The sequence below is a fragment of the Budorcas taxicolor genome, chromosome 5, assembly GCF_023091745.1.
Source record: "Budorcas taxicolor isolate Tak-1 chromosome 5, Takin1.1, whole genome shotgun sequence".
NCBI lineage: Eukaryota > Metazoa > Chordata > Mammalia > Artiodactyla > Bovidae > Budorcas > Budorcas taxicolor.
The window spans coordinates 64,216,123-64,360,301 of record NC_068914.1 but is presented as its reverse complement, the minus strand read 5'-3'; the positions used below and the strand labels follow the sequence as shown (position 1 = coordinate 64,360,301).

Below are 144,179 nucleotides of genomic sequence, written 5' to 3'. Positions count from 1 at the left end.
GCAGCTAGAACTGAACCTCTGCGATAGTTTTTAAAAACTCCTACAAGAGACAAGAGAATGGTGGATGAAATTTCTGTTATAAATTTCCTGCCTAACCAAATGTTTAGACCTATTAATGCTAGGAAGAGGAAAAATGTAAGTGTGGGCGGATGAGGTGGGACTATCATATAGTCATGTGAAATATTTGAAAGCCAAAAAAAGAAAAAAAAAAGTCTTTTAAACTTCACTTTTACAGGCTTCTATTTTACCCACCATCTGTGGGAAAGGAAATAACAAACGAAACACACGAATTAAAATAAGTTTTGGAATCAGCAAAGGACTAAAGAAAGTTTTACTGGGCAAGTTAGTATGGATTCAGAAAAGGAGGAAATACACTATACTTACTGAGGTTTTTTTGTACCATCTCCAAACCAGTACTTGCCAGGAATTTCCCTTTTTCCATTTACCCTGCTTATAAGCCCACCACAAAGAGCAAGGCTTGGGTTTGCCTAAGCCTACGTTTGAGACAGAAATAAAACCCTTTTCCCTCCAAACAGGGGACTGAGCTGTGAGACCTTGAAAGCTTTTCTTATTGCTTATCTTCTTTGTTATTCTTTTACAGCCTTGTGGATCCATAATATCATTACCTTTCCCCCACACAATTGTCTAGTTTTGACTCTAATGTCTATGGAGTTCATGGAGTTAGGTCACAATAAAGGTCAACTTCTAAACAATGTGCCACTGTGCTAGCTGGTTTCAATCTGAATATATTAATTCTGGTGCATGTGTGTGTGTGTGTATTTTGGGAAATTTTCAGTCAGAGTTTAGTTAAGGATAAAAGATCCTGCATTGGGAGACTCCTGACAAAAGAGATAAGGATTTCCTCCATACCCTTTTCTACAAGTGTCTCTGTACTGGACTCCCATTCAGTGACTGGTTTGGTCAGAAACACCATTTCCTCTACTCTTCACGGGCCAAAGTTGAGAAAAGGATTGCTGGGTATGACTTATAAGATGAAAATACAGACTATTCATCCCAAATGAGACACTAAATTTACTTTGAAAACCTGCTCTGTTTGCCCGGAGACGACTCTCATGGAAAACAGCCTGGAGCCTCTGCTAAAATGAGGGTTGTTATTACCCGAAGCACTGTCCCTCCTCTCGGCAGCCTAGCAGGAAACAGAATTTAGAGTTTGGGGAAGTGAATTGCTAACAGCCTAACAGAGCAACCTAACCCAGAATGACCAGATTGCAGGCTTCTCGTGAGCCAGGGACCACCTGTTCTTTACTTTAGCTCTTGCTCAGCGTGATCCTTCCACCTAGGGGTCATCCACAAAACTATCTAAGTGACATCTCGACAAGATCTGAGAGCTGATTCTTGCATCCACCTTTAGTGAGTGGCCTGCTATGAGTGAGACTTTGTTCTAGTTCCATACACTGAAATAAGAAAAATAAACCCCCAAAATCCTGCTTTAAAAAGACTCTTTTAGTGGAAGAGGCAGGAGGTAACCAATGGTCTCAATCAGTTTGGCCTGCCCTCACAAAATACTGTAGACTGGGTGGCTTAAAGCAACAGAAATTTATTTCTCATGGTTCCAGAAGCTAGAAGTCCAACATCAAAGTATTGGCTAATTGGGTTTCCAGCGAGAGCTCATTCTGGCTTGCTCATGACCACCTTATCTCTGTGTCCTCACACAAAGAGGGAGATGAATCTCTGGTGTCTCTTCTCATAAGGACACTAATCCTGTTGGATCAGGGAGCCACTCTTAAGACCTCATTTAACCTTAACTGGTTCTCAATCTACATATAGTATGCTGAGAAGTAGGGCTTCAACAAGCAAAGTTTAAGGGGATACATCTCAGTTCATATCACCAACCATCCAACAAATTAATACAGTGGCAGGTAGTACTGAGTGGTATAAAAAGAAAGTGGAAGAGACTAGGACAGCTTGAGGTCAAATGATGCTAACAGGCTTCTCTGAGTAGACGACATTAGCAGAGGCTTCAGTGAAGAGAGGAAGCAAGCTGCTGAGAGGGGAGATGGCCCAGAGACTCTCCCCTCTCTGGGGATACCAACAAGAATGCTCGGTCACGGCAGGTAGATGTTTCAAAATAAAAAAGAATCAGTCAGATAGAGTTGATTAGGGAGAAAGAGCAGCTTGTTTTGAGTGAAGCAGCCTTCAGCCTTTCAGCTCAGTCCCAAGGAGGAAGCACCTTGGCCCATCTGATCCCCACTGTGCCCAGAGGGTATGAAGGGGAAGAAGTCTAAATGTATTTAGAATATCAAATCTCTCTAATAAAAAGAGCTCAAACCTCAGGAGATTTTAGCCTGTCCCCAGAGCCCTGAAATAACTCATTCAACAATTTGCAATAATTCAGTAGCTCTTATTATTATGTTCCAGGTACTGTGCAATTATTCATGACCACGGCTTGGCATAGAAACTAGTAAAATGCCCTTGGACTTCTTTTCTTGGAAGGTAGTTATTACAGTGGAAAGTCAACCGGTTCTGTCACAAGCTTGGGATGCCCTAGGACAGAATTGGCAGTTCTTTCTCTATTGCTTGGCCCTTCTCTTTGGTTTTCTTCTCTATTTTGTGGTGTTTTTTTTTCCCTGGTTATCTCATCTAATCTTATATAACCTCTATGCCTATTAATCTGTAATTTACATTTGCATTCACACGTTTATTTTGAACTCTAAACTCAGATACTTCACAACCTACTTGGCCTCTCTGTTAGGATGTCTGATAGATGTCCCAAACTTATGGTGCCCCAAACTGAACTTGCCATGTTCCTCCCCAGTCCTGCCCTACCCACAGTTTTCCTCAGCTGACTTGATGACAGCTTCACCTTCTCAGTCCTGAAACCTCAAAACCGCGCTTGACTACTCAAATCTCACGCCCAGTCTTTCAACAAATCCTGTCGGTTCAACCTTCAAAATATACACAAACCCTGACAATTATGCGCATGTCTGCTGCCACCAGCCTGGACCAGGCACCATCATCACCATCATTTTTCCCCTGTGTTTTCGTAAAAGTTTCCTGACGGGTCTTCCTGCTACTACTCTTTTTCTGTTTGTCAATTTAAAAAAATTGAAGTATAGTTGATTTACAATGTTTCAAGTATACAGCAAAGTGATTTATAAACACACACACGGATGGGTCTTCAAAGGTGGCAGCAGTGGTAAAGAATCCACCTGCCAATGCAGGAGATGCAGGAGTCAGAAAGATCCCCTGGAGGAGGAAATGGCAACCCCCTCCAGTATTCTTGCCTGGAGAATTCCATGGACAGAGGAGGCTGGCGGGGGTACAGCCCATGGGGTCACAAAGAGTTGGCTATGGCTAAGCATGCATGGCACACGTGTATATATTGATACATATATATATATTATTTTTCATATTCTTTTCTATCAGATTATTACAAGATATAAAAAGCCCTGTGCTATATAGTAGGTCCTCATTATTTATTTTAAAAATTTTTATTGGAGTATAGTTGATTTAAAACATTGTGTTAGTTTCTGCTGTACAGCAACATGAATCAGATTATACATATATATACTCTTTTTTAGATATTTTTTCCCCATATAGTCATTACAGAGTATTGAGAAGAGTTCCCTGTGCTATACAGTACAGTAGGTCCTTATTAGTTATCTATTTTATATATAGTATTATCTATTTTATATATAGTATTATATATTCTCTAATATATATTATTATATATATTATTAATCTCCAATCCTTAATTTATCCCCCCTCCCAAGTTTTTCCCCTTTGGTAATATGTTTTCTATGGCTTTGACACTATTCTGTTTTTAAAATAAGTTCATTTTAGTCATTTTTAAGGATTTCATATGTAGGTGATATCATGTGATATTTGTCTTTGTCTGATTTACTTCACTTAGTATGATCATCCCTTAGGTCCATTGATGTTGCTATAAATGGCATCGTTTCATCCTTTTTACAGCGAAATCGTATCCCATTGTGTGTGTGGGTGTATATATATATGTTACATATGTATATAGCATATATATTATCTGCCATATCTTCTTTATCTCTTTATCTGTTAATGGACACTTAGGTTGCTTCTATGTCTTAGCTATTGTAAACAGTGCTGCTATGAACATTAGGGTGCATGTATCTTTTCAAATTAGAGTTTTCAGGTTGTTTTTGTTTTTTGTTTTTTTTTATGCCCAGGAGTGAGACTGCTTGATTATATGGTAACTTGAGTTTTAGTTTTTAAAGGAAACTCCATACCATTCTCCATAGTGGCTGCACCAATTTACATTTCCACCAACAGTGCAGGAGGCTCTCCTTTCCTCCTACTCTTCCTCCTTTGCCGTCTAGTCACAAAAAGCAACTAGATGCTTTCAAAATGTATGACAGCTCATGACACTCCCTTACTCAGATTCTTGCCCCATTTCATTGAAAGTAAATACCAAAATCATAGAGCAGCTTACAGCTCTCTTTCCTTCCATTAATTCCCTCACCTCACAACCACTCCTTCTCCCTTGACTCACTTTATCTTAATACAGTGGTTTCCTTGGCTGGAACTCATCAGGTCCTTTCCTGGCTCATTGTTTCCTCGGCCTGGATTCCTTTCCTCCACCTTTACACATAGATAGCATCTTCTTTTGGGGCTTCCAAGGTGGCTCAGATGGTGAAAAGATCTGTGTGCAATGCAGAAGGCACAGGTTCAATCCCGGGGTTGGGAAGATCCCCTGGGGAAGGGAATGGCAACCCACTCCAGTATTCTTGCCTGGAGAATTCCATGGACAGAGGAGCCTGATGGGCTACACTCCATGGGTCACAAATAGTTGGGCATTTTTACTTAAGTATCACCTTCTTAGTAACACCTCCCTGAACATCTTATTTAAAATTGCAGCTCCCCTCACAACACTCCCAATCCCTCTCACACTGCTCGACTTTCTTGAGCATCCCAAGTCACCATCTGACACATCATTCAATTTACTTACTGTCTGTCGCTAACTGGCTGTGTTCGCTCACTAGGCCATCAGTTCCACAAGGACAAGAATCCTGCCTGTTTTGCTCACTTGTGTAAGCTCACGAGTCTAGAGTAGTGTCTGCTACTTGGTAGGTACTCAATAATTATTTCTCTTGTGAACTAATTGCTTTTAATGTAGATATGTTGCTCTCCCCACAAGGCTATGGACAATATTTAATGCAATGCTGTGCATCCTAGACCTTCAAATACATGATTTTGGTGGGTTGGTTAGTTAGAAAAAGGCACTAATTGTGCAGCGTTTTGCAAAATTGTCTAATCTAATTTCTAGCTTGGGAAAACTTTTGCAAGAATGTCATGATTATATAAAATGCATTTTATTTTTCCCTTCCTATTGAAGTGTAACAGACATGTACAAGAGTACATCTATCATAAGCATGTAGCTTGTTGTAATTTCACAAAATGAAGTTTCCTGTGTAATCAATGCCCAGAAGAAGAAACACACATTAGCAGCTGCTAGATGCCCCCTTATGCTACCTTTCATGACTTCTGACATCATGGCTTAGCTTAAGCACATTTATTTTAAAGACTCCATATTGGGGCTCCAGCAGTTTTAAGATTGCGTGTATACAACTGATCTTATAGAACTGATGTGATTTTTTTTCCCCTCACTAAGAAAGAAAACAGAAAAATGAAACATTTTACAAAGCACAAGCATAAGGAATGTATCAGAAGCTCACATTTCCAAACAGACTTTCTGGCAAAAATCAATTAAGCTCAGATGTAAGAAGCATCTACTTTTACCTCAGGTACATTTAAGATGGACTAAGAAATACATCGTGCATCAGAAATATATGTCAAGTGCTAAGTTATTATTCCTTTATTGCCTTCTTGGCTTGAATATCGATGCTGTTATATCCGTAAGAATTTCTCACATAAAGTAAGAAGAAGCTTACTGAAGTTCCCTTTAAATCCCATTTAAATTTAAGGGTAAAGAACTTGCACGCATGTGGGTGAGCTGTTATCCCTTATCCCTTCACATCCCCAGTTCTATTCTCAGCACTTCTCTTCACTGCAGAAGCAGATGACTCAGACTTCTTGCTGTTTCCCATCTCTCCCTCAAACGCTACCTCTGGCCTCAAGGAATTCCCTCTGACCAAATAATCAGAAGACAGGGGAACTCTGGCCTGATTTAAGGATGTATCTGTCTAGGGTGGTCTGCAATTCAGAGGGAAATCTCCCTCTGATAGAACTTCAGGCAGTACATCTGGCTGGTCACTTGACATGAAAAAAGAGGTAACATGAGTTTTCCTGAAATATACTGTTTCATGGGCAATAGCTAACAGGTGCATGGACTAATCAGGGACTCAGTGATTTTAAAACATCTTGGAAGACTGATGCCAAGATCATCTGCAGGGAAATTGTCGTGGACCCCTAAGAATGGCCGCAGTGTTTGAAGTGACTTGAGTCTCATGTAAATGGCCCCCAGAGGACAGTCATTGCGTGGAAGGCTAAGTAAGGAGGTGGCCAAGATGGCCTATGCCCTGTTTGTCAGTGAGCCCCCTCCCCTGGCCATCTGTGCACTTGCATAAATGGCTCAAGTACCAAGTGGCTGTGGGAACCGAAATAGACGCAATACATGGGGACAAAAATGTGCATTTCCTCTCACCACAGGTGATCTAGCCCCTGAGCCTCAGTATCCAACTTTCTAAACCAGAATCCAAGCCCGAGTCCCGGCGCCGTTTCCTAGGAGCATCAGCCATTCAGGTCAATTATTTTGGACCACTCCAGTTTGGAAGAGACAGTCCTATAATGCGTCTTTATGGGAATAACTTGTATATTCTGGAGAGTGATCCCCCTTTATTGCTCGTCATGCTTCTGCCAGCATTGTCATAGGTCGTTGATAGACCGCCTTCTTCAGCCCCATGGTACCAGGCACATTACTGCCTTTGACTGCGGAACTCACTTACCGTGGAATAACTGTGGTACTGAGAGCTGACATCAGGAAATCCATTGTTTCTTACATCACCGAGAAGCGCCTGGCTTGATGGAATGGTGGAATGTCATACTGAAGTCTCAGTTTTCTTCATTGTAATTTGCGTTTTATATTCGAGTGTAGTTGATTTACAATGTTGTGCTAGTTTCGAGTGCACAGCAAAGCCGTTGTTGCTGCTGCTGCCGCTGCTAAGTCGCTTCAGTCGTGTCCGACTCTGTGCGACCCCATAGACGGCAGCCCACCAGACTCCCCCATCCCTGGGATTCTCCAGGCAAGAACACTGGAGTGGGTTGCCATTTCCTTCTCTAATGCGTGCAAGTGAAAAGTGAAAGTGAAGTCGTGCCCGACTCTTCGCGACCCCATGGACTGCAGCCTACCAGGCTCCTCTGTTCATGGATTTTCCAGGCAAGAGTGCTGGAGTGGGGTGCCATTGCCTTCTCTGTTATCTGTACCCATATATCCATTCTTTTTCAGATTCTTTTCCTGCATAAGTTTTTTCAGGATATTGAATAGAGCTCCCTGTGCTTTACAATGAAAAGTGAAAGTGAAAGTCATTCAGTCGTGTCTGACTCTTTGTGACCCCATGGACTATACAGTCCATGGAATTCTCCAGGCCAGAATACTTGAGTGGGTAGCCTTTCCTTTCTCCAGGGGATCTTCCCAACCCAGGGATCAAACCCAGGTCTCCTGCATTGCAGGCAGACTCTTTACCAGCTGAGCCACAAGGGAAGCCCTAGGTCCTTGTTGATTATCTATTTTATTTATAGTAGTGTGTGTATGTCAATCCCTGATTTATCCCTCCCCCCCCAAACTTACTCCTTTGGTGGATCAAGTTAGTTTTCTAAATCTGTGTCTGTTTTGTAAATAATTTCATTTGTTCGTTTTTAAGATTCATATGTATCATTATTTTTGGATTCCAGGTATAAGGGATATCATATGGTACTTGTCTTTGTCTGACTTATTGAAGATTTAGTTTATGGAAGGGGGTGGCAAGGGAGATGACCTGGTGTGAGGTTGGAGTGTTGTTCATCAAGTGGTCAGATCAGTGGTCAATACAAGGCGCTGAGTATATGCCTGTAGGCACCCAGGGTGGAGGCGGAAGTGGCTTCTCTCACTGTTCGCTGAATAACCCTCTTCAAGAAGGTTATCTTCCTGTCCCTGAAACATTTTGTATCTAGTGAGTTTGCAGTCCTTGTGCCAAACAGGGAGGCATATTTCCACTGCTCAGCCCTGAAAATGCCCCATGGCCATCTCCGGCTGTGCCTGCCATAATTAAGGGCAAAGCACTGGGTGTTTCTATGGGCCAGTGTGATTGATTCTGTTTAACAAGGAGAAATTGGATTGCTACCAAATGGGGACAGTGCTGTGACTGGAGCCCATGGGGTTCACTGCACTCCCTGTGTGGCTGACATGGTCAATGGGAGACCAGAGCAACTCCATAATGACAGAGCACTGAGTATGATGGCTGGGTCCTGAGGAATTGAAGGGTTGGCTCATTCCTTCAGGTCAGCACTGCCTTCACGGCCAGGGTGCTAGCTGAGAGTCAGGGCATCATGCGCAGAGCGGGCGGGAGAAGGAAGTCAGGATGGTCACGTTAGATCTGCTCAGGCCTGGGGCTGCAGCAGCCGGACTCTGCTGTCCCTGCTTGCTCCTCCTCATCTGCCTCTCCTGGCCGCCTCGCGCCCTGCTGGGTTTAGAGTCCAGGAAGGAGCAGGAACGAACTCCATCATCCCTCAGTGAGGACACTGAGTGTTCTCGTGGCTGGGGACCTGAGCTTCTTTCTCCAGCGGAGGAAAGGACTAGAATGGAAGCTGAGTGACAGCAGGGCGGCCTGGCCTGGCTCTTCTGAGCTCTCTTCTCTGTCCTTTCTGGCCAGGCTCTGGGGCCTGGAGTCTGACCGCTACTGCACCAGGCGCCTGGCATGCTTTCCCTGCCCTCTGACCGGAGGCACTGGCAGGAGGCCAGCGGGCAGGAGGCGGGCGAGGTCGGGGATGCATCCGCCTTCCCTGGGCTCCTGCTAGTCAAGGCTCCAGCTCCCAGCCGCGGGTCTCCCTGGGCAGCTCAGCTCTCAGCACACCGAGAGCTGCACTCGTCTCTGGGGCTGAGGGCTAATCCCTGGGTGTCTCCCTAGATCTTGTCGGCCCCATTAACCCTGCCCACGCCTCTGTAAATAATCCCTGCACGCAATGCTTTTCAGTTAAACCCCACTGAGAGTGCCATCTGTTTCCTGCTAAGACTTCCAGTGGGTAGAGCAGGGGAAAATCGCTGAGAAATTGAGATACCGTTGGCTGCTGTGAGGAGAAGGGAAATTTAGGGGATATACAGGCCAACACATTACAGTCGGCCAGAATCCATGCCTTTCCACAGACTGAAAAAAAGAAAGAAAGAAACTAGTCATCCCGACTGGTCTGAGTTCATAGTTCTTGGTTGCTGTTTGTTTTGTTAAGGGTTGTCAGGTAGAAAAAGCGTGTGACGTGAATTGGGGTGTGTCTGAGATTGAGGGGATTCCTTCAGTGCTGAGTCAAGGACGGTCCTGGACAGGTTGGGAAGCCGGGGGCTTACCTTCATTTCAGACTTGAGTCAGGACCTCTGAGTCCTCCCCAGAGGACCCTGCTCAAGCAATGTTCCAGGCAAAAGAGCACACTTCTAGAATCACGTGCTCTCCCCTCTCAATCCGGAATCAACGGCAGACACCTTCTCTGGCTCGGGGCATCCTTTCCATTAATCCTGCATATAGTCTGAGAAGCCCTGACTGTTGGTCTAGGCAGCCAAGATCAACTGATCAGAGTCGGAATGCCAGAGGAGAGCGGTCTGCCGCCTCGGAACTCAGAGCTCTGACCCCTAAACCAACAGCTGAACTGAGTCTCCTTAGACCCTCCAGAAGACTTTTCTTTTCTTTTCCCCTTATAACCCTGGACCTTGCCAATGTGGCAGTATGGTCTTTTTGACTCCTTTGGTTCCTCAGGCCAAAACCCTGACCTTGTCTTTCTATCTCTCCGTCTACTGTAGAAGCTTCAGAGGCTGACAGCATGTCCTAAAGACAGCAGCTCATACCTTTGTAACATGAACATGTGCGGTGCTGTTCTTCCTTTCTTTTTGGCTCTGCTGGGTCTTCATTGCTGATCAGGATTTTCTCCAGCTGCAGAGGCGGGGCTGCTCTCTGACTGTGGTGTGCGGGCTTCTCATCGCGACAGCTTCTCTTGCTGCAGAGGGCCGTAGGGTGCACGGGCGTCAGTAGTCGCGGCTCCCAGGCGCCAGAGCACAGGCTCCGTAGTTGTAGCTCACAGGCCTAGCTGCTCCTCGCCACGTGGAGTCTTCCCAGATCAGGGATCAAACCCATGTCTCCCGCGTTGACAGGTGGACTCCCTACCACTGAGCCACCAGGGAGGATCCCATGGCGTTGCTCTTAAGTAGTATTTATCTACTGTGTGTGTTTTATGGATGAGGAAACAGAGCGTTGAGTGACGTACATGCCTGGCCCCGCTCAGCCAGGCGGCGTGTCGTAGACTCGGGATGCGCCTCTGCTCGGCAGACTCTGGACCCCCTTGGGTGCTGCATGGTCGTGCTCTCATCTTGCTCACCTGGGGAACCTTGGCACCTGGTCCAGAGCCTGGCAGGTAGTCAGTGTCAGTCATTAAATATGTGCTTAAAATTGTTCAATGAAGATAAGCCCTAACATAGAAAGCTGCTTCCACCTTCAAGCTCCTTTTCCCTGGACCCTGCCCTGGCTTTATTAGGCTATGTGGCTTTATTAGGCTTCTAAGGAAGGGCAACCTTTAGTGGACTAAACCAGTAACCTGGAAGAAAAAAGGAGCAGAGTGGCCCAGCCTTATGTGGGTCAAATCCAGGCTCTCCCAGTCCCCTAATCTGTAAAATGGGAATTTAAGTGGTGTATTCCTTGAAAAATTGTACTAAACGCTGTACTAAAACTTGGCATCCAGTGAACAAATAATGCTTAGTGGCAGTTTTGATTTATTTAATTGGTATTATTACAAATCAACCCAAATGTAACAAATCTAAGTGCAAAGGGAAAATTTCCATTTCTGGGAGAAATTCCTTTCCACTTCCGAGTTCCATCTCCTAGCTGAGGGCTTTTTCCATGGAATCTATGTATTTCTTCTTTACGCCTCTATTGATGTTTGGTCTCTAGAGCCAGTGAGTGCAAGGACAGAAAGCCTTGAGCTCCCTCTTGAGGCCAGTGTTGCTCCAACTTTGAAATTTTCAGTAATTTCCTGGGACCCACAGGATGCTCTCTGAGATTTTGTTTATTCCTCCAGGTGCTCACCCTCCTTCTGTGCTGGCTGTTTCCTGTTTGTCCCTTTAGGTCTACACGCCACCACTTGCCACTGTGCTCTGGGCCCCAGGATGCTGACTTGTAATAGACTGCCTTGATAATATCCCTCAGCCACCAACGTCTAGTTTATCCTAACCAATGGAAGTCACCAGCACCGAGGTCTAGGGTATTACTTCTGCAGGCTCCTCCCAGCCAGGTTTCTAAGAGCAGACAACAGCACCCTTCCAGCAAAGCCCACAGCTCCTGTCATTAGACCCTGAGATTTCTGGTCCTTTGGTGTTGGCTCTCTCTGTTCCCCTTCAGACCTAGGGATGGCAATGACTTTGTGTTGCTATTACCTTATAATACAGCAAGTCTCTTTATGCCTTTATAAAGAGGGACAGGGAATCCTGGCATGCTGCAGTCCATGGGGTCACAAGGAATCAGACAACTTGGCAATGGAACAACGGCAACACAGGGTATCTCTGTTATTTCCCTTAATTCTTCCCACAGTGTTGTAAATAGTCCCTTTACCAAGCTCTCAGTTGCTCTATTTGAGAGTGGCTTCTAGCTCCTAACAGTTCTACTCATCCTGTGTCCAAATTCCTCGGGTTGACACTCGTATCTCTCCCTCATCTCCCTGGTACCTGGTGCACCAACAAATCAGCTCCTTACAGTTTCCATAATATAATGTGCTGTTTAGCGCTCCAGGATTCTTCGATTAATTCACCAATCTGCAGAGCCCTTTCACACTCCGTGTCCAACCCCTTTACAGTCTACTCTCCTCCTGGCCTCTCCCCAATCCCTTTTCCTCTTCAGAGGTCATGGGTCAACAGCCATGTCTTCTATTCAGTCCGTCCTCACCTCCCATGGTGTACATTTTCCCCATCTCACACCCATGCCATTTCCATCCTACTTGGTAGCACCCTTGCATTCCCCATCTCACACTCATGCCGTTTCCGTCCTGCTTGGTAGCAGCCTTGCATTTTGGTTGTGTCTGCCTTTTCACTAGTGTTTGTGGAAGGATCCTGGCTAGTTTAATTATGTCCCATTGGCTGGATTAATTTATACAAGCCTAATCCAGCCAGAACATGGCATTTCCCTAGCCACAGGGATTTCTTCGCAGGTGTTCTACTCAGCAGGGAACTGAGAATCTCTGACCCTCCCTTTCAGGAAGTAATGCTCGTCCCTTCAGAAGTGAACCGAGAACATGTAGCTACATCTGCTGCCAGTTTGCATTTTGTAGCCACGCAGGGTGCTGGGTCTGAGGAAGAAGCCAGCCTGGGGAGAGGCAGATCTGAGAGAACCATGGGAAACAGATCTGTGGTCTTGACCACACTGTGCCCACATCTGTTACACAAGCCGATTTGAGATGGGTTTTCAGTTATTCAAACTAAAAATATCTGCAACATTTATGTGAGTAAAAAAGTGGGATTCATAAGGTGCAGTTAGAAAACAATTTAATTCTTTTCTTCTGCCCAATGAAACTTACCCAAAGGCCTGCTTCTTCCTCTCTGTGTGAAATCTCAGAGGTGGGGTGCAAGGGGGAGGGGGAAGCCCCATGCCTCATCTGTTCTTTCACTGATAATAAAATGCCTTTCAGTACACCTCCAATTCAAAACGGTTTTATTTCAGAAATTAAAGCATCCACCTCCTCTCCCCTTTGGCTTTCCTTGTCGCAGAGTTGCCCCGGAGTCGGGAAGAAGGGGCGGAGCACACCCAGCTCCACCTCTCTCCACGTCCTGCCTCTTATGTCTGCGAAGAGGGAGTATTCCAGTTTGCTTTTTTCATTGAAGGGTAAACCCCGCTTTGCTGGAGTGAACGGCTGGGTTGGGTGAGAGCAGTTAGTTCAATCTAGGAGCCTGCTAGGAGTCTGTCTGGTTATATCCTTAATGCTTACATGCATGCTCAGTCGCTCAGTCATGTCCCACTCTTTGTGACCCCATGGACAGTAGCCCCCCAGATTTCTCTGTCCATGGAATCCTCCAGGCAAGAATACTGGAGTGGGTTGCTATGCGCTCCTGCAGAGGAGCTTCCCAATCAGGGATCGAACACAACCCCCGACACCACCCCCATCTGTCTCCAGCATTGGCAGGCAGGTTCTTTACCACTAGCTTCTTCTGGGAAGCCCATATCCTTAATACTTAAGCCAAATCCATTATTGTTACAGCACTGGTGATATGAATGCTGGCATTTCGACCTCCATGTGTCTGAAACCTGTAGGGCTCAATTGCTTCCCCATTTGGGTGGGAAAGAGAAGTCTTATTTGGGGGCTCCTTTAAACACCGTCAGAATCTACAGACATGATTTCCTGCCCCTCCCCCAAGTAGTCTGTAAATTTTTCCAAATCAGTTTACAACTTTTACAGTGTGGGAGAGTTTGACTAGAAGCCTGGATTTCCAGCTTATCAAGGGCTGTGTTTCCCATGGCAACAACCTCTGAGATTGAGTGGCAGCTGCCCCCTTCAGGTGAGAGGGGCGGGCACTTTCTAATTCTCTGCAAATTCCTGAAGTTCAGATATACAGCGATTTTATTTACTGTTTTCAGTGTACGTCTTGTGTAACTCACGCAATTCAGTTAGGACACTCTATTGTATCTGGTAACCCTACAGTCTAGCCTGTCTCACTCATTATTGTTATCCACTTGGGCCTAGAAGGTAAGTGAGTTTTCTATCTTTGTTCTCATTTTTCCTTACATTTTTATTTAAAATATTGTGTGGTTCATAGTAGTATGCTTAATAATGTTTATATCATGAATATATCAGTATAGTCTGAGGACCATAAGTATATTCCATAGAGACTATAAGACTTCCACTAAGTCTGGATAAAAAGATGGATTAAAAAGTCATAACCTCTGGCTGAGGTCATCTTGAATATAGATGACGCATTCGTAGTCAAGGGCCGGCCCTGCTGACCTGGAATTCTGGAGCGTTGACTTGTAGGGTTGGCTCCGTGATGGTCTAGCTGAACAGTGTGGGAGTCAGTGAGCCTTCAGGGATCTTTGGTTTCTCACCTGTAACAGAAATTGAAACACTTTCCAAGACCCCTACCCATTTTTTTTTTAGTTTTTTGTTGTTCTGAGTAGTCATCAGAAAGAGATAAGCATGTGCGTAATTTGACAGAATCTGTCAGCAGCAGCAGCAGGAGAGAAGTCAGCTAGTGACTCTGCCTCAGTGGCAATAAATCAGGGCACATATGAATAGATTACTTTTTCATGTCTTCAGGCACTATTTTGGGAACTCCTGATCCAACACAGGATGTAGATGCCCAGAAGAGGACATAGCAGACTATTTTTTTGGGAGTTTAAGATGCGATTAACTGATACACACCATGATTTGGTAAGAGCTACTGAGGGAGAAAACACATAAATGATCACACATCATGCCAAGACATATTGGCTAGGCACATGATGACTATATGATTTTTGTCTTTCATCCTTTTAATGTGATGCATCATATTTACTGATTTGCATATGTTGAAACATCCTTGCAACCTAAGGTTGTTCATCTTTTTGACTATAGCCATCCTGGTGGCTATGAAGTAGTATCTCATTGTGGTTCTGATTTATAGTTCTCTAATGATTAGCATCACTATGAACAAAGCTAGTGGAGGTGATAGAATTCCAGTGGAGCTGTTTCAAATCCTGAAAGATGATGCTGTGAAAGTGCTGCACTCAATACACCAGCAAATTTGGAAAACTCAACAGTGGCCACAGGACTGGAAAAGGTCACTTTTCATTCCAATCACAAAGAAAGGCAATGCCAAAGAATGCTCAAATTACTGCACAGTTGCACTCATCTCACACACTAGTAAAGTAATGCTCAAAATTCTCCAAGCAAGATTTCAACAGTACGTGAACTGAGAACTTCCAGATGTTCAAGCTGGTTTTAGAAAAGGCAGAGGAACCAGAGATCAAATTGCCAATATCCGTTGGATTATCAAAAAAGCAACAGAGTTTCAGAAAAACATCTATTTTCTGCTCTGTTGACTATGCCAAAGCCTTTGACTGTGTGGATCACCACAAACTGGAAAATTCTTCAAGAGATGGGAATACCAGACCACCTGACCTGCCTCTTGAGAAATCTGTATGCAGATCAGGAAGCAACAGTTAGAACTGGGCATGGAACAACAGACTGGTTCCAAATAGGAAAAGGAGTATGTCAAGGCTGTACATTGTCACCCTGCTTATTTAACTTATATGCAGAGTACATAATAAGAAACATGGGCTGGATGAAGCACAAGCTGGAATCAAGATTGCCAGGAGAAATATCAATAACCTCAGATATGCAGATGACATCACCCTTATGGCAGAAAGTGAAGAAGAACTAAAGAGCCTCTTGATGAAAGTGAAAGAGCAGAGTGAAAAAGTTGGCTTAAAGCTCAACATTCAGAAAATGAAGATCATGGCATCTGGTCCCATCACTTCATGGGAAATAAATGGAGAAACAGTGATAGACTTTATTTTGGGGGGCCCCAAAATCACTGCAGATGGTGATTGCAGCCATGAAACTAAAAGATGCTTACTCCTTGGAAGAAAAGTTATGACCAACCTAGACAGTATATTAAAAAGCAGAGACATTACTTTGCCAACAAAGGTCTGTCTAGTCAAAGCTATGGTTTTTCCAGTAGTCATGTATGGATGTGAGAGTTGGACTATAAAGAAAGCTGAGCACTGAAGAACTGATGCTTTTGAACTGTGGTTTTGGGGAAAACTCTTGAGAGTCCCTTGGATGGCAAGGAGATTCAACCAGTCCATCCTAAAGGAAGTCAGTCCTGAATCTTCATTGGAAGGACTGATGCTGAAGCTAAAACTTCAATACTTTGGCCACCTGATGGGAAGAGCGGACTCATTTGAAAAGACCCTGATGCTGGGAAATATTGAAGGGTGGGAGGAGAAGGGGATGACAGAGGATGAGATGGTTGGATGGCATCACTGACTCAATGGACATGAGTTTGAGTAAACTCTGGGAGTTGGTGATGGACAGGGAGGCCTGGCGTGCTATAGTCCATGGGGTTACAAAGAGTCAGACACGACGGAACGACTGAACTGAATGATTAATGATGTCGGGAATCTCTTCATGCTTACTGACCATTTATATATCTTCTTTAGTGAAATGTCTTTTAAAATCATTTGACTATTTTTAAGGCATACATGCTTGAAGAAAAATAAAAGTTTGATGTGGTATAGAATGAAATGAGTCATGAATTTTTAAAAAGCTCCTGAGACTGAAGTGAAGGGAAAAAGGGGGTCCTGCAAAGATTTTATGGAAGTAAAGGCAGAGGGAATAGCTAAGACTATGAAGAAGATCAAAGATGGTAATTGGATAGGGAATGACTGGAAAGAGGAGCCACACTAAGTAGTCTCTGAAGCCTCTTTGAGGAGTGTCATTTAAGCAAAGACCTGTCAGCCATCTTCAATTCCATCTTCCCCTTCATCCTCTTACACACTTACTTGACAAGTCATAATGATGCTTTACCTCAAATGACCTTCTAATGCATAAGCTCATGATTAGGATGGAGAGGGGGAAGGGAGGCATGTGTTGCCTTCATAATGGGAAAAAGGAGAAAATTCTTACAAGTGAAAACCTGATACAACTGTCAAAATACATGAAAGAAGCTAAGTAAATTGTGAATTATTATCATGATTTTATTTATTCTGAGACAATAAAAGCTACATTCTTTCTTTAGAAAATTAAACTATATGTCTTAAAAAAAAAGAGTTATCAGTGTCTGAAGTCAGGTCTGATAACCATTTGCCAACAGGTACCAACCTAGATAGCATATTGAAAAGCAGAGACATTACTTTGCCAACAAAGTTCCATCTAGTCAAGGCTATGGTTTTTCCAGTGGTCATGTATGAGTGTGAGATTTGGACTGTGAAGAAAGCTGAGTGCCAAAGAATTGATGCTTTTGAACTGTAGTGTTGGAGGAAACTCTTGAGAGTCCCTTGGACTGCAAGGAGATCCAACAAGTCCATTCTGAAGGAGATCAGCCCTGGGATTTCTTTGGAAGGAATGATGCTGAAGCTGAAACTCCAGGACTTTGGCCACCTCATGTGAAGGGTTTACTCATTGGAAAAGACTCTGATGCTGGGAGGGATTGGGGGCAGGAGGAGAAGGGGACGACAGAGGATGAGATGGCTGGATGGCATCACTGACTCGATGGATGTGAGTCTGAGTGAACTCCGGGAGATGGTGATGGACAGGAAGGCCTGGCGTGCTGCGATTCATGGGGTCGCAAAGAGTCGGACATGACTGAGCGACTGAACTGAACTGCACTGTTGGTTCAGGACCAAGGACAGCACTTCAGTTTTTCTGCCCCCCTCCCTTCATTTCATTTATGTCACATGCACGTGTACTAAGTCGCTGCAGTCGTGTCTGACTCTGTGCGACCCCAGGACTGGGACCAGCGAGGCTCCTCTGTTCGTGGAATCCAGGCAAGAATACTGGAGTGGGTTGCCATGCCCTCCTCCAGGGCCTCTTCCCAACGCAGGGATCAAACCTGTGTCTCTTATGTCTCCTTCATTGGCAGATGGATTCTTACCGCTAGTGCCACCTGGGAAACTCTATTTATGTCAACTCTCAAATTTTTTTTACTTCCCTACTGCCAGCACCCCAACAGTGCCAGAATGCTCCATTCCAACAGTGCCCTCCGTTCTACTGAAGTTCACCCCCCAAATAGGATGCCATTACTTATGTGCTTTCTTTCCCTTCAATACTTCTCTCTTACTTTTGTTTTCAATTTTGGTAAGATACACCCAATATAAAATTTACTATACATCCACCTAGACATACTTTATCTTCTCAAACTGAATCTCTACACCCATAAAATAGTAACTCCACATCTCCTTCTCCCCCGAGCCCCTGGCAAACACCAGATTCTACTTCCTGTCTCTTTCCCTAACCCTGCTACCACCACTTTTTATTTTTTATTCTGTGGATTTCCATAAAATAATTCATTGATAGCATAAGCATCGACCCTAGTAATTATAAGTGCAAATTCTCAGACTCTTGATCTACTGAACCAGAAATTCTCAAGTGGACTCAGCTCTCTGCAGTTTAGCAAGCAAGCCCTTCAGGTGATCCTAATGCTCATTTCCTGCAGGAATTTTCTGCAGTAGCTTAACTGTTGGCTTGGGGGAGATGGGTGAAAGTGAAAGTGAAAGTCACTCAGTCCTGTCCGATTCTTTGGGACCCCATGGAATATACAGTCCATAGAGTTCTCCAATCCAGAATACTAAAGTGAATAGCCTTTCCCTTCTCCAGGGGATCTTCCCAACCCAGGGTCAATCCCAGGTCTCCCGCATTGCAGGCTGGTTCTTTACCAGCTGAGCCAGAAGGGAAGCAAACGAATACTCGAGTGGGTAGCCTATCTCTTCTCCAGCGGATCTTCCCAACCCAGGAATCCAATCGGGGTTTCCTGCATTGCAGTCAGATTCTTTACCAACTGAGCTATCAGGGAATCCCTTGAAGTGATGGTTGAATATAAAATAAGACTTGGTTTGAGGCTTAGACCAGGTAGCGACAAAATGCATTTTAAAGAAGTCCTGTGGCATGATTTGCCCAGTGGCTCCCAAATATTAATGCACATTATAATCACCTGGAAAGCTTGAGAACCTATAGATTTCTTGTATTCACATCAGATTTTCTAAATTAAAATCTCTGAGGTGGGAATTGGTACTTTGGCTACCCTGATGATTCTTACCTGTTTGTTAGCACCATGAAGGATAGACAGACACAGGTAAGTCTGGAAATCGGAAAGTAAGTTGGGATTACAGAAATACTCCAGGAGGCAGAGGCAGAGGGTCTATAGAGGGGCTGGAGCCAAAAGAACAGAAAGATGGGAAAATCAGTTGTGAGAATGTAGTTGATAGGACTTGGTGACTTAATGTTAATTGATATAAATCATTCACAGCCTTTAAAAGAAAAAAGGTTAATGCTTTAATGGTTCAGAAGGATCTGGTACTTTCCTTTCTATGTATTCTCCTCTACTATGAAGCAACTGTATCCAGAAGAGAGTGAAACTGCCGGGCAACAGGCTACAGGTAGTTGTTCAGTTGCTAAATTGTATCCAACTCTTTGCGACCCCATGGACTGCAGCAGGCCAGGCTTCCCTGTCCCTCACTATCTCCTGGAGTTTGCTCAAACTCATGTCTATTGAGTCCGTGATGCTAGGTAACCATCTCATCCTCTGCTGCCCACTTCTCCTTTGCCCTCAATCTTTCCCAGCATCAGGGACCTTTGAGCAATGCTGGGCAGCTGAAAATCCATGTATAACTTTTGACTCCTCGAAAAGTTTTACTGATAGCCTACTGTTGATTGGAAGCCTTACTGATAACATACACAGTTGATTAACATCTATTTTGTATGTTATACTTGATATATTCTGAATTCTTACAATAAACTAGAGAAAATGTTATCAAGAAAATCATAAGGGAGAGAAAATACACTTACAGTACTGTACTGTATTATCCATACCATAAGTTTATGTCATCTGTTTACAAAATGAATCATCTGCCTCTATCTACGTCAATATTGTCTTGTATAATACAAAACACTGTAGGTGTTATACATATTACTAACACTAGACATCAAAAATGAAAGGCAATATGAAAAAGAAATCCATACTTGTTTAGAGGTAAAACAGTTTCTGCATTGAGAATGAAGTGGCAGCAATATGATCGCTTTATTGTAGCCTGGTGTAATCAATACAAATGCTTCATTATAGCCTAGCCTATACACTCACGAATAATCAATATAAAATTTTTATAGCATACAGTGTAAGTCACTCAGTCATGTCGGACTCTTTGTGAGCTCATGGACTGTAGCCCACCAGGTTCGTCTGTCCATGGAATCCTCCAGGCAAGAATACTCGAGGGGTTGCCACTTTCTTCTCCAGGGGATCCTCCTGACCTGGGGATTGAATCCCAGGGTCTTCCACACTGTGGGCAGACTCTACTGACTGAGCCAGCAGGGAAACTATTATAGCATACAGTATTACAGTCTTATTCACAGTACAGTATTGGAAACTTTATCACATCAAAAAAATTTACCTGTGATGCTAGGCTGATATGCAGTTTCTCTGATTATAAGGGTGAGGCATACTCTATGATGTAATTCTTTGAAAGAAAAATTATAAAACAAAAGAAGGCTAACACACTATTCATTTAATATGAAATATCACTCACCTTATGCCTATGTAAGGATAGACAGAACCTTACATGTTTTTCTGCATTCATGACATACCTAAATTTCTTAATTTTTTAATATTTCTAGGCTACATAGTTTGTCCAAAAGTTCTTTCAAATTGTTGCAAATTTTCAAAAACAAAATTCCAACATATTTATTGGAAAAAAAATACCACTTGTAAGTGGACCTGTGCAGTTCAAACCCATGTTGTTCAAGGGTTCAGTTCAGTTGAGTTCAGTTCAGTTGCTCAGTCGTCTCCGACTCTCGCTCAGTTTTTCAGTCCAAGTGCCATAAAGAGAAATGAACAGCAGATGGCACCTCTGTGCTATGCCTGAATTCTCAACCTTTGAAGGGAACTGCGGTGCCTGGAAAGCCCCATCTATGGAGGAGCCTGGTGGATGGAGGTCAGTCTGTGGGATGGCGAAGAGTCGGACACGACTGAGCAACTTCACTTTCACTTTTCACTTTCAAGCATTGGAAAAGGAAATGGCAACCCACTCCAGTGTTCTTGCCCGGAGAATCCCAGGGACGGGGGAGCCTAATGGGCTGCTGTCTATGGGGTCGCACAGAGTTGGACACAACTGAGTGACTTAGCAACAGCAGCAGCAGACCTTGGAATGACTGGTGCTAAAATAACAACCCTTCAGAGTGTCGAAGTGGATCAACTCGATTTCTGATCTGAGGGGGATCTAGAAAAGGAGGGCTAAATAAAGAATCAATTTTGTCCTGCCTTTGTACCTGGCTTCTAATGATAACTTGTAGATTTTTAAATATTGTGGCTCCCATTCAGATTAATAAATTTGTAATCTGAGAAGGCCCCAAATGATCACTGTAGCAAGTAGAATTACATGAACTCAAGCATTCTTGAGTTTAAGGGGAAAAAGTCCCCAACTTTGGCCATTTTTCCAGATGTCCACCTTTGAGCTCCAAAATCACTGCAGATGGTGACTGCAGCCATGAAATTAAAAGACACTTGCTCCTTGGAAGAAAAGTTATCACCAACCTAGACAGCATATTAAAAAGCAGAGACATTACTTTGCCAACAAAGGTCCGTCTAGTCAAAGGTATGGTTTTTCCAGTGGTCATGTATGGATGTGAGAGTCGGACTACGAAGAAAGCTGAGCACCGAAGAACTGATGCTTTTGAACTGTGGTGTTGGGGAAAACTCTTGAGAGTCCCTTGGATGGCAAGGAGATTCAACCAGTCCATTCTAAAGGAAATCAGTCCTGAATCTTCATTGGAAGGACTGATGCTAAAGCTGAAACTCCATACTTTGGCCACCTGATGGGAAGAGCTGACTCATTTGAACACCCTGATGCTGGGAAAGATTGAAGGGTGGGAGGAGAAGGGGATGACAGAGGATGAAATGGTTGGATGGCATCACTGACTCAATGAACATGAGTTTAAGTAAACTCTGGGAGTTGGTGATGGACAGGGAGGCCTGGTGTGCTGCAGTCCATGGGGTCACAGAGTTGGACACGACTGAGTGACTGAACTGAACTGACCTTTGAGCTTTTGCTATTTGCAAAGTTTAGGAATAGCAAAAAAGAAATAAAAGTAAATATGGAAAATAATGGACAGGGCAGTTTGGAGTAATAAATGAGGCCAGTGGAATGGAAATAAAGAAGGTGTTATATTTCTTGCTTTTTGTAAAACTTCCCGGGAAAAGTGTTAGGTAGGATACAGAATTTTACATATTTTTAATGTGCTTGCAATCACAAAAAATGGCATCATGACTTAGCGATTAAGAGGTGGCATCTGGAAGCACCCCACTAAAATCTAAAATTCTTCCACATCCTAGCTGTGTGCCTGTGACTAAGCAACTTAATGTCTCTGCATGTCAATTTCCTCATCTGTACAAGGGAAATAGGAAAAATATCATCTCTCTATAATGTACAACTTGACTAATAGCATTAACACTGATATATATTATATATGAAAGTTAAGAGAGTAAATCTTAAGAGTTCTCATCACAAGGAAAATAAATTTTTAAAAATGTTGTATCTATATGAGATGATGGATGTTCACTAAACTTACTGTGGTAATCATTTCATCATGTATGAAAGTCAACTCATTATGTTGTATGCCCTAATCTTATACAGTGCTGTAATTCAGTTATATCTTAACAAAACTGGAAGAAAAAAATTAATATTATCTAACCAGTCCATTCTAAAGAGACCAGTCCTGGGTGCTCTTTGGAAGGAATGATGCTAAAGCTGAAACTCCAGTACTTTGGCCACCTCATGTGAAGAGCTGACTCATTGGGAGAGGCTCTGATGCTGGGAGGGATTGGGGGCAGGAGGAGAAGGGGACGACAGAGGACGAGATGGCTGGATGGCATCACTGACTCGATGGACGTGAGTTTGAGTGAACTCTGGGAATTGGTGATGGACAGGGAGGCCTGGCGTGCTGCGATTCACGGGGTCGCAAAGAGTCGGACACGACTGAGCGACTGAACTGAACTGAACTGAATCAGATTCTTACGAGATTTGTCAAAAATTTTAAGGTACTTAGAAGAGTACCTGGCATGTGGCGAGCGTATCATAGGTACTTGAATAAAAATGTTTAAAGCAGCTTTTAAGTGATGGGACAATCTGTGACTTTTTTCCTATTCATATTCATTTTTTGATAATTGGAAAAAAAGTTAAATTTATTTTTAACCAAGTGTGCATGTTCAGTCATGACTGACCCTTTGCCACCCTATGGACGGTAGCCCAGCAGGCTCCTCTGTCCATGGGATTTTCCAGGTGATAATACTGGAGTGGGCTGCCTTTTTCTCCTCCAGGGGATATGCCTGATCCAGGGATTGAACATGTATCACTTGGGTCTCCTGCACTGGCAGGTGGATTCTTTACCAACTGCGTCACCTGGGAAACTTCTTTTAAATTTATTTCTGGCTGTGCTGGGTCTTCGCGGCTGCACGGGCTTTCCTGTAGCTGCGGCAAGCAGGGGCTACTCTCCAGGTGGGGTGCGCGGGGCTTGCCACTGCAGCGGCTTCTATTGTTTCGGAGCATGGGCTCCAGGGCGCGCGTGAGTTCAGTAGACGTGACTCCCGGGCTCCAGAGCACAAGCTCAGTAGGTGTGCCACACGGGCTTAGCTGCTCCACAGCATGTGGGATCTTCCCGGATCAGGCATCAAACTCATGTCTCTGGCATTCGCAGGTGGATTCTTTACCCCTAAGCCACCAGGGAAGCCTGTCACCTGGGAATCTCTTTTAACTAAGAGACTTAGAGAAAAATCCATACCTAAAAAATTTCTCTCTTTTTTTGAGCTAGTTTATACATCTCCAACTTTTTCTGTTAATCTGCCGAACCCAATATTAGATATATCTTGACTGTGAGAAATTTTGAGGTCCTCAGAGTTTTCAGAATTATGTATTTTATTATTTTTATTGTAGTCAGATAGACATAAGTATTACCATTTTAACTATTTTAAGTGTACAGTTCAATGGCATTAAGTATATTCACAATGTTTTGTAACAATCACCACTATTTCCAGAACTTCATCACTTCAAACAGAAATTCCACATCTGTTAAACAGTGACTTTCCATTCTTCCTTATCCCCAGTCTGTTCTATGAACCTCCATTCTACTGTCTGTCTCTATGAATCCATTTCATCTGTTAAACAATTACTTTCCATTCTTCCTCATCCCCAGTCCATTCTATGAACCTCCATTCTACTGTCTGTCTCCATGAATCCACATATTTGAGGTGCCTCACTAGGTGGAATCATACTGTATATGTTCTTCTGTGTTTGGCCTCTTCACTTAACAGAATGTTTTAAGGTTCACCCACGCTGCAGCAGGCTTCCCTGGTGACTCAGATGGTAAAGAATCTGCCTGCAATGTGGGAGATCTGGGTTCAATCCCTGGGTGGGGAAGATCCCCTGGAGGGAAGGCATGGCAACCCACTCCAGTATTCTTGCCTGGAGAATCCCCATGGACAAAGGAGCCTGGCAGGCTACAGTCCACGGGGTCAAAAAAAGCTGGACACGATTGATCGACTCAGCACCACATAGCATGTTGCAGCATGTATTAGAATTTCATTCCTTTTTATGACTGAGTAACAGTGCATTGTATGTATCACATTTTACTTACTTATTTATCTGTTGGATACATGAATTGCTTCCACTTATTTGTTATTGTGAATAATACTGCTATGAATATTGGTGTACAAGTATCTGTTCCAGACCCTGTTTTTAATACACTTGGGTATATACCTCAGGGTTAAATTTTTAGGAACTGCTATATTTCCTTTTACGTTCCCACAAGCATCCAGCATTATTTTTTTAATACGCTGGTCTTTTTTTTTTTTTCTTTTAAAGTCAAACCTGGACTGGGAATAAGTAGCAAAGCTTAGAGTCCTGCCGCAGTTTGCTGATAAGCTGCTAGTATCAACAATCTTGACACATCACCTCCTAGACTAGAGTGATGTTTCTCAGTGTACACAGCTGAGACTCCCAAGGCAATCAATCACCTAAGAGGCTTATTATTAATACATCTGTAGGGTCCTTGATTCCACTTCATATATGCTGAATCAGCATCTTTGAGACTGAGGTCCCCTAAAACCATCATTATGCATGCTAAAACATGAAACTCAGAAACCTAGATTGTTGAGTTCTCAGAGGCGGGGAAAATATCTCAGTCACTTTTGTATCCCTCACTGCCAAATATCCTGGAGATATTCAACAAACATATATTTGAACTAATATTTCAGTCTAAATTTGCTTGATTGCTATGTACAGTATTCATTACAACTAAATTCAACGAGTTAGAAAATCTGTAATAGTGTAGTATGCCTTTCATTTGTATAGACAGTGTATCTTACCAGCTGTGGTCTATTATCCCATCTTATGCTGCCAAGAATCTTTATGCTACATGTAACTTTCAGCTGAGTCCTTCAAGCTTTGTAACAGGGTAAAAAAGGATACGGACTTGGAACTGGAAGAGCTGTCTTTGTGTAACTTTTGATAATTAAATCAAAATGTCTAAGAATCAAGTTTATAATCTCTAAAGGTCGGCCACATTTCCTATCAACTTCGCAGCGTTGCTGAAACTCAAATGATACTCTATGTAGGAAAGTCTACTGTAGCAATGACTATAGTTACCATGTGGCCGGATAATTGAAACAGAACAAAAAATATGTTTCTAAGTCTTCCTAAAGTCCTCAAATATGCTACTATATCAATTTGCAGCTCTAAAGCACAGGCAAACGAGACTGAAACAGAAACACAGCAGAAAAACCTTAAATGGACGGAAAACATCCGTTCATTCATTCATCACGTTTATCCAGCATCTACATTTATAACACTCTGGGCGTGTGTGAAAAATAGTGATTAAATAAATTCAAGTCTGTCCTCCAGAGATTTACTTCTTTCGTGTATATTAATAAATAGCAAGCCGCCTTATTTCAGATCAAACTGTCTTCCGCATCAAAAAATAAGTTGTGCGGGACCTGCTTCAAATTCGCGCGCGCTGTCTCTTTAACGCGTAATAGAATTCTGATTGCATCGATCACAGGTTCCTTACCCTCTCCCAACCATCGGTCTCCTACCTATATCGGTTACTACCCTCCTTCTGGTATCAAGCCGGGGGGAGCTCAGGTGTTAGCAAACGTTGGCTTTGATGTGTGACGACACCTGATCCCCGGGCGTCCGCCTTGCCAGGTGGCGGAGGTCCGGCTTTTCGCGGCGCGGGCGCAGCCTCGGGGCTCGGCTGGCCACGCCTGGAGCGCGGGGTTTGACTGGGGCGCCGTTGTTGTAGTGACCGGGAGGCGCTGCCGCTCCGGGCGGACGGTTCCGGGCACCGCACGGTCCCCCTTCCTACCCCGTCCCCTCCCTCCCCCCGGTTCCCCCTGCGGGCAGGAGCCGGGAGCTGAGCGCTCCCCCATGGCCTCCTCCCCGGTAAGGACGGGCTGCGGTGCGCCTCCCTGGAGCCGGTCCCGCGGGTTGGGGAGCCAGGTCGGGGCTACACCCGCACCTGGCGGGGCATGGAGGCAGGAGTCCTCAGCCGAGTCCCGACCCGCAAGCTCCGCGCCCCTCGCCCGGAGGCGCCCGTGACTCATCCCTTGCCCCTGGGGCACCGGGAGCGCCGAGCCCTGGCGGAGCCCCGAGCGCTCCTCCCCGAGCTCCGACCGGCCCGGCGGCCCCATGCCCCCCCACCCCCGAATTCTCTTAGGGTTTCCGTGGAGCGCGTGCGTCAGAATCACCTGGGAGGTTTTTGAAAAGTACCAAAGCCGGGGGGCTCCGCCTCGCACCTGCGACCTCGAGCCTGCGGGCGGGGCCCCGGAACGTGCATTTCAGTCGCTCTGCCCAGGTGGTCTCCGGCGGGCGCCCGCTTCTGGGCAGCGCGAGCGGGGATTCCGCCGGCTCTGCGGGGGGAGGCTGGTGCTCGGCGTACACCCCAATTAGCTGCGGCCGCGCGTGCTCGTTCGGGGTGCTGCTGCCCCCCAACAACCCTCCACCGATGTGGCCGTTCCCGGGCCGGCTCCCGCAGGAGGGGACCGCGCTCCTCTTCGACCCCCCCACATTCGAGGTCTGCACCTGCTTTCAAAACTTGACAACTTTCCTTCCCAGGAGGACCCGGTTCTGGAGCGTTACTTTAAGGGCCACAAAGCTGCGATCACCTCCGTGGACTTTAGCCCCAACGGCAAACAACTTGGTAAGTTTTCTTTTTTTTTTCTTTTTTTGTGATGAGACGCTCAATCGGTAGGATTGCCGCCCGTCCACGCTGGGTCCCCGGGAGCATCACGACTGAGGACCTATATGGGTAGAATCGTGTGGAGAGCGGCCGAGATGCAGTTGGAGCGGGAGTGGACCCGAGTCCGGCGTCACCTTGGTGCTCCCGCCCCCGGCCCCGCAGAGTCGCCCACAGGCCTGGGCCCGGGCCTGGCCGACCACTGGCGCGAACTCGCCACCAGGGGGAGGAAGAGGGAAGGGGAGGGGTTTGTCCTCTGCCCGGGGAGGGTGGGGTGTTGTTGGCTGTAGAGTTTGTGAAAAGTTGTGAGGCAGGCAGGAGGAAGTGGGGAGAGAGGAGTTGGGGCTGCACCGGAGGCCGAGCCCCGCGGAGGTCCCAGGTGACCCCCAGGAAGCCCCCGCGACTGCCGAGGAGCCGAACGCCTGCATGAAAAGAGGGACCTGCTCGGAAGTTCGCTCCTACCTGAGCCCGGAGCTCAAGCGGCGGGTCCCGCAGCCCTTCCCCTGCGCGCGGTGACTCTGGTGGCCGCGTCCGCGTCCCAGCCATGAAGATCCGGATGGCCGTAAGGTGGACGTGGGCACGCAAAAGCTGCCTGCTGCTGGCGCTCCTAACAGTGGCCTACCTCCTGGTGGAACTCTCCGTCTCCACTTTCCATGCCTCCTTACGAGCCGGCGGTGCCCGGGAACCGGGGTCAAGACAGCTCTCAGAGCCGGGGAAGAAAGCAGTGGATTTGTCTCGACCGCTGTATGAGAAGCCCCCTGCAGATTCCCGTGCCCTTGGGGAGTGGGGGAAAGCCAGCAAACTCCAGCTCAGCGAGAGTGAACTGAAGCAGCAAGAGGAACTCATTGAGAGATATGCCATTAACATTTACCTCAGTGACAGGATTTCCCTGCACCGCCACATAGAGGATAAAAGAATGTATGAGTGTAAGTCCAAGAAGTTTAACTACAGGAGACTTCCCACCACTTCTGTCATCATCGCTTTCTATAACGAAGCCTGGTCGACTTTACTTCGCACCATCCACAGTGTTTTAGAAACTTCTCCTGCAGTCCTTCTGAAGGAGATCATCTTAGTCGATGACTTGAGCGACAGAGTGTATTTGAAGACACAGCTTGAAACTTACGTCAGCAATCTGGATAGAGTCCGCCTGATTAGAACAAACAAGCGGGAAGGGCTGGTGAGGGCCCGTCTGATTGGGGCCACTTTTGCCACTGGCGATGTCCTGACTTTCCTGGATTGTCACTGTGAGTGTAATACTGGTTGGCTGGAGCCACTTTTGGAAAGGATTCATAAGGATGAAACAGTGGTCATTTGTCCTGTTATAGACACCATCGACTGGAATACTTTTGAATTCTATATGCAGACTGGGGAACCCATGATTGGTGGGTTCGACTGGCGTCTAACATTCCAGTGGCATTCTGTCCCCAAACATGAAAGGGACAGGCGTAAATCGAGAATTGAACCATTCAGATCGCCCACCATGGCCGGAGGACTGTTTGCAGTCAGCAAGAAGTATTTTCAGTACCTTGGAACTTATGACACTGGGATGGAAGTGTGGGGAGGTGAAAACCTGGAGCTGTCTTTCAGGGTGTGGCAGTGTGGAGGTAAACTGGAGATCCACCCGTGTTCCCACGTGGGCCACGTATTCCCTAAGCGGGCACCATATGCTCGGCCCAATTTCCTGCAGAATACTGCTCGGGCAGCGGAAGTCTGGATGGACGAGTACAAAGAGCATTTCTACAACCGAAACCCTCCAGCAAGGAAAGAAGCTTATGGTGATATTTCTGAAAGAAAATTACTACGGGAAAGGCTGAGGTGCAAGAGCTTTGACTGGTATTTGAAAAATGTGTTTTCTACTTTGCACGTTCCAGAGGATAGGCCAGGCTGGCACGGAGCTATTCGCAGTATTGGGATCTCTTCTGAATGTTTAGATTATAATGCTCCTGACAACAACCCCACAAGTGCTAACCTTTCCCTGTTTGGGTGCCACGGTCAAGGAGGCAATCAATTCTTTGAGTATACCTCCAACAAAGAAATAAGGTTTAATTCGGTGACGGAGTTATGTGCAGAAGTTCCCGAGCTAAAAAAGCATGTGGGAATGCAAAATTGTCCCAAAGATGGGTTTCCTATCCCAGCAAACATTATTTGGCATTTTAAAGAAGATGGAACCATTTTTCATCCCCACTCAGGGCTGTGTCTTAGTGCTTACCGGACACCCGAGGGCCGGCCCGATGTTCAGATGAGAACTTGTGATGCTCTGGATAAAAATCAAATCTGGAAGTTTGAGACATAGATGAGCATACTTTGATGAGTGCTTTGGTCCTGAACTGACAATAGCTTCAGGGGAGTCAGCCTTCAGAGAGCCTCAGTGAAGATTTATTTCATCAACATTCACCCAGTGGTCATCTGCAAGACCTCTGTAAAAGCGGCGGAGTGTTTTGGTTAAAACAAAACAAAACAAAACACTGAAACTGGGTAAACAGAGAGCTGTTGTTTAATATTTCAAAGTGCCTTATTTTGGGGTTGTTTTATTTAAGAGCTTTGTCAATATGTCCTCTTACTTCTTAAAGAAGTTGACTGTGACTTGAGATACACAAAACATTTAAGTGCCAGACTTAATCTTAAAGAATATAAAAGTCCAAGCAAAATGAGGGATGATTTATGTTGATGGGTAAGTTCACTGCACATCTCATTAAAAAGAAAAAAAACAAAAAACTCAGAAATGTGCAGTTCAAGCTGTTGCTCTTTTTGTTGTACATAGAATTTGAATTTCCTTTAGTCAGCACATGAAATTTTAGGTTTTATTTAGTTTTTTTATTTTAATTTTCTGTTATTCAAATAGAAATCAAGGAAAGTTACTCTTCAGGAGAAAGGCCTGGTTTAGTTATCTTGTCACTGGATGTAAATTGGAATTGAGTTTAGAGGTCTTCCTAACAGATAGACATCTCAGAAAAAGATACCCACATCTGAATGAAATGGGAATCATTTACATTCCACACTTTGTGGAATTGAGGGGATTGAGCTATTAGACTTAACTGCTCTATGTTGATACCTCAGATCGCTCTGATTTTGTAAGCTGTCCTCTCTGTGAACTTGTTTGTGTATATGGGGTATTTTCTGATTGCACTTCATTAAACTTTGAATGTATCAGAAAGGGACTCATTCAGAATACTGTGCTTCTCTTTGTTAATGCTTAATCACTTAAAGTAAACGCTTAATAATCGTTTAAAATAAACACAAGTAGAGGCCAACTGTGTTTACTGAAACTTGTGAACTCAAAGTGAGTCCTGTTTGACAAAGTCAGTGCAATTCCTACAGAGTTCTTGCTGATGAGGACTTTTAAGGGTTGATTTTAAGATTTTCCAAGGGGAAGGATAGCCTCTGCAATGGTGGATGAGGCCTTACAGCTTCTTTTCTGCACGGAGTCCCAGACCTGACGCCTAGATAGCTGTCAGTAATTGTGGGTGAATGAATGACTGGCTGAATGAATGGCTCAGCCAAACAATGTGGCTTTGGTCAAGTCATTTGATTAAATGACTCATTTTGGGCCTCAGTTTTCTCATCTGTAAAATGTGGCTGCTGGAGCAGGTCTTGAAGATTCCCTCCTGCTCTGGAATGTCCTGCTTGTACATTCAGTGACTGTGCAATCTCTACAACACTTTTATCTCCTCCCTGCTAACGTAGGTAATGTTCTTGAGGAACGGTAATTCCAGGTATGAAGCTGGGAAAAAGAAATGGTTTTTGAAAATTAAGTGAGCTGAGCTCAGCTGAAGTGGTTTTTTTTTGGATGGAGTGGAAAGTTGTGGCCAGTGTTTGTATTCATTTTATTTTGGAAATTGCTGAACCAATTTTGTTTTTTATTCTTTGATCTTTCAAACTCTGAAAGGAATCTTTTGGGTTAAGAATATTAACATTTTCTAAACTAATTTATGTGAGAAGTAAACCTATTTTTAAAAAGTTACTTTTACTGTTTTTATTCCAGTGTTATATCCAGAAATCAATCACAGGCTGAATTCAGAATTAAATCTTAACTGGTTCATTTTGCTGTAGACTTGTGAAAAATGCATGCTCCATAAAGGATCAGTCCACAGTACTCAGAAGTTGTTTTTGGTGTCTGCTTGACTACTTGGAGAGTAGGAACTTGGCAAAACCTAAATTTAACAAAAGTTTTTAGAATAACCTTTTCAAGCAGTAATATTGCTTTGTAGATTTTGTTTCTCTTTTGTTTCATAAAATAAAAATGTGTTAATAATTTTCCATATGTTATGTAGCAAAGAATTGTTTAGATTCTATGTGTCATGTGCATGACCTTGGGTGTAATTTAGGAAAAATTTGTAATAGTGCGCGGAATTCATTCATTGGCAGCAGATATTCTACTGAACCCACCCTCACCCCTTACTCAATCTGCCTTTTGGTTTTTAAAAATCACTCTTCTCTTTTTATTTATTTTTGTTGGTTCTTCTTGCATGCTCAGTCGCTTAGTCATATTCAACTGTTTGTGACCCCATGGACTGTAGCCCTTCAGGCTCCTCTGCCCATGGGATTTCCCAGGCAAGAATACTGGAGTGGGTCGCCGTTTCCTTCTCCAGGGGATCTTCCCAACCCAGGGATCGAACCTGTGTCTCCTGCATTGGCAGGTGGTTGTTCTTCTTAGCCCCCTATCAGATGGGAGTGCTAAGATTGATGTATTCTAGCTGTATTTATTGGAATTATTTTTATCCTAGAATCTTTCTGCTCTCATCAAAAGAAAAAGGGAGCATTGAAAAGTAAAGCACTGAATTCTTTATTCACCTTTTGCCTAAATTGCAGGGTGTGACCCATTCATCTTTTTATAAGAAATTTTAGGCTCGTGTTTTATTTATATCAGTAATTCAGAATAAGCGGGTGGTTCATTCTTCATAATAATGTAGGTAATAAAAGAATGAGATATTTACATTTTCATATGTAGGCATTTCCAATTTAATTCCTAAAACACACTGTAAAACTACAAGGTATATTTGATTTCCTACTTCTAATTTATTGATACCAAAGCTCTTTTGCTATATATAATTAACAGATCTTTTAAGTTAATTTACATGCTTAAAAAGTGTTATAAAAATTTGGTAGACAAGAATTTCAACTTTAAATGATCATTGGCGACTGAACTGAACTGATGTTATTTAGTGTTCAATTCTGTGAATAGGTTGACTCTCTAAATAGTCATTTTTAGCAGCCGTTTAAAAACAATGATAATCTAGTCATCTACAGAGTCTCTATAACTCAAAATAACTTGTTTGTAAAAGAAAATTTGTCTCTGCACCCAGTAGTAGGCTCTTGAGTATTCATTATATGTCAGCAAATAAAACTTTTCTAGGTTGATGGTAGGTTATTTTTCAGTTGTGTAGTTGATTTAGGGTCTCAATTTTAGTTAATAAAATACTTAGTTTTGACTTGTTTGTCCTTTCGAATTGATGTTTTAATAATATTAAATGAGCACAAAGAATGTTGAGATTCAGATTAATCTCTTTTGAACAATGAATTTTTTGGTGTATGATGAGCGATTTCTGTCCTTTTTTCCTTTTGTTAATGATATTTGCAATATTGATTAAGACATGTAAAATAAAACATATGCCTAATTATTTTTGCAAATGGATTCTGATGGTTTTAGTCTCTTTCTACGTACACATTTACAGCTGGTAATAGGAGTAAGGTAAACTTGTTATCGTTTTACTTATTTGACAAATGCAGACAGTAGAATATTTAAAAAGTTGAATTCCATGTCTTATTTTGCAAAGTGTCATTAAGTAGCAAGGATTCTTTAGTGGTTCTAACACTGTTCATGCACTAAAGTAAAGTGAAGTCGCTCAGTCGTGTCCGACTCTTTGTGACCCCATGGACTGTAGCCTACCAGGCCCCTCCAACCATGGGATTTTCCAGACAAGAATACTGGAGTGGGGTGCTGTTGTCTTCTCCAGAGGATCTTCCCCACCCAGGGATTGAACTCAGGTCTCCCAAATTGTAGGCAGACACTTTACCTACTGAGCCACCAGGGAAGTCTTATGCATTAACTACTCATAAACAAACTGGAAATGATCAGAAATCTCCAGGACAAATTGGGAGCACTATAAAAGGAAGCAAGTGGACACGTGGGCACATTAACACAACATTAAAAACCCTGGGCCAAAAAGAAGTATGTCTGTCCTGTAAACTGCATAGCGTCACACTTCCCTCAAACTTCTGTCTGTATTACCCTGTCCCTAAGCACAATTCCTGTCCACCAGTAGTATCTTTCTTCCTCTCTTAGTAATCCTTGCCAAACACCCTCCACTCCTGCTAATCCCTGGCATGACACACTGCCTGAGCATCGCCAGTCTCAGGACTCGGCCTTATATTTCCGGTGTCTTGCAGCCTTATTTAAGGTATGTGTAGTCAAGTTGGCTTCCCAGGTGGCTCATGGTAAAGAATTCGCCCATCAGCGCAGGAGACACAGTTTACAAGGTTCGATCCCTGGGTCGGAAAGATCCCCTGGAGGAGGAAATGGCAACTCGCTCCAGTATTCTTGCCTGGAGAATTCCATGGACAGAAGAGCTTGGAGGACTACAGTCCACAGGGTCACAAAGAGTCAGACATGACTAAGCATGCATGCACATAGTCAAGCTAAATATATTTTCACTGATCTTTTGGTTTTTTCCTTTTATGTATAGTTTAAAAACTTACCCTCAACATGTGTGTTGTGATCTTCCTAGTAAGGAGTGATAATAATCTTGCTGGTAAGTTTCTAAGTGGCTGCAACCCTATGCAAATCATTTCATCTCTCTGTGTTTCAGTTTCATTAACATTTAAAAAAAAAAAGACTGGAAAATCCTTAAAGTCAGAACATTAGTGGTTGCCAGGGCCTGGAGGAGGCAGGAATAGAGACTGATTGCTCATGAAGGTGGATTTTTTGGAGGGTGTGATGGTGGTGGTGAGAATGTTCTGAAATTAGATGGTGACCGTGGTTGTACAACTTTGAACAAAACACTGAATCGTACACTTTAAAAGGATAAATTTGTGGTATATGAATTGTATCTCAGTTAGAAAAAAACAAAACTTTAGGGGAGAAAAAGTGGCTGGGGAATTTCACGTGTCTCGGAAAAGACTGCTCTTTTCTCTGTCCTTCGGTGGATGGTGGTTTAGTCGCTAAGTCATGTCTGACTCTTGCAACCTCATGGACTATAGCCTGCCAGGCTCCTCTGTCTGTGGGATTCTCCAGGCAAGAAAACTGGAGTGGATTGCCATTTCCTTCTCCAGAGGATCTTCCTGACCCAGCTTTCAAATCCGGGTCTCCTGTATTGCAGGCAGATTCTTTACCGACTGAGCTATGAGGGAAGCCCCTCCGTGCATACTGGACTTTAAACCAACCCAGTAGTATTTGTTGTTAATGCTTGAGTCATGCTGTAATTCAGCATAATTAAGGAAGTTAGATAAATCTGTGCACCTCCTAGCTTAGAATTAGGCTACAGGTAGAAATTAGTTTGTACTGGAGTTTTTTCCCTAAAAGTTCAGAAAAACCTCAATCAATCCTTTTGAACAGGAAATAGAGATTATTATAAAAAGTGAAATGAGTTCCGGACAGAGTATATAGCTGTCTGTGGCAGAACTGGAGGCTAGAGAAGTCCTAACTCTAGTAGTCGGGTACTGCTTTTCCTTTTCTGCCCAGCTTGATCATTTCTAGGCTGGCTGGGCAAGGATGTCTCCTGTGGGCCAGCAGTGTCCTCCACTGCCTGACCATCTTTCTAACTCATTTATCTATACTTATCTGATCCTCTTTCAAAAAGGAATAGGAGGTATTCTTCTTACTTTTTCCTTTTTCCTTAATTTAGTTCTGCTGTTTGTCAGGTGCTATCCTATGCTTGGGTGTTTATACAGAAGTGTGCAAAACAGATGTGCTTCTTACAATGGTATGAAGAATTCGTGGTCCAGTGATAGACGCAGAAATTAACACGTAAGCACAAATCATGTGCGGATACAACTTGTGGTGAAGAAAAGGAACAGGGTTCTTTGAAGGATGGTAACTGGGGCAATATACTAAAGTTTATGGGGGTCAAAGAACATTTCTCTCTGTGTTAGATTCAACTCAAGGCCTGAAGGAGGAGCTAGCTAGGCAAAGACTAGAGGCAGAATTTGTTGTTGTTTAGTCACAAAGTTGTGTCCAACTCTTCTGCGACCCTGTGAACTGTAGCCTGCCCTCTGTCCATAGGATTTCCCAGGCAAGAATACTGGAGTGGGTTGCCATTTCCTTCTCCAGGGAATCTTCCCAACCCAGCTATCAAACCGGCATCTTCTGCATTGGCAGGCGGATTCTTTACCACTGAGCCACCAAGGAAGCCTGGAGAGAGATTAGCATAAGCAAAAATTCCAAGTGGGAAAGAGCTTGTCCTTGATCAAGGAGATAAAAGAAGGCCTGGATGGGTAGAGCCTATAAACAACAGGCTCTGGGAGGTGAAGAAAGCTTCGAGACGTGTGGTTGCAGGGCAGGCAGAAGCAGCTCACTGAGTCTTTGGAGGCTGCAGCGGGTTAAACGGCCACCCTCCCGAAGATGTGTCCCTGTCTTGATGCCTGGAACCCGTAAGTGTGACTTCATTGGAAAGAAAAGGTCTTTGCAGGATTTGAGCAGAGCTCCTCCTGAGCTACCTGGGTGGGCCCTAAATGAGACATACAGAGAGATAAGAGGAGAAGGTCACAGGAAACCAGAGGCAGAAATTGCAATGATAGAGCCACCAGCCAAAGGAGATCCTGAAGGCACCAGAGTCTGGAAAAGGCAAGGAATGAATCCTCTAGAGCCTTTAGAGGGAGTGTGGTCCTGCCAACACTTGGATGTTGGGTTTCCTGCCTCCAGACCTGTGAGAGAATAAATTTCTGTTGTTTTAAGGCTCCAAAGTTACGGTCCTTGGTTACAGCAGCCGCAGGAAACTGAGACAGAAGCCATGTTTTAGGCTTTTGTTCTGAGACTCGTGGAAGTCTGTTGAAGGATTTTAAGGAAGAGAATGACACAATCTGATTCACACCTCAAAACAATCACTGTGGTTTCTGTGTGGATTGAACTACTGTGAGTAGAAAAATCAGTTAGGAGCCATTATAGTAATATCAGCAGGTGATGGTGCTTCAAACTAAGATGGTGGTCTTCAAGCTAGGGTTACTAGCATATGAATAGCGTTTAAAGTCATGGAATAGATAAAGTCACCTGGGAAAAACAGAACAATGAGGGCAAATGGCCCGTTTCCAGGTGGCTCAGTGGTAAAGAATCTGCGGTTAATTCCCTAGTCCAGGAAGATCCCCTAGAGAAGGAAATGGCAACCCACCTCAGTATTCTTGTCTGGGAAATCCGATGGACAGGGGAGCCTGCCAGGTTATAGTCCATGGAGCTGCAAAGAGTCAGACACGATTTAGCGACTGAGTGTGGACACATACAAAAATCTCCAGCCTTTGGGTCAGCAGGGGAAATAACAAAAGAATCCAAGGAGGAATGGTTAGAAGAATAGGAGGGAATGCCCCTATAGCAGGGTATTATGAAAGCCGAGGTGTAGATAGAGTAGGGTAAAAACGTTGAAAACAGAGAATATGTTAGTCATTAGAGAGAGTGGGGGAGGGAATTATCGCAGAATTGAGCGCCACCGAGCAGTGTAGACAAGTCCCTGTGAAATGAGTAGTCTTGAATTTGTATTGTTCCTGGTCTTCCTTGGAGTGTGTCTAGCAATTCTGTCACAAATACAGAATTTGTGTACAGTCCAGAAAAGGCTGAGTGACTGAGACTTTGCCAGAGGAATTTGAAGGGAGGGAGACAAGTCAAAGGACTGAATATATGTGCAAGAAAGGGTTTATAAACTGGGCAAAGAAAGAAATGAAGACTACAAATTGGATAATGAAATGAAGATAGTGAAAGAAAGCCTCAGTGGAGAACGCAGGTCAGTGCATTGGAGTTCTGGATAAGATAGAAGCTGTGAACAAGCAAGCTATAAGGAAAGCATGTTGTTAAGGATAGTAGGTTTCAGTTAGTAATCAGAGGAGTGTTGGCACTGCTTGTGATAACATCCAGGGTGTGACCACCGGAACAGGATGCTGAAGACACATGGAAGAAAAGGTCTTCAGAGAGGCCTGGTTGTTCCGTTGATCCCAAATGTTCTTCACTACCTCACTCTGCTTGGCTGGTTCCTTTGTGTCCTTCGTAACTCCATTTAAAATCCCACTGATTACTTCACCTGAATTAAGTATTCTGTGCCCACAAAAAATTCTCATATGACATCCTGCTTTTATCATTCATGCCTCTTAGCACAATTTAAATTGATACGTTACCCTTGCTTGTTGACTTGTTGCCCTCTTTTCTGCTTAAATTGAAGCTCCCTGTTTAGAGATTTTTGCCTATTTTGTAACTCAGGACTCCCCCCACCCCAGCCACCCTGCCCTTACATGTGGTAGGGCTGAGATATCTGTTGAGTGAACTAATAATACCAAGACTTGGAACAGAGAGGACTGTGACCTCAGGTAGGTGAAGTGTGAAAATGCATGTCGCTTGGGAGGGTTTCAGGGAGCTTGATGTCCCCAAGCAAAGTCAACATGTAAGTAGGAGGGGGGACTTTCAGAGAGGGGGTGGTATGTACAAGAGAGGTCTTATAAGTGGTGTTTCTCTGGCCAGGTGGTAGCTTTGGGGAAGGAGAGCAAGTGTGAGTACCAGGGTCAGCCCAGGGAGCATCCCGAGCTTCATGGGAGCGAGAGTGCAGCGTGATTGACAGCAGTGGGGCTGAACCACGACTAGAGGAAACAAGGGGAGGTGCGGTGGGTTTATGTATACTCTGCAGCCTCTCAGAAGGTGGTGGGCTCTTGGGTTTCACAGGATGGGGGGCAATCAGAGGGGAGAGGATAGGAGCAGATGATAACTTGTGAATGTCATCCCTCTTATGGAGGCGGAAACTGGAAGCTGAGTAAGTTAGCTAAAGTGGTGTAGCTGGTAAGCAGCAGAGCCTGGCTGAGCCCGATCTCCAGTCAGCTTCTGGAGCCACACTCTTTCCCCTTAGCTCAGTTTCCCAGAAGGCCGCACTCAAGTTTACACAAACATTAGAAGAGTTTAAGAGCATTTTCATGTGATGTGCATAATCTGAGTTGCATGTTAGAAGTTTCCAATTAAAACGATGTGTTTTAGCATTGACGTTATCAGCCTTTCCTCTTTTTGTGTTCAGGGTGGCTCTGTCATCGACTCATTCCCTGTTTCATCTCTGGGGTGTGTATACAATAAATGATGGTGTAGAACAATTTTATTTACCCCTTTTCTTACTGAATAGAGGCAGAATGAAACTGTGAATTTTATTTTCCTGGCAGTGAAACCGTAATTGAAGTTTGCCAGAAATTCTTTTTCTCTTCTGGTTCTTAGTTGCTGAATTGTGTCTGACTCTTTTGAGACCTCATGGACTGTAGCCCACCAGGCTCCTCTATGCGTGGAATTCTCCAGGCAAGAATACTGGAGCAGGTTGCCACTTCCCAGTCCAGGGTATATTCCTGACCCAGGGATCAAACCTGCATCTCCCGCATCTGCAGGCACTTTTTCTACCCCCGAGCCCCCAGGGAAGCCTGTTATTCTGGTTCTTGATGGCAACCTGTGTAGCAACTTTTACTGAAGCTCCTCCTACTGTTACAGGTTTTAACTCTTGCTCCCAGTGCTGAAGTGACCTCAGGCACGCACTGAGAGGCAGGAGCAGAGTGCGGTCTTTCTCAGATCTCCATATTCGTCGGAAGTAAGGGAGAAAGTGGCTAAAAGTTCAGGCTCCTGGGTTTCACTCTGGAGAATGTAGCTTACTAGAAACACATGTTCTCAACAAGGTCCCCAGGAATTCCAGTGGGGATAACACGTAAATCCCCAGAGCTTGGGTTCTTGGTTAAAGGGACGTGGATGTGGAGTCTGGTTGTTGTTGTTGTTTAGTCTCTAAGTTGTGTCCGACTCTTTTGAGACCCCAGTGGGTGGACTGTAGACCACCAGGCTCCTCTGTCCATGGAATTTCCAAGGCAAGAATACTGGAGTGGTTTGTCATTTCCTTTTCCAGGAGATCTTCACACCCCAGGGATCGAACCCACGGCTCATGCATCGGCAGGCAGATTCTCTACCACCTAGCCGCCGGGGAAGCCCTGGAGTCTGACAGACCTGGGTTAAACTCCTTTCTATGTTTACGACCCTGGGCAATTTACTTCACCTCACCAAGCCTCATTTCCTCATCCATAAAAAAGGGGTGATGATAGTCACCTACCTCCTTGTGAGGATTAAGTAAAAGGATGTTTACGAAGTTCTCAAAAGGATTTGGCCCTTAGTGACAACTCCAGAAGGGTTTGCGTTGTTAAGCTCCTCAGCCCTCATGGAGAGTTTGAATAAATTAAATTTCTCCACATTGTCATTACTAAAGATTATTTTTAAAGCAGCCACAGTTTCTTTGAGACTCTGCTTACACTAGTAACAGGCTAATTACTTCGTGTCAGCTAGCAGGAAAATTATTCCCTATTCATGGCAGAGGAATTTTGAGTTAGTGCCATCACTTAATTATATCAATACTATTACATGGTGCTTGGATTGGACAAGCTGATTCTGAAAGAATTAGATAGGATATTAAAGTTTATCTAGTTATGGTTAGAATATTGTCTTTGTATTGTGCAACCGTCTCTCTTACTTCTCTCTTGGTTTGTGGTGTCTTTGTCTGGGGATTACATTTTGTTTTTCTTGTCTTAAAAAAACTATCTACAGTGAATTCCTCCCCTTAGATTTCCTTAGAAAATGTTCTTGTTTATATCTCCCTGAAGAAGGTGATCCAGTGTTTTCTGTTGTAACCCAAAACCAATATGAACCTAGAAATGCAACAGAAAGTACAAAATCATGGTGCCCTCAAACCAGAGAGCTGAGTTTTGTCCTGGTAGGGGGTTTTAAAGCAGACATAATGAAGGTACGAAGTATGTCGAGGAACTTCTGAAATAATTGAAAAATTCGAGAGTTTCTATACGGAGGTGATTGAGTTTTTCAGACCCTCTTGACTATGGAATGAAAAGGCCTGAGAGGAATATAATCCAAATTTTTTAAGCTGTGAAGGATAGTAGAGGGTGAACATGGGCCTGCTACAATATGCACTTTTTGACCCATTAATAATTATTCAGGGAATTTATCACAGTGATATTTTGTACATATCAGAAATAACACATGTTCATTGCAGCATTGTATGTAAACAACCTAAATGTGGTCACCTGGTTGAAAAAATTAAGATATAGGTACATCATAGAATGGTTTCCCCGGTGGTTCAGTGGTAAAGAATCTGTCTGCAATGCAGGAAATGTGAGTTCAGTCTCTGGGTTGGGAAGATCCCCTGGAGAAGGAAATGGCAACCCATTCCAGTATTCTTGCCTGGAGAATTCCATGGACAGAGGAGCTTGGCAGGCTACAGTTCACGGGGTCACACAGTCAGACACAACTTAGCGACTGAACACCGCCACCACAGAATACTATTCAGCTACGAAAAAGACTGAGGCTGACTTCTGCCTCCAGTCACCGTAGTTAACTAGGAACCAACTTTCCCTCCAGCTGAAAGCAACTGTGAAATGAGACAATACAAGGCAACTGTTTCCAGATGTTGAGCGACAGGGAACGTGAACTGGTGATCCTTGCAGGAAGGAAACGCAAGGTGAGCCCCTCCCGTTCGCGCATGGCCTTGGCTTTCTCTCAAGGGCACTCTCCCTGCTGCCCACGGAAGGTAGAGCCGAGCAGAGCGAGCCTGGCCGAGCCGAGGCAGCAGAGGCCTTGATTCTGGCTGTGTCCGGGCCAAGCTGCTGAGACAGGTGGGCGGCCGCAGATTCTGTGGGGCCGCTGCAGTTTTGGCTGAGGTGCACTTGAGAGAGTGTGGGGTCTAGGGGAGATCCTTTCCTGCCAGGCAGGAGGCGGGGGAGGATGAGGAAGAGGCTGGTGATCCCAGGGACCATGCCGGGTAGAGCTCGGCCAAGCTGTAGCTCAAGCAGAGGGGAGATCCTTCCCAGCATCTCAGGCGAGACACCAGGGGGGCCAGGCCGTAGGCATCAGGACCGCATCTGAAATAAAGGGTATGCCCGAAAACTCAGTTCACAACTGAAGGAGTTTCACTCTGACAAAGAATAAAACCAAGTCTGACAAGATCAAAAGGAGTAAAACGTAAAATGCACCCTGACTAGAACTGCTTATGGCAGGGATGTGGGTTAGTGATTCTGAAACTGTTTGCGTGCTCTAGACTTAAACAAAAGTATATTGAGTGTAATGTGAGTCAGGTGTTTTTTTTTCTTTTTACCGTGGGCAAGGAGAGTTATAAATGTTAGAAGACGAAGGGCTGAAATGTACTCTGTGCTGTTAGATTGAAATGGGAGTTACCAGTATATGAACACATGGTTCTTAATATCTTTATCTTGATTTCTGCATATAGATAGATACGCTTTCTATTTATATCTTATTTCTTAGTTCTGAGATTTCTGTTTATGTCTTAGTTCTGTCAGCTGTCACAGCAGTTTGTGCATGTGTGCTAAGTTGCTTCAGTGGTGTCTGACTCTTCAGCCCTGGGGACTGTAGCCCTCCAGGCTCCTGTGTCCACGGGATTCTCCAGGCAAGAACACTGAGTGGGTTGGCGTGTCCTCCTCCATGGGATCTTCCCGACCCAGGGATCAAACCCACGTCCCTTACATCTCCTGTGTTGGCAGGCGTGTTCTTTACCCCTAGCACCACCTGGTGAGCCCAGTAGCAATGAGCAAACATAGTTGCCAGATCTTGGTTTCTAAGTTTGCCATTCTCTATGAAAAGGAATCAGAACTTCTTGGGGAAAAAAAGACCTGCACCAGGGCTGGAGCAGGGAAAGTACATCTTGCAGTACCTTGTAATTATGGAAGCAAGGACGTATTCAAAGAATGATGGACACATATCAGAGCACAAAGGCAAGCTTTAAGGGGCTCTTCCTAGCCAAATCTGGGACAATATGAGAATCAGAATAAATAATGATAAATCTGGATAATAGCCCATTGAGTAAAATAATCTGAGTCCATACTGATGTAAATGAGCAATTGAATAAGTAGATAGATAGAGAAAAAGAGAAGATTCTTCCTTAAAATAGTAAATCAATGAATTAAATATTAGTTCATTAAGTAGTAAATTAAAGAATAATGGGTTCAAAAATTATTGAAGGATGCTAAAATTAGTGGGTGACAGTTTATTGAGGAAGAGGATATTTACATAGTTTAAACTATCTTCCCCACAAAATACTTATTAATTACAAAGGGGAAAAAACACCAACTTTATAAGGCAAAAATTACCTACACCAAGTGATCAAAGTTAATTTCACCAATATTGGGACAAACAGATATCAAATGTACCCTAATACAATGCACTGATAAGGGCACAGCGTAACTTTTTGTGACATTCTTGTCAAAATGTATGTATCCTAAATCTAATGACAAGGAAACATCTGCAAAAAACAAACTGAAAAAAAAAAAATAAAAGACCAGATTTGTGATTACCAGAGGCAGTGGAAGGAGAAGCAGGAATTGGATGAGAGTGGTCAAAAGGTGCAAACCTCCAGCTGTAAGAGACGTACTACTAGGGGTGCGGAAGTGTAATTAACACTGCTGTACTGCTATATGTGGGCTTCCCAAGTGGCGCAGTGGTAACAAATCCACCTGCCCCTGTGGGAGAAGCAGGTTCGATCCCTGAATTGGGAAGATCTCCTGGAGGAGGAAATGGCAACCCACTCCAGTATTCTTGCCGGGAAAATCCCATGGACAGAAGAGCCTGACAGACTATAGTGCATAGGGTCGCAAAGATGCGGACACAACTGAGCAACTGATCAAAACAGATCAACCAACCAACATTATATATAAAAGTTAAGAGTAAATCCTAAAAGTTCTCATCATGGGGAAAAATATTTTCTTCCCTATTCCTTTGCTGTATCTATATGAGATGTTGGGTGTTCACTAGACTTATTGTGGTAATCATTTGAGGCATGTAAGTCAAATCATTATGCTGTACACGTTAAATATACAGTGTAGCATGTCAGCTATGTCTCAATAAAACTGGAGGAAGAAATTATAAATAACCTAGACAAAAATGTGACTAGACACCCACGTTTGTTTAAGCACATAGGAGGATACTCAAGACAATGAGTATCTTCTCTCCTCAGTGCCTAAACAAATATGTTCAATATGCCTCCAGGAAGGGGAACCAGGTGGCCAAGGGCTGGAGGGAAATTCAGTAACTACTCCTGTAATATTGGAATTCTGTATCATGCACACTTGCACAGCAGAATAGATAAGGGAATTTAACAACAAATGTAAAAAGCCGGAGGCAATACCATGCTTTCCAGAAAAGGTATTCCTCACAAAGCAAGCCTCTAATTAACCATAGTTGATTTTGGTTAAATCAGTGAGAGCGCTTGGGTTGATTACGGAAAGTTATTGCTCTTCAACGCAACAACTGATGCCCTTTTGGACATTATGGAGAGCAAACCATTAGTATGTATTCTTTGTCGTCAGCTCCAGGTGAGTGTGGACTTTGTTCTTTCTTTTGTCCTAATGAGGATTTCTTGAAACAATGGACTACTGTTATAGAATATAATTTAAAGATTTTTTTTTTAGTGGCTAGACTTGTTAAACTTTTAGCTTCCTCCCTCTGATAGTTAATCTCAAACAGATGGCGATTAGGTACAAGCTTTGACATTTTAAATGATGGGGTAATGTTTATAGAGGGTGTGGTTCACTGGAAATGTATGAACGCAAATTCCAAGTTGACACTGTACAGCACGGATACCAATAATCAAATACCTTTTATTATGATGGTATTAAGGTTTGGTGGATCAGGGTTAAGGAACTGAGGAGGGAAATTCAGTGTCGGTTTTCATAGAAGAATGCGTTTGTGACCGTTTTGTAGATTGCTAGTCCTTTTCCTGTTTTCTTGAAATTTGGAAGACACTAGCATGTATGCTGAGCCACACAGTTTTAAGTGGGACATCTCTGCTGCTAGTGTTTCATAGTTAATAGGGCTCGGAAATGCCACCTGGCTCTCAGGTTTAGCTGTCCACATCCTTTAAACTAAGCGTTCACCCTGCTTTCCGTCACTTCTCTTTAGCAGGCCTCATGCTGATAATAGCAAATCTTGCTATACTACAGGTAAGTAGCCATCAACTCTTAAAGCTAACAATTTTTGAGCATCCACTCTGGTTAAGGGTAAGGGTTTCCATAGTGGCTCAGACAGTAAAGAATCTGCCTGCAATGCAGGAGACCCAGGTTCGATCCCTGGGTCAGGAAGATCCCCTGGAGAAGGGAATGGCTACCCACTCCAGTATTCTTGCTTGCATAGAGAAATCTCATGGACAGAGGAGCATGGTGGGCTACTGTCCATGGGATCACAAAGAGCTGGACACGACTGAGCAGCTAACACTAAGTCTGTTAAGGTGCCCTTTTCCTTTTCTGAGGAAATATGTAAAAGCTCAATTCCTGAGTCACCATCTTGGTTGTGTCATATTCTTCTACCTCTGGCTCTGTGTCTCTCCCACCCCTGCCACCAGCCCCAATTAATTGTCACTTCACATTGATCCTATAATAACATTTTTTCCTGGTTGTATTGAATATTAGGGACCCTATGAACCTTCAGTGAGTTCGTGGGTCAGTTGTGTGTATTAACTCTCTCTACTGCCTCCCTCCCGGTTTCTCCTCAACCCACACCGTTCCAGCTTTGATCCCACCACTCCACTGAAACAATTCTGCTGCCAAACCAGCCTTTGATCCTCAGGCCTACAGCTGGCTTCTTGGGCAGTTGACCTGTGTGGTCGCACAAGGCACACATTTAGTTTAAGGCCCTGCCATCCCGGTCTTCACATTTTCACTGATTTCCTACAAGAGACCCCACGTTTACATCTTATACTGGATCCTACAAACGATGTAGCTGGTCGTGTTCAGGCCTGATCTTACCAAGTCTCTTTGAAGCCTTTGACAACAGCCCTGTCACCCTCTGTGAGTACACACTCTATTCCTGCACACCGCAGTCTCCTGGCCCTTCCTACTCCACTAACGGCTCCTTCCTTTCGCTTCCTTTGCTCCAGGTTAAGTACCTTCATCCGCTTCTGTATCTAGACTTACTGCTTGAGTGACCCCATCCAATTTCCAGTCTCTAATGTATTATCTACACTGTCACTGCTGACAGTAGCAAAAACTAAAGCCACCGTAATGATAGCTACAGCCGAGTGTTTTCTGTGTGCCAGGCTTGGCTTATGAGTATTATTTCACTTAATGCCTTAATCTCATTAAATATCTCTAGCATGCACCTGGGTGCCCAGGCCAGCAGCCGGGCACCTTGTTTTCTTTTCTCTTTCCCCCTCACATCTAGTGTGTTTGCAAACCTTGCGGACTCTGTCTTTACAATAGACCTTGGTTTTGACTACTTCTCCCGCTTCCACAGCCTGGTCCAGACCACCTCCTCCTGGCTGGACTATTGCAACAGCCTCCAAACTGATTTCCTTCTTCCCTCTGTATGCACTCCAAACAACAGCCAGACTGAGATTTTCTGTTTGTTTTGTCTAAACATTTTTTTGAAGTATAAGATATGTACCAACATTGAACAGCTTGCTGAATCTCCGCAGTGTGACTTGCCTGTTTTGCCAGTACCCTTGACCTCCCTTATAGCCACTGTCCTCCCTGCCTGCCACCCACATAATCTCTATGATCACTTCTAACTCCATAGATCAGTTTTGCTTCTTGAACTTCATGAGTACATTTTAATTACACAGGTACACAGTATGTATATACCACAATTTGTCTATCTGTTTTATTTTGATAGGCAGTTGGGTTTCTAGTTTTGGTCTTCTTTGAGTGATGTTCCATAAACATTACTGTATATATCTTCTGCTGAACATGGGTAAGAATTTCTGCAGGCATTTGACTTAGAAGTTGAATTGCTGAGTCAGATGGTAAGTGTATATTCAGCTGCTTGTTGTTGTTCAGTCACTAAGTCGTGCCTGACTCCTGCTACCTCATGGCCTGTTGCCCACCAGGCTCCTCTTTCCATGGGATTTCCCAGGCAAGAGGACTGCAGTGGGTTGCCATTTCCTTCTCCAGGGGCTCTTCCTGATCCAGAGATTGAACCCACTTCTCCTGCATTTGCAGGAGGATGCTTTACCACTGAGCCACCAGGGAAGCCCAAATATAGTCACTGTGTGTGTGTGTGTGTGTGTGTGTGTGTGTGTGGTGTGTTTCTGTGTTAGTTGCTCAGCTGTGTCTGACTCTTTGAACACTATGGACTGTAGCCCTCTGGGTTTCTTTGTCCATGGAATTCTCCAGGCAAAAATACTGGAATGGGTTGCCATTTCCTTCTCCAGGGGATCTTCCTGACCCAAGGATACAACCCAGGTCTCCTGCACTGCTGGCAGATTCTTTACCATCTGAGTCACCAGGGAAGTCTTTCAGCTTAACAGATTTCAAAACAATTTTCCAAGGGTGGTTATAACCACCACCATTATCTGAGCGTTCCCTTGTTCCACATACTCACCAAGATTTGGTGTTATTTATCTCTTCTGTTGTGTTTTTCATTCTGTCTGCCCTCTGATGGATAAGGATAAGAGGCTTATGGAAGCTTCCTGATGGGAGAGACTGACTGAGGGGGAAACTGAGTCTTTTTCTCATAGGTGGAGCCATGCTCCATAAATCTATAATCCAATTTTCTGTGGATGGGGGGGTGGGGGGGATGCTGTGTTCCATCCCTGTTTTCTGATCTGAGGCCAAACTACGGTGGAGGTGATGAAGATAATGGCGACCTCCTTCAAAAGGTCCCGTGCACACACTGCTGCACTCAGTGCCTCGGACACTGCAGCAGCCACCGCCAACCCACGCCTCTGCCAGAGCTCCTGGACACTCTCAGACAAGTCTGGATCAGTCTCCTGTTGGGTGATTGCTCCTTTCTCCTGGGTCCTGGTGCACACAGGGTTCTGTTCATGCCCTCCAGAGTCTATTTCCCCGGTCCTGTGTAAGTTCTGGCGGCTCTATGGTGGGGTTAATGGTGGCCTTCTCCAAGGAGGGCTTATGCCATACCCAGGTCTGCTGTACCCAGAGCCCCTGCCCCTGCAGCAGCCCACTGCTGACCCATACCTCCTCAGGAGACACTGAAACACTCAAAGGCAGGTCTGGCTCAGTCTCTGATCACATGGAGCACAGCCTTATCTAACTCAACAAAACCATGAGCCATGCCATGTAGGGCCACCCAAGAAGGACAGGTCATGGTGGAGAGTTCTGACAAAACGTCGTCCACTGGAGAAGGGAATGGCAAAGCACTTCAGTATTCTTGCCTTGAGAACCCATGAACAGTATAAAAAGGCAAAAAGATAGGACGCTGAAAGATGAACCCCCCAGGTCAGTAGGTGCCCAATATGCTACTGGAGACCAGTGGAGAAATAACTCCAAAAAGGATGGAGCCAAAGCAAAAACACCACCCAGTTGTGGATGTGACTGGTAATGGAAGTAAAGTCTAATGCTGTAAAGAACAATACTGCATTGGAACCAGTTAGGTCCATGCATCAAGGTAAATTGGAAGTGGTCAAACAGGAGATGGTAAGAGTGAACATCTCCTTTTTAGGAATCAGTGAAGTAAAAGGGACTGGAATGGGTGAGTTTAACTCAGATGACCATTATATCTACTACTGTGGGCAAGAATCCCTTAGAAGAAGTCGAGTAGCCCTCATAGTTAACAAAAGAGTCTGAAATGCAGTACTTGGATGCAATCTCAAAAATAACAAAATGATCTCTGTTCATTTCCAAGGCAAACCATTCAACATCACAGTAATCCAAGTCTATGCCCCAACAAGTAAGGCTAAAGATGCTGAAGTTGAATGGTTCTATGAAAATCTACAAGACCTTCTAGAACTAACACCCAAAAAAAGATGTCCTTTTCATTTCAGGGGACTGGAATGCAAAAGTAGGAAGTCAAGAGATACCTGGAGTAACAGGCAAATTTGGCCTTAGAGTATAGAATGAAGCAGGGCAAAGGCTAACACAGTTTTGTCAAGAGAACGCACTGGTCATAGCAAACACCCTCTTCCAACAACACAAGAGAAAACTCTATACATGGACATCACCAGATGGTCAACACTGAAATCAGATTGATTATATTCTTTGCAGCTGAAGATAGAGAAGCTGTATATAGTCAGCAAAAACAAAACTGGGAGTTTACTGTGGCTCAGATCATGAACTCCTTATTGCCAAATTCAGACTTAAATTGAAGAAAGTAGGGAAAACCACTAGACCATTCCGGTATGACCTAAATCAAATCCCTTACAATTATACAATGGAAATGACAAACTGATTCAAGGGATTGGATCTGATAGAGTGCCTCAAGAACTATGGATGGAAGTTTGTGACATTGTACAGGAGGCAGTGATCAAGACCATCCCCAAGAAAAACACAAAAAGGCAAAATGGTTGTCTGAGGAGGCCTTACAAATAGCTAAGAAAAGGAGAGAAGCTAAAGGCAAAGGAGAAAAGGAAAGATACACCCATTTGAATGCAGAGTTCCAAAGACTAGCAAGGAGAGATAAAGCCTTCCTCAGCGATCAATTCAAAGAAATAGAGGAAAACAGTAGAATGGGAAAGACTAGAGATCTCGTCAAGAAAATTAGAGATATCAAGGAAACATTTCATGCAAAGATGGGCTCAATAAAGGACAGAAATGGTATGGACTTAACAGAAGCAGAAGATATTAAGAGGTGGCAAGAATACACAGAAGAACTATACAAAAAAGATCTTCATGACCCAGATAACCACAATGTGATCACTCAGCTATTACATTCTGAAATGCGAAGTCAAATGGGCCTTAGGGAGTATCACTATGAACAAAGCTAGTGGAGGTGATGGAATTCCAGTTGAGCTATTTCAAATCCTGATGCTGCGAAAGTGCTGCACTCAGTATGCCAGCAAATTTGGAAAACTCAGCAGTGGCCACAGGACTGGAAAAGGTCAATTTTTATTCCAATCCCAAAGAAAGGCAATGCCAAAAAATGTCAAACTACCACACAGTTGCACTTATCTCACACATTAGCAAAGTAATGCTCAAAATTCTCCAAGTGAGGCTTCAACAGTACGTGAGCTGAAAACTTCCAGATGTTCAAGCTGGTTTTAGAAAAGCCAGAGGAACCAGACATCAAATTGCCATCATCAAAAAAACAAGAGAGTTCCAGAAAAACTTCTGCTTTATTGACTATGCCAAAACCTTTGACTGTGGATCACAGCAAACTGTGGAAAATCCTTAAAGAGATGGGAATACCAGACCACCTTACCTGCCTCCTGAGAAATCTGTATACAGGGCAAGAAGCAACAGTTAGAACTGGAAATGGAACAATCGACTAGTTCCAGATAGGGAAAGGAGTATGTCAAGGCTGTATATTGTCACCCTGCTTATCTAACTTACAGACAGAATACATCATGAGAAATGCTGGGCTGGATAAAGCACAAACTGGAATCAAGATTGCCGGGAGAAATATCAATAACCTCAGATATGCAGATGATACCACCCTTACAGCAGAAAGCAAAGGTGAACTAAAGAGCCTCTTGATGAAAGTGAAAGAGAGTGAAACAGTTGGCTTAAAGCTCAACATTCAGAAAACGAAGATCATGGCATCCGGTCCCATCACTTCATGGCAAATAGAAGGGGAAACAATGGAAACAGTGAGAAACTTTAATTTCTTGGGCTCCAAAATCACTGCAGATGGTGACTGCAGCCATGAAATTAAAAGAAGCTTGCTCCTTGGAAGAAAAGTTATGACCAACCTAAACAGCATAATAAAAAACAGAGACATTACTTTGTGATAACGGTCCATCTAGTCAACGCTATGGTTTTTCCCAGTAGTCATGTATGGATGTGAGAACTGGACTATAAAGAAAGCTGAGCGCCAAAGAATTGATGCTTTTGAACTGTGGTGTTGTAGAGGACTCTTGAGAGTCCCTTGGCCTGCATGGAGATCCGATCGGTCAATCCTGGAGGAAATCAGTCCTGAATATTCATTGAAAGGACTGATTCTGAAGCTGAAGCTCCAATACTTTGGCCACCTGATGTGAAGAACTGACTCATTAGAAAAACCCTGATGTTGTAATGGATTGAGGGCAGGAGGAGAAGGGGGCAGCCTAGGATGAGATGGTTTGATGGCATCACCAACTCAATGGACATGAGTCTGAATAAGCTCCGGGAGTTGGTTATGGACAGGGAAGCCTGACGTGCTGCAGTCCATGGGGTTGCAAAAAGTCGGACACGACTGAGCGAATGAACTGAACTGATCTCTCCTGTTGTAGCCATTCTAATGAGAGTGTAGTAATATCTCGTTGTCGTTTTAATTTGCACTTTCCTGGTGACTGTGGATTTGAGCACCTTTTTATACATTTATTAGCCATTTGTATATCTTCCCGTATGAAGTGCCTATTTAGGCCCGTTGCCTATTTGCCTACTGTGTTTTCTTGACTTTCCTTATTGATTTGTTGGGTTCTTTATATAGTCTTTGTTATATGTTGGATAACTGTATTGTGAATATCTTTTTCCTCTCTGTGGCTTACCATTTTATTTGCTTAGTGATGTCTTTCAGTGAGTAAAATTTCTTAATTTTACTGTAGTACAAATGATCATTCTTTTAGTATTTTAGTAATTTTCATGTATTATTTAAACAATCGTGCCTACCCCAGTGGCCATGAATATTTTCCCCTAAGTTCTCTGCTAAATGTTTATTGTTCTGCCTATTGTATTTAGAGCTATAGGAGACATTGTCTTTCTCATTGTGAATACCCAGTTGATCCACCATGATTATTGGCTAGCCCATCCTTTTCTCACTGTCAAAATGACAGTTTTCTTAAATCATAAGATACTCCTGTTCGGAATCCTTTAGTGGCTTAGAACTAAATACACACCTCTCACGTGGCTCCCTGCCGGCATCTGCTTCCTTCTTGGCTTCCATCCCTGGTTGTCTTTTTCTCCCTGTCCTGGCGGACATGCTGGCCTCCTTGCTGTTCCTCAGACTGCCAAATTCATTGCTGTCTCAGGCCCTACATGTGGAGTCCTTCTGCCTGGAGTGCTCTTTCTTCATGTCTCAGCCTGAACCACTTCTCATTTCCCTCAAGTCTCTGCTCAGAAGGGGGTGTCCTTTCCTTAAACAGAACCACTCACCACTCTGTATAACATTAAGAAAGGGAAAAAGGTATAAGCTTCCATTATAAGTACAAGAGACATGATTATAACATTAATTAACACTGCTGTATGAAAATTGCTGAGGGAGTAAGTCCTAAGAGTTCTTATCACAAGGGAAAATTGTTTTTTCTATTTCTTTAATAAGAATTATGAGATGATAGATGTTCGCTAAATCTATTGTGGTAATCATTTTATGATGTATATCTCATAACTGGAAGAAAAAAAGAATAAATAGTATATAAAAGTCCTCTGAATACGTATGACATTACCGATGAACTATCTCCTACTCTATTGCAGTTCCATGAAATTGTGTCTTATTTCCTTTTGTAGCTCTTGTTTGTAGTATAATACCTTAGAACTCGAGTCCTAAATATAACACATGTGATAATTCATGGTTTTCCCTGTTTTGTCACATTAGCCACAAATAATTTGAACCTGATTTATTTAATAATTTGATGAATTGTGATGGAACATCAGCTTTTGTACTTTAAGAAAAAAAAAGGGGGGGTAGTATGCAGCTTATAAACTCACTTTAACTATTTTACATGGAAACAATGCATAGACTAAGGTCAAATGAATTTTATCTATGGCTGAAGAACTTAGAAGCTTTTCAGAGCTTCAGAAACTTTTCTTCAGAAACGCTTCTCTTCTAAGAGTAATACTAATTGTGTTTCAAGGTATTTTTTCCTGAACATTCTATAATATAAACTTAATGATTCTCACTGACCTGGTTTCTCTCACTGGGGCTATTTTGGGGGCACAGGCATATATAATGGGCTTCCCTGGTGGCTCAGTTGGTAAAGAATCCGCCTGCAATGCAGGAGACCTGGGTCAATCCCTGAGTTGGAAAGATTCCCCTGGAGAAGGGAATGGCTACCCCCTCCAGCATTCTGGAATGGAGAATTCCATGGATTGTATAGTCCATCGGGGTGCAAAGGGTCGGATATGACTGAGCGACTTTCACTTCACTTCATTTCAATGCATATATAACATTTGGTTTTGTGGCAAGAGTTAGATCTGTCTTTCATTTGTTTACTTCCTGATCAAAGGCATTTATTTCCGCTATTGATTCCATTTGTCTTCCTTTTCTTAAAGCCTTAAGGTGATGTCTGAAACACATGATTCTTTTATTAATTGTAGGATGTTGTAACAGAGCACAAAGTGGGTTTTAAGCTTACCTTATCTAGCTATAAAAGGCATTACTGGTCAGTTAACAAAACTGGAAAACATTTGGTCAGTTAAAGTACTGATAAATTTTGTGAAATTGATTGCAGTGTTTTTGGAATGTAGAAAGAATAGCTTTATTCTTAGAAATATGCCCTTATGTATTTAGGAATAAAGGTGCCATGGTGTTGAATTTACTTACCCCAAAATGGCTTAAGAAAAAAATTGTGTGTGTGTGTGTGAGTGTGTGCATGTGCGTGCACATGCATGCTTGTGTACAGAAAAAGAAAGAGTGAGCCCACAAGAAAATTATAAACCAAATGGGGCAAAATGGTAACAACAGGTGGATCTGGTAAAAAGTATATTAGTGTTCATTATACTGTTAATGTAACTGTTCTGCAACTGTGAAATTATCTCCACATGAACAGTTGAAAAAAAATCATCTCCAGCCCCCTCAGGAGAAGCATGTAGCACTTATGACACAGAGATTAAGTTACTTTCTCAGTCACCCTGAGAGAGACAGAACTGACCCCCAGTCCTGTGTCTCTGTTGCACTGAGCTGCCTTTTTTTAGTAAATAGTCATTGAGTCCTAACCAAATACAGGGGCCACTAATCCTGCTGTATGGCTACATAGGACACAGCCATGCTTGCGTGTTAGTGATGTGGCTTTGGGTTTCTTTTTAAAATATTTTTGCCATTACCTGGTCTGTCATGCCACCTCCAGCCTCTCTGTTACCTGGACATCTTGTTATTAGATACCCCGCCCATTGTAACGAGACATGCCTGTGTTTGCATTTTAACACACAGTGATCTTGTTCTTCTGTTTCTTAATAGCTACCGGCTCTTGGGATACATTTCTCATGCTGTGGAGCCTCAGGCCGCAAGCTAGAGCTTTCAGATACGTGGGTCACAAGGACGTTGTCACCAGCCTGCAGTTTTCCCCACTTGGAAACTTACTGGCATCAGCTTCACGAGACAGGACCATTAGACTCTGGATCCCTGACAAGTAAGAGCAGAACAGCTGCTACGTGGTGGGTTTGGAAATGTAAAAGATAACTGGGGTTGAGATTCTGTCCCTCTTGGACTGCCTAACCCCCCAGTTACGTGTACATCTTTAGTCTAAGACACAAATGAGGCATACTGGCCTGGTAAAATTATTTCATACTGTTTTCCCCTCATCTTGAACTCATAATTGTGTCTTCTGTTTGAAAACTATTTCTAACCGTGGAAATATGCTTAATAATGTCTGAAGTGTTTTTGTAGGACAGGCGGTTAGGGAGGGTGATGGTTATCAATCCCTTTATGAATCTCATGTAAGCTTTAGATCATCTCCCCAGAGAGATACACATTGGACTGCCTCACCAAGATTTTACAGTTTATGGTAACTCAGATGATAAAGAATCTGCCTGCAATACAGGAGACCCAGGTTCGATCCCTGGGTTGGGAAGATCCCCTGGAGAACAGAATGGCTACCCACTCCAGTATTCTTGCCTGGAGAGTTCCATGGACAGACGAGCCTGGTGGGCTCCAGTCCACAGGGTTGTAAAGAGTCTGACATGATGGAGCAATTAACACTTTCACTTTCAACCCACTACCTTTCCAAACCCTAGCTGATAGTCCATCTATTTTAAGCAGTTATTGAGCCTTGATTATTTTAAAAGTTTTTAAACTCTTAGTCATGTAGATTTCAAACATGTATGAAAATAGAGTAGATAGCATGACAGCTCCCCACCATAACCATCCACCAGATTGAGTAGTTCTTCAGAGTTCGGTCAGTCTTGTTTCATGTGTCCTCCACCCCCTTTTCTTCTGGGATGTGTACATATCAGATCACTTCAGATAATAAGAAATGTTTGCCTTCACTCTGTCGGGGCGGGACTTGATCTGTGGTTCATGCCTGAATGGGCCCAGGCACTCCCAAATAAACGAAAGTTCCTGAAGCATTTCCCTGCCAGAGGACACTTTTTTTCCCTGCCACTGCCTGAAGGAAACTCCAAACTGAGAAATCTGAAGATTATCTCAAGGCAGGACAACACGACTGAGGAGAAGTGACATGTTGACATGTTCTGACACTACAGATAGCAGTGTAAGAGGGAGTTGTAAGGAAGAGAGACTGGCTCAGGGTCTAAAAGGGAAAGCATTTTTTAAAGCCTTGACTTTGAGAATTTTGGACTAGTGGTTTGCTGTTTTCAGCACAGCCTCCGTCTCCCATTGCTATTTTGGGGAAAGCTCAGTGAGTAAAGCACTGGGTAGACGAGCTAAAAGGACACAGAATCATTCATTTTCACTGCCTGATCTAAGCACCACAATTAGGCTTGTGTAGATATGTCTAGTTCCTCTTCCTAAATCATATCTCAGCAGGCCAGGGCAACAGTGGATCATGGCAATGAGAAGGAAACTGATGCACCAGTTATCTGTTGCTGCATAATGGTCCCCAAACTTAGAAGCTTGACAGTAGCTATCGTTTCTCCCAGTTGTAGGAGCTGTCTGGACGATTTATCCCACTGCCCCGGTAATGTGGGCTGTTACGCAGCTTCATTACACTGGCAGCTGGGCTGGCAGGTCCAGTGCCTCCCTCAGATGCCAGTGGCCTTGGTGTTGGCTGTTGGCTGGGCGCCTTTGTCCTCCACATGCCCTTTCTGCAGCAGCATAAAAGGACTTCCTTGCAGCATGGCAGCTGTCGGACAATCTAGGATAACCAAAGCCGAAGCGGCTAGACTTCTTAAAGGCTGGGCCTGGAACCTGCCCAGTGTGCCTTCTGCCACATCCTGTCGGTCAGTCAGTCACAACACTAGCCTGACTGCAACTCGAGATTTGAAGGAGGAGAAATTGGTGGATTCTGCCACTGGTGGGGAAGAGTGGTGTGTGTGCCTGGGGGAGAGAGGAGCTGTGGGCAGCCAGGTGAGCAGACCGACACCACAGCTGTTGATCAGAAGGCTGAGAAAGGCTAGCAGGAGCAAGCTGGGAGGCAGGTGTGGCTGGCGTTGGTCACGGTGGGCAGTCACGAGAATTCGGGTAGAAAGGGCAGGTACCTGTGTGGGAGGTGGACAGACTCTGTTAAGGCAGGTGGGGAGCTAGAAACCAGCTAAGCACCAGCACAACAAACACTGGGCACTCCTATCTTGGGTTCTTACATACTTCCTGTTGGGACGGGATCTGGATTCATCAGTTGGACCTGCCTATTGCCAAGAACTATTGTCATGAACTCTTTATTGCCAAATTCAGGCTTAAATTGAAGAAAGTAGGGAAAACCACTAGACCATTCAGGTATGACCTAAATCAAATTCCTTACGATTATACAATGGAAATGACAAATAGATTCAAGGGATTAGATCAGATAGACAGAGTGCTTGAAGAACTATGGTCAGAGGTTCGTGACATTGTAGAGGAGGCAGGGATCAAGACCATCCCCAATATAAAGAAATGCAAAAGAGCAAAATGGCTGTCTGAGGAGGCCTTACAAATAGCTGTGAGGAGAAGAGAAGCAAAAAGCAAAGGAGAAAAGGAACGATATAAGCATCTGAATGCAGAGTTCCAAAGACTAGCAAGGAGAGATAAGAAAGCCTTCCTTAGCGATCAGTGCGAAGAAATAGAGGAAAACAGCAGAATGGGAAAGACTAGAAATCTCTTCCAGAAAATTAGAGATACCAAGGGAACATTTCATGCAAAGATGGACTTGATAAAGGACAGAAATGGTATGGACCTAACAGAAGCAGAAGATATTAAGAAGAGGTGGCAAGAATACACAGGAGAACTATACAAAAAAGATCTTCACGACCCAGATCATCATGATGGTGTGATCACTCACCTAGAGCCAGACATCCTGGAATGTGAAGTCAAGTGGGCCTTAGAAAGCATCACTGTAAACAAAGCTAGTGGAGGTGATGGAATTCCAGTGGAGCTATTTCAAATCCTGAAAGATGATGCTGTGAAAGTGCTGCACTCAATATGCCAGCAAATTTGGAAAACTCAGCAGTGGCCAAAGCACTGGAAAAGGTCAGTTTTCATTCCAATCCTAAAGAAAGGCAATGCCAAAGAATGCTCAAACTACCACACAATTGCACTCATCTCACACACTAGTAAAGTAATGCTCAAAATTCTCCAAGCCAGGCTTCAGCAATACGTGAACCATGAACTTCCAGATGTTCAAGCTGGTTTTAGAAAGTGCAGAGGAACCAGAGATCAAATTTTCAACATCTGCTGGATCATGGAAAAAGCAAGAGAGTTCCAGAAAAACATGTATTTCTCTTTATTGACTATGCCAAAGCCTTTGACTGTGTGGATCACAATCAACTGTGGAAAATTCTGAAAGAGATGGGAATACCAGACCACCTGACCTGCCTCTTGAGAAACCTATATGCAGGTCAGGAAGCAACAGTTAGAACTGGGCATGGAACAACGGACTGGTTCCAAATAGGAAAAGGAGTACGTCAAGGCTGTATATCGTCACCTTGCTTATTTAACTTATATGCAGAGTACATCATGAGAAACGCGGGACTAGAAGAAACACAAGCTGGAATCAAGATTGCCAGGAGAAATCTCAATAACCTCAGATATGCAAATGACACCACCCTTATGGCAGAAACTGAAGAGGAACTAAAAGCCGCTTGATGAAAGTGAAAGAGGAGAGTGAAAAAGTTGGCTTAAAGCTCAACATTCAGAAAACTGAGATCATGGCATCTGGTCCCATCACTTCATGAGAAATAGATGGAGAAACAGTGGAAACAGTGTCAGACTTTATTTTGGGGGGCTCCAAAATCACTGCAGATGGTGATTGCAGCCATGAAATGAAAAGACGCTTACTCCTTGGAAGGAAGGTTATGACCAACCTAGACAGCATATTGAAAAGCGGAGACATTACTTTGCCAACAAAGGTCCGTCTATTCAAGGCTATGGTTTTTCCAGTGGTCATGTATGGATGTGAGAGTTGGACTGTGAAGACAGCTGAGCACCAAAGAATTGATGCTTTTGAACTGTGATGCTGGAGAAGACTTTTTGAGAGTCCCTAAGATTGCAAGGAGATTCAACCATTCCATTCTAAAGGAGATCAGTCTTGGGTGTTCTTTGGAAGGACTGATGCTAAAGCTGAAACTCCAATACTTTGGCCACTTCATGTGAAGAGTTAACTCATTGGAAAAGACTCTGATGCTGGTAGGGATTAGGGGCAGGAGGAGAAGGGGATGACAGAGGATGAGGTGGCTGGATGGCATCACCAACTCGATGGACATGAGTTTGGGCGAACCCTGGGAGTTGGTGATGGACCGGGAGGCCTGGCGTGCTGCAATTAATGGGGTCGAAAGAGTCGGACACGACTGAGCGTCTGAAGTGAACTGAACTGATTGCCAAGAGGAGGAGCTGTTACAAAGCAGGCAGACAGGATAGATGTTCTGAAGTGTGGAGAGCCCAATAAAGATCAAGGCAGATTCTGTGATACTGACTACCCTTGGCTTCCTGGTCACATTAGATGCCAAGTCTTTAGTTTGTTTACTCTAGGCCTTATACTGAAAATCAGCCCATGTTGTCCTCCTGACTTCTACTCATAGAACATTCCCTTGAAACCTCACTGGACTAGTCCCTGAATGCTCCCTCCTATATTATTTTCATTATTCCTGGTGAAATACCACATATCAGGTGATGGAGATTTACGACAGAGTCGCCTCTGCCTTCTACAGACCACAGGAAGGGAAAGCCAGGAGGGATCTAAGAACCATTTAAGGATCGACTCTTCCCAGCAGAATTCAGCAAAGCATACTGAGCTCTTCTTATGTGCCCGACATTGTGCTAGATGCTGGTCTTTTAGAGATAAGTAAGCCATGATTCCTGTCCTCAGAAAAATTACTGCCTAATAGGAGAGAGGCAGATCTATTTTATAATGAAGATTACTGTATAATAAGCAAAACAGACACAGCAGATAGAGAACAAGTAAGCCTATCTGGGTTGGTGAAAGGCAGGGTAAGAGGAAGCAGTCAGGCTAAGGAAGCAGCAAGTACAAAGCCAGAGGCGGATTTGAGGCACTGTGGTTGTCTTAGGGTACAAAGGTCAGTGTAGCGGCAGGTGGTCTTGCCAAAGAGCTTGGGCATTGTACTTTTTCTTGGAGAGCAGCCGATGACACATTTACACTGGGGTTTACATGCTTAAAATCATACATTTACCAAGTCTATAAACACAGTATGTAGGTGACTGGAGGGGGATAAAAGATTAGAGCGGGGAGACCAGTTAAGAGGCTTTTGCAGTAATCTAGGTGAAGGATACAGAGGGTGTGTATATCTATCTTAATACGAGCACAGCTGGGATGCAAAGAAGAGGAGGGATTCAGAAGATACGCAGGAGGTGATGGCAATCTCACTGTCACTAAATAGGCCTGCTGACCCCTTGGATACTGGGGAAGAGGAGGAGCGGGGTGTAACTTCTAGGCTTCTGCCACTTCTGCTGCCTAATCTTTTTAACACATTTGTGGCAATTTTTCCCATAAGGCACCACTTGTATAAATGCGACTTTCTGAATGGAAAAAATTGCTAAGTCTAAATGTGGTATTAAGTGAAAGTACCTTGGGAAAGTGGAAACGCTGACACAAAGTAGCATTTCCCGAATGTCACCATTTACCTCCAGTTCCATCTACTAGGCTGCCCCCAAATTATTTCAGTAGTTTTCCTGCTGCTTCTCCTTAAATGCCACACATTATTTTCACCTTTTTTTTTTTCTATTCTCTTTTCTGCACCCTAGCCAAGAAAAAGAAAGAAGGTATCTGAAATTTCAAGGTGTTGAGAATCAAAGTCTGTTATTACCAATTATCTTTTGTTTTGCTTGTGAATGTAAGATTGGGCTCAGACGTGAGCAGGGTCATAGGTACACCCCAGGGGTCTCAGTTCCCATTGCTAGTGGGTCAAAACAGGAGCGTCAAATCACCCAGGGACGTTATTTGTCGAGGCATATGACACGGAGGACATTTCCTCCTTCCCAACCCAGACTGCCAGCCCAAACTTTCGTGTCAAAGTTTGAAAACACTGCCTTAGAGCTCCTTATTTAACAAATCTTAGCTTTGCTAGGTTGCAGTTTATTTAAACTATATATTGCGGTCTCTAGAGGAACAACAGGAACTTAAAATACATGGTAGAGATTTGTTCAAAAATATTATTTCCTAGCTTCCCGTTAAAACAAACTCAGCAAATGAATTTCCGGGTCGTGACCACCAGGGTCTCTCTCTTCAGTGAACAAAACTGGCTTAAACGGTTCTGATGCAGAGTGCAGTTCAAAACAGCCTTTCCACACTTTCTGTCAGTTTTTATGAGTTAAACTATTGTATATGTTTCAAAATCTGTATACTGATGAGATCGTGATTGTAATTAAATCATGTTATAAATATTAAACTATTTATTTCCAGGAGAGGGAAATCCTCTGAATTTAAAGCTCACACAGCTCCAGTTCGAAGTGTGGACTTTTCAGCCGATGGCCAGTTTCTTGCCACAGCTTCTGAAGACAAATCTATCAAAGTATGGAACATGTATCGCCAGCGCTTCTTATATTCCTTGTACCGACACACACATTGGGTTCGCTGTGCCAAGTAAGTGCAAAGTTTCACCATAACGTTTCCATATGGTTTTTCCTGCTGCAGTCTGAATTTTACCCCCAAATCCCAGAAAAGGGGATTGAGGGCAAATTCATTCATTCATTATTTATTCCTTCATCAAATGTTTATTGTTTGCCAGGAATAATAATAAACAAAATGGTCAAAAACTGCTGCTCTCATGAAGCTTATGTTCTGGGGAGGGGAGACAGAGAATAAGCAAATGGGAAACTCGATATGGTAGTAAGTGCTATGGAGAAACTCAGAGCTGCTGGCTTAAATAGGGTGGTCAGCAATTGCTCCCAGAGAGGGTGACCTTTGTGCAGAGACCCGAGGGAGGGCAGGGAGTGAGAGTTGAAGATGTTTGGAAAAGGAATGTCCTGCATAGAAGAAACAAGAGTGAAAGCCCTCGGGCGGGAGCTGGGTGGCCATGTGAGGCAGAGCAGGAAGGCAGGGGTGGTGGAGAGTGTGGGAGAGTGGAGGAATAGCCCCGATGGACAGGCGGAGTAGGTGAGCCGCTGGAGCCTGTTCCTCTCTCTGACTTGCAGTTTAATGGGATCCCCCTGACCACCGTGTGGAGAGCAGACCACCAGAAGTCAGAACAGAGCTGGGAAGTATGGGCTATTGCCCTTGTTCTCATCCCAGTTTGGTCCGTGGTGGTGGCTGTGGAAATTCTGAGACGTGGTTGGAATTTAGATTATTTATTCAGTTGACCCTTGAATAACATGGGTTTGAGCTGCAGGGGTGGTTGGTTGAATCCACAGATGCAGGACTATGAATATGGAGGAACCTTGGATTCCTAGGGTAAACCAAATTCCACATAGGGTTTTCACTGTGCAGAGGGTTGGTGCCCCTAACCACCATGTTGTTCAATGGTCTACTGCAGTTGTTACAACCAAAAGTACTTGCTGTCTAATTGGATGGGATGAGAATGAGAGGAACCGAGAATGACTCCATAACCTTTGGCAACAGTCTATTGGGACAAGTGCTATTATAAGTGTTATTAGCATCTGCTAACAGCCAGGGAGCCCGCTATTCCTAAGACACACTGCTACAATACTTGAAATATGTATCTCCTTTCCTTATCGAAATTGGCCTGGGAGGGAAGCACTTTTGTTTTACATTCCTTATTTAAAGTGTGATCTGAGCTCTTTTTTGTTGATTGATCTATTCTACTGGCATGACTTTGCATTTAGAGGGCTGGCATGAGATAGTCCAAGTCTTATTTGAACCTGTACTGCTGAGGGACACCGTGCTCAAAATACTGATCTGAGAATGATGCTGATTCTTTCAGAGGAGAGTGGAGCTGTGAGAGGAAGACAGAAACTGCTGTCTAATTACATGGTGTGGTTTCAGAATAAAGCCATACTTGGAATTATTAGTAAGGGAAGGGGAGGAGAGGAGGAGGGAGACACAGACGTGAGCCTTAAAATATTTCCTTTCACCCTTTTTAAAAGGCACTTTCCAGAGGAAGTGATAGTGAAGCAGAGTTTGGAAACGCAAGAGTGGTCCTTGCATACAGTCATGTGCACTCATAATATCTGTTGTATCTCCAGCCCCAACACTGCCTTCGTTTTCAGTTATCCCTTATGGAGACTTTTGCAATAAACCTCCATCATTAATTGAGGCTTTGTTCATTTTCTCAAACTTATGTTCTCTTTGTGCTTCAGTTTGCATTGTTTCTATTGGCCTATTTTCAAGTTCAATCGTATTTTTTCCTTGCTGTGTTCAGTGTACTTATAAGCTTATCCATTTCTCTGAGATTTTCCATTTGTTTGCTCATTATGCTCATCATTTCCTTTAAATTCTTGAACATATTTATAATAATAGTTCTAAAGCCCTTGTCTCTTATTCCAATATTTATGTCATAGCCGAGTCAAAATTTTTGCTTGTTTATATTTAAATGTTTTATTGTATGCTCAAACATGGCTAAATGTTTGAGAGTATGTTATTCTATCATCTTCTAAAAAGTGTTGATTTTTGTTTTGGTAAGCTGTTACGTTTCTGCTGGCCTAGCTAGACTGTGTTGAATACAGACTTTTTAGGGTGGATCTAGAGTGGCCTTTACTCTTGGACTTCAGTACTAGTGGCCTTTCTAGGGCCTCCACTGAATGCCTGGAGTGTTCAACCAGATCTGTTGAGAACTTGGACATGCCTCGTTACTGTGTACCCTAAGGAAGCTGTGTTTGACTCTCAGTCTCTGTTGTTTTCTTCCAGTTCTTCGTGTCCTGAGCCTTATCACGTTTGTATTTGATCAAAGACTCAAGACTTGGGCAGATTTGGAGGTATTTCTGCTCTTCACAGGTCCTCTTATCAATCCTGCCCTCAAAATTCCAGCCCTTCAGCAGTTCTGAATTCTAACTGCTATTTGTCTGCCCAGTGAGACTGCAGCTGTTTCCTTGGGCTGTGTGTCCTTAAGCCATGTCTGGAAAATGCTCCCAGGTAGAGATTTGGGATGCATTTGGTGCTTATCTCATTTATTCTCTCTCTCAAGCTTCACAGCCCTGTTCTGTCTTTCATCGAGTGCCTAAAATCAATCACTTCATATATTTTTCTGAGTTGTATGATTTTTTTTTATAGTAGGGGAGTAAGTCTGATAATGATTACTACCCTTACTCAGAACGGGAAGTTTTGCCAAAGGAATTTAGTGGAAACTTATACAAGCCGATTTCAAAATTCGTATGAATAAATTAAATGTCCAAGAATAACCAAGAAAAGAATGACCAGAAAAAATTGAAAGAAGCTTGTGTAACGGGCTCCTAGAACACAGTATAAACTTGTAGAAATTAAAATAAGACAGTCATGGTACCAGATTAGGAAAATGGGTCATAGAAAGTTCAGGTGCAGATCTACGTATGTTTTCTGATAAAGATGGTATTTCCAATCAGTGGTGAAGTAGCTGAATAGTTGCTAAAATATTAAGATAATATTAAGTAGTTATTTAATATATTAAAATGTATGTATGTAGTTCAGATAATTAGATTTCTATTTGGAAACATTTAAAGTTAGATCTGTATTGCACACCACACATTTCCAAAAATTACAGATGAATTAGACAGCTTAACATTAGAAATAGTCTAAGTGATACTGCTTTTCCTTCCAGTGCATTGACAATATATTTAAACGAATGTAGAGGGTCGACAGAGCAATTATTTCTCCCTTAAGTATTTGAATTTTAAGTGTGTCATAGACTTAAGTAATTTAAATTCAATGTCTTATTTCTGTGCCCCGTACTTACTGTGAGTTTGTCCCTGGAGCCCAGACTCACCCCATGTGGCATAGAGGTGGTGCCCGTTAGTGTAAGAACAGATGAATAGCTGTGTTTTCTCGGCTAACTATTGTTTCAATCATACATCTTGATTCACAGAAATATTTTTTTAAGATATGTTATCTATTGGGAGATATATTCATGCTTTAAAAATAGAAATTAGCATAGTCTTTTTAGAAACCCATTTGTAAAATATATCAGGAGTCCTTGTTACAGGGAGTTCACAACTGGAAATCTATCCTAAATAGATTTATTCAAATTCTTATTCAAAGAAAAAAATCTGTATTTAAAGATACTGCTTTCGGTGTAATTTATAATGATGAGAACTTGGAAATAATCAAGTTCTCCAACTAGAGAAAGCTAGTTAAATAAACTTAAATGATATTATAGCTATTAAAAGAAGATATGTAAGTAGTGACTTGAAAATATGTTTGTGTTTGGGGTAACAGGGGCAATATTCAGAACTTGTGATTATAATATAAAAATCTACACATAAGATAAAGTTCCTGCATAGACACAATATTATATGATTTTGTTTGAGTGATGGTGCTATGCGCTGTTTTTACTTACTATATTTCCCAGCTTTTTTAAACATGCAATTTGTCTTTAATGAGTAATGAAGAAAACATGTGTTGTTTGATATATCTACATATGCAGGTGAGAAATACTTATTTTTAGTGGCAGAAGAATTTTTCTAAAAGTTCAATAGTTAAAAATAATGTGTGCTGTGGGCTAACTTGTGTTTTTTTATGGTATCCTCAGTCAAAAATAAGTAGAGGCCAACGAAACGACTTTTCCAACATTGTTTCTCTAGCATTAGCTTTCACGGGGAAAATCTGACCATAATTTTCAGTTTTTGGTTGTGTTACAAGTGATCTTTGATCCTCTGAATTGCAAAGACTTTTCTGTATTTGGGTAAACTATATACAGTATAAAATTTACCATTGAACCAATTTTCAAGTGTATAGTTCAGAGGCATTAAGTACATTCACGTTGTGCAGATAGTTCACACAAGTTTTACACCTCAATTTTCCCTGACTGTGTGTGTGCACGCCCTCAGCTGTTCAGTCATGTCATCGACCATAATATGAAGTTAGTCCCAATCCCGTTGAAAAGTTTTTTAATGCTCTACCTATCTTCCAACAACACAAGAGAAGACTTTACACGTGGACATCACCAGATGGTCAACACTGAAATCAGATTGATTGTATTCTTTGCAGCCAAAAATGGAGAAGCTCTATACAGTCAGCAAAAAGAAGACCGGGAGCTGACTATGGCTCAGATCATGCACTCCTTATTGCCAAATTCAGACTTAAATTGAAGAAAGTAGGGAAAACCCACTAGACCATTCAGGTATGACCTAAATCAAATCCCTTGTGATTATACAGTGGAAGTGAGAAATAGATTTAAGGGCCTAGATCTGATACACAGAGTGCCTGAAGAACTATGGATGGAGGTTCATGACATTGTACAGGAGGCAGGGATCAGACCATCCCCAATATAAAGAAATGCAAAAGAGCAAAATGGCTGTCTGAGGAGGCCTTACAAATAGCTGTGAAGAGAAGACAAGTGAAAGCAAAGGAGAAAAGGAAAGATATAAGCATCTGAATGCAGAGTTCCAAAGAATAACAAGGAGAGATAAGAAAGCCTTCCTCAGCGATCAGTGCCAAGAAATAGAGGAAAACAACAGAATGGGAAAGACTAGAGATCTCTTCCAGAAAATTAGAGATACCAAGGGAACATTTCATGCAAAGATGGACTCGATAAAGGACAGAAATGTTATGGACCTAACAGAAGCAGAAGATATTAAGAAGAGGTGGCAAGAATACACAGGAGAACTATACAAAAAAGATCTTCACGACCCAGATCATCATGATGGTGTGATCACTCACCTAGAGCCAGACATCCTGGAATGTGAAGTCAAGTGAACAAAGCTAGTGGAGGTGATGGAATTCCAGTGGAGCTATTTCAGATCCTGAAAAATGATGCTGTGAAAGTGCTGCACTCAATATGCCAGCAAATTTGGAAAACTCAGCAGTGGCCAAAGCACTGGAAAAGGTCAGTCAGTTTTCATTCCAATCCTAAAGAAAGGCAATGCCAAAGAATGCTCAAACTACCACACAATTGCACTCATCTCACACACTAGTAAAGTAATGCTCAAAATTCTCCAAGCCAGGCTTCAGCAATACGTGAACCATGAACTTCCAGATGTTCAAGCTGGTTTTAGAAAGTGCAGAGGAACCAGAGATCAAATTTTCAACATCTGCTGGATCATGGAAAAAGCAAGAGAGTTCCAGAAAAACATGTATTTCTCTTTATTGACTATGCCAAAGCCTTTGACTGTGTGGATCACAATCAACTGTGGAAAATTCTGAAAGAGATGGGAATACCAGACCACCTGACCTGCCTCTTGAGAAACCTATATGCAGGTCAGGAAGCAACAGTTAGAACTGGGCATGGAACAACGGACTGGTTCCAAATAGGAAAAGGAGTATGTCAAGACTGTATATTGTCACCCTGTTTATTTAACTTATATGCAGAGTACATCATGAGAAACGCGGGACTGGAAGAAGCATAAGCTGGAATCAAGATTGCCAGGAGAAATATTAATAACCTCAGATATGCAGATGACACCACCCTAATGGCAGAAAGTAAAGAGGAACTAAAGAGCCTCTTGATGAAAGAGGAGAATGAAAAAGTTGGCTTAAAGCTCAACATTAAGAAAACTGAGATCGTGGCATCTGGTCCCATCACTTCATGGGAAATAGATGGGGAAACAGTGGAAACAGTGTCAGACTTTATTTTGGGGGGCTCCAAAATCACTGCAGATGGTGATTGCAGCCATGAAATGAAAAGACGCTTATTCCTTGGAAGGAAAGTTATGACCAACTTAGATAGCATATTAAAAAGCAGAGACATTACTTTGCCAACAAAGGTCCGTCTAGTCAAGGCTATGGTTTTTCCAGTGGTCATGTATGGATGTGAGAGTTGGACTGTGAAGAAAGCTTAGTGCCAAAGAATTGATGCTTTTGAACTGTGGTGTTGGAGCAGACTCTTGAGAGTCCCTTGGACTGCAAAGAGATCCAACCAGTCCATTCTAAAGGAGATTGGTCCTGGGCGTTCATTGGAAGGACTGATGCTAATGCTGAAACTCCACAACTTTGGCCACCTCATGTGAAGAGTTGACTCATTGGAAAAGACCCTGATGCTGGGAGGGATTAGGGGCAGGAGGAGAAGGGGACGACAGAGAATGAGATGGCTGGAGGCATCACCAACTTGATGGACATGAGTTTGAGTAAGCTCCAGGAGTTGGTGATGGACAGGGAGGCCTGGCGTGCTGCGATTCATGGGGTCGCAAAGAGTCGGACATGAATGAGCGACTGAACTGAACTGAATACTTAGTACTAGGGGCTTCCTTGTGGCTCAGCTGGTAAAGAATCCACCTGCAATTCGGGAAACCTGGGTTTGATCCCTGGTTTAGGAAGATCCCCAGAGAAGGAAATGGCTACCCACTCCAGTATTGTGGCTTGGAGAATTCTATGGACTGTATAGGCCATGGGATCACAAAGAGTATTTGAAACAAGATAAAGAGTAGGGAGCAATGTTTGAAGCAAAGCGAACAGCATATGAGGGAACACCTGGGGCAAGAACAGAAAGAAGAGGGGTGTGGTGCCAGGAAGTGTAAGGTGATGATGAAGAGACAGGAGGGCAGATGCTGTGGTCAGTTTTTCCCATGAAAAAATGTGAAACCACCAAAGGGTTTAAAAAAAAAAAAAAGATTTACAGATTGTTCTCGATTGTGGAGAATGAAACATCAGCAGGGCCTGTTAGGATCTGAAGAGGCAGGGTCTGATGATGGACTGGAATGTGACAGTGAGTGGAAGACATAGGAATCGTGCTTGATTCCTAGATTTCTGGCTTGAGAAATCATTTACTGAGAAAAGGAACACTGGAGTTTGGGAAGGAAGATGAGTTCAGACTGGGACAAGTACAGAGTCAGTGCCTGCAGCATATCCAAGAGGAAGCGCTTGCTAGGCAGTTCTTCTTACGGGTGGAAATCCCAGGAGAGGAGTCTGGGCGTGTAAATGGTAAATGATCCAACAATAATTAGCGTGTTTCACAGTACACCTAAATCTTTTTGAATCTCTTTCATCTGCTTTTTCTCTCTCAGCAGTTATAGGAATGAATTCTATCACTGCGATCAACAGATGGTTTCTCTTCTAATGCTACCCAACACTTAAAAAAACATGAATGTTTTGCTTATTGCCATGAACTCCGCCTTCAGTATGTAAACCTCAAATCCCATCAAAGCAAACTTGGAGGCTGCCAATTTTTTTTTTTTTTTTTAAATGAGTCTATGAAAGTTTTGTAAGAGTCAGACCCGACTTAGCAAGTAAACCACCACATGAAAGTTTTAGGCTTGAATGCAGTTCAGACTCTCTCATCCAGACAGAAAACAGTGGCTCGGGTAGTTAGGAGCTTCATAAGGTTATATATCTGGGCAGCTTCAGAAATGGCCTTAAAATTCAGACTCTCTACTGACCTGGCAGTCTTATTTCACTGCTTTTCACTGTTTTCCCCTCCTATTGAATAGCTGCTGGCTTCAGAGTACCACTTACTAACTATTTGTTTCTTAATAGACATGGAACAATGCCTACTTTGGTCTCAGAGCCCTGAGGGCCAGAAATGTAAGTTTGGTTTTTGAGAAGATATTTTCTTTCTATGTTTTCTTTGTTCTTTCCTTCTCTTCCACTATTTCCTTTCTATCCTCCCTTATTTTAAATTATTCTTCTTTTTTTTTAATCTCCTGTGCAGTTGGAGCCTTGGGTGTGGCTGATACTGGATGCTTAGTAAATCTCCTTCAGCCTGTGAAGTCCAGGTTGGTCCTCAGGGACCATAACTAATTCCTAAACGTTGCTTATCTAACTCTCAAATTAAACTATTTCCTTCTCCTGCATGGAGGGCTGATAGTTGAGTCACAAGCTCTCATCTCAGAAGGCTTAGCCCTTCCTCCATGCAGCTAATTGTCTGGCAGGGGTGGGGATTGTGTGCCCTTGTGTTTTTTCCCCTCAGCTTTATTAAGATATAAGGTGTACAGTGTGGTGATTTGATACATGCATGTATATAGTGGTTTTTATAGAGTATTTAGTCTAATGATAAGAATTATCCAAATGAGAATTTTGATTTCATATGAATGCACTTTAAAACTTCTCAGGGTTCACAGATCTGTTTGGCTCACTGTTGAATAAGTAACTCAATCACTGTGCTTATGGACTACAATTTTGCATATAGTTTTAGGAGCTTCATAGATTCAAAGTTAAAGAACTTCTGTTATATAACTTGGGCTACTCTCAAGGACATGTGAACCAGTTTTTCTATCAAAAAGCTCGAGAATTTCCTCTTTTTCTCCAAAGTACATTTTAAGGGATCGAATAAGAAGTAGTTAACTTCTCAAATGCCTTACAGACAGTTCACATCTGCTGATCCATTAGTCACCATTGACTAATATTCATCTTGGTAACATACTTGCTGGAAGTCTTAAAAGGTGGTTGGGTGGTACTGAATTAGAGAGTTAGAAATTTGTTAATGTCTTGGTAGAAATTTTATATCCTCTTAATATTCTTAAAATTAATAACCCTGTTAGGTATTGTTTGAACCCTCACACAAAAAAAAGGACTGTCATTTTGTGATTAAAGACAGGGCAAAGAGTAGCCTCTTTTATTGGTGCTAAACTATTTCTGATGTATCTAATTGAAAATGAAAGGGAGGAGAAGGCCAAATCGCCATTGTCACTTTCAACCCTTCCAAAGACAGAAAAAGCTTCCCAGGTGGCACTAGTGGTAAGAATCCGCCTGCCAATGCAGATGGTGCAAGAGATGCGGGTTTGATTCTTAGGTTGGGAAGATGCCCTGGAGGAGGAAATGGCACCCCATTCCGGTACTCTTGCCTGGAAAATTCCATGGGCAGAGGAGCCTGGTGGGCTGTAGTCCACGGGGCTGCAAAGAATTGGACATGGCTGAGGGACAGCATACACACAAGAGACAAAAAGAAACTACAGAGAGTATATGCAGGGGTTGTAATACTGTGTCCAGAGCATGTTCCTGAGCCCCCAGAGCATGTTTCTGAGCACCGCCGGCTGGAGGTAGAAACATCCTCTCTGCACCGGCTCCTTTCATTCCAGCCAGCTCCTCCACTCCCCACTCATCTGAAGTTCACATTGTCTTCATTTCATTTCTCCATCGCTGGGGAAATTTCTCCCAGGCTATAATTCCAGCTGCTCAGGGTGAATTTTTGGCTAGTCCAGGTAACATTCTTTTCCTTATTCACAAGTTTCTTCTGGGGAGCTTCTAGTAACTAATGGGCACCTTTTTGTTAAAAAACTTTTTTCTTACCATTATCTAAAATTATATTATTTGTGTGCCTTTCCTCCCACCTAGAATGAAAGCCTCCTGAAAGCAGGGGTCTTATCGGTCTCATTCACCATGATATTCCTATAACCCAGGCCAGCGCCCAGTGCCTGGTTCCCACAGGTGCTCAGTAAATATTTGAATGAGTCAATGAATGAATGTCGTTCCCACAGACTCCTCAAGGGCACTGATGGGGCCTGGCAGCAGACACACAGATTTTTATTAAAAGATAGTCTGGTGGTCAGCCTGTCAAGTAGAACCCAGACACTTAGCCTCCTAAGAGCATGGCCTTGTGGTTTGCTTCCGCTTTAGAACTTTCTGTGGTTACAAAGAAGCCACACAGAACTTCCTGTGCTCTACTTTGGCCAGTAAGACAAACTTTTCCTTTCTGCCAGAGTCTTCAACAGAGTGGCCGAGCGGTTTGGCTCTGGAGCCAGACTTCCGAGTTCAAATCTTCCTGGCTGTGTGACGGGCAGTTCCTGTTCCTTTACGTGCCCTGGTTTATTCATCTGTCAGTTGAGGCCAGCCGTAGCCCTTGTTTGGTAGGGTTATTTGGAGAATTAAATGAGTTGTTTTAAGGAAAGTGTTGAGAACCATTCTAGCACATAGATGCTCAGTTAATACTGGCAGGATAAATGAGGTTGGTGGTAGTGGTGGGCGTGGCAGTGGTTGTATTTGGCCAATAATATCATAGTGTGGATTTGTGCTTTGTACTTTGCTTGCACCTAATCCTTCCGTTTTATTACGTTTTTCATCATTGCTTTCTTAAAATGTAAGAACTGAGTCATCTCTTAGGAATAAAATTTAAAATGTTCATATTAAGTAATTCTTCTAAAAAGATAGCATATTAAGAAACACACTCTGATTTCTTGCATTAATTATTTATAATCTGATGCAAACGTTATTTTCATGGGGATACTGAATAGGTTTTTCTTCTCCAGAATCTATACAAAATAAGTTTCATCTCTTTGGAGCGTTTCTATAATACTGTCATTCACATTTGAATCTTCCTTACATATTTTCTAAAGGAAAAGATTAATACATTATTATAAAATCAAGCTGAACTGCCCAGTGTGGAAGATATTTCCTTGCAAGTTTATTTCTTTGAATTTTTAAGGACTATTTCACGTAGAATTTAATTATGCATCTCTGTCCTTTTTAAAATATGATGAATTCATAAATTCTAGATTGAAAATTTCTGTTAGGAAGAATTAATTTTAGGCCAGCCTTAAGAGCAGGAGTTGGGAGGAGGGGATGGTGAGAGAACAAAAAGAAAAGCTTGCAATTATAATCCACACCCTTACTTAGTTGATGACTTTTATAGTAATCTGGGCCAAGAGGGAAACTACAAATAAAATTGAAACATAATTGGTCTGTGACCTAAATCTGTCTTTTTTGGGTTTTGCTGTTGCTGAAGTATTAATAGCAAAATGAGTATTCATAGTTTCCTAATAGTTTTCACTTTGCTTTTGATCTTGTGCTCTCCTGTCTCCATTCTAAAAAGGCACTTAAGGCAGAAAAGCAACCTTGGAAAGGACCCTAAAGGGAGAGAGAGTATAAAAGCAGTAAACAAGATGTCTGAGCATTTTCTCATTTGCTTTTAATGAGGTGTGTGGATAGTAGGTGTGTCCATGCAGGAGCTTCAGTTTTGTATAAATGAGCTGTCCTGTTTTCAGTCCATTGAAGCTCTCTGGCCTCCCCTCATCCAGGAAGTTACAGGCTTGGGGAATCTGTCCTCCTGTCGATGATAAAGAAAGTTAGTCACTCAGTTGTGTCCGACATTTTGTGACCCCATGGACACATTTTGTAGCCCACCAGGCTCCTCTGTACATGGAATTCTCCAGGCAAGAATACTGGAGTCGGTTGTTATTTCCCTCTCCAGGGGGTCTTCACGACCCAGGGATAGAACCCAGGTTTCTCACATTGCAGGCAGATTCTTCACTGACTGAGCCCCCAGGGAAGCCCCTATTGCTGATAGCATTCAATTTTCATTCTTAAGATACCGGTCGTTTTCCTACAAAGAGCGTCACTGCAGGGTTGGTAAGATGAGTAATACAGACTCTCTTGGGTCACCAGAAAATGACAGAAATAGAGAATATTTTTTTTTAAAAAAGCATAAGCTATTTGGCTTGGAAGCAGTGCAGACCTAGAACAGATACCATAAAAGTAAACTATTTAAATGAATAAAAGGATACATTTGAATCAGTTCTAATGAGGTGGATGAAACTGGAGCCGATTATACAGAGTGAAGTAAGCCAGAAATAAAAACACCAATATGGTATACTAACACATATATATGGAATTTAGAAAGATAGTAATGATAACCCTGTATGCGAGACAGCAAAAGAGACACAGATGTATAGAACGGACTTTTGGACTCTGAGGGAGAGGGAGAGGGTGGGATGATTTGGGAGAATGGCACTGAAACGTGTATAATATCATGTAAGAAACGAATCGCCAGTCTATGTTTGATGCAGGATACAGGATGCTTGGGGCTGGTGCACGGGGATGATCCAGAGAGATGATATGGGGTGGGAGGTGGGAGGGGGCTTCAGGATTGGGAACTCATGTACACCCGTGGCAGATTCATGTCAGTGTATGGCAAAACCAATACAGTATTGTAAAGCAAAATAAAGTAAAAATTAAAATTAAAAATAATAAAAGAATAAAAGGTAAGAGAAACTTGGTTAGTCTATATAGTATATTGTGATCTTTTTTAATGGTTTATTAATGTCATTCATTGTGTTATTTTCAGCTGGAAAGATGTTGGTAGCAGAACATGATTCTGCTGCATGCTGTGGTATCATTTAATGCATACAACCTGACCTGTGTGACATGGTAAAGTTGATTGTGATTGTCAGGAGCCTTCCACAACAGTGATCTTTCTTATGCTCTCCAGGTTTTCACCTGATGGCAGACTAATTGTATCATGCAGTGAGGATAAAACTATTAAAATCTGGGATACCACAAGTAAGCAGTGTGTTAACAACTTCTCAGATTTCGTAGGGTAAGTCCATTTCTCTTTTTGCATTTATATGGGTTAGTTTGCTAGGAAGGCATTTAATTATTACAATTCAAATAAAGAAATTAGAGAGAAATTGAAATATTAGACCATCTTATTCCTTTCTCCCAGGTTTGCAAATTTTGTGGCTTTTAACCCTAATGGTACATGCATAGCTTCAGCAGGTTCTGACCATACTGTGAAAATCTGGGATATAAGAGTGAACAAGTTACTCCAGCATTATCAAGGTAACAACTTCCATAACCGAATTGAATCGTACAATGGGCTTCTCTTGCACTGGCAGAGACTATTCTCAGTGTGGCTTGGCCCTCTTACTGAATGTGATGGACTGACTAGAGAAAAGTTAGCCACCATCAGCAGCATGGTCCAAGGAGCTGGGATAGGTGCCAGCCTGCAGAGGGAGGTGGATGGACCTTAAAAATGATGCCAGAGCTGTAAAAAAAAAAAAAAAGGAAAAAGAAAAGAAAAAAAGTTACTATAAGATTTTTAGACTTTGGTTATCTGCTTTCTAAGAATCCAGGATAGAAATTGACTCAGAAGAAGATACGTGAGCACAAATAGGCGTTATAACTGGCAGAAAACAACATCCTACTGTGCCTGTCTATTGAAGTTAAAAGAGAAATGAATTGATTTCTTAATGTGTATTAGATTTACATTAAACCCAAATTTCCGTTCCTTAATGAACATGATGTAGCAGACACTGTGCTAAATTCTCACATCAGCCCTCAGAGGTATTACCGTTACCTCCACTTTAAAGACAAGGAAGTTGAGGCTGAAGGAGTCTATGTCACTTGCTAAAATATTGCTCGGACTGACACAGGTCTTTCTGTTTACAAAGTACGTTTTTTACAAAGTACAGTGATTAACAAACTTTTGATCGCTGTGCTATACTGCCTCCTGTTGGAAGGATGGTGTCCAGAAATGAATTCTCAAACTAGCAAGGCTGCCCTTCTCCAAAGACATCTCCATACTCTTCGCCCCTTGTCCCAAGCAACTAATTGGTTATTAAATTTAGTTTAAGACTAGGATATATACCTTATGTGAACTGGTGGTAGACAATGGTTGTTTATATTGGTAATATATATATCTGAAGATTTTATAGTTTCGTAGTTAATAAGATCATCTTTCCATGACAGAGTCTCATTTGTAAAGTTTTTCTGTCTCATGAACTGGAAGCTTAAGCTGTTTGATGGCCACACTACTTATTTGTTTTAGTGAGCTATGTAGAGTTTTGGTGCTATGGAGGCATTACCTCTACTTGATTCTTGTTTTCCACCTAATGTTGCTAGTAGGGTGAAGGGGCATCTTTAGAATTAAGAATTATTCTCTGAACTTTTTGCTTTTATTTTCTACAAATCAGTTCACAGCGGTGGAGTTAATTGTGTGTCGTTCCATCCTTCGGGTAACTATCTCATCACTGCTTCTTCAGATGGTACGCTGAAGATCCTGGACCTCTTAGAAGGAAGGCTTATATATACACTTCAAGGACATACGGTGTGAACTCTAAGATATTTGCTTTAGTATATGGCACTAACTGAAATATAAAGTTTATATATGTAAAAAATTTATTGCCTTTTTCCAAGTGTACTACACATTGCTGCTATTACAGGTTTTTTTTTTTTCTTTTGCTTGCAAGGCTGTGTTTTCATCCTCTGGAAGCAACTCTTCGCAATATTACTTACTATAGTTCTTGTCAAAATCAATGTGTATCTTTCAATGGCCGGTAACGTAATCCTCCACTGCTGTCTTCCTCAGTATGTAGTGTGGATCTGACTGGTTAAATGGTGACAGATCCATGTTTTTCTGACTTCTGCTCTTTCAGCTCACATGCCAGCTCTGATCCTCTCAGCCTCCACACCCTTTCACTCTCGCTTTCCATTAAACTGATGGGTGAGTTTAGAAGGAGAAATTTGACAAGTCGAGCCTAGTGCTTTCAGCTTCTAGGAGCCTGTGCTCATGGTTTTCCTCTGGTATTTCTTGTGGGGAGGCCAGCCCTTGTCCAGTCTTGCCTGTGACGGGGTACTCAAGTCTGACTCACTTTGGATTTCAGTTCTAGAAAGCCCGTTTGCCCACAGATGAAGCCATATTCTCTTTACAAGCCCTCATCAGTAAGAAAGATAATATTTCTTTGTCTTATTTTTTAATTAGTTTAGGAACCCAGTGGGGAAGTGGCATGCTATTTATTGAGGCTGTTCACTCTCACACACATGCACATACGGATGTATAATATACCAAAGAAAAACTTTTTCAAGTGTAAAAACTATTCTTCCTTTCTGGGTAAATGTTCAAACTTCTCTAAATTTTTTAGAATACATCCCCCTCCTTTTTTTTTTTTTTTTTAAAGTAAGATATACTAGGTACTTCCTTTTAACCAAGTACAGGCTATTTATATCCAGAAATAGAACGGGCTTTGTGGTCTAGGGGAGAACTTTTCTTTTTCTGTCTTCATGTATCCTGCCGGACTTGCTGCTTGCTTTATCATTTGTTTCACAGCTGTGTTAGAGGGAAGCAGAAATAGACAGTTAACCAGCTCAGATATATGTGTACGGATGGAATTGGGCTGGATTAACAACCAATAAAAGTGGCCATGGATTAAAATATCCATGGAAGAAGGACTGAGTACTGGAAAAAAAAGTAAAGAAAATAATTTAGGAGAAAAGCACTATACACGAAGATGGAATTTTTCACAGTCTGGAGGTGGAGGTGTTTATGAGTGTTAATAACCTGAGACTGTAGGCTGGTCTGCGTGAAAGATATAAGAGGCTTTTCCCCATAGATTTTCTTATATAGATTCAGTTCATTTCATTCGCTCAGTTGTGTCTGGCTCTTTGTGACCCCATGGACCGCAACACCCCAGGTTTCCTTGTCCATCATCAACTCCCAGAGCTTCTCAAACTCATGTCCATTGAGTCGGTGATGCCATCCAACCATCTCATCCTCTGTCATCCCCTTCTCCTCCTGCCCTCAATCTTTCCCAGCATCAGGGTCTTTTCAAATGAGTCAGTTCTTCGCATCAGGTGGTCAAATTATTGGAGTTTCAGCTTCAGCATCAGTCCTCCCAATGAATATTCAGGACTGATCTCCTTCAGAATGGACTGGTTGGATCTCTTTGCAGTCCAAGGGACTCTCAAGAGTCTTCTCCAACACCGTAGCTCAAAAGCATCAATTCTTCGGTGCTGAGCTTTCTTATAGTCCAACTCTCACATCCATACATGACCGCTGGAAAAACCATAGCCTCGACTAGATGGACCTTTGTTGGCAAAGTAATTTCTCTTCTTTTTAATATGCTGTCTAGGTTGGTCAGAGCTTTTCTTCCAAAGAGCAAGCATCTTTTAATTTCATGGCTGCAGTCACATCCACAGTGATTTTGGAGCCCAAGAAAATAAAGTCTCTCACTGTTTCCATTGTATAGATTACCGACTTATTAAAAAAACAAACAGTATATTAGCATTTTTGAGCTGAGAAATGAGTCCTCTTGACTAAAAACTGACCCAGAGGTCATGCTGTGACTCTGCCAAGAGTCGTCCAGCGCTGCTGCCATTGTTCACCACGCTCACTTTCCTGTTACCTCCCACCCTGATAACTGCGCAAACTTCCCAAGTGGCTTCCAACTGTTGGTTCAAACTCCAGCTCATCATTCTCGCAGTCGTTGTATCAGTTGTCATCAGTCACAGCTCTTCTCCTATCTGTGTCCTGCTCTCAGAACTCTTAAGTGGCTCACTGTTGCCCGCGTGAAGAACTCAGTGAAGCATGTTGGGGTTCAGGAAATGACTTCTCTTCATACAGCCTCATTCCCATCATTCAGCCTCTGCTAGTGATTTGTTGAATAAGATTCCAAAGCCAGAAAATCTTAACAGAAGAAATTCTTACTCACTGACCTATGCGTGAACTTCTTTAAAGGCAAGAAAAGTGTATTTTCTAATTTTTATTAGTATGTCTTTTTTCAGTTACTATTGTTTATAGATGTCTTCAGATAATTGAGTTGATGCTTTGATTCTCTTTGCCTGCCTGGTGGCTAGCAGCTGAATATGTCCTCAGACTTATTGCATAAATAGTCTGCACAAATTAGGATGAAAAATTAATATTCACAGCCTTCTTGGCCACGGAAACACGTTGTCAAATGCTTTTTTTCCTTTTATCTCCCTTTATTTTTAGGGGCCTGTCTTCACTGTTTCATTTTCAAAAGGTGGAGAGCTGTTTACATCAGGAGGCGCAGATGCACAGGTTTGTAAAGCTCTCGGCTCCCTCTTTGATTTGATTAGGGGAAATGGAACCTGAGACCTCAGCTGAGGTTTTTACAACCAGCTAGTTTGTCTATGTTCAGATGATTATGAATGAGTTTATGTTTTAGTTAGTGCCAGGGAATCTGCTATCTCATAACTGAAATGGTACCAGTTCTGATAACTTTTGGAACTCAAATAGCAGTTATTTTCTTTTGCTCATCTTTATACTTACTTATACATAAAACTAACACTGAGTGCCTAATATTGGTGTGGGCCTTTTCACTTGAATTGTTGCCTAATCTATTGTCTGTGTGTTTTATTTTTCAAACGTTGATTAAACTTCTTGAGTATGGTACATTTAAATTGTAACACATCTGTATTTATTTGAAATGACAAAAAGTCATTCAGAGCCACATTTATTGAATAAAGTGGACATAAAATTCAGAATACGAAATCTCTCCCTATTACCCTTTTAAAAAGTATTGAGATATAATGTAGGAAAATATATCTAGCCTTCCTAACTATTTTGAGAGCCTATTCTATATGTTCATTTTTTAAAAATTTCCTTCTACTACTTGTACTTGCAAATCAATAACTGCCAACTTGATTTTTATAGGTCTTATTATGGAGGACTAACTTTGATGAACTGAATTATAAAGATGTTAGTAAAAAAAACCTCAAAAGACTGCACTTTGATTCACCACCACATCTGCTCGATATCTACCCAAGGACACCACATCCCCATGAGGGAAGGACTGAAACTGTTGAAGTGAGTACTTCACGAGTATTTTCCCTGCCATTTGTAAGTGTACATTTTGGGACTATTGGCGACCTATATGCTTGGAATTATACTTAATTATATAAAGCCTAGTCCTCCTTTAAAACAACAACACTTTAAGAAACAATTATACTCACTAATAAAACTATAAATTGAGTAGTATATAAAGTGCTAAAGTCTCATATTTGCAGCTTGAAGATTTAGAAATAAAACTTAAAAACTGTGATGATAATAATAATGGGAAAGGAAGAATCGAATCTAAGGCCTCTGACTGTGAAGTCTGAGCTAGTTTGTGTTCGAGACGTGTTTAGGAAACTCATGTGATAGCTGTCATGAGAACAGCTGAAAGGCAAGAATTTTTAGGGCAATTATTGAAATGGGTATCTTGAAGCAAGTCTTATGAACAGTAAGAAGAGGTTTAAGCATTACACCTAGTAATTGGGACCATTTTACTGTTTGCCAACATGTATTTTCAAACATATAATTGTCTATTTAGCTGTAAATTTGTCTTTGCTGGATACTTAGCTGGTGTTAGTCTGTTTCTTTCCATTTTGCATTTTTTTGTCTCAGCAAGAGCTAAAATCAGGAATCGCTATTGTCTGTTCATCTGAATTTTTTCCCCCAATCATTGGCAGAATCTTTCTTTGTTTTTAGAGTAGATGTTTTGAATTTTTAAGATATGATTCCTGAGTGGCAGTTCCCAGCCACTTCATGCTTGTTATTCGTGCTGTGGTCTGACTCCTCTCCATGGTTCCTGGGCCCCTCACCCGCTGTCAGTCCTTTAATTTTGGTTTCGTCCGTCTTGGTCTTCTCTCTTAGCTCAGCTGTTTCTGTTACTCTCAGGGTTTTTTGTGTGTGTGTGTGTATGTGTGTGTGTGTGTATACACTCGTGTAAGTTTTTAGAAAAAAATGATATCTTTGGACAGTTTTCTAGATTTTGTTTAATCTGGTCACATCTTTGGGATTTCTTTCCTTGTTTTTCCATGGTAGTGTTTATTTTCAGTTCTTTGCTATAATTTTTGTCCTTTTCAACTTTTCAATTTTTGTCCTTTTCAACCATTTTTCCAGACCTTCTAAATAAAGTATTTACCCTTGTGCTTTACTTCATCTTTGTGCCATTTATTGTATTATCATTTCCTCACTTTTTTAAAAAACAATTATTTCAACATTTATTGTAAAATGTAATAATAGGATAATGTGTTGAAAATAAGAACATTCCGTTCAGTTCAGTCGCTTAGTTGTGTCCAACTCTTTGCGACCCCATGGACTGCAGCACGCCAGGCTTCCCTGTCCATCACCAGCTCCCAGAGTTTACTCAAACTCATGTCCATTGAGTCAATGATGCCACCCAACTATCTCATCCTCTGTTGTCCCCTTCTCCTCCTGCCTTCAGTCTTTCCCAGCATCAGGGTCTTTACCAATGAGTAAGTTCTTCACATCAGGTGGCCAAAGGATTGGAGTTTCAGCTTCAGAATCAGTCCTTCCAATGAATATTCAGGACTGATTTCCTTTAGGATGGACTGGTTGGATCTCCTTGCAGTCCAAGAGACTCTCAAGAGTCTTCTCCAACACCATAGTTCAAAAGCATCAATTCTTTGGCACTCAGCTTTCTTTATAGTCCAACTCTTATATCCATACATGACTACTGGAAAAACCATAGCTTTGACTAGACGGACCTTTGTTGGCAAAGTAATGTCTCTGCTTTTTAATATGCTGTCTAGGTTGATCATAACTTTTCTTCCAAGAAGCAAGTGTCTTAATTTCATGGCTGCAGTCAGCCTCTGCAGTGATTTCAGAGCCCCTCAAAATGAAATCTGTCACTGTTTCCATTGTTTTCCCATCTGTTTGCCATGAAGTGATGGGACCAGATGCCATGATCTTAGTTTACTGAATGTTGAGTTTTAAGCCAACTTTTTCACTCTCCTCTTTCACTTTCATCAAGAGGCTGTTTAGTTCTTTTTCGCTTTCTACCATAAGTGTGGTGTCATCTGCATATCTGAGGTTATTGATATTTCTGCTGGCAATCTTGATTCCAGCTTGTGCATCATCCAGTCCAGCATTTCTGATGATGTACTTTTCTTATAAGTTAAACAAGCAGGGTGACAATATACAGCCTTGACATACATACTCCTTTCCCAGTTTGGAACCAGTCAGTTGTTCCATGTCCAATTCTAACTGTTGCTTCTTAACCTGCATACAGATTTCTCAGGAGGCAGGTCAGAACATTAAGTGAATGTAATATCATTTGCTTTTTTATTATATATTCCTGGACTCTACAAATATTTATTAAGGTCATACTATGTGTAAATACATGGTGGTATATGTTTTATATCTTCAAAATGGATTGTAAGAAATTCCATTTTCACCATTTTTCTAGATTCCATTTATGTATGTTAATATACGATATTTGTTTTTCCTCTTTCTGAGTGACTTTACTCTGTACAACAGGCTCTAGGTTCATCCACCTCGCTCAATTCATTCCTTTTGTGGCTGAATAATATTCCATTGTTTATATGTACCACAGCTTCTTTATTGATTCATCTGTTGATGGACATCTAGCTTACTTCCGTGTCCTGGCTATTGTAAATAGTGCTGCCATGAACATTGGGGTACATGTGTCTTTTTGAATTATGGTTTTCTCAGAGTATATGCCCAGTAGTAGAATCGCTGGGTCATACTCTTGCCTGGAAAATCCCATGGATGGAGGAGCCTGGTAGGCTGCAGTCCATGGGGTCGCGAAGAGTCGGACACGACTGAGCGACTTCACTTTCACTTTTCACTTTCCTGCATTTGGAGGAGGAAATGGCAACCCACTCCAGTGTTCTTGCCTGGAGAATCCCAGGGACGGGGGAGCCTGGTGGGCTGCCGTCTATGGGGTCCCACAGAGTCGCACACTACTGAAGTGACTTAGCAGCATGGTAGTATTATTCCTAGATTTTTAAGGAATCTTCATACTGCTCTCCATAGTGGCTGTATAAATTTACATACCCATCAACATTGCAGGAGGGCTCCCTTTTCTCCACAGCCTCTCTAGCATTTACTGTTTGTAGATTTTTGATGATGCCCATTATGACCGTCGTGAGGTGATGCCTCACGGGAGTCTTGACTTGTGTCTTTCTAATAATGGGCAGTGTTGAGCATCTTTTCATGTGTTTGCTGGCCATCTTTGGAGAAATGGCTCTTTGGAGAAATGTCTGTTTAGGCATTTCACCCGTTTTTTTGACTGGGTTGTTTTTCTGATATTGAGCTGCTATAACTGTTATTTTGGAGATTAATCTTTTGTTAGTTGCTTTGTTTGCAATTATTTTCTCCTTTTCTGAGGGTTGTCTTCTCAGGATTGTTTCCTTAATTTCTCTTTCTGACTTTTTGTTGTTCATGTATAGGAATGCAAGGGATTTTTCTATGTATTAATTTTGTATCCTGAGACTTTACTAAATTCATTGATTAGCTCTAGTAATTTTTTGGTGGCATCTTTAGAGTGTTCTGTGTATAGTATCATGTCATTTGCGAACACTGGGAGTTCTACTTCTTTTCCAGTCTGGATTCCTTTTATTTCTTTTTTTCCTGTGATTGCCATGGCTAGGACTTCTCAAACAATACTAAATAATAGTGGCAAGAGTGGGCATCCTTGTCTTGTTCTTGATCTTAGAAGAAATGCTTTCACTTTTTCACCATTAAGAATGCTTGCTCTGGGTTTGTCATATATGGCCTTTATTATGTTGAGGTAGGTTCCTTCTATGCCTACTTTCTGGAGAGTTTTTTATCATAAATGGGTATTGAATCTTGTTGAGAACTTTTCCTACATCTATTGAGAGGATCATATTGTTTTTATATTTCAATTTGTTAATATGGTGTATCACATTGATTGATTTGTGTATGTTAAAGAATCCTTGTATCCCTGCGATAAACCTCACTTGATCATGATGTATGATCCTTTTAACATGTTATTGGATTCTGTTTGCTAGTATTTTGTTGAGGATAGCTGTTCATCAGAGATATTGGCCCATAATTTTCTTTTTGTGTGATGTCTTCGGTATTGATATCAGGGTGATGATGGCTTCTTAGAATGAGTTTGGGAGTTTTCCTCCCTCCGCAGTTTTTTGGAAAAGTTTGAGAAGGATAGGTTTAGCACTTCTCTAATATTTGACAGAATTTGCCTGTGAAGACATTTGGCCCTAGGCTTCTGTTTGTTGGAAGATTTTTTTATCGCAGTTTCGATTTCAGTGCTTGTGATTGGTCTGTTCATATTTTCTTCTTCTTCCTGGTTGAGTCTTGGAAGGTTTTACTTTCCTAAGAATTTGTCCGCTTCTTCCAGGTTGTCCATTTTATTGGTATATAATAAATAGTCTCTTGTCTGTTATGATCTTTGTATTTCTGGTTGTCTGTTGTAAATCCTCCATTTTCATTTCTAATTTTATTAAGCCATCTTTTTTTCTTGATGAGTCTGGTTAAAGATTTATCCATTTATTTTTTATGTAAAGTTTATCTTTTCAAAGGACAAACTTTTAGTTTTATTATCTTTGCATTTGTTTTATTTTTCTCTATTTCATTTATTTCTGCTCTGATCTTTGTGTTTCTGTCCTTCTACTAACTTTGGAGTTTTTGTTCTTCTTTTTCTAGTTGCTTTAGGTGTAAGGTTAGGTTGTTTATTTGATATTTTTCTTGATTTTTGATGTAGGTTTGTATTGCTATGAACTTCCCTCTTTTTAGCACTGTTTTTACTGCATCCCATAGGTTTTGAGTTGTTGTGTTTTCACTGTCATTTATTTCTAGGTATTTTTTTATTTCCTCTTTGATTTCTTCACTGATTGGCTACTTAAAAACTTACTGTTTAGCCTCCATGTGTTTTTTACAGTTCTTTTTTTTCCTGTAATGGATATCTAATCTTACTGCACTGTGGTCAGAAAAAAGTACAATTTTCTTAAATCTACCAAGGCTTAATTTGTGACCAAAGATGTGATTTATTCTGGAGAATGTTCCCTGTGCACTTGAAAAAAAAGTGTATTCTACAGTTTGGGGATGGAATGTCCTCTAGATATCAATTAGGTCTGTCTGGTCCAATATGTCATTGAGACTTGTTTCCTTATTAATTTTCTTTCTGGATGATATGTCCATTGGTGTGAGTGAGGTGTTTAAGTCTCCCACTATTACTGCGTTATTCTTTCCACTATTATAGTTATCATTTGCCTTGTGTACTGAGATGCTCCTGTGTTGGGAGCATATATATTTATAATTGTTATATTTCCTTCTTGGATTGATCCCTTGATCATTATGTAGTGTCCTTCCTTGTCTCTTGTAATGGTCTTTATTTTAAAGTCTATTTTATCTGATATGAGAATTGCCATACCCACTTTATTTTGATTTCCATTTGCATGGAATATCTTTTTCCAGACCTTCACTTTCAGTCTGTATGTGTCCCTAGGTCTGAAGTGGGTCTCTTGTAGACAGCAGGTATAGGGGTCTTATTTTTGTATCCATTCAGCCAATCTGTGTCTTTTGGTTGGATTGTTTAATCCATTTACATTTAAGGTAATTATTGACATGTATGATCCTACTGTTGTTGTTGTTTAGTCACTAAGTCATGTCCAATTCATTTGTGACCCCATGGACTCCAGCCCAGCGGGCTCCCATCCATGGGATTTCCCAGGTAAGAATACTGGAGTGGATTGCCATAGCCTCCTCCAGCGGATCACCCGACCCAGGAATCAAACCTGCATCTCATGCATTGACAGACGAATTCTTTACCACTGGGCCACCGAGTGCATGAGCCTATCACCATTCATTGTTTGGAGTTTGTTTTTGTAGATCTTTTCTTTCTCTTGTGTTTCCTGTCTAGAGAAGTTCCTTTAGCATTTGTTGTAGAGCTGGTTTGGTGGTGCTGAATTCTTTAAAGTTTCAGTTCAGTTCAGTTCAGTCGCTCAGTCATGTCCAACTCCTTGCGACCCCATGAATCACAGCACGCCAGGCCTCCCTGTCCATCACCAACTCCAGGAGTTCACTCAGACTCACGTCCATCGAGTCAGTGATGCCATCCAGCCATCTCATCCTCTGTCGTCCCTTTCTACTGCCCCCAATCCTTCCCAGCATCAGAGTCTTTTCCAATGAGTCAACTCTTCATATGAGGTGGCCAAAGTACTAGAGTTTCGGCTTTACCATCATTCCTTCCAAAGAAATCCCAGGGCTGATTTCCTTTAGAATGGACAGGTTGAATCTCCTTGCAGTCCAAAGGACTCCCAAGAGTCTTCTCCAACACCACAGTTCAAAAGCATCAATTCTTTGGTGCTCAGCTTTCTTCACAGTCCAACTCTCACATCCATACATGACCATTGGAAAAACCATAGCCTTGACTAGATGGACCTTTGTTGGCAAAGTAATGTCTCTGCTTTTCAATATGCTGTCTAGGTTGGCCATAACTTTTCTTTCAAGGACCAAGTGTCTTTTAATTTCATGGCTGCAGTCACCATCTGCAGTGGTTTTGGAGCCCCCCAAAAATAAAGTCTGACACTGTTTACACTGTTTCCCTATCTATTTCCCATGAAGTGATGGGACCAGATGCCATGATCTTAGTTTTCTGAATGTTGAGCTTTAAACCAACTTTTTCACTCTTCACTTTCACTTTCATCAAGAGGCTTTTAGTTCCTCTTCACTTTCTGCCATAAGGGTGGTGTCATCTGCATATCTGAGGTTATTGAGATTTCTCCTGGCAATCTTGATTCCAGCTTGAGCTTCTTCCAGCCCAGCATTTCTCATGAGTACTCTGCATAGAAGTTAAATAAACAGGGTGACAATATACAGCCTTCACGTACTCCTTTTCCTATTTGGAACCAGTCTATTGTTCCATGTCCAGTTCTAACTGCTGCTTCCTGACCTGCATACAAGTTTCTCAAGAGGCAGGTCAGGTGGTCCGGTATTCCCATCTCTTTCAGAATTTTCCACAGTTTATTGTGATCCACGGCATAGTCAGTAAAGCAGAAATAGATGTTTTTCTGGAACTCTCTTGCTTTTTTGATGATCCAGCAGATGTTGGCAATTTGATCTCTGGTTCCTTTTAAGTTTGCTTACCTGTAAAGATTTGATTTTCCATTGAATCTGAATGTGATCCTTGCTGGGAAGAGTAATCTTGGGTGTAGGGCTTTTCTCCTTTTATCACTTTAAGTATATCCTGCCACTCCTTTCTGGCCTGCAGAGTTTCTATTGAAAGATCACCTGTTAATAACTTTATGGGGATTCCCTTGTATATTATTTGTTGCTTTTTGCTTGCTACTTTTAACATTTTTCTTTGTGGTTAATTTTTGTTAGTTTGATGAATATGTCTTGTCACATTTCTCCTTGGGTTTATCCTGTATAGGATTCTGCATTTCTTGGACTTGATTATTTCTTTTCCTCTCAGGGAAATTTTCACTTATAATCACTTCAAAAATTTTCTCAGACCCTTTTTCTTTTCTTCAACTAGGCCCCCTATAATTCAAATGTTGGTGAGTTTAATATTGTCCTAGAGGTCTCCTAAGACTATTCTCAATTCTTTTCATTCTTTTTTCTTTATTCTGCTCTTCAGTAGTTACTTCTACCATTTTATCTTCCAGCTCGCTTACTTATCTGTTCTTCTGCCTCAGTTATTCTATTAATAATTTCTTCTAGAGTATTTTTGGGCTTCCCAGGTGGCATTAGTGGTGAAGAACCTGCTTGCCAATGCAGGAGACAAAAGAGATGTGAGTTCAGTCCCTGGGTTGGGAAGATCCCCTGGAAGAGGGCATGGTAACCCACTCCAGGATTCTTGCCTGAAAAATCCCATTGACAGAGGAGCCTGGTGGGCTATAATCCATAGGGTTGCCAAGAGTCAGACATGACTGAAGCGACTTAACTACACAGTATTTTTAATTTCAGTAATTGTGTTGTTCATCACTATTTATTTTTTATTTCTTCTAGGTCCTTGCTAAATGTGTTAAGAGAATCTTGCATTTTCTCCATTCCACTTTTGATATTTTTGGATCATGTTTATTATCATTATTCTGAATTCTTTTTCAGGTAGTTTGCTTATTTCCTCTCTGTTTTTGCAGCTCCACTGTCTGTAGGTCTTATGGGTTTTTACCTTGTTCCTTTGACTGTGCAGTATTTCTCTGTCTTTTCACTTTGTGTCATTGTGTTGCAGGTCTCCTGTCCTCAGGCTATAGGGTCATAGCTCTTGCTTGCAGTCTCTGCCCCTGGTGGGTGAGGTTGGTCCAGTGGCTTGTGTAAGCTTTGCGTTGAGAGGGGCTTGTGCCTGCAGTCTGGTCAGTGGAAGTGAGTTTTTGCCTGTTGATGGGCACGGCTGTGTAAGGTGGTATGTTTTGGGGTATCTATGGGCAGCCTGCCTGCTGCTGGTTGGGATTGTGTTCCTGTCTTGCTTATTCTTTGGGTGAGGCACCCAGCACTGGGTGCTGCCGACAGTTGAGTGGTGCTGGGTCTTGAATTTGGATGGAGGCTTTTGTGGGAGTTCTCACTGATAGTACTGCTTGGAGTCAGGAGTACTCTTGTGGTCCCGTGTCCAGGACTCAACACTCCCACCTAGAGGCTAAGGCCCAACTTCTGGTTAGTGAACCAAGACCCCGTAAGCCATTTGTCATGGCAATAAAGGGGATTTAAAAATTTAAAAAAAATGAACTCCAGACAAAAGGTAAAAGCAAAATTAGATAAGCAGAGACAAAAACAAAAGAACACATATACACACACATGAAACTAAAACAGAAAGCAGATTACAAGAGAGCAACCTGACGAACGAAAGAAAGCAAAAGTGAAACCCACCAATTAGAGACAAAACTAAAGCACAAAACAGAAAGCAGAGTGCCAGCTGAGGAACAAAGCAAAGGGAAAAAGACCAAAATGGTAAAAGAAAAAAAAATTCAGAAAAGCAAATGTGAAATAGAAGTATTTATAAAAAAATCTGTATATATTAACACAACATCAACAAAAAGAGCCAAACAAACCCCCAAAAGAAAACAGAAAACAACACAAAATTAAAAAAGACAGTGTAGCAGAAAGCCAAAGTAGAAGTAGAAATATACAAAAGAAGTAAAAAGTATGATTAAAAAAAAGTCCCAAAAGCCTGACTATAAATAATAATAATAATAAAAACAACAACCACAACATCAGAGAAAACGGAAGGAAAAAAACCCTAAAAACTCAGAACCAACAGCAGGAGCCTCTCCCCTACTTCAGCTCCCCTACCCCCAGATGCAGGTCTGGCCCTGTGTGCTCTCCTCCTTCTCCTCCTTTCTTTCATCCTACCCAGTCATGCACAGATCTGTATGGTCCTTTCCTGTGGCCAAGGACTCCTGCTAGTATTCAGCCAGTGTTCTGTGAGAAGTGTTGTGTTTCTAGATGTACTCCTGATGCATCTGTGGAGAGAGATGCACTCCATGTCATCTACTTTTCCACCATCTTGGTTCTCCTGCTTTTATTTCTTTGATAGAAAGAATATATTGTCATTTCTGGCTTATCACATTTTGCTTCAGTTTCTACAATTATAGATGCATTTGTTGATCCCCTGTGATCAAATGCATTCACATCAAGTATATGTGAAACATATTCTCACTTGAGTTTCCTTGTTTTACCCACGCTGATCTTATGGACTCTTGGTGTTTTTCATTCTAGTATTTCTGTAGCTTGGCTGGGCCTCATCAGCAGCGTTGCTGCTGTCCTCTTGTCCATTCAGCCACCTGCCTTTCCAGAGCTACAGGTGACAGAGCTGCAGGCTGAGCCCAGGTCTCCTTACTCTTAATCTAGTGATACTTGCATGATATCACACTGCCTCGGCTCTGGGGACTCAAGCCATTTTCTCTGTGATTTACTCTCAGCCCGTAGGCCACTTAAGAGTGCTCGACTTTCTTTAAGATGTCAACAAGTTCTCTCAGTAGCTCTGCTCTGGCAGTCCAGCCAGAAAGCAGTAAAACTAGCTGGGCTGCTTTGTATGGCTAGGTCAGGATGACCCAGGCCATGCAGAACCATTCTATACCCATATTTTTCACATAGACACTTAAAAATCTATTAAAAGCTGGCTTTTCGTCTTGGAGTTACAGCTCAATTACTTGGTGTAGAATCTTGAACACTGGGACTGAATGATTATGTTTGTTGCCTTGAGAAAGTCAGCCTTCGCGTACAGTTTAAATTTTCTGTAAATACTTGTTGCTCTTGTTTAGTCGCAAAGTCACGTCCAACTCTTTTGTGACCCTGTGATCTGTAGCCCGCCAGGCTCTCCTGTCCGTGGGATTTCCCAGGCAAGAATACTGGAGTGGGTTGCCATTTCCTTCTCCAGGGAGTCTTCCCAACCCAGGGATCAAACCCAGGTCTCTTGCTTGGCAGGTGGATGCTTTACCACTAAGCCACCTGGGAAGCCTGTAAGCACTCATACATATTTACTAAATGGGGATTAAAATAAAGTTTCAGTAGCAATTGTCATCTATCATTTATTTACCAAGAAAATTTTTGAAAATGGCACTTCTGAGAAAGTGAATGTCTGGATACATAATTCAGTTTCTAATACTAGCAGATCAGAGACCAATTCATAGAGTCGTTATCCATTTCTTTTCCTTTTCTTAGTTATGGAAGATGATTGGGGGAACTAATGTTCTGTTTCCCTAAGTGTAACAAGTAATTATGATTTAACACTCTTAAGTATGGCTTGTATATAGGACAGCGACAAGAGCCATGTCCTGAGAGAGTATATAGATTGTACAAAAAGATATTCTTACAACTCCAGTTTGTTTTTATTTTTTATATTTAGCAAAAGGCTTCATTCTTACTAGATGCCCAGTAGTAGTGAGTATTGGACATTTACTACCTATCAGTTACTACCTGAGGACTTTGCATTTATTACCTGCTTAAAACTAAGTATACAGTATGGCTTACATTTGTCAAAATTCAGATTTCATGACATAAAATGCCAGAGACTTTGTGATAAAGGATTCTGCATAAGAACAATGTACGGTTCATTTTTTTCCCATAAAATCTCTTAGAGTAAAGCAAGGGTATAAAGTTTTCTGGACAGAGAACATCTTTAACATTATGAATAAATAATTGTTAAATATCAAATTATTTTTTAAAGGCTTCAACCTAATGTCTATGAATCTCTCATAGAGCTAAAAGGCTGTTACTTTTTAAATGTCACTTAGAATAGTGTGAATCAGAATAGAAGTTGTACTGTGTATTATTTAAGATAAGCAAATTTTACTTTGAAATACTAAATTTGATGGATTAAACTTTTTTTTCAAAGCTTTAGGCAAAGTAATATGTGCCTTTGGAAATAATTGAAAACTAGCAACCCCCCTTTTTTGAGGTCAAAATTCCTCAATTAAAAGAAGAAAAATATATTATTAGAAAATGTGAAATAAATAGCATCTAAATGATCTAATTTCCCCAGCTTCCTCTTTTTTTAGTAACTAGAAGGGTTTGATTTCTGAGTTTGAAGCAACACTGTATTCCTGTGATTTGTATTTTATTGTGTTTTCTATTAGGCTGATTTGAATCACATAATCTCAATCTTCTGAGTGAAATTATTTGATATTTTACAAAAGTCATCCATTTGCCAGTCTTTTTAAAGGCACCACTTGTTTGAAGGTGTGGAATTTTATGGAGTCTTAGACCTTGGGTACCAGCTGACTACACATAAAAATTACTAATTCCTACACAGTTAGAGCAGAGAAGGCAATGGCACCCCACTCCAGTACTCTTGCCTGGAAAATCCCATGGGCGGAAGAGCCTGGTGGGCTGCAGTCCATAGGGTCGCGAAGAGTCGGACACGACTGAGCGACTTTACTTTCATGCATTGGAGAAGGAAATGGCAACCCAGTCCAGTGTTCTTGCCTGGAGAATCCCAGGGACGGGGGAGCCTTGGTGGGCTGCCGTCTATGGGGTCGCACAGAGTCGGGCACGACTGAAGCGACTTAGCAGCAACACGGTTAGAGAGGGCGATGGGCAGATTGCTTTTAAAATAAATGAGAGATGTAGGTCACATGAAAGAAGGCAGAAAGCATAAAATCTTCTTCTTCACTGTGTCAGAGCCCTCCTCTGTCCTTTCTGCTCATCTAACTGCAGAGCCTTTGTTAATGCTCCTGGCCTGGGCACACTGTCTTATTTAAAACATAAGACAACTTCTTTCTTTTCTAATACAAGGTATTTTAACCCTGTCCACATTGTGCAATGGCACATCACTAATTCACACTGACTTCATCTTTTTCAGACTGTCACGAGCTGGGCTACATAGTCCAAACCCCCAGACAAAACCAAACTTTCCTTCTCGAAGGAGGAACTAACTTAAAGTGTGTGCCTGACACTTTTCTCCCCCACCTTTTTGCACATTTTGATGGGAAGACATAGAGACATTCTAAAGGATGGCGGTAGATCTTGGAGACTGGCTTCAAAACAGCTATTCTAGGAGTGTTGCGGGATATTATTGTAAGAAGGGTTGGTAGTGGTGGTGTTCACTCTCTAAGTCACATCCAACTCTTTGCAGCCCTATGAACTGCAGCACGCCAGGCTCCTCTGTCCTCTACTATCTCCCAGAGTTTGCTCGAATCGATGTCCAGTAAGAAGGGGTTCAGTTCAGTTCAGTTCAGTTCAGTCCAGTCGCTCAGTCGTGTCCGACTCTTTGCGACCCCATGAATCGCAGCACGCCAGGCCTCCCTGTTCATCACCATCTCCCGGAGTTCACTCAGACTCACATCCATCGAGTCGGTGATGCCATCCAGCCATCTCATTCTCTGTCGTCCCCTTCTCCTCCTGCCTCCAATCCCTCCCAGCATCAGAGTCTTTTCCAGTGAGTCAACTCTTTGCATGAGGTGGCTAAAGTCCTGGAGTTTCAGCTTTAGCATCATTCCTTCCAAAGAAATCCCAGGGTTGATCTCCTTCAGAATGGACTGGTTGGATCTCCTTGCAGTCCAAGGGACTCTCAAGAGTCTTCTCCAACACCACAGTTCAAAAGCATCAATTCTTCGGTGCTCAGCCTTCTTCACAGTCCAACTCTCACATCCATACATTAACACAGGAAAAACCATAGCCTTGAAGTTAATTAAAAAGATTTTGTCAATAATTGTTTTTTTGGTTTCTGATTTCATAATGGCCATTTGAAGTTACCTTAATCACCACATTGCATAGCAAATTCTGTATGATATTGAGCAGGAAGGAAAACTTCGTTTAAGTTTAACCAAATAGCTATATAAAGATATTGTGTGGTAGTCTGGCCACGATTCATAGTTGAAAACTACAACTGATCAATTTATGACTTGGAGTCTGAGATTGAGTTTTTATTTCAACCTTCTATTAAGGCTGAAACATTGTGTCATTAATTTATGGTTAATAAAACTGACCTCCTCTACCAATTTTGTATTTCAGTTCTAGGTGTGGTATATGTATTGTTTTGTACCTCTGAAAATGTTCTTTAGAGATTATCAATGATAATAATATCTAACACATGCAACATTATTCTAATTGCCTTACATAAACTGTCATTCAGTCTTCCTAAAAACTATAAAGTAAGCACCATTTGTATTCCATGAGAAATTGAGGTCCATGTAAGTTAAACCTTAGAGCTAGCAAGCAGCAACATGAGAATTGCAACCAGTCACTCTGGTTCCATTCTGTACCTTTAACTATTTTCATACAGTGGTTCAATAGAATCGAGATTTAATTTCGTCCTGTTAACAAATACTGGACCTCATAGTAGCTTTAGATTATGCAACAGTGGACAGGATGGACGTGTTTCTTGCTCTTCAGAATCTTTTAGCTCATGAGCGCCTCACTGTCCAGAACCTCGGCATGGGATGAAATCTGTGAGGGCACCTGTATTAATCCTCCATCATGCATGAATCCCTTGTTCGATGATGGAAAACTCAGCCTCTCATGAGGCAGCTGATTCCCATTTCAAGGCAACTGTAGTTATTGAAACGGTATTTCCTTTAATAAAAATGGAGGGCTAGAAGGTGCTGTTAATATTCACGGAGATTAGCTTGCAAAGAACTTAACTGTAAGTGTCACTGTCTCAGCATATTTTCTTTGTGGAGAAGACTGTAAACTTTTACTTAGTGAGACTTTCCTGCTTCACTTAATGAATGTGGCAGCAACTTGTAGCACGATACAGTAAAATATTGTTATAGCAAGAATTTCCCAGCTCGTAGAAGCTCAAGGATTTCTCTATGAGAGACGCTGGTCGTTTCCGTATGATTTCATCTTTTGGAGCAGTTCTTGTTTCAGATGGCAAAAGCAGATTGAATTTTTCATTGGTAAACAATTTCATATCTACACTAGGTGGCAGTAGATAAAAGAAAATAAGGTGTCTGCAAGCACTTTCTGGACAGCTAGCTCACTGTTGAAAGGAAAGCAGGTCGGCCTCGGGTTTCTTTGCCTCAACTCTGGACCCAGAGCTGACGGGAGGGAAGCTGTGTGTTCTGCTCTGTGCAATGGCCAGAAAAAACCTAGGCAAATAGATGGTCTTGTATGGTTCTGATTCTTTCTTTATTGCAGTATAGGGATTGTTGGGTGTGTACCCCTCTGCCTGTAACACAAGTGGCTGGATAAATGTAAATACTTCATGTTTCCAAAGCTTCAGCTGTACTGATCAAACATGATACTGCTTTTGAAATCATTCCACTCCTCTTAACCACGGGTTCAGCCCCTATTCCCACAGCCCCTGACTGCTGCAGTGTTCTCACTGTTATATCCCTACTTTATTCTGGATACTGTACGTGTTCCCGCCAGCATAATCTTTCTAATGTGCATTTTGGCCTCCAGTTCTTCTGTGCCTCCCCAGAAGCCTTCACCCCACACAATCTGACCCTTGCCACCCTCTCTGGTGGCCACCTTGTGCAACAGTTTGTGTCAGCATTCTGCCTCTATGCTCGGGGAGGCTCATAACCTCATCTCCGGCCCTCTCTCTCTGCTTTTGTTTTCGTAACTTCTCTAAAGAAATAATCTTAAACTCTCTCTGCTCCATGGGAAGCCTTTCTCAGTCAACAGTCCCTTCCTGAGGTTCACCAGTACACTCACTGTTGGTAGCATTTGATACCAAGTTCTGCTATCTTTAGGGGGCTTCCCTTGTAGCTCAGCTGGTAAAGAATCTGGCCTGGAGAATTCCATGGACTGTATAGTCCATGGGGTTGCAAAGAGTCAGACACGACTGAGTGACTTTCACTTCACTTCGCTTCTGCTATCTTCGTTGCCCTTTGTTTACTTCTTTATATTCATAGTTTAGTGTAAATAATTAGTGACCTTGTGGTTTCTTTCCTTTTTTTTCCCAAATTCTGAAATAATCTTCCTCCAAAGTAGTCACCACTCTATTATTCCCTTGCTTTTCTTTTAAATTTTACTATATATGTTTGAATCAATAATTAGATATTATTTCATTTTGGATAGTTCTAAACTTTATATAATGGAATCATACTATGTATATTTGTATATAACCTGCTTTTTTATTTGACATTAAAATCCTGAGATTTGTTTGTATGGATTCTGAATTCATGCTTTCACATGTTGTTATGCATAGTTGTATTTCATTCATTTTCACTGCTGTATAAGATTCCAATGAATTTAAGACAGTAATTCCCATGATTATGTATCTGTTCTACTGTTGATAAACACTTGGGGATTTCTGATTGTGGTTTGTTTCTTGAATTTATTTATTGTATTGACAATTGATTTACAATGTAGTGTTAGTTTCTCCAAGATTGTGGTTCCTGTTTTTGCCATTACAAAAAATGTTCTATAAACAGGGTCAGCACATCACTGAGCTTTCTAGCTTTTGTAATCTGATAGGTCTTAAGTGGGATTTTGCTTTACTCTTCCCTTTTCTAATTACTACTAATGTTTCTGAAAATCTCTTCATAGTCTAGATATCTGTTAGGCTTCCTGTGATGTTTTCTTAGGACTTCTGTTCTTTTCACATTGATTTGTAGGTTTTTCCTATATATTTTCTTTCTTTTTTTTCCCCTATATATTTTAGATATTTGTCCTTTTCCAGTTCCAAACATAACATCTCCTCCTGTTCATTATCTGATTGATAACCTTATGGTATCCACTGTGAAACAGAAATGCTTAATATTGGTGTAAACAAGATGGACCCATTTTTAATTTTTTCGGCCTTATGGCTTTACTTTTGCAGCTTTAGTTTAAGATATCCTTCTCTACCCCATGTCAGAAAGATATTTTTACACATTTACTCCTATTAACTTTGAAGTTTTAACATACCATTTAGGTTTATAAATTATCTGCTGTCCATCTTTTATGTAGTGTTAGGGATCTATTTAGTGAGCCTGCTTCTCAGGTACAAGTCATCCTTCCTCTACCAATTTGTGGCACCATTTCTATTTTGTATTTGTTTTCCATTTATACAGGGCTTTGCTTCTGAGCTGTTTATGGTATAACTTTCAATAATCTTCTCTAATATCTTTACATGAATTTTATTTTTCCATAAAGGTCTTATGCATCTTGGTTTTTCTCTGATGTATTTTAAAATTTTTATAGTGTTATAAATTATGATTTTTTAAAATTTGCATTTTCTGTGTACTAAAGTGCAGACATGTCATTGATTTTATATATCAATTTTGGATCTAGTAAACTCTTGTTAGTTTTAATGATTTAGTGGTAGATTCTTTTGTGATTTCTTTGTAGATAATTATATATGAATAACGAATTTTATTTCTTCTGTTCCAATTCCTACATCTTAATGCTTTTATTTCCTTTTCTTGTCTTACTGAACTGGCTAGGATTTTTTTCTGCATCTTTTAAGGTGGGTCATTTATTTTATTTTTAATAGCCCTTCCTAGGTGAATCCCATTGATTTTCAAATGTAAAAGCAACTTTTTATTCCTGGGATAAATTCAACTTGGTCACAATGATCTTTTCTTATATACTGATAGATTTGCTAGGCTAATATTTAAAATTTTTCTATCCATGCTAATATACAAATATATTTTAGAATATATTAGGAAATACCCTCTAGATTGTTACAAATGGCATCCAATTTCTTATGGTATAAAAATCTAATATTAGCCTTTTTAATGTACATATGCAGATTAATCCAAAGCTTGATGTAATCGATTTGCAGACCTCCACTCCCCCTGTTGTGGACATCCTTTCTTTTGATTCTACCACAGTAAGTTTCCTTTGGCATTTAAGTGGTATTTAATTGTTTGGCATAATCCATTTTCCTTAAAAAGTATGTGGGAGAAAAGATTATAAAATTGACTAAGTAGGTAACAGTTTAGAAAAAACCTTATATGAAAAGTCAACTTACAATGTGTCTAAATTGCCACCAGGGGGAGCAGTACCAGTTTCCAGAAAAGTAGTTTGAGGACCCTGAGGGCAGGAGAATCCATGCTGTCTCATCTCCTGTTAAGGTAGTCCATGTGACATTTCACATGCTGTTAGAGAACAGATTTCCTTTTTTGCTAATTGCCTTTCAGAGGTGCTAAACTTACTTCTCTTCTCCTTAGAAGCTGTAAGAAAAGTAGTCCTTTTCCTTTGTTCATCTCTCTTGATGGATAATCCAAAAATTAAGGTGTATTTGCATACATACAATTTATCAGTGTATCTGAAGTCTTAAAAAATTGAGAGTTTTAGCCTTTCAATTTGAGTGTGCTTAATCTTTGCAAGGCAGATCATTTCTGCCATCAATTCTATTAGAGCAAAACTAGTCCTAAAAACAAATGGGAGGAATGGCATGGTCTTTGGCAACACTACTGAAATAGTATCAGTATAGTTAAATATTTGGGCTAAATTATTCATATGTGGCCAAAAAAAAAAAAAAAAGGCAAGAAAAACCCTTGACATTACAACATTATAAACTTTCCAGTAGATCTCAAGAATTGTATTTATTGTAGAGGAATTCTGCAGAGAACTAGTCTATCCTGAGTCTATCCTGTGTCAGAAAGAAGTCTGCTTAGTAAAGGGTCTTTTAAGGGTGAATTCCATGCAGAAAGACTCCCAGATCAGTCATAAGAAGTTCCAGAGACAGGAAATCAGCTGGAGGGTCAACCTAGGGGCTGGTTGTCAAAGAGAATCCCAAGAATTGTTGGTAAGTTTCCAGGTAGTGCTAGTGGTAAAGAACCCACCTGTCAGTGCAGGACACATAAGAGATGTGGGTTCAGTCCCTGGGTTGGGAAGATCCCCCGGAGGAGGAAATGACAGCCCACTCCAGTACTCTTGCCTGGAGAATTCCATGGACAGAGGAGCTTGATTGGGCTCTATAGGGTCTATAGGGTCACAAAGAGTGGGACACAACTGAAGTGACTTAGCACGCATGCACTTAGGACCTCAATCAGGTTTGTGGTCTTATCTCTTACAATGTTTATGTTTATAAAATAAACCTGTGAGCATTCCTGCATTAAGTTATGTATGAGATTAAAAATTAACTAGACATCAAATTCTTGCCACAGTGCTTAGCTTATGGTAGGTACTCAGTACATTTGTGTTCAATGAATTACTCAAAAGGCCTACTGTTGAAATTTATAAATTCTGATGAGTTGAGTTTTTGCCCCAGTAGTAAGAAGAGCAAAAGATAGGTGGCTTTTGAGATGTGCTGCCTTCTTGTGAGGTAGTTGGTAGACTAAAATTGGATATTTCTGTCCTAGAAGATACAAGTGGAGAAGGCAATGGCAACCCACTCCAGTACTCTTGCCTGGAAAATCCCATGGCCAGAAGAGCCTAGTAGGCTGCAGTCCATGGGGTCGCTAGGAGTTGGACACTACTAAGCAACTTCACTTTCACTTTTCACTTTCATGCATTGGAGAAGGAAATGGCAACCCACTCCAGTGTTCTTGCCTGGAAAATCCCAGGGACGGGGGAGCCTGGTGGGCTGGCGTCTCTGGGGTCACACAGAGTCGGACATGACTGAAGCGACTTAGCAGCAGTAGCAGCAGCAGAAGATACAAGAGATCATCAAAAGTCTTTGGTCTGAACTTTGAGACTCACTCTCCTTGCCAGTACCCTTCAAACTTTGCAAAGCCTCATGACCTGAGGAATCCTGGTGTTCTCGATAGTATGCTATGGAGGTGCGCATAAATGCCAGCTAGCAAGTGATAGCAGGCTGGCTGTCCCCGGATGGTGTTGCAGAAGCATCAAAGTCAAGTGTCTACATTATAACTCAGGAATGCCAGGGCTTCCCTGGTGGCTCAGATGGGTAAAGAATCTGCCTGTGTTGCAGACCTGGGTTTGATCCCTGGATCAGGAAGATGCCCTGGAGAAGACAATGGCTACCCACTCCGGTATTCTTGCCTGGAGAATCCCATGGACAGAGGAGCCCAGTGGGCTACAGTCCATGGGATCACAAAGAGTCAGACACGGCTAAGCAACTGACTGAGGAATACAGAGTAGGTAGGACCTCAAGAAGACAATTCTTTTTTTTTTTTTTTCCAAATTGAAGTGTAGTTGATTTATGATGTTGTGTTAATTTCTGCTGTACAGCAAAGTAATTCAGTTATACACATATATACATTTTAAAAATATTCTTTTCCATCATGGTTTATCACAGAGAGGATAGTTTCTGTTTTACACAGAAACCTGTGTTTTTATCTTTTTATTTTATCCACCCTATACACAATAGTTTGCATCTGCTAACCCCAACCTCCCAATCCATCTCCTTGCCTTGGCCATCACAAGTCTTGTTCTCTATAGGCAAGATAATGTTTATAATAAACATGTAGTGGTGTTTGCAGTTGTGTTACAAAACAGTATAAATAAGACTGAAGAGTGCACTTGTTATCTGCATAAGGGATAATGTTAGATTGAATCATATGATGTTGCCATTTGTAGGCAACAGCAATCTAATATCTGTGATTTCCCATGGTTCAGCCCAACATACAAGTCTTAAAAGGAAGATTCCACTGTTACTTTGAGTTGTGTGCTCGATGCTATGTAAAAATAAAATAAACAAGAAAACAGAAAACAAAAACTCACTTGTTATAAATTGGATTGGAATTAAGCTAATGAGATCCTACCTAAAATCTGGAAGATAGCTGCTGGTCTCCCAGCAAGACAAAGAATCCTGATTTTATTTCTCTTACTAACATTTTCTGAAGACACAGATGCTCATGAAGCATTTAGATTTTTATACAGAGTATCTTTAAAGAGCTTTCCTTTAAATTTTCAGTGTATCTTTCTTTTAGCTTATTGATAGATAAGAGGTTAGAAAACTAAAGTGAAATCACTTTAATTGTTTGCCTTTCCATTAAGTGGTATGTGTTAGTCGCTCAGTTGTATCCAACTCTTTGCGATCCCATGAACTCGATACCATCCCATGGACTGTAGCCCACCAGGCTCTTCTGTTCGTGGAATTCTCCAGGCAAGAATACTGGAGTGGGTTGCCATTCCCTTCTCCAGGGGATCTTCCCAACACAGGGATTGAACCTGGGTCTTCTGCATTGCAGGCAGATTCTTTACCATCTGAGTTACCAGGGAAGCCCACTAATTTCGCGGTAAATATTTCTTAATCTGTCATCTCCTCTACGTATTGGCTGCTGTTCTTTTACTTCTGCACAACAAGCATAATTGTAAAGGATATTTGTTTCTATTCTGGCATAAAGCACTAGTGTGGTGTGAACTTTGCATGTGATTATAATTTAAAAACCCAGAGAAATGTTGGAAGCAAAAAAAGCAGTATTTAAAGGTGGGTTTTGTTATTGTGGTTACTATTTATTTTGGAGATTTGTTTAGTTTTTGCAGACTGGAAGAACATTTCTTTAGAAATTCATTTTCATCAGGATGAGATATAAAAAGATTACTGTTTAAAACTTAATTTGTGAAATTTATTAATAGGATAAAAGCAGACTTTTTATGATATAAGAAATAATTGGCTCTGTTCCTGTTTTGACTTGATTTAATATTACATTCAGGCAGATTTCTAGATCTTAGTGTATTGATATCTGTGCTCTGATGCCTTCTTACAACAGAGAAGAAATTATGGGATACAGTGTAACAGCTGGTATCTTTGTGGCTTGCACTTGTGTCTCTAATGCCAGGCAGGAAATTTGATACAATATTTCAGGATCAAAATAAGCTGTTCCCAATCTGCATCTTTAAAGCTTTGTTGATTAAAAAAAAAAAATGTTTCTGTAAAGGCTGTCACATAGACATAGTTTAAAAATGATCTCAAACTTCTGAATCTTAATCTAATTACATTGTCACTTGTTAAATACTGATCTTCTGAAGATTATTTAGTTCAAGATTCTCATTGTGTATTTTAATGTTTTCATTTATTCTTTTAGAAATAGACCAAGATTTTGTCATCAAAATTGTACAGAGCCATTTAACATTAGATTGACATGTGGTGTGGCTACATCCTCAGCCCCTCTCCTCACTAGGCAAGCAAGACAGGGATTTCTCTGTTGTTGTTGTCCAGTCACTCAGTTATGTCCAACTCTGTGACCCCTTGGACTGCAGCACACAAGGCTTCCCTGTCCTTCACCATCTCCTGGAGTTTGCTCAAACTTATGTGCACTGAATTGGTGATGCCATCCATACCTCTCATCCTGTCACCCCCTTCTCCTCTTGCCTTCAATCTTTCCTAGCATCAGGATCTTTTCCAATGAGTCAGCTCTTCGCATCAGGTGGCCAAAGTATTGGAGCTTCAGCATCAGTCCTTGCAATGAATATTTAGAGTTGATTTCCTTTAAGATTGACTGGTTTGATCTCCTTGCTGTCCAAGGGACTCTCAAGAGTCTTTTCTGGCACCACAGTTTGAAAGCATCAGTTCTTTGGTGCTCAGCCTTCTTTATGGTCCAGATCTCACATCCATACATGACTACTGGAAAAACCATAGCTTTGACTATATGGACCTTTCTGCCAAAGTGATGTCTCGCTGTAAAAAAAAAAAACAAAAACAAGAACTACATTTTTATTTTACTTTATTTATTTGGCTGTGAAATGCAACATACGGGATTCTAGTTCTCTAATCAAGGATTGAACTCACACCCCCTGCATTAGAAGCTCAAAGTCCCAGCCACTGACCTGCCAGGGAAGCCCAATGTCTCTGGTTTTTAATATGCTGTTTAGGTTTGTCATAGCTTTGCTTTCAAGGAGCAATTGTCTATATAAAGTGGCATTTCTTAAAAATACTAAGCAAAATTTACTTCAAATACTAAGATTACTAAAATTGTTATTTTTAGATGAACTACATTCCTAGGTTTTGATGTATTTTGTTATTATTTTTCCAGCAAATGACCACAATAGAATTGTCAATCTTGCTCATGTTCCATTGATTGACCATCAAAATAATGGACTCTTCTCAGAGAACTGCATTTCTCCTTTTTACTCTGGGAACTGTACAGAGTATGAATGTAATATATATGTCTTTCTTTAGAATTAGGGACAGTTTCCAGGTTAAATTTATTTAAATAACTGAGAATTGACAATTGCATTACAGGAGAAAATCAGAGTCTACAGTCTCTTTTTTTTGCTCCATCAGTCAAAATATTTAAAGCCAAACTGCATGGAGGCATCACATGATATCCTGAAGACAGGATGTCAAGGTTTCTGCCTGACCTCAAGAAACTTATAACCTAGGTAGAGAGAAAACACAGTATAAGTGTCAGTTTCAAAATACTAGATGCCAAGAGTGCATGCTAAGTTGCTTTAGTTGTGTCCAACTCTTTATGACCTATGGACTGTAGCCCACTAGGCTCCTCTGTCCTTGGTATTCTTCAGGCAAGAATACTGGATTGGGTTGCCATGCCCTCCTCCAGAGGATCTTCGCGACCCAGGGATTGAACCCGCGTCTCTTCCATCTCCTACATTGTCAGGCAGGTTCTTTACCAGTAGTGCCACCTGGGAAGTCCAAATGCCACGGGTATATGATTGTCAAATGAAAGATTATTAACAGAAGGATTCAGGAAAAGGTCATGAATGGGCTAGAGGAAAGAAGACGTCTCTTAAAGAAAAAAAAAAAAAAACCTTTGACCGGGTCTTGACCTGAGTGGAGATAGGTAGAATTTTGATAGGGACGTTCCAGGTGGGGAGAGCAAGGTATAAGTAGGTGCCTCAGAAGTGACTGAAAATGTGATACGTACCACGGTAAGGAAAGGGCATCCGTCTCATCTGGAGTCTCTGACATTGCCTAACTCACGGGCTGGCAGATGTGGGAGAATGCCAAGAGCATACCTGCCCGCACAGAGTTTTAGCTCTCAATCCACACTTCCTGAGTAACCAAAGGTGCCTGTACCAGGGAAGCCTGCGTTATATTCCAGAGGGGGAGAAAAGCAATTCACAGATTTAAAAAATAGACCATGTAGTATAGTAGACAGAAACAGTGCAAAGGTGTAGATAGCCCTGAACTCACGGAGGAAGAGGGGTGCGTTGAGATAGTGTGCTCAGGACAGGAGTCACGGGAAAGGTGAGGTTTGTGGAAGGAACTGAAGGAATGAAGTGAACAGATCAGAAGCATATGTGGGGAGGCACTCCAGGCCAGTGGGCGCAGTGATAGAAGGCCAGACTGAGAGTAAGGAGGATCCACCACCCGGGGGTGGGCTTCCTTCAGAGAAAGAGGCATGACTGACAGGTGTGTAACAGCTTCACTCTGGCCAGTATGCTGAGAATCAGCTGGCGAAGGTGGTGGTGGTGGTGTTTAGTAGCTCAGTCGGGTCCGACTCTTTGCAACCCCATGGACTGCAGCACGCCAGCCTTCCCTGTCTCCTGGAGTTTGCTTAAACTCATGTCCATTGAGTCGGTGATGCCATCCAACCATCTCATCCTCTGTCTCCCCCTTCTTCTCTTTGCCCTCAATCTTTCCCAGCATTACGGTCTTTTTCAGTGAGTCAGCTCTTCACATCAGGTGGCCAAAGTACTGGGAAAAGGAAGTGGAGGAGAGCAAAGAGACCAGTTTGGAAGCTTATGAAATGATCAGACAGGAAGCAGTAGTTGCTTGATCCAGAGTGCAGAGGAGGTGGTTTTAAGTGATCTGATTCTGAATGTATTGATATTTTGAAGGCAGAGCCAAGAGGATTTCCTGACAGATTGGATGTCAGCTGTGGGATTCCCTATCTCCTGTCTCCAGGGATAGTAAGGTGCAGCCCTGAGTAATCTCCGGGTGGCCGAGATTATCTCCCGGTTCAGCATCATTTTACCAGCGGAGCTGCTGAGAGAAAAAAGACCTTTGATTTTCCTATCTTCTTTTCTGGGATCAAGAAAGTGGTCAGCTGAATCAAAGCAAGAGATACTGTACTGTTTCTCTGACTTGGAGGACAATGGCGAAACATTCTCTTCCTTCCAAGGTGTCCTTTAGATTTGCATTTTTTAGCAAAGTTCATTGATTTCCCCTTCTGGAAAGATGGTCACATCAGCCTACTTTTATTTATTTATTTTTTTAAAATATTTATTTATCTGGCTGCATAGAGTCTTAGTTGTGGCATGTGGGAACTAGTTCCCTGACCAGGGATCAAACCCAGCCCCCCTGTATCTTGAGCACAGAGTTTTAGCCACTGAACCACCAGGGAATTCCCCAGCCTACTTTTAGGAAGAAAAAAAGTTAATCCAGTTTCATGGAGGTTGTCATATGGTACATGCTATCTGAAAAATACTGATGTATTGACAAAATGAAAGGACAGACAAAGAGTAAACTTGCCAATGCAGAGAGGATATCTCCATGGATGTTGTGGCAACAGTTCATCCTGGTTACCGGACAACATTGCATAACTAGTTCAGAGTTATTCCAGTTCCTAACTGCTTATGTAAGCAAAGATTTGGAAAGACTTATTTGAAAGAATAGTGTATGCAAACCTAAAAGTCTCAAAACTAAAATTTGTAATTTGGAAAGTGTAAATTGGCAATATGCAACGTTTTGTCCCCAAATACCCCATTTACCTTTCCAGGAAAACCAGTAAAAATCATGTTGCACAAAGCTTCTGCTTACACTGCTTTTCTGTATGATAACATTCCTGGCTTATCATATTTAATAGCTTCTAAAGTTGGGGGTAGGTGAAGTTCTTTTTTAAGTGTTTAAACTTTGCAATAGTTTGTAAGGTAGCATTTGACTTGTTAGTTTAGTGCATATGATTTCCAAAACTAGATAAGTTTGTATATTTCTTGTTGGTACTTACTAAGCTTTAGGAGAAGGCATTTTTATGGGATCTTTAGGCACTGGTTCAGTGGCCCTCAATATTTTTCTCCTGCCCCCACTCTTAAGTGTTTGAAAGAAAATGAACATAAGCATTTGTAAAACCCAGCTCTGGACTTGACACAGAGGTGCTTTCCACAATTTAGCCTCATGTTATTAAGACATTTAGTCTTAATTTCAAATGATAGTGAATATGTCAAGTGAGATACAGTAATACTTTTTTTTTTTAATTCAGTGTCTCAAAAAGTTGTGTAACTATTAGATATTAGGGGTAAAACTTGAGTTCTTATCAGAGTTGAGAAATAATTTTAAAACCTCACTCTTTGAAACTAAAAGAAATAAAGTAAATTGTCAAAGCATTAAAAAAAAAAGTCACACATAGTAACTAACAGAAGTAAATAAAAAATACAGTTCCATAAATCTCTTACCCTTTAGAATAGAAAACTTTTTTTTTTTTTTCAGATACAAGTTATTTTAGAGAAAACATTAGAGAGAATGAGACTGTTTTCAAGTTAGTTTTCCTTGCTTGGGTACATCATGACCCATATGTTATAAGAACTACCAACAGTTGTAAATGAGATAACTGACCTTTAAAAAAAAATGTGTTTGGGGATTATGGAAAAAAGCAACCAACTAAAACTTCTTAGTCTGTTAAAGGAACGTGGCTTTTTTAAAAAGCTGATTAATAAGTACCACTGTAAAGAGAGAATAATAGTGTGGGTCAGAGGCTTTTTTTTTCCTCCAGATAAAATGTACTTTTTGATCAAAATCATAATAATCATAAGTCCCTAAGTGTTTAACTTAGCTGTCTGTTAAGGATTTACTAATTTGAGCTTCACTCCCTTCAAGTTTCAAGGTCACAGAGAAAGAAAGCTTACATTGTGTTTCCTTTCACCAAAAATTTTATACTAATTAAAATTTTAGGCTTAGTCCTAGTTAAAAATTTGTGCAATAAAACTGGTCTTTATAACCTGTTGACAAAAGTGGTTTAGGACTTAAACTTTTCTATATGAAATGGAGAGACAGAGAATTTACAGAAGGATTTTATAAAACTTGCTCTTTGGGAGCCCAACAGAGTAAATAGCTTTTTGAATTTCCTTTAGAAAATGAGCACATTGCTGGGAACTGGAGGTGTTAAAATTCCAGGTATCATTTCTGCCTTCCAGCTTCCTGAGCTCCTGTGTTTCTAAACTGCCGCACTCGGGGCTGCCCTGGGCCTGGGAATCTAAGCCGCGTCCCCAGTTCCCACAGCTGAGGCCGAGGCATGCTGAAAATGCCCGACAGCCTCAGCCCACACATCCAGTAACAACTGGTTCCTTCCTCTTCCTGGGGAAGAGCAGCATCCTCTGAGAGGAGGAGAAACGCACGCTGCGGAATGCAGGAACAGCAGTGGGCTTTTCACACAGGAAACGACCGCCAAGGGCTCGTCTCCTGGACGGTCGGCCCCTAACCCGCTTCCTGCTGACCCGGAGGGAGGTGTGCACTGGGGCTGCGTGCAGGCGGGTCCGGTAGCGTTGTGTGGGAAATAGGCCTCACTCTCAGCTGTCGTGTAGGACACCCGACGGCTTTTGAGTTATTCGGGGCTGCTTATTCAGTGAAGCTAGCTGCTTCTGCTCCTTTCTTTATTTAGCCACCCGACAGCTAATTATTTGGTGGAGGTAGTCCACAAGTCTGCTGAAATCGATTTTTTTTTCATTCTTTGTGCTTTATGACGTCAGGTGATGTAAACTATTAACATATTAGGATTTAAGAGAGATTAAATCCCCATGGCCTGAGTGAGCTGGCAACTGATGCTCACTGCTGGTTCTTGCCTAGTTCTGTGTCTTTCAGTCTCCTGGCTTTTCCTTTCTGAGACAGTCAGGCCTCAGTAGAAGATGACATTCTCTGTGCGCCGTCATACGTCCTCGACCATGCAGAAAACGGCTTCACACCAACCAGCCCATCAGCCCCTATAACTTAAAAATTACGATTGACTTGAAATGACTTTTACAACTGATTAATATTCTGGTATCATTTGACTTCGTTCTTTTTTTTTTCTAATTCCTACAGTATTTTCTTTTTCCTTTAGTTGAAATAATGATAGTCACTATAAAGCCCAATTTTAATATCATATGTGCTTTTTAAACTGCTTTACAGATAGATCACTACAGAATTTTGGTGGGTTTCAGCATTTATGGTGGCAAAATTGTTTAAAGTTTTCATGTATTTGTTTGGATTGTTTTACTGAAGCACATAAGAGTTACTTGTTTGTTTTAAGTTGAAGGAGAGATGGAGAAGGAATGCCAGGCATTTCCTCTTCCTTTCAGAATGTCCTTTTAATGAACATTCCTCTTCCCTCCTATGAACAAACCATCTCAGCTCAGCAAGGGGCCTCTGAATGTCTAACTTTCTAACAAACCAGCTTCTTTGCTTTGTTCCTTCATCTCCAAGTGGGGCTTGCTTCATGCATTTACTATTTCTGCTCACCTCTATGCTGTTTTAGGCTTTGCAGACTTCCAAACCTGTCCAACTGGGCTCCCTATATTAAATTCTCTCTGTTAAAATAGCTGTTGTGGTTTCTGTTTTCCTGCTGGGTTCTGAATGATCATACTAAAGATCGTAAATAAATTATAAGATGTACAGAAAAAAAAAAAACTTAAAGGGTATTTATGTCAGCGTTACTGAAAACAACAGCAACAAAAAATGGACACAAATCAAACAAATATCCTTTAAGAGAGTATTAGTTAAATAAAAGCATATTATGTCAAGTGATAGAATATTATATATCCGTACCATGTTTAACAACAACTAAATGTGTGTGTGTGACTCTGGATTTGATTCTGGGATGATGGAAAAAATTACTGTATAGAACATCATTATGACAGTTGACAAAAATTGAGCCTGGGCTTTCCCTCCTTGGCAGGACTTTGTAGTTACTTTTCTTTTACTTCAGGGACCTTCTGAGGTCCTCAACCTCACCCTGTAACTTATTTTAATTTTTTTGTTTGTTCTTTTTTTTTCTTCTTTTTTTAAGGCAGAGTATTCTTTGTGGCAAGAATTGTGTGTGCCTAAGGTGTTACTGCTATTCTTTCTGGTACAGATATAGCTTCCTGTGTGGAGTAGGTGAAAATGTCAGTGTCCATTAGATTTGGTTACAGTGTGAATTTTATAAAGTGAGTATCATTTTCCATTGACTTTTTTTTTTTAACTGAGCTATGTTTTCTTGGTAAATATTCTGTTCATTGGGCTGGAAATCTTATGAACAAGGCTCAAAAGCTTGCTCAAACCCGTAATATTTGGGGTTTCTTTCTAGTGGTTTGAGGCACTTGTACAGCTATGCACCTGTTTGTAGAACCCAGACTGTCTCCTCCAACCTTCCTTTCTCTCTTGCTGCTGCTATTGCTCAGATCAGAACTACCCACAGTTACAGGGATCCAGTCCCCACAAGCTCACGGCTCCTTAGACTCAGTTCCCATCTCGTCTTGGGAGTAATTATGTCCTGTTAGTGTTAAACCTTGTCCCCATTGGTGAAATGTGAAAAGACATCTCCTAATTCACTTGGAAATTTCTTCTTTGACGCTACAGGTTCAGTACAATGAATCTGTGCCCTGTTTTGCCCATTCTTTAAGGTTGATATTATGTGAAATAAATTCATGTTAAATGACATCTAGCATTAGACAAAGTACCAGAGTAAATGTTATTCTAAACTCAGAAAAATACATTTTAAGGGATAATAATCGTTTAATGAAATTTCAGGATGAAAAATAATTACTCATTTTAAGCATTCTTTTAAGATAAAGTGAAGACAGTTGTGTGCTTTAGAAAATCAGTTGGAACTTTGAAGAATTTGACTAAGAAATTCAGTCTTCCAGATTTGTACTTTTAGAAAATTCTGTGTACTCTCTATAAAATTCAGTACACAATAAAATTACTGAAAAAAATTCAAGTTGTTAAAACTATTTAAAAACTTCGTTCTTTCTTTTTCAAGAAATAGTTTATATATATTCTGTGAATTATAAATGCCATAAGGCTGTAGCTGTTTTACAGTTTGGCCACTCATTTATCATAGAGTCACACCATCTTCCTCCCACCTCCGGGAAAACAGTCTGTCTGACATACAGTTAAATGACATGAAAACTTTTAAGCAAATATGATGTTTTTTAAAAATCACCATTTAAAAAATTGAGTATACTTATAGGTTCATCAAACAGAATTGGAAAAGAAAAATTCTATTTAAAGATAAATTATCTCTTCCCTGAAGTATACTTGAAACATTTTATTTAAAGAGCAACAGTCTTTCCCAAGATATTACATGATTAATATTTTAATCAAGCATTAAGGTCTTATTATTTCTGTTACTATGTGCAATGACTATTTTTATGTACTTATTAGTTGAGAGAAATGAAATTCCTGGGATTTATCTCAAACTATGTTTTATTTGTTTATTTTTAGTTTTGCTTTGGCACTTTTTCCAGGCAGTTCTCTTGGCAACAGTAGCAATGCTTCTGGTTGTCATGTTTTATGCAATTAAACTCCCCCATTATATTCCACTTCAAAACTTATTTCATGTAAGTGTTCTAGTAGCTGTTGTATCCAGCTATTAACCTATATAATTACTTTCTACAGTATTTTTAATCAAAATTATTTTCCTAAATGTAAAAAAAAATGGATTTTTTTGAGAATCTAACAATGAATTTTGAATGGAAAAATTTCAGAATGTACTGAAAGTTTTTGTCAGTGCCAAAGAGAGAGGAGGGAGACTTGGATCTGACCACATTAACCAGGATTTACATTTTTTCCTCTGCTTCTCATATACCTAGCACAAGAAAGTCTGGAGCACTAGTAGACTGTGTATATGGAGGATATGGCCAACCAGCTTGTTGGTGTAGAAAAACCAGTACATATGGAATTACTCTTCTGCCATAGCTCTGCAGACCCTAGATGAGTAAGTCTTGGCAGGAATAGAAAATCTTACAGGCTACTAACCACACATGAGCTGTATTTCTGTAGGAGCTGAGCTCAGAGTGGTGAACCTTGTGGTGTGTAGCATCCTGAAGGGAATGACTCAGCCTAAGTCGGGGGCTGGCTCAACAGACATTTTTCATTCATTTTTCAAAAAACGAACATGCCAGGAACTCGCTAGGAATAGGGGGTGGAGGGGGAGGAGGATGGATATAGGTTATTATGATAAGCCAAAGCTATCATGGAAAGTTACATGATACAGCGAAAGTCAGAACTGTGCATTTGATTGAGTCAGGAGTGTAAGTGAGGTAGAATCAGAGGAAGTTTCCCTGAAAAAGTTGTTGGAGCTGAGATATAAAACCTTGCTATTCAAAACATGGTCCATGGTGTATTTGATCATCACCTGGGAGCGTCTTAGATCTATGCAGAGTCTTGGGTTCCATCCCAGGCCTATTGAGTCAGACTCTGCATGGTACAATCCCCAGGTGATTTATGTGTACATTGAAATTTGAGAAGTGCTGGTCTAAAGCTTCAGTAAGAGTTGATGTGAGGACAGTAAGGACTACAGGCATGTTCTAGGCCAAGGGTGTTGTACATGCAGAGACTTTTGGGGACCTTGGTATGCTCTAGGGACTGAAAAGATGGCTGGAGCGAAGGGATGGGTGGGAGAATGTGGGCAACCAAGAGAGGGGTGTTTCCAAGAAGATGGGAGTGTCAACATTGCTGAAAACTAAGAGAAGAATGTTTTAAATGATGAATTTGGCAGAAGTCTTTGGTTACCTTTTGGAAAACATTTTCAGTGGACTAATACAGGTGCAAGCCAGTATGAAGTGGATTGAACAGTGAGTAGAGGGGGCAGGGTGAGCAAAGAAACAGCTCAGTTCAGTTCAGTTCAGTTGCTCAGTCATGTCCGACTCTTCGCAACCCCATGGACTGCAGTGCACCAGGCTTCCCTGTCTATCACCAACTCCCGGAGCTTATTCAAACTCATGTCCATTGCGTCGGTGTTGCCATCTAACCATCTCATCCTCTGTCATCCCCTTCTCCTCCCACCTTCAACCTTTCCCAGTATCAGGGTCTTTTCCAATGAGTCAGTTCTTCACACAGGTGGTCAAAGTACTGGAGTTTCAGCTTCAGCATCAGTCTTTCCAATGGATATTCAGGACTGATTTCCTTTAGCATGGACTAGTTGGATCTCCTTGTTGTCCAAGGGACTCTCAAGAGTCTTCTCCAACACCACAGTTCAAAAGCATCAATTCTTTGGCACTCAGCCTTCTTTATAGTTCAAATCTCACATTCATACATGACTACTGGAAAAACCATAGCTTTAACTAGACAGACCTTTGTTGGCAAAGTAATGTCTTTTTAATAAGCTGTCTAGGTTGGCCATAACTTTTCTTTCGAGGAGCAAGCATCTTTTAATTTCATGGCTGCAGTCACCATCTGCAGTGATTTTGGAGCCCAAAAAATAAAGTTTGTCACTGTTTCAATTGTTTCCCCATCTATTTGCCATGAAGTGATGGAACCAGATACCATGATCTTGGTTTTCTGAATGTTCAGAAAACATTCAGAAGGAGACAGCTAGAATATATTAATTTTTTACTCAATATATGTGTTGTGCATCTATTATATACCAAGCAATGAGAATACACAGATGAAAGACAGTCCAGTAATAGTGATAAATACCTATGGGAGGTATGCTATGGGAGTACATCAGTAGAGTGGTTAAATAAGAAGTGTGAGTGTGTACATGTGTGTAAGTGCTAGAAAATTAGAGTGTGTGTGCTCAGTTGTATCTGACTTTTTGCGGCCCCATGGACTATAGCCCACCAGTCTCTGTCCATGTGATTTCCCAGGCAAGAATACTGGAATGGGTTGCCATTTCCTTCTCTGGGGGTCTTCCTGACCCAGGGATCGAACCCGTATCTCCTGCATTGGCAGGTCGATTCTTTACCATTGATATACCAGAGAAGCCCAGAAAATTAGGGTAGGGGACAGAAAACTTAAATCAGAGATAACTTCCCAGAATAGGTTGAAATTTGAGCTGATTCTTTAAGGATTTGCCTGCCGTTATGGAAAACACACAGTTCAGTATGTGTATGGGTGAGAAGGCTTGAAAGGGGATGGCGAATTCAGGGAACCATGAACATTCCTGCTTGGCTGTGGGGAACAGTAGCCGACTCTTGGGGCTGAGGAATAGCATGACATGAGTCAGGAGAGAAAAGATGAGGGTGGATCATGAATGATCTTGAATGCCATTTGAAGGTGTTTGGATTCACCCTAATAATTTTTGGCAGACCGCTGAAAGATTTTAAGCAGGAGAGTGGCAAGAGCAACTTTGGGTTTTAGGACAGTTACTCTAGAGACATGATAAAGGAGAGGTTAGAGGGAGGTTAGAGGTTAGAGGTGAGACTGGAGGCATGAACATTAGGAGGCAAGTGCAGTAGTGACCCAGATGCCGGGTGGGATCTGTTTGATCTCCAGCAGTAACATGGAGGGGAATAAAGAGAGGACTGACCATGAGAAAGACTGACTGAAGAGAAAGAGTTAAAATTCTGTTTACTGATTAGACAAGGGGAAGAGGCAGGAGTATAGAAAATCTCCCAAGTGTGAAGCTCCTAGGTGGGTGATGGCACTGAGAGCCAGGGCTTGGGTATGGAGGATCCAGGCAGAAGTACAGATCTAAGAACCTTTAACTGAGTAAGTAAGGTCCCACGGGATGATCCCTGAACTGGCTCTCCATACCAAATACGGTAACGATTTTGATAGATGATCGGCAGTAATCTTATCTCATTCATCCGGAGGAGTCATTAGACAGCTGTTTGAATAATGCTGATTATTTGGTAAATACTGTAACTGAAACTTAAAGCAGATAAAGTGGGTTGCATTTAATGGCGATAAGTAGCCGCGTGCTCTGGTGGTATCGTGGCTTCCTCTTTAAGAACTTCCTGCTTACTCCTCTGGGTATGTGTTTCGTGCAAATAAATTTTCATGATTCTTAACCACTCTTTTTTTAAAGTTACTGAATCTAGTTCATATTCTCTTTGACTCATGATGGCGTTAAAAATAATTTTGAACTTTATGATATATTTGAATATGAATTCTCCTGGACCATCTTCCCCATGGTAATTTGTTAAAAATACAGTCATTTTCAAAATGACTTAAATTGCTTTAAATTGAGGTATAGTTTATTTATGATATTGTGTTAGTTTCTGGTGTACAGCAAAGTGATATATTTACATATTATATATTTTTTCAGATTCCTTTCCCTTATAGGTTATTTAAAAATTTTGAGTATAGTTCTCTGTACTGTACAGTAGGTCCTTCTTAGTTACCAAGTCACGGTTGTTATCCTTTGGCTTCTGAGTTTCTTCTACCAGAAGAATGAGGAGCAAAACACCCATACCTTTCTACACTATAAACATATAAAAATGTAGAAAAGAAAAATATAGTATGTCTATCAAACAGTAATACATGGCATCTTCAGTTATTTATAATGAAGTGTTTGTTACTGATTTTCTACTTGTAAGCTCTCTGTCCTGAATGCCAGAGACATGGGTTTGATCCCTGGGTCAGGAGGATCCCCTGGAGTAGGAAGTGGCAACCTGCTCCAGTATTCTTGCCTGGAAAAGTCCATGGACAGAAAAGCCTGGTGGGCTACAGGCCATGGGGTTACAAAGAATTGGACACAACTGAATGACTGAGCACACACACATTCATTTATTTATTCAATTTTCACCAGCCCTTAGATAGTCTATTAATTAGAGAAACCAGACAGGAGAATTTTTTAAACTTTGAATATAATGGATAGAAAATTATCTTCATTCAGCAGATTTTATTAATTATTTTATGTATGCCTTATACAGGCAGCACTCACCATATTGTCAGCTATCTAAAAGAAGACGAGGTATGACTTCTGTCTTCTTCTGCTGCTGCTGCTGCTGCTGCTAAGTTGCTTCAGTCGTGTCCGACTCTGTGCGACCCCACAGACGGCAGCCCACCACCCGTCCCTGGGATTCTCCAGGCAAGAACATTGGAGTGGGTTGCTATCTAGAAAGGTACAATTCAGATTTTAGTGGAAGCAGGGGAGGACACAATATGATAATATTGATAATGATAAGTCATTGATTACAGACTATAGATTAAACTCTTTACCAATATTCTCACAGCCACCATATAATATAGCCCAATAAAATTTCTTCATTTTACAGATGAAGAAACTAAGGCTAAAAGAGGCCAAGGAATTTGTCCAAGGTCACACAGTCAGTACACAGAAAAGACTAAACCCAAGTCTGTGTGACTTGATGCCTCACTCATGTAGTGCCATATTATATGTTAGCATGGATAATTACACAGTATTACAAATAGCAGAAATGTAAGGAAAATGATAATTGCCTTTAAGAAACAAAATTTGAATTTTTATAGAGATTTAGAACAGGGGCAAATTGCATCTATTTGGGAAAGATGAGGAATGACTTCATTAATTTGCAAATGCAAATTAAAATCAACTAATATAAAGTGCACTGTGTATACCGAGATCACATAGAAAGCTTTCACTCTGTTTTTTGAATGATATAATGAATAATAAATAAAACAGTGGTTCTCAGTACCCAGCTGTGAATATACATTTCTGTTACAATCACAGTTGTCATTAATCATACTAGAATGTTCACATTATGTTAGCTGGTGAGTAGAACCATAAATAAATATAATATTTGCCCTCTAAAAGATGTTCTGTAAAGCTTGCCAGTTTTCTGAATGTAGCTTTGTTAAATGATTGGATGAATTCCTGCCTTAAAATTGCTTCTTTATAGTATTAAAACACAGTGAGGAAGCCAGTCTTATTCAAGTGAGCAAAGCATGAAACATGAGTTATTTTATGTATACAATTAAAACATGACTTTTTACACACAGCTTACTTCTCCTGAACTTGGCACTTGAAGAGTTTTAAGGAATAGTAGATAAGCTTGTAAAAAAATGTCAAGGGATGGCATTATTTATATCAGGGAGTCAGCAAGCCCAGGAAATAATTTTTCAGAAATTTAAATAATCTAAATAATCCTTTTGATTCTGTGGTGATTTTATCTTTCAAAAACAATGAGGATAGTTATTTGAGGAGTACATTTGGCTTGTTGGTTTGGTTGGTCCTCTGTGTACATTACCATGATACTAAAGTGGTGGTGGTGTATTTGCTTTTGCAGCACATATACTAAAATTCAAAAGATACAGAAAATACTAGAGTGGCCTCCACAAGAGGATAACATGAATTTATTAAATGTGCCATGTGTTTTGGAATATTTTATTTGTAGATGGGAAGGCTCAAGGTCATAAAGATGTTGCTACTGCTAAGTTGCTTCAGTTGTGTCTGACTCTGTGCGAACCCATAGATGGTAGCCCACCAGGCTCCCCCGTCCCTGAGATTCTCCAGGCAAGAACACTGGAGTGGGTTGCCATTTCCTTCTCCAATGCATGAAAGTGAGAAGTGAAAGTGAAGTCGCTCAGTCATGTCTGACTCTTAGCGACCCCATGGACTGCAGCCCACTAGGCTCCTCCGTCCATGGGATTTTCCAGGCAAGAGTACTGGAGTGGGGTGCCATTGCCTTTTCCACATAAAGATGTTCAGTCTGTTCAGTTCAGTTCAGTTGCTCAGTCGTGTTCGACTCTTTGCAACCCCATGAATTGCAGCATGCAAGGCCTCCCTGTCCATCACCAACTCCCAGAGTTCACTCAGACTCACGTCCATCAAGTCAGTGATGCCATCCAGCCATCTCATCCTCGGTCCTCCCCTTCTCCTCCTGCCCCCAATCCCTCCCAACATCAAAGTCTTTTCCAATGAGTCAACTCTTTGCATAAGGTGGCTAAAGTACTGGAGCTTCAGCTTTAGCATCATTCCTTCTAAAGAAATCCCAGGGCTGATTTTCAGAATGGACTGGTTGGATCTCCTTGCAGTCCAAGGGACTCTCAAGAGTCTTCTCCAGCACCACAGTTCAAAAGCATCAATTCTTCGGCACTCAGCCTTCTTCACAATCCAACTCTCACATCCATACCTGACCACTGGAAAAACCATAGCCTCGACTAGACGGACCTTAGTCGGCAAAGTAATATCTCTGCTTTTGAATATGCTATCTAAGTTGGTCATAACTTTTCTTCCAAGGAGTAAGCGTCTTTTAATTTCATGGCTGCAGTCACCATCTGCAGTGATTTTGGAGCCCCAAAAAATAAAGTCTGACACTGTTTCCACTGTTTCCCCATCTATTTCCCATGAAGTGATGGGACCGGATGCCATGATCTTCATTTTCTGAATGTTGAGCTTTAAGCCAACTTTTTCACTCTCCTCTTTCACTTTCATCAAGAGGCTTTTTAGCTCCTCTTCACTTTCTGTCATAAGGGTGGTGTTATCTGCATATCTGAGGTTATTGATATTTCTCCCGGCAATCTTGATTCTAGCTTGTGTTTCTTCCAGTCCAGCGTTTCTCATGATGTACTCTGCATAGAAGTTAAATAAGCAGGGTGACAATATACAGCCTTGACGTACTCCTTTTCCTATTTGGAACTAGTTGGTTGTTCCATGTCGAGTTCTAACTGTTGCTTCCTGATCTGCATACAGATTTCTCAAGAGGCAGGTCAGGTGGTCTGGTATTCCCATCTCTCTCAGAATTTTCCACAGTTTATTGTGATCTCCCCAAATAAATCTACAAATTCAAGGTAGTTCCAATAAACATCCCAATAAGATTTGTAATGAAACCAGAAAGTTGATTCATGGCATATATGGAAGAGCAAAGGACCAAAAATACCGAGGGCAATTTTGAAGCTCTTTGAAAGCTGGAGACTCATTAAGCTCTAGGAAAGAGCTTCCCTGGTGGCTCAGGTGGTTAAGAATCTGCCTGTGATGCAGGAGACCCAGGTTTGATCCCTGGGTCAGGAAGATTCACCTGTAGAAGGGAATGGCTATCCATTCCAGTATCCTTGCATGGAGAATTTTTTGGACAAAGGAGCCTGATGGGCTCCAGTCCACAGGGTTGCAAAGTGGGACACAACTGAGCGACTAACACACACACACACACACACACACACACACACACACACACGGTATTGTTACAGGGTGAGACAAAGAGTCCACAGTGGAGAACACATAGACAGAACCACACAAATGCAGATGGTTGGTATATGAAAGGCCTGACTCTGTGGACCCATGAAGATGAGGTAGCCACTAAATCGACTGTTCAATAAATGTTGCTGGGACGGCTGGCTATTTGGAAAAAAATAAAATTATGTTCTTACTTTTAACCACAAACAAAATTAATAGCAGATGGGTTAAAGCCTTAAGTGTGAAAAACTGTACCTCAACACTTCTAAAAGAAAACAGAGGAACATATTTGTATTTTGGGTAGGCAAGGATTACTTAAGCAAAATATAGAATGTACAAATCATAAAAGGAAAAGTTTAATAAATTTGACTACATTTAAAGCAAAACATCTGTAAAAAAATATCCCATAAAATAAAAGTGAACCAAATCCACAGAGTATGGGATGTGTTACACATATAAACAAAGTATTGACATCCATAGTATATCAGGAACACTTTTTTGTTTATTTTACCAACATATAGCTGAAGTAAAATGTCGTGTTAATTACTGCTGTATAGCAGAGTGATTCAGTTATGACGTCTATTCTCTCTGTTCCTAATTCTGTTTCTGATTCATAAGACAGGTTCATCTGTGTCGTGTGTCAGATTCCACATGTAAGTGATATCGTGTGCTTGTCTTTCTCTTTCTGACTGACTTAGTATGATATTCTTTAGTCACATCCATATTGCTGCAAAAGGCATGGTGTCATTCTCTTTTATGACTGAATAGCACTGTGTGTATGTACCACATCTGATTTATCCATTCATCTGTGAAAGGACCTTTAGGTTGCCTCCTTGTCTTAGCTGTTGTGAATCGTGCTGCTATGAACATAAGTGTGCATGTATCTTTTTGAATTATAGTAGTTTTGTCTGGATATATGCCCAGGAGTGGGATTGCCATGTTACATGGTAATTCTATTTTTTTTTTAAATGATGGCCGTTCTAACCAGCGTGAAGTGGTACCTCACTGTAGTTCTGATTTGCAGTTCTCTATATGAGGCACTCTTAAATATTAATTAGAAAAAAGAGAAGTAGACCAACTAAACAGTGGACAGAAGACTTAAATAGGCAATTTGCAGAAGAATGATCAGTATACACGTAAAATATGCTCAAGTCATCGGTAATCAAAGAAATGCACAGTAAAATTAAAACTTTGGGAAATCATTTCCTGTCCATTATTTTGTTAAAATTGAAAATGTCTATCAAATATTTTTGACTTTGTAGAAAAGGGGGAGATTTTCTTCTTCTCAGGGAACAGTAGGTAGATCCCACCATTTGGGAGAATATCTGGTAAAACTATGACTCTAGAGAAACTCACCTTCCTGTGTACTAGGCACATTTATAAGAGTGCTTACTATGGAATTCAATGCTAGTTACCAGTACAAAGGATACATAAATTATGGAATAATCCACCAGTGGAATGCTATTTGGCAGTGAAAATAAGTGAAGCAGACTTATCTGTAGCAAATCCAACAATATTGGTTAACAGAAACTACTAAAGGGATCTAATACAATACTTTTTATGTGAACTTGAATACATGTAAAAGCAATACTGCTGTTTAGGAATGTCAGCTTATGTGATAAAAGCAAAGGGACATAGCTTGGGGTGACAGACACCATATTCGAGATGGTGGCATCCTTTAAGAGGGAGAGGTGGAGTAGACTTTATTTCTTAAGGTGGGGGAGAGGGGTGCTTTATTATTCTCACACCTTTTCACTGAATTTCTTTAAAAGTTGATTACAACTGATTTACAGTGTATGGTAATCTGTGCTGTGCAGCACAGTGATTCAGCTACACATATATATGCATTCCTTTTCCTGTTGGTTTCCATTACGGTTTATCATAGGACACTGAGTATAGTTCCCTGTGGTATCCAGTAGGACCTTGTGTATCCATTCCATATATGAGTTTGTTTCTGCTGACCGCAAACTCCTGAGCCATTCCTCCCCCACCTTCTTGACAACCACAAGGCTGTTCTCAATGTTTGTGAGTCTGTTTCACAGATAAGTTCTTTTATGTCATATTTTAGATTCCACATATCAGTGATATCATGGTATTTGTCTTTCTCTTTTTGACTCAACTTCACTTGGTATTTTCATTGAATTTTAAGAGCAAAATTGGAACTTAAAAACATCAGTTATTATGAGATGAAAAGAGAAGGATTCCAGATTCATTCAGAAATGTTAGTGTTGCAGTGAGGTTACATCTCTTATTCATGCCTATATTAATTTCACTGGATGGTTGATGTGCATACAGGGAAGGGGCAGCTTTCTGAAAGATGAACAGATGGGTGTTTTTTTTTTTTTTTTTTTTGAGACATGATGTGAGTGCAGCTAAACCAAGTGTGGTCTTCCAAATCAAACTTCAGTTTTTGCAAGGTGTGATCCTTACTTGAATGTAAAACATCTTTTAAAGCAGTACATCACTGTACAGGATAAGCTACTACCTGCCTCAGAATTTAGATTCACGCGCACACACACCTTTTTTGAACAGAGTGAGGTATTGCTGTAAATAATGGTTGATTTCTACCCTAGTCATTTCAGCAGTTTGCATAACATGTTCTTGTTGATTCTTTAGGAAAGAGATAATAAGAATAAATTCCTTACTCTGTAGGCCTTTGGGGTATAACAGCAGGATTTACAAGAAATGTAAAAACTACGTGTTTTCTCTTTGGAATTTACAGAAAGTTTTATTAGTTTTATATTCATCTAGAATACTGGGAACAGCATTTTTAGTTTTATTCTAACTCCGAAGGGAGAGTACTAATTTTAGTTCATGGACTGCCTGCTCTCTTTCTCCACTTCCCCTAGATAATTCTGGGTAGTGCTTTATCATTAATTAAGATTTACCTGATACAGTGCACGATTTGAGACTCAGCACAGGGCATTTGAAGACAAATATTCCTTTAAGGGATTCATAGCTTATGTTTGCCTAATCATGAAACATGGAAGGATATTTTTGCACAGATTTATTTTTCCTACCTCTATCCTACCTATTCATGGCTTCAAAACTAATAAGCTTCTCTGGAGATGATAGTAAAGATTAAAAACAAAGACAGACAGATTTATGGCCTTGGCTGTCATTTCCAAGGGCACTGAATTAATCATTCAGATATTCTAGTTGATAGCTGCATTGAGGCAGGGGTGTTTTTCAAGTCTTCTGACAAAAATGAAATTTTCCAATTTGGTTTGAAGAAGAGAAATCAAAGCCCTCAGTAAAACATTATCCCCAAAGCCTCTTTTTTCTCTCTTTGAGAAAAAAAAAGATGTATGATTTTTCCCAAGGGATAAACAGAAGGCTTTCTCAGCTCAGCGAATTTAGTCTGGGAGACACAAATTTCACATGACATTCTCTGATCCTATCCTAGAAATATTTTTAAATCAATCCGACTGGATCAGATAAGTATGTTCTTACAAGGATGTACAATACACTGTGCAGATATGAAATAGATGTGGTTTTCTCTTTCAGGATGAACAGCCTTTTCTTCCTAAGAGTGTTAGAAACCGAAAACGAATCCTGCCTGTGTTGTGGCCCTGTGACAAGCCCATACGGGTGACTCCATAGCTCTGTGTTCCGTTTCTCTGATTGACCTATCCACACCTTGGTTAACACTGGCTTTTGACCTCAAGGCAAGAACCAAAGGCAGAGCAACACTCTGACTCACTTCTGAAATGCATCCGTCCTCTCCTGGTCAGGATTCTCAGATGAACTCAGTAACCATCTGAATCCTTTGTGTTGATGGTAAACTCGGTGTAAAGCCTCCCACTCACTGGCCACCACTTTCTCTAGTCTTCCAGGTTTGATAATTCATCAGCCCCAGAAGGAGCTCCAATCCACCGAGCCTCTGCCTTTTTATTGCTCACGTTCTGTGTCTGTGTGCACATCTCTTCTTTGTGGGCTTAGATTCTATAGTCATCATCATAGCCACGCCCTTGCCCCCTTTCTCTCTCCATTGTAGTCACCCAAAAAAACTTCAGCCTGATTAAATTTTTCTGCCAACTCTGTACACCCAAGCAACTGAACTTGACTAGCCAGCCATGCTGACTGACTTCCCCTTAAATTTATTCATACAAAACTCCAGGAGCTGTCAGTAGTGCCTAACCCTAAGCCTAACCCTCCCTGTCCTGGGACATCAGTGCTGTCTTTCTGTTTGATCTTTTTCATCAGCACACATTTGTAATGTAGTTCTCATCTTTCAAAAGGAAAACTTCATTTGACCCCTCGTCTGTTTCCAAGTCCCATCGCATTGCTCTCCTTTTTGGCAAAACTCCTTAAAAGAAAGGCATACATTCAGTCTTCCTGCTTTCATTTTCCTTTTTCACTTTTCGGAATTCACCCCAGTTCAGCTTTTGCCCCCACCGTTCCACTCCTGTCAAGGTTCCAATGGCTCAGCCACATCAGTCTTTCTGCAGGACTTGGTCTTGGTGACCACTCCCTTCTCCTCACTTGGCTTCTAGTCCAGCACCTCTCCTTCTACATGAGCCGCGAGTCTCCTTTCCTCCTCCTTTCTTCCTGCCTTCTAAAGTCTTTGCAGTTATTCTGTTTGGTTCTTAGACTCATTGCCATAAAGAGTTACATGCCTCACACCCCAACTCCAAGGGAACAGAAGCTTCTGCAAGTGGTACCCTTCCAGACCTTGCCTTATGTACCTCTTCACCTGGCTGTTCATTTATATCCATTGTAAAAACTGGTAAATATATATATGTTCTATGCTGCGTGCTAAGCCACTTCAGTTGTGTCCGACTCTGCAACCCCATCGACTATAGCCTGCCAGTCTCCTCTGTCCATGGGATTTCCCAGGCAAGAATACTGGAGTGGGTTGCTCTTCCTTTCCTCAAGGAATCTTCCTGGACCAGGGATCAAACCTGGGTCTCCTGTATTGTAGGCAGATTCTTTATGACTAGCACCACCTGGGAAGCCCATATATATTTTGATAATTCCCAAATTTATATCTTTAGCCCCAGGCTCTCCACAGAAATCTAGATTCATGTATTTCCAGTTATATCCATGACTTTTCCCTTTGGAAATCACATAAGCATCTCAAACTTAACATGCCCCAAATTTATTCTCTACCTTTCTTCCCATTAAAAAATGCATCATCAGTGGAGCGAAATCATAATGTAACACCTTACCCAGCTTTATGTTTCTTTATAACCCTTGTTACTACCTGAGATTACATCACATATCTATATATTTACCCACTGGAATATAAGCCCATGTCAACAGGGTCTCTTTTGTTCATTCACTTCTTGCATTAGGCAGAGTAATGGTCCAGAAAGATGTCCATGTCCTCGTCCCCAGCATCTGTCAATGTCTTTCTTTACATGGCTTCCCAGGTGGCACTAGTGGTAAAGAACCTACCTGCCAATTCAGGAGACAGAAGAGATGCCAGTTCGATCACTGGGTAGGGAAGATCCCCTGGAGGAGGGCATGGCAACCACTCCAGTATTCTTGTGTGGAGAATCCCATGGACAGAGGAACCTGGCGGCCTATGGCCCACGGAGCCGCTAAGAGTCAGACACAACTGAAGCCACTGAGCATCCAAGCAGGCATGCACCTGGCAAAGGGGCTTTGCAAATATGATCAAGTGAAGGATCTTGGGATGGGGAGATTATCCCAGATTATGGTCCAGTGCAATCACAATGATCCTTAGAGGGTGAAGAGGGAGGCATGGAAAGTAGAGAAGTGGAGGTCAGAGTGGTGGAGCCTAGAGCTACAAGTGGCAGCATCCTCAAGGAGCTGGAAAGGGCAAGGATAGATTGCCCCCAGAACCACCAGAAGGAACTCTGGGGGGAACTCTGCTGACACCTTGACTTTAGCCCCATAAAATCGATCTGGACCTTCAGAACTTTAAGAGAGTAAATCTGTGTTGTTTAAGCCACTAAACTTGTGAGTAATTTAAGTCATGGTAGGAAACTAATATACTCTTATACCTAATTCCTAATATACTCCTATATCTAGTTCCTAATATCTCTGGCATCTAGAATTTTCCAGACCCATACATGCTAAAATAAAACAATCTTGTTTGAATAAATGGTATATCTTCATTGTTTTAGATACCATATAAAGATAATTGGAGTTTCTAATCTTGATTCTGAATGTTCTCATTGAAAATAAATGATCCATTCTTTCTTTGAAAAGTAGTCTTTGCTTTTATTTTTGTCTAGGCAAAAGATATTTTTTGTTATCCTAGTCTATTTCAGGCAGGCATTTTATAAGAGAGAGAGTAGTGTGTGTGTAGTGACTTAAAAACTCTCAGAATGTCAGGAATGGAAAGGACTTTTAAAGGGCATTCAGTTTGAATTTCCTGATCTGATGTTTGTATATTTCTCACAATATCCCTGACAAGTGACCATCCCAAGTCTATTTTTGAACCTTCAATGATGGGAAACTTACTTTAGCTGGAGGGGTCAAGACCACTTTTAGATAGACTGTTCTCGCTTTGTTTTATTTTCTACTTACAGAATTAAAGCAAAACTAGAAATGTTAATAATAAGCCCAAACGGACTTATTTTAGGGCTTCCCAGGTGGCGCAGGAGAAAAGAATCTGCCTGCAATGGGGGAGACTTGGGTTCAATCCCTGTGTTGGGAAGATCCCCTGGAGAAGGGAAAGGCTACCCACTCCAGTATTCTGGCCTAGAGAATTCCATGGACTGTATAGTCCCTGGGGTTACAAAGAGTCGGACATGACTGAGCAACGTTCACTTTCACTTTACATGTGAAGTGCCTCCTTTTGCATTCATGCTTGTCCGAAAATCCTTATGCTATATCACCAGAAACCATCAAATATACTTTCAGGGGATAAAAATCAAGCAGTGATTTTCAGGTAAGTGATGAATGCTTATATTGCTCCCTCATTGTACCTGTGTGTGTGTGTGTGTGTGTGTGTGTGTGTGTGTGTGCGCGCGCGCACGCGTGTGTGCGTGCATACGTGTGTGTGTGTGTGTGCTCATGTCTGACTGCTTATGACCCCATGAACTGTAGCCCACCAAGCTCCTGTGTCTGTGGAATTTTCCAGGCAAGAATACTGGAGTGGGTTGCTATTTCCTTCTCCAGCAGATCTTCCAGATCCAGGGATCAAACCCACATCTCTTGTATCTCCTGCACTGGCAGGTGGATTCTTTACCAACTGTGCCACCTGGGAAGAGACTGTACCTTTAGGAGGCGTTTAAGACTAATTTTTAGTAGAGAATGGTATTATCTTAACTTTAAGTTTTTACTTCTCTCCAAATACTGTCAAATTATTAATATTTACATTTTGTTGATGGCTCATCAGATGTAGGACAGTCAGTTGAATTTAGTTTAACAAATGTTGAGCCCAGTCTGTGTCTCATACTCTATGCTAGGCACCTTAGGAAGAAAAATGATGCAGTTATGTCTCTTAGAGAGTGACCCTCATAATCTGCTAGGGAATATAGACACGAAAACACAAATAGAACAAGAAGTGATAAGTGCTCTACTGATGGCACAAAGACTTATGAGAGTGTATGGTGTTAGAAACGTTCTAATTTCATTCTTTCCCATGTAGCTATCCAGTTCCCCAGCTTATTGAAGAGACTGTCTTTTCTCCATTGTATATTCTTGCCTTCTTTGTCATAGATTAACTGACCATAGGTTATACGTTTATTTCTGGGCATCTGTCCTGTTCCATTGATCTATATTTCTGTGTCTGTGCCAGTACCATACTGTCTTGATTACTGTAGCTTTTTGGTATGATCTGAAGTCAGGGAGCCTGATTCCTCCAGCTCCATTTTTCTTTCCCAAGGTTGCTTTGGCTATTCAGAGTCTTATGTGTTTCCATACAAATTAAAAAATTTTTGTTCTAATTCTGTGAAAAATGCCATTGGTAGTTTCATAGGGATTATATTAAATCTGTAGATTCCTTTGGGTAGTATGTCCATTTTAACAATATTGATTCATCTAAAAAAAGATATGAAAAGATATCTTTTCATCTGTTTCTGTCATCTTCAATTTCTTTTATCAGCATCCTAAAGTTTTCAGAGTATGGTACAGGTCTTTTGCCTCATTCAGTTCAGTTTAGTTCAGTTGCTCAGTCGTGTCCGACTCTTTGTGACCCCATGAATCACAGCACTCCAGGCCTTCCTGTCCATCACCAACTCCCGGAGTTCACTCAGACTCACGTCCATCGAGTCAGTGATGCCATCCATCCATCTCATCCTCTGTGGTCCCCTTCTCCTCCTGCCCCCAATCCCTCCCAGCATCAGAGTCTTTTCCAATGAGTCAACTCTTTGCATGAGGTGGCCAAAGTACTAGAGTTTCAGCTTTAGCATCATTCCTTCCAAAGGGATCCCAGGGTTGATCTCCTTGCAGTCCAAGGGACTCTCAAGAGTCTTCTCCAGCACCACAGTTCAAAAGCATCAATTCTTCGGCACTCAGCCTTCTTCACAGTCCAACTCTCACATCCATACATGACCACAGGAAAAACCACAACTTTGACTAGATGGACCTTTGTTGGCAAAGTAATGTCTCTGCTTTTCAGTATGCTATCTAGGTTGGTCATAACTTTCCTTCTGAAGAGTAGCGTCTTTTAATTGCCTCATTAGGTAGGTTTATTCCTAGGCATTTTATTCTTTTTGAAGTAACGGTAAATGGGATTGTCCCTTAATTTCTCTTTCTGATCTTTCCTTGTTTGTTAGTGTATAGAAAGGGAAGAGATATCTGTATGTTAAGTTTTTATCCTGAAACTTTACCAAATTCACTGATGAACTCTAGTAGGTTTCCGGTAGCATCTTGAGGATTATTGACGTATAGAATCATGTTGGTCTTCCCTGGTAGTTCAGACAGTAAAGAATCTTCCTGCAATGCAGGAGACCCGGGTTCAATCCCTGGGTTGAGAAGATCCCCTGGAGAAGGGAATGGCTACCCACTCCAGTATTCTTGCCTGGAGAATCCCATGGACAAAGGAGCCTGGTGGGCTACAGCCTGTGAGGTCGCAAAGAGTCAGACATGACTGAGTGTCTTAACACTTCACACACAGTATCATATCACCTGCAAACTATGACTGTTTTATTTCTTTTCTAATTTAGATTCCTTTTATTTCTTTTTCTTCCCTGATTGGCATGGCTAGATCTTCCAAAACTATGTTGAATTAAAGTGGCAAGAGTGGACATCTTCATCCTGTTCTTGATTTTAGAGGAAATGTTTTCAGTTTTTCACCATTGAGTATGATGTCAGTTGTAGGTTTGCCATATATGGCCTTTGATATGTTGAGGTAGGTTCCGTCTATGACCACATCCTGGAGAGTTGTTGTTGTTGTTTAATCATTAATGGATGTTGGGTTTTGGCAAAAGCTTTTTCTACATCTATTGAGAGGATCGTGTGGTTTTTATTATTCAATTTGTTAATGTGGTATATCACACTGATTGACTTGCGGACATGGAAAAGTCCTTGCATCCCTAGGATAAAGCCCACTTGATCATGGTAGATGATCCTTTAAACGTATCGTTGGATTTGCTTTGCTATCATTTTGTTGAGAATTTTTGCATCTGTGTTCAGTGATATTGCCCTGTAATTTTCTTCATTTGTGGTATCTTTGTCTGGTTTTGCTTCCCTGGTGGCTCAGCTGCTAAAGAATCCGCCTGCAATGAGGGAGACCTGGGTTCAGTCACTGGGTTGGGAAGATCCCCTGGAGAAGAGAACAGCTACCCACTCCAGTGTTCTGGCCAGGAGAATTCCACGGGGTTGCAAAGAGTCGGACATGGCTGAGCGACTTCCACTTCAACAGTTTGTCTGGTTTTGGAATCAGGATGATTGTGGCCTCATAGAATAAGTGTGGGAGTGCTTCTTCTTTTGCAGTTTTTTGGAATAGTTTCAGAGGGATAGATGTTTCCTGTTTTCCAAATATTTGATAGACTTTAGCTATGATGCTGTCTGGTCCTGGACTTTAGTTAGGAATTTTTAAAATCAGTTTCACTTTCAGTACTTGTGATTTGTCGGTTCGTACTTTCTGTTTCTTCCTAATTCAGTCTTGGAAGATTGTACCTTTCTAAGAATTTGTCCATTTCTTCTAGGTTGTCCACTTTATTGGCATATAGTTGTTTGTAGTAGTCTCTTATGGTTCTTTGTATTTCTGTGGTGTCAACTGTATTTTTGTCAGTTTAATTAATATGTCTTAGTCTTGGTGTGTTCCTCCTTGGGTTTATCTATTAATATATGGGACTCTCTGCACTTCCTGAACTTGTGTGACTGTTTCCATTCCCAAGTTAGTTAAGTTTTTGCCTATTATCTCTTCAGATATTTTCAGACCCTTTCTCTCTTCTTCTAGGACCCCTATAAGGGGAATGTTGGTGCATTTAATGTTGTTCCAGAGGTTCTGAGAGTGTCCTCATTTCTTTTCATTCTTTATTCTGTTCCATGGCAGTGTTTCCACCCATCTGTCTTTCAGCTCACTTATTTCTTCTTTTGCTTCATTTATTGTGCCATTGATTCCATGGAGTGTATTTTTCATTTCAGTTATTGTATAGTTCAACTGTTTGTTGTTTATGTTTTCTTGCTCTTTATATTTTCTTGTATCTTCTTGGCCCGCGCCCCCATTCTTTTTCTGATATCATGGATCATCTTTACTGTCATTATTCTGAGTTCTTTTTTAGGTAGTTTGCCTATCTCCCCTCTGTGTTAATTGTTCTTCTGGGGTTTTATTTTGTTCCTTCGTCTGGAACATATTTCTCCGTCGTCTTACTTTGTCTAACTCTCTATGATTGCAATTTCTGTTTCACAGACTGAAAGATTGTAGTTCCTCTTGCTTCTGGTATCTGCCTCCTGCTGGGTGTGTCTGGTCTAAGAGCTTTGTGCAGGTTTCCCAGTGGGAGGGCTGTGTCATGGTGTGTGTTTAGAGGTGGCTGTACATTCAGGACAACTTTAGGCGGTGTGTCTGCTGATGGGTGGGGCCCCCTCCACTGGGAGGTGTTCCCAAGGCATTCCCACCTTGTTGTTGTTTGTCGTGAGGTGTTCCAACACTGGAGCCTGTTGGCTGTGTTCTCAGTGTGAAAGTGGCAACCTCAAGGAGAGTTCATGTCGGTGAATATTCCCCAGCATCTCTGCCATTAGTGTCCTTGACCCTACAGTGAGCCACAGCCCCAGCTCCCCAGGAGACCCTCCAAGACCCTTAGGCAGCGTGGCCCAAGCTCCTGTGGGGTCACTACCTTACCCTGGCTCGTGGTGCATTTGAAATCTTATGGGTGCCCTCCAAGAGTGGAGTCTCTGTTTCACCCAGTCCTGTGGAGCTCCCATACTTAAGCTCTTCAAAGTCAGAGGCTCCTCCTCCTGATGCCAGACCCCCAGGTTCGGGAACCTCAAGTGAGGCTCAGCACTCTCCCTCCTGTGGGAATACCTCTGTGGTTTAATTATTTAATTATTACCTACCCAGTGGTTATGGGACTTTATTATTTTGGGAAAGCACCGCTCCTACCACCTTGCTGTGTCTTCCTTTTCATCTTTGAGTGTAGAATATCTTCTGATGGGCTTCAGTCTTTTTGTCAGTGGTTCTTCAGCAGTTGGTTGTAGTTTTGGTGTTTCACGAGAGGACTCAAGCCCAAGTCCTTGTAGGCTGCCATCTTGTCTCCTCCCCTCAGAAGTCAAATAACAGTCATCTTAATTGACGTGACTTTTAAAATCAAGAATTAGCATTTAACAACCTGTTTAAATGTATAACCCCTCATCCTTCAGACAGATACATACAACATACAAACTCTATTTCACTGAAAAAAAATCAAGGAGAATTGTGAATTTCCTCCATTCTCTTTTTTAGCCTTTTTTTCCTCTTGTAATTTGCAGTAGTTGAAGATGAAAACTAATGCAAGTTGGGCTTTTAAAAGAGGAGTATTGAAACTGTATATATATTTTATATATAATTTTTAAAGTTTGGAAAATATAACTCTTCCCATCTTTTCTGTGGTGTCAAAGACAACAGAAACAACTGTTCGAACTCTACCAGACACGGGTGAAGAGATCTGCGGATATTTCTTGAATCCTTCTTTAATGGCATCAGAATGTTCACCTACAGTCTTGAAAAAGAAAACAGAAGACATAAGCGACCTCCCTACTGAGAGTCAAAGAAGCATACCGCTTGCTGTGACCGACGCATTAGAGCATATTATGGAACAGCTCAATGTTTTGACACAGGTGGGTTGGCATGCTTCACACTTAGAGGTAGGATGTACAAAATCCTGGTTACAGCAGGCTGCAGAACTGGCAGAGCAGCGGGGGATACTTTCTTTCTTAGCAAGCTCACAGGTGGTAGTTAACAGAGCAGCACGTGCTCTGCTGAGATGCTCTAGGTCCTGTGGAGGCAAGGTCTGAGCCCATGCGTATGTAAACGTGTGTGCATACACACACCGTCCTGTATCTGGCATCTGAGGACCAGAAGGGAGGGGAGGAGACAGTGGAGAACTGTTGTGGTACTTCATGCTAGAAATTTGATTCTAGACAGCAATGTTTTGCCCTAAGAATTTTCTGATGCAGTGTATTCAGATATTGGATATTATCAAAGAAATATTTAAGGCCAAAAGAAAAAATGTATTGGGATTAATCATTTCACTTAGAATGAAATATTGGCAATGCTTTTAGTTTTCACATAATTCCCTCTGTCCAATGTATAACTTCCCTCATTTCAGAGCTTCTTACAGGACACTCTGTTCTGGAGATGAGGTTTTCACATTCCCCTTTTAGATTATTACCCAGTCCTTTTTTTTTTTTTTTTTTTCATTGATGCTAAATTGTAATTTATTTTTTACTGCACAGGATGACTTTCAGCATTCTTTTTTTTTTTTTACCAGACTGTATACATTCTTTTATTAAATTTCATTATATAGTCATGCTTGTAATGAATAATTTTACAGTGAAAAGGAAAGATGTAATGGCTTAATCCCTTTCAATTACATTTAAGCAATTTTTTAAATTTATTTTTTTATTGAAGGATAATTGCTTTACTGAATGCCAGTTTACCTTTGCCAAGAAGGAATACTATGAATCTTAACATACCAAAGGCCTTCCAACTCTTGGTCAGGAAATTTAGATGTCATTTAATGGAAGCAGTGTATTAAAATGGATACATCAAAGGTTGTCCTTCCAGCTCTCCTTGGTGTTTCTTTTGAATAAGTCTTATCATTCTTTGATAAATAGGATGAGGACACTAATATTTGTCAGAGCAGATGCTGTCCCAAGTTATACAGAAAGAAGCTATGACATGAACTAGAGATGTCGATTACTTTCCCAGAATAAATATTTTGAGTTGAAATAGCTCTTGCATAGAAGTTATCTTGCATAGAAGTTAATGTACAATTAACCCTGGCTGTACATTATAATCGCCCAGGCTATTAAGAATCGTCCAGATGTCCAGTTCTCATCTCCAGAGAATTCAAGGCCTTGGCATGGGTCTTTTAACGTTCCCTTCTGGGTTTGGAGCCAGTAATTAAAAAATCTCACCCTTTAGATAACATCTCCGAACCTTGTAGTTAAGGGACATGGATATGGGTCATGACAGGTTGTGGGAACAAGTCTTGTGAGACCTTGGAGTCATAAGATTTGTTCAGTGAAAAATCATAGGAAAATCACCAATTTTTACTTTGCAGTATTGTGCTGGAGGTGACTTTGTGTTTATCAGACGTCTCTCGCCTTTAAAATGTAGTTTTCTCTCGAGCTCCTGCCAGCCTTAGTTTTGATGGGCCTGTTTCCCAGGGCCCTGGCTCCTCACGTGCGCTGTCACACTGAGTGGCAGGTCCTCTTGAGGGTCTTTCCATCCTCTGCTCTATCCGCTTCGTGACCCGTTTCACCTTTTTCCCTGATTCAAGGTTAAATGGATCACTTTAAACTTTATTGAAAGTCTCTACGTTTTTAACTTTGAAGGACTGACTACCCTTCATATACGAAAGAAGTGAAAAGCAGGCACAGCACACTTGCAAAATGGGAACAGTGAATCTGTGGGCGAATCAAGTGAAATAAACACATTCTGATTCACTTCAATTACAGATGACTGAATATCTCCTAACCCTATGGCAATGTTTATAATTCAGTACAGATTGTTTTGGGTTGGCCAAAACATTCAGGCTTTTCTGTAAGTTATAAGATGTTACAGAAAAACTCAAACGAGCATTTGGGCCAACCCAACAATATCACTTTCTCATTATAATTTTTCAGACAGTAGGTAACTGGAGTTAACCAGTGTTATAGATGTTGATAATATACATATCAAAAGGTTTTGCTTTTTGCATTGTGATAATGTATGTAAATATCAGGCAAAAAGCTTGGAGCGTAGTAGGCACCCAAGAAATATTAGAAAGTATTATGAGCATTGCTGTTAATTTCGATCATTAACAGTATTGCAGTATTGTGCTGGAGGTGACTTTGTGTATATCAGACATCTCTTGCCTTTAAAAGGCAGTTTTCCTCTCAACCTCATACCAGCTTTAATTTTGATTGGCCTGTTTTCCAGGCCAGTCATAACAAGTCATGATCTATAGTATGGAATATGAGAGGGAAAAAACTATTAAATAATAGAAAAAAAAAAAGAACAACTGATTACTGTCACAAACTGATAGGGAATCAAATCATTATCTTGAAACTTATTCACTAAAGTAACCATGCATTTATGCTGCTTTTCCTGTATGAACGGAACCAAATAATATATGAGAAGTGTATTTTGTAAACCATCCCAACTAATAAATGGAAATAGAATGTCATTGCCCTCTAAAGAAAGAATAGACATACCGAGGGATCTAGCCTGAGTCTTATCAAGCCTTTGGATCCTGTTTCCAATTTATATAAAATACGGAGAGTAAAAGAACAGATTTAACTGTATCTGGAGCACACAGTCCCTAAAATCCAGTCTGGTAGGGAATCTACAGGTCAGATGGCCTGAGCCTGTAAATAGACAAATTATAAAGAAAATAAAGCAAGGAAGTGGGGAATCTGCAGATTAAGTGGATAAGATAAAGTTGTAGTTTCTAGGGATGCATACCTGAAAGATAGAACCATAAAAACATGCAGATTATTATTACAGTGGTCAGGATAGTGGCTGTTACGGGGGAAGGTGCATGCGAGGGACTAGTTCTTGACCTGGTGCTGGTCACAAGGGTGTTTTTCTCATGACAATTCATTGATACTTTTTAGTGTGCGATTTCCTGAATCCAGTTTATAGTGAAGTTAAAAAAAAAAAAAAAAACTGAAGCAAAGTGATCGATAATCACAATTTAAAAGTAGTCGTGTGTGTGTGTAGTCATATACTCACTCACTAGCCAAAGGGGTTAGAATAGCTAAGATTCATAAGGTCCTGTTGTGCCAGGCACTAGCTTAAGCATTTTACATGCCTGATTTCATTCAGTCTTCCTACCAGCTCTGTGAGGTGCTGTTGTCATCTTCTGGGTGCAGAAATGAGTGGCAGTCATTATATGTTCAAGGTAAGCTAGGTATCCAGCTGTCTAGGGTAGTATAGATATGGCCCATATGGATTGATTGTGGCAGAATGGCCAGGGACGCCATTTAAGTAGTCATGGGGCATGTGGCATTCCGTCCCACCTCCCACGTTCCACATTACCTGGGACACTATTTAACAGCCTCATGTGGCCTCTTCTCTGGCATCGATGCTTTAGAAGATCAGACGTTAGAATTGTCCATAGAGACTGTCATTTATTCCTTTTTCCTTAAATGCTTCCTCTTTTTCCCTTTTCCTCAAACGGCTTGGCAGCGCTTTGCCCTGTGGTGGGGTGCAGAAACAGAGCAAGTTCCGGAGCTCATCTCTGAGCCAACCTCCTGGCAAGAGGGTAGGCATTACAGTTCTGAAAAAGATCAGTGCAGAGATTATCACCATCATTCTCACCACCAGGTCACCAGGCCCTGATGACTTTGTCCTCCTTTTTTTGCAGACTGTTTCAATCTTGGAGCAGCGACTGACTTTGACAGAGGATAAGCTGAAAGACTGCCTTGAAAATCAGCAAAAGCTTTTCAATGCAATCCAACAGAAAATTTGAACAGAAAAGTATGAGCAGAGGCATGAGAAATGAACACATGTACATATACTCAGGAAGGCAGTACCAGCTGCTTCATGCAACGCAACCACGTGCGAATTGGCATGGCATTTCTTAAAAGGGTGAGCAACAGAACAAAAGGCAGGAAAAGCATAATTAAGGACCAGTTTAAACATACCAATCAATGTCTAGGACTAATTCAAATCATTACTATTTATGGTTCCACTAATAAAGTGATAAGCATTCAAGTGGCTCTATATTTCCCCCCCATATTATTTTTTAAATGTTAGTTAATAGTTCAGATCCTGCCAGGAAAATAACCAAATCTTTGGATTTCATTGTTATTTCAAATTGACCATGTCCAGGCAATTCCTTCAACAATTAGTGTACTTCTTTAGTGAACAGTACCCTTAGGGTGAAATAATTCACTTACCTCTAAAATAGCATTTTATGTGCAGAGAATGAATTAATGATCTGACTTGTATTTCTCAGTTTAAAAAATTTACTCTTTCTTACCTATGCCATTTGATGAAAAGATGATCTCACAGACTCTCAAACCACAGAATTTCCACAGCAAGAATACACTTATTTTAATTAGCAACAGCACATACAGGACATATGGCAGGGATTTTGATTTAATTTACGGCATACATTGCTTATTCTTTGACCAACCTGAAAGAAAATGAAGAGTTAGAAATATGTGAAGTGCACATATCTTCTTCCGTAGATGAAGGCACTGAATGTTTTTGGTTATATCCAAATCTGTGATATCAGTTTATGAAGATTAAATTAGTGCAGAATCCTCAAAACCCAGAACCATGCAACAGCAATACTTAGAAATATACACCCATGTGTGTTCACATGCTTCAGGAATGTTCAGGGTGATTTTGGTACCTGGATATAAGGACTTTAAAAGAACATTTATTTGCATCGTTGTCTACCTCTTTCTTTTAATTGTGATTTGAAACAAAATGAAAATGAGTAAAACACTCTAAAAGATCTTGGTTATAATTTAAGAATTTTATCTTAAACAAAATAAGAGATTAAATTGGAAAAAAAAAAAAGAATTTAGCTTGCATTTCTGTTAACCTATATCAAAAACAGAAGGTGGGAGAAGACAGTCCACATTCATGATGCCTGCAGGCATACCCTGGGGAAGATACTATGTTTTGGAAAAGAAAAAAGTCCTATTTACGTATGGGTCTATATTGAGAAATATCTCAAAGTGATTTCAATTGTATTTATGAGGTGGTTTTGTTTTATCATCCAGGGTGTTTTAAGTGCCTTTTTATACAATACTAAGTAGGAGCTTCTAGACCGTTTCAAGAGTTTATAAGACTAAGTGGCATTGTATTTTTTATAACCTTGTTGAGAAGACTAAGAAATGAAATGTCATACCAATTTTTGTTTACTTTTTTATTCTTCAAACAATAAAGATATTTTACCTTAAAAGTTTCTTTTTAAATGATTAAAATCTAGAAATAACACTAAAATTTCTTATCTAGCTCACTTAACTTTAACCTTCATAACAACCTCTTAGAGAACTTGTCAAAACAGTTCCTGTGCTTTTCCCCGGGCTTATGATTCACTAGGTCTGGTCTGGCAGGGCCACTAATTTGCATCTCTAACAAGCTCACAGGAGATTTGGTGCTATTGGCCTCAGGCCGACAGTTTAGAAACTATTGACCAGCTATAGCCACTTCCTGCAACATGGTGTTGCCACACACTTTTATGGCCATAGACCTTTATTATAAGTGATATAAAAACAGTGATGACAGAAGTTTGAAAGCCTTAAAACTTTTTCAGGAGGAATATTTTATAACCCTCCTTCCCTCCCCCACACCTTTGTTTATGCTTTTGAGGATTCTTTCCTTCGGATTCCAGCCTCACATTTGTCCTAGCTGCCTGTTCGCTGCGTGAGCAACATCTCCACTTGGAAGACCTGGCGGGCCGTCTCTGAAAGTGCTCAAAGCCAGTCCCTACTGTACCCTCAGCCACCAGCCAGCTCCTCTCTCCCCTAGTCTCCGGACCTCCAACTCCCCTTCAAGGCAGTCAGGTTGGAGTTATCCTTGAATCCTTGATCCTACACTCCACTCCCATTCCTTCAGCAAATCTTATGAGAAGATATGAGAGACCGGATCATTTCTCACCCCTCCATCAGCCACCAAAACAGGCCACCATTGTCTCTTCCCGAAATGACTGCAGTACCTCTTAACTGTCTCCACCATCACCTTTGGACAGCAGGCCAGAGTGGTTCTTGAAAAGACGGAGTTCAAACATGTGGCTCTTTCGGCTCCAAACCCTTCAGGGCCTCCCATCTTGGAGCAGAAGCCCAAGGTTTGACAGTGGTGATATGCTCCCCACCCCTTCAGTTTAGACCTCCTCTTCCCCTTGGGGGCCACACTTACTGCTCTTGGTCACAGTGGCTTCTTTGCTTACCTTTGTAGAAGCAAAACAGCTCCCCCCTGAGAGCACTGGCCTTGCCATTTCCTCTGCCTGGAGCCCTGTCCCCAGGCATCCCTCATAACATTCCAGCCCAGCTCACCTGTTGCCTTTTCACAGGTGCCCTTCCTAATCAGCCTATGTGAAATAGTAACCCTCCATTCACTCCCTGCCTAGCCCTGGTACAACAAGATTGCAACACCGTCCCAGTTCTGCCTCTTCCACTGTGAACTGACCTCTTCAAAGAGTAAGCACAGTCATCATCTTTAGATTCTCAAACTAGCACAGTTCATAGGAGGAGCTCAACAGATAAGTATCCAAAAAAATGCTCAACCTAAAAGTTGAGAAGATTTTATTCAGTGCACTTATGGAAGACTTAAGTCTGATATACAGCCTCTCAGATAACTCTAAGGGACTTTTTCTAAACAGGTAAGACAGGAGCCAGGACAAATATAAGTTTTGCAAATAAAACAACATAACAAATACAAACTAGGTAGTCAGAACATTAAAAGATTACTGCTGAAGAAAACCAGATAGCTCAAACTAATGAATTTTAGCACTTTTCTATGTATGAGAAGATGCAAAAGTCTGGGCTTATTGTAATTCTTCCTTTGATACGCATCTTAACTGTCTAGTACCAGTATCCTGTTTTTTTCTCCAGTCTGAATTCAGGGTGCCCAGTCGAGGGTGGGTGCGGTGACCACAACATTCTCTGTTTACTGAAATGCTGGCAATATTCTATGTCTCCAGTATTCTGTGTCTCTCAATCATAAATTCAACCATTTGGAAGGCATTTAGTGATCAATTTTGTCCCATGGCACTAGGAAGTTTCATTCCTAGATCGGCTGGAGACTGTGTGATATAGGCTATTCAGTCCACACAGACAGCTTCACTGTAACAGTTATGAATCCGGCATTACAATATACTTAGATATAAACATAAAGTAAGTTTATAAACAATATAAACTTACAGTATAAACTTGTGTGCTCTGTGCTGACTCGCTTCAGTTGTATCCGACTCTGCGACCCCATATAGCCCACCAGGCTCCTCTGTCCGTGGGATTCTACTGGCAAGAATACTAGAGTGGGTTGCCAGGCCCTCCTCCAAGGGATCTTCCCAACCCAGGGATTGAAACTGTGTCTCCTGCGTCCCCTGCACTGCAGACAGATTCTTTACTGCTGAGCCACCGGTGAAGCCCATAAACAGTATAAACAGTTTATAAATAATAGCTGGAATAAGTTAAATTTGTTTGCCCAGAGGACTAGGGCTTTACTCCTTTTGGAAAAGAAATAAGATTTTTACTTGCCCTTGATAAACCCTTAAGGAGGCTATGAATTAGATTCTAGGCAAAGGAGCCTTTCCAACTGTTGGAGTTTTAAAGGCTACTTTTCCACTTTTTCTCTCCTTGTTGGAAGGTTCTATCTGATTAATTAGGCTCAGTCTCAGGTCATTGTGGGCTATAGCTAAGTTTCTGATTTGTAGAGATTTGCAAGAGAAAAATGGGCTTCCCTGGTGGCTCAGACGGTAAAGAATCTGCCCTCGATGCGGGAGACTTGGGTTTGATCCCTGGGTTGGGAAGATCTGGAGGAGGGCATGACAACTTCCAGTATTCTTGCTGCGGAGAGAAAGATAGTTGCTTTTAATTCTCCAAAGAACCTGTGTGCCTCCCAAATGATATTAAAAGGTTGATTTTGCCCAACTATATTTTCTTTAATTTGATCTTTTAATGTAAGTGAGAAGATTTCCAACTAAACTGAAATTCAAGAGTTCTATGTTCTAGAATTTCAGGGTTAATTTATCAAGCCTTCAAAAGCTTGCACAAGGCATTTAAAAAAGGCCCTCTTTTGGAGTGTAAGGCTAGACCCAGAGTAAAGTTTTTTGTTTTTTTTTTTAAGTTAACCCCTAAATATTAGCTCCATTTTTACTTTATATTGCACTACTACTACTAAGTCACTTCAGTCGTGTCCGACTCTGTGCGGCCCCAGAGACGGCAGCCCACCAGGCTCCCCCGTCCCTGGGATTCTCCATTCTATATTGCACAGTTTCAGGTAATCCCATCGGTTTCCTTTTATGTTAATTAGTGTATTTCCTGAGAGACAGATTCATATGCTCTGCCTTATAATACCAAGCAAGGGAAACATTCTGGAGAAGGGCATGGCAACCCACTCCAGTATTTGTGCCTGGAGAATCCCCATGGACAGAGGAGCCTAGTGGGCTATAGTCCATGGGTTTGCACAGAGTTGGACACCACTGAGTGCCTAAGCACAGCACAGGGAAGCATCCCGCAGGAAGACCTAGTATTTTTTTGACAATATACTTAGGCAACCCAGCTTCAATAAAACATTTAAATATACCAATTTTTATAAAATGTCACCTCAGTTCTTTTACGCCTTTAGCTTTTAGTCTCCATTGTTGTCCAGGCTCTAAGTCACGTCTGACTCTTTTATGACCCTGTGGATTGGAGTCCACCAGGCTCCTCTGTCCATGGAATTTCCAGGCAAGGATACTGGAGTGTCATTTCCTGCTCCAGGGGATCTTCCTGAGCCAGGAATTGAACTTTTGTCTCCTAATTGGCAGGAAGATTCTTTACTGCTGAACCACCAGGGAAGCTACATTAGTGTCTACATTAGTGAAGTGAAGTCGCTCAGCTGTGTATGATTCTTTGCGACCCCGTGGAGTGTAGCCTACCAGAGAATCCCATGGCTCCTTTGTCCATGGGATTCTCCAGGCAAGAATACTGGAGTGGGTTGCCATTTCCTTCTAAAAAAGCCTTGATTTTACAAGGAGTCCTAGAAGCTTTCTTTTCATCTCTGACCATTCATCTGTTTTTGTATAAAAGGTTCTGGGGCCCCCAGTGAGGGGTTGAGCCAAGAGACTCAGGCCCTTTTATCAGTCTTTTAACTTGATTTTGACTAGTCCTAACTGTTGCACCAAGTAATTATTCATCAAGTATCTCAGTGTAATTTTCTCCCAAACTTTGATCTGGGATAAATAGAGCAAACTTGTTGAGATGCTTTCATGTCGGGAACCAAAAAGGAGGGTCTCTTTGGCCCATCCGACCTTTGAAAATACTTTCAAAGCACTTATCAGCTAAAGGATTCCTACCTAAAATAGGCATAAAACAATTGAAGCCCAACAATATAAAAACAAAAACCCGGGACTTCCCTGGCGGTCCAGCAGTTGAGAGTCTGCCTGCCAATGCAGGGGACATGGGTTTGATCCCTGATCCGGGAAGATCCCACAAGCCTTGGAGCAATGAAGCCCACGCACCCCAACTACTAAGCCTGAGCTCTAGAGCCCACGCTCTGCAACAAGAGAAGCCACCACACGGAGAAGCCCGCACGCTGCGACTGGGGAGCAGCCCCTGCTCGCTGCAAGCAGAGGAAGACTGCGCAGCAAAAAAGACCCAGGGAAACAAAACATAAATAAACCAATTGAAAACACCAGAGGTAAATTCAGGCTCAATAAGCACATAACAGGATCTCCAACATCATAGGTCACTAGAAAACTGCAAATTAAAACAAGGAAAGATGACTACACGTCTATTAGAATGACTAAAATGCAAACCCTGACGAAACCAAAGCTGGTAACCATGTGAAGCAACAGGAGCTCCATGATAAGGATGCAGAAGGGTGCAGCCACTTTGCAAGACAGTTTGACAGTTTCTTACAAAAATAAACATACCAATTACCGTGCAGTCCAACAATCAGTTATCTTTGGTGGTTTAACTAAATAGATTGAAAATGTGCTCACACAATAACCTGCACATGAATGATTATAGCATCTTTATTCATAGTTGCCAAAACTTGGAAAGCAACAAGATGTCTTTCAGGGATGATTTGTTTAATAAAACCATGATCCATCCAGACAATGGAATATTATTCACTGTTAAAAAGAAATGAGCTATCCAGTCATAAAAAGATATGGAGGAATCTTAAATGTATATGACTAAGTGAAAGATGACCATCTGAAACGGCCCCTAAGTTGTTTGCAATTCTGGTATTAATTTTTTAAGTGCAAGAAATATTGAAAATACCATCATATATTATAATGGAAACATACACACATAAGGTTCTAGATACGTAAGCACCTGAACAGAAACCATCTCTACCGTGTAGCTTTCCTAACTGATTCAGAAGACTTCTGGGAGATGAGGAGGGAGGAAAAAAGGGGAGAGAGGATGAGACAGAAATGCACAGATGAGCATTTCTGAGAGCATGGTAAACATGGGAAAGCCAAGGTGGAATAAGCCCACTCAAGTGACACACGTTCTTCTTACCCTCACAGAGGCAGGCAAACTTGATATCGTTATTCACTCAACACTTGATTTCCTGGTAAAATACACAGTCAGCAAGAATGCTAAAGGCAGGACCACCCACGTGCTGGATGCCTTTTGGAACCTTTACCAGACCAAATCCTGCAGAGAAAAGGGCTGTGGTGTCAGGGGCGCCAAGACAAAATGAATATGCATGTTCATGGTTTACAGTGAAGGGACCACACAGGGGGACCCACCTTTGTGCATTCTGAGTCAGGACCCTAGACGGAGAGCTATAGGGAAAGGCAGTCATGATTGAAGAGAAGCCTTCTTAGAAATGACGTTCCATACATGCCTACAAGAATCCAGTATGTCTCCATCTCATACTCAGATAAATTACTGTTCCAAGGCATGCTTCTCTGTGATACACATGGGTGGTGTCACCCAACTGAACTCTGAAGTGGGAAATTTGAACCCAAAAGCACAAGTTACCATTCATGAACACATCGACCCCATTCTAAAACCTGTCCTTTTACAGCAAGAATTAAAACAGTGTCTCCAACATGGATTCCTAACTCAGTTCAGTTTAGTCGCTCAGTCATATGCAACTCTTTGCAACCCCATGGACTGCATGCAGCACACCAGGCTTCCCTGTCCATCACCATCTCCCAGAGTTTGCTCAAACTCATGTCCATAGACTTGGTGATGCCATCCAACCACCTCATACTCTGTCGTCCCCTTCACCTCCTGCCTTCAATGTTTCCCAGCATCAGGGTCTTTTCAAATGAGTCAGTTCTTTACATCAGGTAGCCAGATTATTAGAGCTTCAGCTTCAGCATCAGTCCTTCCAATGAATATTCAGTACTGATTTCCTTTAGGATTGACTGGTTGGATCTCCTTGCAGTCCCAGGGGCTCTCAAGAATCTTCTCCAACACCACAGTTCAAGAGCATTAATTCTTCAGTGCTCAGCTTTCTTTATGGTCTAACTCTCACATCCATACATGACTACTGGAAAAACCATAGCTTTGACTAGACAAATCTTTGTCAGCAAAGTAATGTATCTGCTTTTTAATAAGCTGTCTAGGTCGGTCATAGCTTTCCTTCCAATGAGCAAGCGTCTTTTAATTTCATGGCTGCAATCACCATCTGCAGTGATTTTGGAGCCCCCCAAAATAAAGTCTGTCACTGTTTCCATTGTTTCCCCATCTATTTGCCATGAAGTGATGGGCAGATGGTGATTGCAGCCATGAAATTAAAAGACGCTTACTTCTTGGAAGGAAAGTTACGACCAACCTTGCCAACAAAGGTCCATCTAGTCAAGGCTATGGTTTTTCCAGTGGTCATGTATGGATGTGAGAGTTGGACTGTGCAGAAAGCTGAGCACTGAAGAATTGATGCTTTTGAACTGTGGTGTTGGAGAAGACTCTTGAGATTCCCTTGGACTGCAAGGAGATCCAACCAGTCCATTCTAAAGGAGATCAGTCCTGGGTGTTCTTTGGAAGGAATGATGCTAAAGGTGAAATTCCAGTACTTTGGCCACCTCATGCAAAGAGTTGACTCATTGGAAAAGACTCTGATGCTGGGAGGGATTGGGGGCAGGAGGAGAAGGGGACGGCAGAGGATGAGATGGCTGGATGGCATCACCAACTCGATGGACGTGAGTTTGGGTGAACTCCGGGAGTTGGTGATGGACAGGGAGGCCTGGCGTGCTGCGATTCATGGGGTCGCAAAGAGTCAGACACAACTGAGCAATTGAACTGAACTGAACTGAACTGATGGGACTGGATGCCATGATCTTTGTTGTTTGAATGTTGAGTTTTAAGTCAGCTTTTTCACTCTCCTTTTTCATCTTCATCAAGAGGCTGTTTGGTTCCTCTTTGACTTTCTGCCATTAGGGTGGTGTTTTCCGCATATCTCAGGTTATTCATATTTCTCCTGGCAATCTTGATTCCAGTTTATGCTTCATCCAGCCCGGCATTTCGCATGATGTACTCTAAACAGAAGTCATATAAGCAGGGTGACAATATAGTCTTGGCCCACTCCTTTCCCGATTTAGAACCAGTCTGTTGTTCCATGTCTGATTCTAACTGTTGCTTTTTGACCTGCATATAGATTTCTCAGAAGGCAGGTAAGGTGGTCTGGTATTCCCATCTCTTTAAGGATTTTCCACAGTTTTTTTGTGATCCACACAGTCACAAAAGCTTTGGCATAGTCAATAAAGCAGAAGTAGATGTTTTTCTGGAACTCTCTTGCTTTTTCAATGATCCATATCCAAATCTGGCTTGAACATCTGGAATTTCATGGTTCAGGTATTGTTGAAGTCTGGCTTGGAGAATTTTGAGCATTACTTTGCTAACGTGTGAGACGAGTGCAATTGTGCAGCAGTTTGAACATTCTTTGGCATTGCTCTTCTTTGGATTTCAAATGAAAACTGACCTTTTCCAATCCCGTAGCCACTGCTGAGTTTTCCAAATTTGCTGGCATATTGAGTGCAGCACTTTCACAGTATCATCTTTTAGGACCTGAAATAGCTCAGCTGGAATTCCATCACCTCCACTAGCTCTGTTTGTAGTGATGCTTTCGAAGGCCCACTTGACTTCGCACTCCAGGATGTCTGGCTCTAGGTGAGTGATCACACCATTATGGTCATCTGGGTTGTTAAGAATCTTTTTTGTCTAGTTCTTCTGTGTATTCTTGCCACCTTTTCTTAATATCTTCTGCTTCTGTTAGGTATATACCATTTGTGTCCTCACTCAAAGTCACCCAGTTTTGGAGAATGCAAGTTAGAGGAAATGGCAAGTTGTTGAATTAACATTGTCCATTCTGAGGGGAATCCCCACTGGCTCAGTGGTAAATAGTCCTTCTGCAATGCAGGAGATGCAGGTTTGATTCCTAGGTGGAGAAGACCCTCTGGAGAAGGAAACAGTAACCCATTCCAGTATTCTTGCCTGGGAAATCCCATAGACAGAGGAGCCTGGTGGGCTACAACCCATGAGGTCCTGAGAGTCAGATGTGAGTAAACCACCACCACCACCATTCTGAAGGGGCTTGCTTCCAGGTGCTTGCAGTACCAAAATCTCAGGGTCAGCAAGAAGCTCAGTCCCTGATATCTAATCCTTAACAAGACAATCAGATATAGAGGGTCCTGGACAAGCAAGACCAGAACAAAAGGACAAATAGCTGAACCGAGCCTTTCCCCCAGGCACGGAGAACCTCAGCAGCCAAGATCTTTCCTATTGCCTCCAAAATCTGCCAGTGGGACTTCCAACTACGATCTACTCAGGACTGTGGAACAAACCCAGCCAACATGCATGCTAAGCCACTTCAGTCCTGTCGGATCCTTTGCAACCCCATGGATTGTAGCCTGCCAGGCTCATCTGTCCATGAGAGTCTCCAGGCAAGAATACCGGAGTGGGTTGCCATGCTCTCCTCCAGAGATCTTCCCAACCCAGGGATCGAACCAGTGTCTCTTCTGTCTCTGGAAGCTCCATGGAACAACCTAGAGCCAGGTACATTTCCATAATGAGGTTACTCACCGAAAGGTGTCATCCTACCCAAACCCCAAACCTAGCTCAGGTGATGGGTGGTGCCTGGAGGATTCCGGGGTGGTGCTGGAAGCAAGGGACCCAAGGCCACGGTTGCTCATACACAGACTATTAGTGCCCCCGGGGACCATGATCCTCGGGCAAAGGTCCCTCTGGGTGCCCTCCTGCTGGCTTCCAAACTGGCCACCAAACCAAGTTCGTCTTGCCAGATACGCAGCCAGTCCAGATACAGACGGTAGAGCTGAGGAGAGGGTTTCTTTGGAGAAAGCCAGGCGAGGAGACAGGACAGGTTTCAGATCTGCCTCAGCGAAGGCACTGATGGGTAAGGATAAAGCCGCTAGGCAGGCTGTGGCGTGGGCTGCGTGAGGAGGGCAGGCAAAGGTAATTGGCAAAAGGTGTGGGGGAAGTGCCCTTCTGCGCAGGCTCCAAGTCCCTAAACGTTCACAACAGACCCACCAGCAAAGAGCACAGGCCCAGTGCAGGCGTCCGGGGTTCTATTCAGTCTCACCTGCTGAGCCCCAGCTAGACACAGCTGAGGCTCCAAGTTCCTAGAAAATAATTCCTCTGGGAAAGAGCTTGTTAGTTAGGCTCTGTGCTGATTGGAGAACCCAAAGTCTTCACGGCTTTAATTCCTGAGGGCAAGTGGAGTGGGTTTAACCCTTGGGTTCAGCCCCTCATCTTTGGATCATTCTTTCATCTGGAAGGAAAAGGGCTAGGTCAACTCTGGGTACTTCCTGCCAATAAGAGGTGGACTGGACAAGGGCTGAAGGAATGACCCTGGTTAGCGCTCCTTTGGATCCCAAGAAATAAATCCCACCTTGTGAGAGTTGAACTATGAAGAAAGCTGAGCTCAGAAGAATTGATGCTTTTGAAATGTGGTGTTGGAGAAGACTCTTGAGAGTCCCTTGGACTGCAAGGAGATCCAACCAGTCCATCCTAAAAGAAATCAGTCCTGGGTGTTCATTGGAAGGACTGATGTTGAAGCTGAAACTCCAATATTTTGGCCACCTGATGAGAAGAGCTGACTCATTTGAAAAGACCTTGATGTTGGGAAAGATTGAAGGCAGGAGGAGAAGGAGATGACAGAGGATGAGATGGTTAGATGGCATCACTGCCTCAATGGACATGAGTTTGGATAAACTCCGGGAGTTGGTGATGGACAGGGAGGCCTGATGTGTTGCGGTTCATGGGGTTGCAAGAGTCGGGCATAACTAAGCGACTGAACTGAACTGAATTGATGTACCAGATGTCAGAGCAGCTGTAGGCCCAAGATCTGAATCTATAACATGTTCCCTTGAGGACACACAGAATGCCAGCCATGGTGAACGCTTGGGATATTTAGGGGGTGGACACTGTGATCAAGAGAGGTGTGTACATGATCAAGGGGGAACCATGCCTGTGACCCAAGATGGGGCTCGTGAACAAAAGGGGGTGTGCAGGTGAACAAGGGGGGTGTGCATATGATCGAGGGGGGCCACCCACCTGATCAGTGCAAGCAAGGCTTTGTAGGTGAGGCAGGGATTGGTGGAGCAGGTGATGTAGAAAGTCAAGAGAACCGTCATCTGAGTGGCCTGACCACAGTCCACCCCTACTCATACTCTGCATAACCCTTATGATCTTGGTCTGCCCCTCATCCTTGATAGCCCTGGGATCAGGTATGTAGAGGTGCCCTCCAGCCAAATACCACAAATGAAGTACAGACAACAGCAGCGAGAGTATCAAGAGTCCAACAGGTGGGTAGACTTTGGAGCCAGATGCTTTAGTGGATCAGCCTTTCATGGAAGTCCAAAGGATGATAGCTGTACCTTGCTGTCAACCCAGCAATCAAGCCCATTTCTCAGTGAGTCCACTGTCGTCGCCCAGTCCACAAGCAGATTCTCTCTGTTCAGACTAAGGAAGAAACATAAAGTGTTGAATAGGCACAGTACAGGGAAGATCATGACCGCTAGGCAAAATGCAAGCAGGAACAGCATTCTGAGATCATAGCAACCCTGCCTGTGACTTTCCCCCTGCCCTGCAGGACAATTCCGCCTGTCCACCATCCATCCCCACCATCAGTGCCCAGTACTGGGGAGGCGGTTTAACAACAGCCTGCAGGGTTCCTGTGATGGTGCCTTTCTCCAGTGGGGGGCCCAGATTAATTACCTTAGTGGTCTTAGGAGGGGCCAGGTAGAAGCCCCGGTGAAATCTGCAAGTCCTTCTCTAATTCTGTTTCCCATGGGGCAGCAAACTCGAGCCACCGGGGACGTACCATCCAGTCCCATCTTACAGTGTTTTCCATTGGGGTAGATTCTGTGACAAGGGCAGAAGTGAGCTATTGTCCTGACCAGGAGCGGTCAACAGCTGAAATCAGGTTGTGTTGACTACTTGCCTCTGGGTTCATATGGCATAGGGTTAGAGATGATTAGAGATGACTGCTTCCGGGATGTTCAGTTATATAGTTCACAGGGCTTAAGTTAGTCCCCGTGTGGAGAAACCAGGTTTCCATCTTAACAGTTATTTAAGTCATCCATTCATCCTTTCAATTAGCCCAGCAGTAGTAGGGATGTAGGCAGGTGGAAAGGCCAGCGTATGTTGTTTTTGTCAGTCAAATCTTGAACTTCACAGCAAGTGGTTTTTTTGTGAATTGCTCAAGGACTCGGGCAGGCTTTCTGGAAAGTCTTCCACCTGGTGGAAAGCACCATAGACTGCACATAGCCTCTGTTCCATCTATTCATCCCTCTGTGTTGTTGCTCTGCTCCCTTCCGCAGCTGGGACTAGAGGCCCAAGGGTATTCTTTTCATTTTGCTGTTGCCTTGGGCCCCTATCAAACCCTTCCGGGTAACTGGCAACACCCAATTCACGAGCCTGTTCCTGAGTTAATATCCCTAAAGCCTGTGCCTATAATTGTCTAGGAGTGGTGGGTGTGGGTATCCCTGTATTCTGTAGATAATCCAGGTTCTTGCATTCATCTGTATTCACCAGTCATCCTCATGCAGTCAGGAGCATGGGGCTGTTACTTTAACCTGGAAAGAGACTGAGGTTAGCAGGAATATCAATACAATGGAAGAGAAAGACTTCTCTCATGGTACCCAGCTGTCACTGGGCCGCACATGCTAGTGGATAGATGGTTCG

At 41.7% G+C, this 144,179-nt stretch overlaps 2 protein-coding genes across 2 annotated transcripts; both read left to right on the top strand.

The window, feature by feature from the left end:
- Nucleotides 1-26,189: 26,189 nt before the first annotated feature.
- Nucleotides 26,190-130,825, top strand: POC1B (POC1 centriolar protein B). Its single transcript, XM_052640477.1, has 12 exons — nt 26,190-26,291; nt 26,964-27,048; nt 53,279-53,450; nt 59,826-60,005; nt 72,583-72,690; nt 72,817-72,932; nt 74,066-74,199; nt 76,861-76,929; nt 77,545-77,697; nt 94,745-94,825; nt 126,765-126,983; nt 130,721-130,825. Exons 1-12 carry the CDS (start codon nt 26,277-26,279, stop codon nt 130,823-130,825), a joined length of 1,437 nt encoding a protein of 478 aa, XP_052496437.1. The 5' UTR covers nt 26,190-26,276.
- On the top strand, nt 27,629-29,377 carry GALNT4 (polypeptide N-acetylgalactosaminyltransferase 4). The gene has a single exon (XM_052640476.1). The coding sequence runs from the start codon at nt 27,629-27,631 to the stop codon at nt 29,375-29,377; it is 1,749 nt and encodes a 582-aa protein (XP_052496436.1).
- Nucleotides 130,826-144,179: the final 13,354 nt, after the last annotated feature.

Coding starts and splice junctions, on each gene's coding strand:
- POC1B (XM_052640477.1), top strand. Junction 27,049..53,278: donor CCCCAACGGCAAACAACTTG/GTAAGTTTTCTT, acceptor GTTTCTTAATAG/CTACCGGCTCTTGGGATACA. Junction 74,200..76,860: donor ATACACTTCAAGGACATACG/GTGTGAACTCTA, acceptor CTTTATTTTTAG/GGGCCTGTCTTCACTGTTTC.
- GALNT4 (XM_052640476.1), top strand. CDS start 27,629: ATGAAGATCCGGATGGCCGTAAGGTGGACGTGGGCACGCAAAAGCTGC.